The 112,616-nt window shown below is 40.2% G+C and overlaps 3 protein-coding genes across 3 annotated transcripts in view; 1 reads left to right on the top strand and 2 right to left on the bottom strand.

Moving 5' to 3' along the window:
* Positions 1–2,295: 2,295 nt before the first annotated feature.
* On the bottom strand, positions 2,296–17,253 carry LOC117373632 (uncharacterized). Its single transcript, XM_055223146.1, has 9 exons — positions 17,155–17,253; positions 13,423–13,447; positions 13,205–13,321; positions 11,683–11,795; positions 10,160–10,331; positions 9,033–9,062; positions 8,861–8,962; positions 5,616–5,887; positions 2,296–2,938 (listed from the first exon to the last, which is right to left on the bottom strand). The coding sequence occupies exons 1-9, from the start codon at positions 17,251–17,253 to the stop codon at positions 2,549–2,551; spliced, it is 1,320 nt and encodes a 439-aa protein (XP_055079121.1). The 3' UTR covers positions 2,296–2,548.
* On the top strand, positions 16,035–63,169 carry chdh (choline dehydrogenase). Its single transcript, XM_033969939.2, has 10 exons — positions 16,035–16,112; positions 33,871–34,235; positions 34,810–35,040; positions 41,459–41,625; positions 41,906–42,057; positions 43,656–43,785; positions 46,829–46,963; positions 52,930–53,072; positions 54,886–54,988; positions 60,571–63,169. The coding sequence occupies exons 2-10, from the start codon at positions 33,874–33,876 to the stop codon at positions 60,987–60,989; spliced, it is 1,842 nt and encodes a 613-aa protein (XP_033825830.1). The 5' UTR covers positions 16,035–16,112; positions 33,871–33,873; the 3' UTR covers positions 60,990–63,169.
* Positions 63,170–66,228: 3,059 nt separating this feature from the next.
* cacna1db (calcium channel, voltage-dependent, L type, alpha 1D subunit, b) overlaps positions 66,229–112,616 on the bottom strand; it is a 114,889-nt gene continuing 68,501 nt past the window's right edge. Inside the window, exons 19-51 of the mRNA XM_055223145.1 lie at positions 111,879–111,939; positions 110,569–110,695; positions 110,284–110,413; positions 107,521–107,580; positions 107,421–107,480; positions 105,799–105,905; positions 104,329–104,416; positions 104,125–104,232; positions 103,798–103,850; positions 103,431–103,577; positions 102,562–102,763; positions 100,727–100,885; positions 98,450–98,560; positions 96,386–96,463; positions 94,098–94,181; positions 92,179–92,220; positions 89,506–89,634; positions 87,654–87,719; positions 87,463–87,554; positions 86,299–86,458; positions 85,581–85,708; positions 85,342–85,438; positions 85,079–85,181; positions 84,060–84,161; positions 80,074–80,210; positions 77,956–78,063; positions 77,510–77,865; positions 75,938–76,072; positions 75,565–75,713; positions 73,823–73,935; positions 73,391–73,525; positions 69,502–69,717; positions 66,229–66,594 (exon numbers count right to left, since the gene is read on the bottom strand). Coding sequence (XP_055079120.1) covers positions 66,292–66,594; positions 69,502–69,717; positions 73,391–73,525; positions 73,823–73,935; positions 75,565–75,713; positions 75,938–76,072; positions 77,510–77,865; positions 77,956–78,063; positions 80,074–80,210; positions 84,060–84,161; positions 85,079–85,181; positions 85,342–85,438; positions 85,581–85,708; positions 86,299–86,458; positions 87,463–87,554; positions 87,654–87,719; positions 89,506–89,634; positions 92,179–92,220; positions 94,098–94,181; positions 96,386–96,463; positions 98,450–98,560; positions 100,727–100,885; positions 102,562–102,763; positions 103,431–103,577; positions 103,798–103,850; positions 104,125–104,232; positions 104,329–104,416; positions 105,799–105,905; positions 107,421–107,480; positions 107,521–107,580; positions 110,284–110,413; positions 110,569–110,695; positions 111,879–111,939 — 4,146 coding nt within the window. The 3' untranslated portion in view covers positions 66,229–66,291. The remainder of the gene's footprint in view (positions 66,595–69,501; positions 69,718–73,390; positions 73,526–73,822; positions 73,936–75,564; positions 75,714–75,937; positions 76,073–77,509; positions 77,866–77,955; positions 78,064–80,073; positions 80,211–84,059; positions 84,162–85,078; positions 85,182–85,341; positions 85,439–85,580; positions 85,709–86,298; positions 86,459–87,462; positions 87,555–87,653; positions 87,720–89,505; positions 89,635–92,178; positions 92,221–94,097; positions 94,182–96,385; positions 96,464–98,449; positions 98,561–100,726; positions 100,886–102,561; positions 102,764–103,430; positions 103,578–103,797; positions 103,851–104,124; positions 104,233–104,328; positions 104,417–105,798; positions 105,906–107,420; positions 107,481–107,520; positions 107,581–110,283; positions 110,414–110,568; positions 110,696–111,878; positions 111,940–112,616) is intronic.

The raw sequence follows: 112,616 nt of genomic DNA, 5'->3' as shown, positions 1-112,616 counted from the left end.
GAGCAAAAATAAAACCCAGTTTTAGCTAAGCTGCCTTAGGAGTAGCTATGCTGGGGGAAATATGTAACCTGTGCACTATCCTGTGTTTCCTCCTACTTCCCCTGTCATCAACATTCACTATTGAGTTCACCTGTTGCTATTCACATGTTGTTCCCTGTCTCAATCCACTCTGGGGAGTGTAAGTGTTTCAGATGCCTGTCTGCTGAGCTCTCTGTGATGACTGGACCCTAGATGTCCCTCCTGTGCCCTGAGACTGTTCCGTGGACCCAGATCCTCCCTTCCCTTACCTGTCTGGATGACCCAGTACCTGGCTGGATGACCCCTACCCTACTGTGGAAAAGCCTCCCTCTGTCCCTTTGTTGAGTGACTCTGTCCCTACAGTTTTGAACTCTCTCTATAAATAGATGCACATTAGTCCTGGACACATCTGCAGCTGTCCGTCCATGGGAGTGGATCTCTCCTTCACTGTGGTTCTCCTCGAGGTTTAGCTTTTTCCCACTTCTTTTTTTTTTCCTTGCAGAGAAGGAGGGTCTAAGGACAGGATGTTCTGGGACACTTCTCCATTTGCTTATTTTCTGATTAATTAGCTTGTCTGTTATTAACTAAGGTCTGTTTCATTATTGATTTTCAAACTTTCTGTTGTTTAAATCGATTCTTATGTTCAGCCCTAAGAGGCAACTGCCATTGTGATGTTGGGCTTTACAAAAACAAACTGAATTGAATGATGTAGGTTTGTGGGCTGAGCCTTGTACAGGACCATACTGCAAACTATACTGCTATAAGGATGGTTCAAATAGGTCAGTGGAAAACATTGCCAAATTACAGGAACATGCATTGATGACATCTAAAACCTCTTCACACATGTTTTTGATGAGGGAACAATGTCATAACATGGTAGAAAGCATATATATATATATATATATATATATATATATATATATATATATATATATATTGCATAATATGCCATCTTTTAGTTAATTGGAGACAATGATTTTTAAAAGCATGTTTATTGACAATAGCAACAAAAACAAATATATGTATGTATGTATCAAAACATGTAATAAGCTATAACAAAAGCAAACAACTTAAGGAGCCCACAGTGAAAATGCTGCCAAAATAATCCAAAAACATAATAGTGTAGAGTAGATATTGAATGTCAGATGAAAAAAGCAGAGAATACTGGAATAGTAGACCTATTGAGAAATGGCTTAGAAATTGCTTATAAGCTACATGTGCCTTATTTTACGCTTATATCGAAATGTGTATGTTTTACTACTGAGTAAAGTTGACATTATCCTGCTGTGTTTGTGAAACTATACAGTTAAGGTATACTTTATTAGTCTTTATAAGGAACTTTCCTTAGCATTTAATCCATCCTTCAATGCCACTGGGGCAGCCTGTTGGGAGCAGTGGGGAGTGGGGACCCATCCCCAGATTAAGCTATGCCTGGTCAAGACAAACTGTTATGACTTTCATGCATGTTTTGGTTTGACAGAGAAAATTGGAGGACCCATAGGAAATCCACCCAGACATGGGGAGAACAATGCTAATTAATAGTAATAATGCATTAATCTTATATAGTATAGCACTTTTACAGACATCCAAAGTTGCTTTACAATTTTGTGCATTATTCTCTCACTCGACACTCAGTGGTGGTAAGCTACTATTATAGCCACAGACTGACACAAGTAGGCTGTCTACTATGTACCATCATCCCCTCTGACCACCAGCACCACTCACTTACACACCGCATTCATACTAGGCAATGTGGGTGAAGTTTTTACCATTGCTGCCCCACTGTGGCACCTGGTATTCCCAGCAATCTTCCATCCAAGTATTGACCAGGCCAAGTCCTGCTTAGTGTCTGAGATTTGATAGATAAGGCTTTGACAAGGAGGTTTTTCCCCATAGAAACGCCCCATGCTACCCAGGAGTTGTAGGAGCCTACTCAAGATCTTTGGGCTGTGAGGTGAGAGTGCTAGCCACTCATCTACCCTTAAAGTGGTCAAACAAATATATTTTATATAATAGTTATGTTCATGTGACATCTCAACTTTCCAGAATCCCTATAGTTAAAATGTAAGCTGGACAGGTCAGAATTCTATGGTGAAATTTACTGTTTAACTGTCAGGCTGCAAATTTGTTGACCTAGTTTATGATTAATATCTCTGTAATTACTGGGTAAATCCACATGAAACAAAAACTGATACAAAGTTCAACATCTTCTGTCAGTATACATTAAAAAAAAATCAAATTATTTTTTTCACACTAGTTTCAGAAAGTGGTGCCATTATTCAACACAAAAGGTGTGAATGTTTTGAGTTGAAAGAACTTCAATCCCTAAGATTACAGATAATATGGTAAATTTGGGGAGCCAATCCCAAACAAGTAATGATAAGGTTTGACGTTTGTGCATCTTAAATGTTGATATTTCTTTCAAAAACAGAGAATTTCTGATAGTTATACAGGCCTCTGCCCTCCAGCTGAACACAATGAAATTGTAAAAATCATAATTTCATAATTTGCAGTCACAAAACCAATTGTGTTATGCAGCTTCCTGATCTTTAGCCCCACTCACTTGCTGTCCATTTAAAGCTTGCACCGCAGCACGTAGCTTCTCTGTGCTATCTCTGCTGTACAAGTTTCCAGACAAGAAGAGATTCGCTATCTTCATGCTGTCATCCTGTTTGTGCTTGTGAAGACATCGACACAGCTTGTTCAAATCTTTCATCAGACTAAATGTCTGACAGGCCCTAAGCTCCGAGGTTAGTGAAGCACTCTTTCCAAAGTGCACCACCCAGAACTTAGCCAGATCTGAGCTGTTCTTAGCCTGACCTGCCACCAGGTTTAGGACCAGGGGGTACAGGTCCTGAGCTGCTGCAGGGATGCTGGCTCCAGGGATGGGGAGAGGCTGGGGTGAGGGCAGGGAAGAAGGCTGGGAAGAAATAGACAATAGAATTATGTTCTCATATTATTTTTTTAAAGGAACTGTATGTGCTGTTAGTTTTACAAAAGGTACTACGATCACAACTGAACTTGAGTTGTCTTAAAGGCTAAGATAAGGATAAGATTTTGATTTAAAATTCCATGAACTGACCATGACCTAACTGTGTTCCCAGTTATGAAGTAAATATGTTCAAATCAAATGTAAATTTTATTGATAAGAATTTTAATCCTAATTTACTTGTGATTACAAAAACATTGGAGATGATAACCCATTTATTTACAGTGAGGCAAATAAGTATTTGAACACCCTGTGATTTTGCAAGTTCTCCCACTTAGAAATCATGGAGGGCTCTAAAATTTTCATCTTAGGTGCATATCCACTGTGAGAGACATAATCTAAAAAAAATTATGAAAAAAATTGTATGATTTTTTAAATAATGTATTTGTATGTTACTGCTGCAAATAAGTATTTGAACACCTGTCTATCAGCTACAATTCTGCCCCTCAAAGACCTGTTAGTCCCCCTTTAAAAAGTCCACCTCCACTCCACTTATTCTCCTAAATTAGAAGCTCCTGTTTGAGGTCGTTATCTGCATAAAGACACCTGTCCACCCCATACAATCAGTAAGACTCCAACTACTAACATGGACAAGACCAAAGAACTGTCAAAATGCACAAGAGACAAAATTGTAGACCTCCACAAGGCTGGAAAGGGCAAAGGGGCAATTGCCAAGCAGCTTGGTGAAAAAAGATCCACAGTAGGAGCAATTATTAGAAAATGGAAGAAGCTAAACATGACTATCAATCTCCCTCGGACTGGGGCTCCATGTGAGATCTCACCTCGTGGGGTCTCAATGATCCTAAGAAAGGAGAGGAATCAACCCAGAACTACACGGGAGGAGCTGGTCAATGAAAAGAGCTGGGACCACCGTTTCCAAGGTTACTGTTAGTAATACACTAAGACGTCATGGTTTTAAATCATGGCACAGAAGGTTCCCCTGATTAAACCAGCACATGTCCAGGCCCGTCTTCAGTTTGACCAATGACCATTTGGATGATCCAAAGGAGTCATGGGAGAAAGTCATGTGGTCAGATGAGACCAAAATAGAACTTTTTGGTCTTAATTCCACTCGCCGTGTTTGGAGGAAGAAGAATGATGAGTACCATCCAGAGAACACCATCCCTACTGTGAAGCATGGGGGTGGAAACATCATGCTTTGGGGGTGTTTTTCTGCACATGGGACAGGACGACTGCACTGTATTAACAAGAGGATGACCGGGAGTGGCTCCGTAAGAAGCATATCAAGGTTCTGGAGTGGCCTAGCCAGTCTCCAGACCTAAACCCAATAGAAAATCTTTGGAGGGAGCTCAAACTCCATGTTTCTCAGCGACAGCCCAGAAACCTGACTGATCTAGAGAAGATCTGTGTGGAGGAGTGGGCCAGAATCCTGCAGTGTGAGCAAACTGGAGAAAAACTACAGGAAATGTTTGACCTCTGTAATTGCAAACAAAGGCTACTGTACCAAATATAACATTGATTTTATCAGGTGTTCAAATACTTATTTGCAGCAGTAACATACAAATAAATTATTTTAAAAATCATACAATGTAATTTCCAGATTTTTTTAGATTATATCTCTCACAGTGGACATGCACCTAAGATGAAAATTTCAGACCCCTCCATGATTTCTAAGTGGGAGAATTTGCAAAATCACAGGATGTTCAAATACTTATTTGCCTCACTGTACATCATAATTTGTTTTGATTCAATGCTGAAATCCAGTTGGTTTGAACCTAAAAGGACTCTCTCTGATCTAAATTGTCACTGCTTAAACCCCAACACCTGCAGACAATCATTAATCACTGCTAGTGCAGTCTCTGCAGTTCAGTGAGTGAATTCTGGAGGTTGTGAGCTTTCGCATGAGGCATGACCCGTCTATATACTGAAAATGAGAAAAACTTTAAAAACAAGGGTTCATTGTCATGCAATATTTATCCAACCACTCCACTCTTTCTGCTTTCCCCTACCTCAGCTAACCACCATGACTCTGCATAAACCTTTTTCTAAATTCAGAAAAGGGCATGTGACTTCAATGGAAACACTGAGGTTATCCACAAAATATGCCCAAAACATGAACAATCTGATCTGCAAAAGTTACTCCTACATGAGTAATAGTATGTAATGATAAAATGTACCAGTAATGTATGTAATATAAAGGGGGAGAACGGGGCACAAGGTTGCGGGGAGAAGGTGTTTTACCATGGTCTATGGTGGTGTGTTTTGTGGTCAGCGAAAGCTATGCCAGTAAACGATTGTGAAAAACAGTATTTCTGGACTCCTTTATGAAAAATTGTCATGTGGGAGCATGCGGGACGTAGGCTTGTGGGTTAAGTCTTGTACAGGCTCGTACTGCTAATTATAAGGAGGGTTTGAATAGGTCCAGGAAGAGTTCACAAGATTGACATATTAAATCCCTTCAGTCATGTTTTTAATAATGGAATAAAATCATAACATGATATAATGTCATAAAGTCAATTTTGCATAATACCCCCTCTTTAAGACAGCAAAAATTAGGTACAATGCCTTTAAAGGCTCTATATAGCTTCCATATAGCACCTGCTTGTCTCCCCCCTCTCCTCGTTCCTGAGCCATTGTTGGGCCTCACCTGTGCAGCCACGATGAGCACCGTGCGGGCAGCCTGCACCTGCTCCAGAAGCCAGCGCATGGGCCCCAGCTTAGCCACGCTCCCCTGCTGCCACATGTCCACTGCCACGCTGCAGCCTCCATACTGCTGCAGGAACTCCACCAGAGCCCCTACGGCACACTGGAACTGCTCGCTCTTCGCCGGGTACACCACCAGCACAGGCACGCATGGACCATTTGCACCCGGACCCACCTTCTTATACCTGACGGCAAGGCGGGCAGCACACACTTTGTCTGAGGGAGACATAAAAATCTTCCATAGTACAGCATAAAACTTACAGTTGAAACCAGAAGTTTACATACAGTAAGATTACTATGTCTTTAAAGAATTTGGACGCTGAAGACATGAGCGAGGCGGTCTACAAACTTGGCTCAGCTACACTAGTTCTGCTAGGAGGAATGGGCCAAAATCCCTTCCAACTATCATGAGAAGTGTATATAAGGATATCCGAAATCTTTGATCCAAGTCATACAGTTTAAAGGCAATGGTACCAAATACTAATGAACTGTGTGAACTTCTGACTTTGAAGAAAGTCATGAAAAAAAACAAAAAACTTCTATCATTATCCTAATCGGTCCTAATTGCCTAGTTGATCTAAAACAGGAAAAGTTTAGTCTGATTTCATGTCAGAGAGTGAAAAAATGCATATGTCTTTTATATCTCCATAATAGATCTATCTCCATAGATTGCATGTTTTTCAAGGTATTAAATAAATACACTGTAAAAATAAGTATCTGCTAAAAAAAAATTACTTGATTTGAGTAGTTTTGATCTAGAATATTTGCCTAAATTTAGGACATTTTTCTAAAAGTAATTTTTTTAAATGTCTTGTCTATGGAGCTCAACAGCCCTGCCCACTTCGGTTCCGAAAGTCCATCCAGCCATTTTCTTCCCCTTATCCGGGGCCATGTCGCAGAGGCAGCTGTCTAAGCAGGGACTCCCAGACTTCCCTCACCCCACCTCAGCTGGCTCCTCTCAATGTGGAAGAGCAGTGACTCTACTCTGAGCTCCTCCTGTGTGACCAAGCTCCTCATCCTATCCCACTTATATTCAAGTCACTACCCAAAGCTCATGACCATAGGTTAGAGTAGGAATCAAGACTGACCTGTAAATCGAGAGCTTTGCCTTTCGACTCAGCTCCTGCTCTGGTCATACAGGGACCGGACAGTCCTTAACAAAGGGCCCCGGACCCCATACTCCCGAAGCTCTGCCAAAGGACACCATGAAGGACATGGTTAAATGCCTTCTTCAGATCCACGAAACACATGTGGATTGGTTGGGCAAACTCCTATGAACCCTCGAGCACCCAATGGAGTATAGAGTTGGTCCAGTGTTCCATGACCGGGACAAAAACAGCACTGCTCCTCCTGGATCCAAGGTTCGACTATTGGTTGGATTCTCCTCTCCAATACCTTGGAATAGACCTTACTGGGAAGGCTGAGGAGTGTGATTCCTCTGTAATTGGAACACACATTCTGCTCCCTCTTCTTAAACAGCAGACCACCCTGGTCTGCCAGTCCAGAGGTACTGTCCTGGACGGCCACGCGATGTTGCAGAGACATGTCAGCCAATACAGTCCCACAACATCCAGAGACTTGAGTTACTCGGAAGGATCTCATTTACCCCTGGAGCCTTACATGACGGTGGGGTTGAGGAGATCCTCAAAGTATTCCCTCCACTGTCCAACAACATCCCCAGTCGAGGTCAGCAGCTCTCCACCCATATTGTAAACAGTGTTAGTGAAGCACAGGGTCGGACGGTTTGCCTGAATCTCTTTGAGGCTGTCCGATAGTCCTCCTCCATGGCTGAACTCTTCTCAACTCCGAGTTTTTGCCACTGCAACAGCATGAGCCACGGCATGCTTGACCCACCGGTACTCGTCGGCTGCCTCAGGAGTCCCACAAGCCAACAAGACTCGATAGGACTCCTTCTTTAGCCTGACGGCATCCCTTACATCTGGTGTCCACCACCATGTTTGGGGGTTGTCGCCGCTACAAGCACCAAGCGTCGACAATAGAGGCAGAGAACATGGCCCATTCAGAATGCATGTCTCTCCAAGATCTGGAAGAAGCTCTCCCAGAGGTGTGAGTTGAAAACCCCCTGACAGACGTCCCCAACAGACCCTCACAGTACACTTGGGTCTGCCAGGTCTGTCAGGCCTCCTCCTCCACCAGGGAATCAAACTCACCACCAGGTGGTGACTTCACCTGAGTGTCCAAGACACGCGGCCAAAGGTCAGATGACACGACGACAAAGTCGATCATCGACCTCTGACCTTGGGTGTCCGAAATCAATTTTTCATTTGTTTTTCCAAAAACAAAAGATTCAAATCAAGAGTTCAAAGGCATTGTGCAGTCTAACTAGCTATCTGTTAACTAATACCAAAAACATGTCTGTTAAGTCCAAAAAGCACATTTAAAACACACACATTCTAGGAAATGCTCTAATAACTTTCTGTCACGATCCTGGTCTGTCTGTCATATTTTGTGTATTTTTTCCTGCTTGGTCACGTGTCTGAGTCTGGAGCTGGGGTGGAGAGCTGGGGTGGAGAGCTGGGCTCCTCCCGCGCACACCTGGGGCTAATCTCTAATCAGCCGCACCCGAGGGGAATAAGAGGAGCCAGGACCTGACACTCAGCGCCAGATGGTCCGCATACCTGAGTGATCCTGCTCCCTGGACCCGCTCTGCTCTCCTGCCCCGGACCCAGCTCAACTCTGCCGGCACTGTCCGCCCTGTCCCAGACTCCGCTTCACACGCCCTGCTCTTGGACCATGAGCCACGCCCTGTTCCCGACTCACCATTTGATCATCGTTCACGTGTTTTGCACCTTTGTAAATAAACACTGTAAACTTTCCCCCGAGTCCTGTATCTTTGTGCTCGGCACAAGGGGGGACCAAGCACTTTCAGAAATGGATGTTACATAAAATTAGGTTTTGTAGTCAATAATTATAACATCGCTAATTAACAACCACATTATTGATTTTAGTTATCATGTAGCTGGTTAGCTACATGATAACTACATGTCTCTTAATATTTGAATTTTTTTTTAAGTCTATGGGAAAAATGAATGGAAATTTTACTTCTAAAACTGGAGTGGATATCAAAGTAGCCACTATACAGACTATGGAGCTCCATAAAAAATCCAAATAAAAGGACAATAAACTTTAAAATGTGAATTCAAGTGAGTCACTTTTGTGAGTACTTACATATGACATATGCAAAGAGCAAGAGCATTACACAGACGATCAACCCTCCACAGATGACCAAACCTCCAACCGAAGAGGGCCCCCCTCTGTCAACAAATGGGACTGCAACATAAGACTGGACCATCAGTTGGGTTTCAAAACCTTCAGTATTATTGAATGAATGGTTGAATACCTGAAGTTGTAAGTGTAGACTGAACTTGATCTGTGCAACAATATCAAAACATTCAGTCATAAAAAGAGAATATATATATAATAATTAATAATATATATAATATAAAAGAGAATATATATATATATATATATATATATATATATATATATATATATATATATATATATATATATATATATATATATATATATATATATGTTTTAAATCTTTGAAAGAAATTTATGCTTCAGTGTGGGGACAAAAAAAAAAACATTTCAAAATTGAAAGGAGGGCATCCATATTTCATCTTGATTACAAAATGCTTTTCATAATCTCAATCTGCACTTTCAAATAAATATTGTCAATATTGTAACGACTATATCAAAAGTCTGAAAAAATTGCTTTTACCCATGTTATAATTGTTTTCCTTCTCATTTACCCTCTCACAGCTGTATTTGGAGTCATTCATGCATCCAATTTTATTTTCTTTACTAGCTATACACGTAGGATTTCGAAGCATTGCGTACTATTTTGCCACAAATAAAAAATCTGCTACTCGCTATCATGCGCAGCTATCCATAGGAGGTGCTAACAACGTGCCGTAAAGGGGCAAACAGGATTCGACTCTTCATACCTCATACCGCACTGCAATTTTCCAACCCAGAAGTGAGTGAACGTGCTTCTTTTATTATGTGGTTTTAGACCTTGGGCGTTCCTGGAGGTTATGTAGGTTTTGTACCACTAGAGGCACTTGGCTCAGTGTAACCTAGAGAACATAACCTATTTGAGGGATAAATTATTGTACATTTTGGCGGTTCCTGGACGTTATGGAAGGCTTGTAACATCAGGGACACTAGTCTCAGTCTAACCCTGAGAAAATAATTTATTTGTAGGATGGTTTATTGTAAATTTTTGGGGTTCTTGGAGGTTATGAAAAGCTTGTACCACTAGGCTCAGTCTAACCAAGAGAAGATGAATTATGGATGTGGGGTGGATTATGATGGAAGATGAATAAATTGATTATTTTTAGCTTTTAAGATTATATTGTGACCTGAATAACCACAATTATCGATTAACCAAATAAACTTCACATCTGTAGTTCTACGTTCACATCAGCAGGAATCTCTTGACTATATTAAGTAGCTTACTTGTTGGAGAAACAACCTCAGTCTCATCAGATATTCTTGGCGCAGACATAGTCCAATATTTGTATGGTGTGTGGGAAGGGTTGCTCTGGCGCGGGGGCAGAGGAATGTTGACGGCTACAACCAAGTAGCTATCAGCGTGGCCTGGATGTGGTATGGTGTGGTGGAACCAAATCTGAAAAGACAAAGCTTGATCACTCTATATTCAAAACTGTAGTCGTCCAAAGATCAATTAGTCGACTAAAAAGGGGGTGTGGCAAAACTATGAAAGTGGGAATAAACATCTAAACTCCATCCACAACCAAATTTCAAATAGAGCTATTAAATTGGGCAGTGCCTGTGGACTAAAGATGACAGTAAGAGTGGTGGGGTCTGGAGGTATAAGGAACAGTCAAATTGGTCTAACAGGAATCCACAGTTCAAACTCCGCCCCTCCTACAAACACCTGGCCGTAATCACCAACCACTGGAAATTGCAGTGTCCACCGAAGGCCATACAAACTTAGATGTACATGTTTTTGACCAGGAATTTCACCAAAAATGACTTGGAACAGTAGATAATGCTATACTAACACCATATATACAGTTTAGTAGTGGAAAAAAGGGGACTTAGTGTTTAGTTCCACTTCCATCTCTATAATCTGATCTGATCTGTCTCTGACCAAAACTGCACTCACAAGACTACAACTACAAGGAAGTTCATGCGGAAACAACTATTTATGCAAAAAAGTACTAGGTAACTGTGTATTTTTATATATAAAAATATGGATGTCCAATATAAATCCTTATCATCTAAATAAAGTAATTAGTTGACCAATGAATCAACTAAAGGACTAAAAACTATACCCCTATAGAGCTTATGCAGACGATATCACATTGTTTACAATGAGTGGCAACATTATTTGATTGGCAACATTATTTGAGTGACAACAAGTAATGACATTTTCTCCTGTAAGAGCTCAAAACACATCTAAAATGTGAAAGAGCTGCTACAGTTTAATAACAAATACAAAAGTGCACGACTTTGCTCAATATTTAGTTTGTATCTGACATCTAAAATAAGAAAATAAAGTAAATGGTAGTAGAAAACCAGTTAACAGTTAGCAAAACATCAAGCACTCTGCAGACTACGCTCACATTTATCACTGACACAGACTTAAATAACATGTTTCTGAGTGTGTGCGTATATTCATTGTTGTAAGGCCTGTTTAAGTGTCCTTTATCGTCCCTATATTGTTAGCTAACAAGCTACCTAAGCTCTGTAACAACAGAGAAACTCCCATCCATTTCCTTTTTGTCGTATAATGGTAAGTTGAGCTAAAAAAAAAAAAAAAAAAGAAGCTGCATGGGCAAAAATAAGGCCAAAAAAAAGCTAAGAATCATATTTTGCCTGTTAAGCAGTCCATAGTTCTGCCACTCAGTGTAACTCAGTCAGAATGTTGATGGGTATTTTCAAATAATATGATGCTAGGGCATAACCTCTATTAAAGACTATTATTATTATGTGGATATGGAGCCATGTTTTACCGGTGCCTTGTGGTTCTCTGGAATATGGATATCTTTCAAGGGTGGCACATATTCACATTTCATTGTTTTTGGTGATATGGTGATAACAGTGCCTTGAATGTATTTGAGAGTACCTGAAAGGAAACAGCGACAATATATTATAAAATATATTATAAAACACCTGCACCTTAATACTAAACCAGGTCTAAACTGGACTAGAACTGTTACTAGTGTTGTCACGATACTAGAATTTCAAACTCTATTTCGATATCACAAAGATAATAAAAAAAACCCTCTTTATTTAGGCAATAGATTGTGAATTCAAATCATTAAATCATAATGCTTTCTTTTCTATTCCCATGTGTCTTATATCTGTGTAATCCTCAGTGTCCAGTAGGTTCATAGTGGTCCATGGGTGTATACAGGTCTATGTGTCTTATACTTGTGAAAGATACAGCTAAGCGATTCAAAAAAGGTTCATTTCTGTCCTGTGAATGTGACTTATTAAGTATTGATGCTCAAATGAGTACCTAACTTCAACCTTTTGATACTTTTCACAACCTTAATTACTACACTATAATTATCATACAATTAATAATTATGAGAAAATAATTCATTCAAAAGTATATACACATAAGCAAAACAGTTTGCGCGTGATTTAATTTAGTCATGAGTGCAATATTTTAATTTGTCTGTGTATATAAACAATATATGAACAATGTTAAACAGAAAATGATTAAAAATACTATTTTTATACTGCACCTTTCAAATGGCTTTATAATAATAACAATCATAATAATCATAATAATATAAACTTTCATCTTTAGCCAGTTTGATTATTTTTTGTACTTATTTCTGCAAGATCTCTGTATGTATTTTTCACTGATAGCTCCAGTTAATACTAATGTTAATGTTTTTAGTAGGAGATGGTTGTAGGCATGTGAAGAAGCCCTATGTTCATCTCTCCTCATGTGCAGCCTCCTCTGTGTAAAGCCACAAGCTGCTTCTAATGTTCATTTTATACTTTGATATCAGACTTAGCTAACCAGATTGGACAGTCAATTGTTACTCATTTAAAGAGCAATGCTTATGAACAGTTCAGTGACACAAGGCTCCAAGTCAAAATCTGTCTGGAGTTAAACTCATTATGCAGTCTGATGTTAAAGAACCACTTGTGTTTAGAGCTGATGTGAGTGATAAGTGTTCTATCAGTGAGTGGGTAGATGGGTGGGTAGAACTTTACCTGTTTAATAAAACTGTTCCGGAACAGAAGAAGAAAACAGAGTAGGTGTTGGGGAAAGTTAGCAATGTAGTTAAAACCTACACTACATAACCTATATACCTATACCTATGACATTTATGACATTTTAAAGCAGAATTGCCATTTTAAATGCCAAAGTGCTGCTAAATATAATGCTGCTAACTATGTTTTAGGGAAATGAGTAGGCCTAACTATGTTTTAGGGAACTGTCATGTGCACTTTATATAAGATCTACTCTATCCAGCACTGTTTCAATGCCTACATGTTAAAGTTGTGTCTTACTGTCAATGGCAATGGCCCAGCTAACGTTAAACAAATAGTCTCCTTTGTTCACTGTCAATTTGGCCTTCAGGTCGGCCAGCAAAGACGGGACGAAGGTCGTATTCTCAATGAAATCACCTGAAACAAGAGGCTGCAGTCAGTGTGGGGGTGATTACATCTGTGTACAGTGGAATAACACTTAGTACTAAGGCTGCAAGAAAAAGCACCGGAAAACATACCATTAAAATCATCACAGTTCAGACGCTGAAAAACAGAATGAAGAATGAATTAAAAGAATGAATGAAAATATAATGCTTAACCCCTTACAATTCAAAGTCATTTTGGTGAATTCCCTTTGTTCCGACCTCTCCAAATTAAAATGATCACCATTATTGAACCCTCAGTAGTAAATACACAAGTTTGGGGTCTTTGCAAAGGTAACGCCCTATACTTTTACCCACAGGTGTCAGAATCACTGTAAATATGTCTGAGAAGCATTTATACACTTTGGAACACACAGCCAGAGATGTCTTGTACAAACATCCACATTACACAAAACAGTTGCAAAACAGTAGTCCATAAAATGCACACACATTAAGCACGGATTTCTAGAACCACTCGGCTTTGTTTACGCACTTGTCATGCTCCGTCTGTTTACGGAAAAGCATGGCATGCCATACATCATCCTGTTCCGCTGCTCATTGGCTGTAAGGAGAAAATGTCACTAAATGTGTGTAATGTAATTGGTTGATTCTACAAGGGGAAGAGTGGGGCGTAAACTTTCAGTCATCTGTAGCACTGATTCACTTTCTGGGGCTCCAGTAACCCACAACCCCCACCTTACTGACCAACATTGGTGTCAATCAGAAGCACACGTGTGTGTAGCATTGAGGAAGAAAGTTGGCACTGTCAGAAGTTTATTATGCCTGAAATCAACAAAAGAAATGCAAAAAAGTGACAGAGCAGATTTCATGTTTAGAATACTTTCCTGCAGCAGATTGGACATGGAGGTGGGCAAACTTTTTAACACACAGGCCGCCACAGTGGGTTCTAAAATTTGACAGAGGGGCGGGGCCAGGATATATATATATAGCTAATTTGAATGCCAGAAAAAAAATGTTGCTGAGTCTGTAAATTGGTTGCCGTTCCTGCACTGACTGCTTGCTCGTGTAGTTTTTCATGCTTCGTAGCAATATGATGGCTGGTATTGTTTCTTGGCATATTGGGCATACAGCCTTTGATCGGACTTCAGTGAAAAAATATTCTGGTTGAAGTAGCTGAAGTGCGTCACCTTTTGGGGAAACGTTGACATTAAAGAGGAAAGGTAAATCGAACACAATTGAACCTTACCTATTTTAACATATATCTATATAGCAAAGTTTAAATCTGTTGTTGTAGGAGTGAAGCTTGGATGTGCAGACAAATCTCTTCATTCCTATAACAAATTGTCCAGTTTACAGATTTAAACTTCGTAGTTTGCTATGGATCAGACCTGACCGACTGAGGGTTTACACAGACTATTTTAATATAATTTGGTCAAGTTCGGTGGGCTGGATTAATAAACTCAACCCCGGGCCATACTTTGCCCATGTCTGGCCTATACCCTCCTTTTTCCATCTTTCAATATAGGACTGAATGAAGATGAATCGCAACTGAATCAAAATCACAATTTGGACACAAAAATTGACACATTTAGTAAATCGCAAAGGCTGCAGTTTTTGAAGTACTGTAATTTCGTCCACAAACAACAAAATATCTTGTCTTATCCTGCTAACTGCTGGTAACCCCACAGTTTAGAGCTGTACAAATATGTTCTGAAATGTAATTCTTCTATTAGTAAATCAGTTTTTGTCAATTCTTAATGACACATTTCAATTGTGAACTTTGAACAGAATCCCATGATGATAAATTGCAAATCTAATTGCAGTCACACAAAAAAAAAAGTAAAAATCTATAAAGTTGGAGAATTGGAGAGTAATCAGAGGTGGGTAGTATGCATTTATTCAATTACGTTTACTTGAATAACTTTTTAAAGAAATTGTATTTATTGAAGTAACAGCTGGCTACTTATACTTGAGTAAAAGTTGTGGTTCCTTTATGTTAACAATAGAAAATGATTTGAACATGTGTGTTTCTTGCACCGTTCCTTTAGATATGATTTAGTATTTCTCATTTTTGAGTCTATCTTTAAAAAAAGAAAGAAAAGAAAGAAAAAAAAAAGATTTTGTGTATAATTTAATGTTTCGTCCTTTCAATTAAATTCACTTCAGATTATAGATCAGATGATACGTCCAGACAGTTACTCTTACTTGAGTGGTACTTTTCCCGAATAATTTTTTACTCATATTTGAGTAATTTCTTTGACCATTACTTTGTACTTCTACTTGAGTAATTATTTTTTCAGTAATGTTACTCTTTCTTGAGTAAACTTTTTGGGTACTCCACCACCTGTTCATGATAAAATGTATAAGACTGTGAAATAACAATTACAGGTATGTTGAAATGTATGATTAATTAATGAATTAAAAACAAATAAAACATAAAAATCACACTTACTACGTCTGTTACAGAGAATCCAAATCCAAGTGACACACAGAGCAAAATCACCAAAACACCACACATCGTCTCCATCTTATCTGCAAGGGCAAAAAAGGGAAAAATGTAACGATCCAGTGAGTTAGTCAAAACTCCACCGAGTGTCATCACACAAAGTACCGTCAAGTGTTCTCCTCAGCCCTGCCGTGTGGAGCAGCGCATCCTCCAGCGGCCCGGTAAAAAGCCCCTGGATCCGGTGTGCCCTCCCAAACTCCGCCCCGACGTCATGACGTACGGCTCCACGCTCACTCCGCCCCTCCTCCGCCCCTGCCCCGCCCCCGCGGGTTAGCTCGGGTCTCAAAACCAACAACTTCTGAGGCAGTTTGCAAGTACGGTACGTCTGCTCAAACCTTTTTTTATTGTAATGTTTAATCCAGATATAGTAGTAGTAATTTATCCGTAGCCCCTTCGCTGCAATAATCCCATTTGTCTGTAAACTTTGACAGTTTTTTGTACGGACATTTCACGCGTAAATAACGTTAGGTAACCGATTCATTACACTAGCCAAAAAACTACTGTTACTATCTGCAAAATCTTGCACAGTAACGGCACAAGGCCAGCCGTGTTAGCTTCAAGGTTTGCAGCTCATGAAACCCGTCACATACATTAGACTCTGCAGGTTTAGTGATTACTGTGACATTATCCTGTAGTATGAGGACTTGTAGTTTTTGCTTGCAGGTTTATAATTCCATTGTGCACGGTGAATAGCGGATTATTTTGTTTTAAAGATGGCGTTTGTAAGTGTTAAATCTGTGCTAAAGGTCGGGTAAGTTATCTGCTCTTTGGTTGGCTATTTGGCTGCTGACCAATTTAGTATTACTGCCCTATACTATCGCGTAGCAGCCTGCACCCTGTGCGTTTAGTCCAGAGCCCAGAACATGCACACAACTGCACACAACTACACACTACTGCACACAACTACACACAACTGCACACAACTGCACACAACTACACACTACTGCACACTACTGCACACAACTACACACAACTGCACACAACTACACACTACTGCACACAACTACACACAACTGCACACAACTACACACAACTACACACAACTGCACACAACTACACACAACTACACACTACTGCACACAACTACACACAACTACACACTACTGCACACAACTACACACAGGCCGCATAACACTGGGACTACACTTGGACTAAACCTGCACTGGACTAGAATTAAACCAGGACAAGTGTATGAATGCAAAATCAACATTTTGGTAAACTAGAACCAGAGCTGGGTATTATTCTGTTACACTATAGTTGTGTTTATGTTAGAAACTTTTAAAATAAATTGGACTTTTCACAGTACTTTTCTAGCAGCATACTTTTACTCCTACTTCAGTAATATTATCATTGAACAGTACCTGAGTAAAAGTTTTGGTGTAGGCTGCCTTGCTCGCTCCTGCCTTCTCAGGTTTTTCAATAGGGCTCAGGGCTTTGTGATGACCACTCCAAAGACCCATTTGTGCCTAAGCTTTGACTTCCTGGCTGATGTCTTGAGATGTTGCTTCAGTATTTCCACATAATGTTCTTTCCTCATGATGTCTGTTTTGTGAAGTTCACCAGTCCCTTCTACAGCAAAACAACCCACAACATGATGCCCACCCCTGTATTTCACAGCTGGGATGGTGTTCTCAGGTTTGCAGACTTCCCCCTTTTTTCTCCAAATGTAAAAATGCTCATTTTGGCCAAACAATTCAATTTTAGTTTCATCAGACCAAAGGACATGTCTCCAAAAATGAAGGTGTTTGTCCCTGTGTGCATTTGCAAACTGTAATTTGACTTTGTATGTTTCTTTTGGAGTAATGTCTTCTTCCTGCAGAGTGTCCTTTCAGTCCATGTCAGTACAGTCCTTGTTTCACTGTGGATAATGACACACTCTTCAGCAGCGTCTTCACAAGGTCTTTTGCCTCAGACCAAAGCACGTTCATCTCTGGGACACAGAACTCGTCTCCTTCCCGGGCAGTATTATAGCTGGATATTCCCATGGTCTTAATACTTGCGTATAATTGTTTGGACAGATGAATCTTGGCCATTTGGAAATTACATCTAAGGATCTACAATTCTCTTCCTGATGTCTTGGCTGATTTCTTTTGACTTTCTTTGAAGAAAGAGACCCACTGCCTCTACTGCATGGAATGTGGCAGAGGGTGCCCTGACGAGTGTGTGTTTACAGTTTTATAGTGTGTGTCAGCGTGTGTGAAGGAAGATCCTCTGGTCAGCAGAGCATTATCTTTGTGAACTTTCACACAATGGCACGGCCACAGGAAGTCACAGTCCTTTCCTTGATTCCGAGCAACTATGTTTTCTATTGTATTCTGTGTGTGTGCAACTTAATGGAATTCACTGGTATTAACTTTAGCATTAGTACAGTGAGATAAAAGTGTAATAATAAATGTGATACTCAGGGTCACGTGATACACGGGATCATGTAATCATTTCTTGGAATCGCGTGATAATTGATTGTGGGATAGTTTCTTTGGAGCATGGGATGGTTCCTCAGGAATCGCCTTATTTAAATCCTGTCCCAGAGCCCATTTGGGGCTCTACATAAATCATAACATAACATAATATAATATTGTTGGAAAATATCATTTTTTGAGTATTATATGTTATGAGGTCCGCACTGAAAATGAAATATAATTACATGGCTAATAATGTACACAAGTAAAGTACTGCTGCCAAAATTGCATCTGAGTAATAAAATAATTAAAAGTAGTAACAGTCCTTGAAAAATCTAGTATTTTTCATGCATACATTTACTACTTACTAGGCACTTTTAAACACAATTTTAGAAGCATTTGATTTGGCAATGACACTGACATGGATTGTGAAAATTGGGACTCCTAAGTAACGTCTATGATTTAAAATGTTACTAACTACAATTACATGGCTAGAATATACTGCATTATGTTATAGTTCAGGGGCGGCGAACAAGTTAGGTACAAAGAGCCAAAATTTTCAACCGTAAGAGTCAAAGAGCCACACGACACACTGACCTGCCAAGACAGACAGACAGACAGACAGACCCCCCCACACACACATACCATATTAACCATATTATTTCCCTTAAAACACTCCTCTCCTTACAAAACAACTGCAAGCATTGTACTTCTGTTCATTTCAAGATAAGTGTCCACCCTCAACACACACATCAAATGCAGCTTAGCCAGAGTTAACACAGCACCTACCCCAGAGGTCAGATACCCCCCCACATACACACACAGGCATCTCTTCCTCTCTCTTTCTCTCGCTCTGTCAAACACACACACATTTTCTCTTTATCTTCATCTCTGTCTCTCTCTGACACACACAACTACTGAACACACTTCAGACACACATGTAGGGCCTGTATAATGTAAACTGATGGAATATTTTTAAGTCTTTTTTATTATTCTAAGCTATTTATCTATTATTTTTGTTTTATTGCATGTTCCATTTTCCTTCTGTTCTTTAACTGTGCGGTGCAACACTGGAATTTCCCCACTGTGGGACTAATAAAGGCAGATCTGATCTTATCTTACCTGATCTTATTAAAATATTAACAGAAGCATAAATCAGGTGTTATTTCCAAACCACATCACAGATTTTCTTACCTTGTTGGTGATGGGATGATAATCTCAGTGGGATTTTTTATTATCTGGAGCCAAAGTTTCAATTACATCCACAAAACACTGTTTTAAAAACTCTCCTTCGTTGTACGTTTTTTTTGAGCACGGGCGATCTCCACGCCACTTTATAGGATGCAAGTGTCACAGTTTCTCCATGCTTGTTCAATTGCTGAAACATTTGAGACTGTCTTTTTACCTGCTTTTCCAGGTGCTCAGTTTGTGCTTGTAGTTCAGAACCTTTGGGGAATTCCTTGTCCATATGAGCCTGGAGAGGCTAAAATGACGCTGAAGATTTGAAGCCTTGACATGTGATATTGTAGTTTTGCAGATTAAACAGAGTGATGTGCCATTCCGTTCAATAAAAAAGTAAGCATCTTCCCATTCTTCCAGAAATGTCCCGTGTTCATCCTCATATTTTCGTTTAGTTTTGCATTTTGCCATTTTGACTCGAGGGTAACAGTCGCACGCGCATCAAATGTTTACTTATTTTCCCGCCATTAGACGTGACCCGCAGATGACCCGCGGTCACGTGTCAGACGCAGCGTAAAAAAAGCTGATAAATCAGTTTTTATATATTGTTTATTGTTTGTTTTAATAAGCCCTGGTGGATGTGGATGTGTTTTAAGAGAGAAAAAAATAAGTGAAACATGAAACGATGCAAAGAGCCGCAGTAAATAGAAAATATGATAAGAGGCAAAGAGCCGCATTCCTATTGGCAGAGAGCCGCATGCGGCTCGAGAGCCGCGTGTTCGCCACCCCTGTTATAGTTGAATGGATGCGACTAGCAAATTGCAAAGGCTTTCTTTGAACTTAATCCTATTATCAAAACAAAAACACATATTTAATCACAATTACAATGCTTTTCATAAGAATTGCAATTTAATATTGCAATCTGACAGTGCAGAGATGTGCTGTCACAGTAAAGCTAACAACAAGCTAATGTTCACTTCCTGATTATTAGACAATAAATGCAGACATATTTTGGCCTCAAGAGCTGCTTATACAATATACCTGTACTGGGGCAAGATGCATTTTGCTAAAATGGGAAAAATCGCATTACAGGACCTTTAAAATTGGGACTAAACTCAGACTAAACCCATAATTTAACCTGGACTAGACTGGGATTAAACCAGGAGTTTAACAGGACAAATAAGTACAAAGTTGAAGACGACCTAAGTTTGGTTTTAGTCTCTTATCTTTACCCGCCTTTGCATCTGTTTATCAGATACTAAATGATTACGCTTGTATCCATGGTAACGGGGTGCAGGATCTTATCGCGGGCAGAAACACACATCTGTCTCTCACTACTATAGAAATGAGATAAGTGTTTCTGCGAATGCTCTAGTTGCTGAGTTACCAGTAATTGCAAATGTGACTTTGGGAGAGACGGGCAATAAACTGGGGCAACAAAGTGAATCTAAGGTCATGTGTCCAGGTAGTAGCTCTATTATCTGAAATGAAGAGCCTGGCTAATGAATTAATAATGTTTTGACAAAGTTTATTAAAGGGACACTAACTTTTCTAGTGGGGGATCTGATACCCATTTTTTCCCAATGGAGATGTTATGACTTGTCCGGAATGTTACACAGTATGACATTAAAGTTATGTCTAGCATTTAAGTATTATATGAAGAAAGAAAAAAAAAACATGATCTGTGTGTCTTGGTCTAATGGTGTCACCTTCTTGTCTCCATGGAGATAGCTAAGTAATGCCGTGTTGTGTAACATTATAAACAATAACATCTGTGTGGACACAAGCAAGTGGCAGACTCTCTATCAGAAAAGTTACATAGTGCACTTTTAATGTTCCCAAATGGAGGACGCAGTTTGTCCACTCAGTTTGTCCACTCAGTTTGTCCACTCAGTTTGTCCACTCAGTTTGTCCAGTTTGTCCACTCAGTTTGTCCACTCAGTTTGTCCAGTTTGTCCACTCAGTTTGTCCACTCAGTTTGTCCAGTTTGTCCACTCAGTTTGTCCACTCAGTTTGTCATTCACATTTTAAAGTACTTTTGCTGCGCGCTGATACAAAGCTATGTGGCTGCAGCCTCCGTTTGGACCAATCCTGGTACACACTCTTTTTTAATGAACACTTTCATTAAGATACGAGACTTTACATACTCGTGGTGTGGGGAGAGTGCGTGTGCGTGCAGAAACAATGAGGCGGGTAGTGTTACTTATCTTCAATAGCTGGTTCTGAAAAACATGAGTTCAGATCTCCATATAATGTTTGGACTGTGCGTTTTTCAGGAGCCACTGTCCACACTGCAGTGTGATCAAATTATAAAGTAGAGATTCAAATATTGATCAAACAATAAAGAGTTAGGCTTTGTCCAAAATCTTATTCAAACAATATAGTAGACTAGTAGTGAATGGCTGTTGTATTTTCTTTATTTATAGTCCTGCTCTGATAAAACATACGTGGGACTGTTATAACGTTTTTAGTTTTTATTTACTGCAAAGTAAAAACAAACATTTGCATAATTGCATAGATTTTGTTCAGTTTTTCCCCAGACCCCCTTTTTGTCCCATACTCCAATATCAACTATAATTTAAGAACAGACACATTCTCAAATGGGTGTTTTTATAAAATTCACACTTTTCATGCCAAAAATCTTAAGTTGCAGCCATGGTAATACTGAAATGCATTGCTAAATGTGGATTCTTTATACTTTCCTCTTTTCACTCCATGACACATGGCGTGAAACAAACAGCGAAAAGAAAAACATCAAACAACAAAAAATAAAACTAAACTAAAATAAAATGAAAAGCTGGTAAGCTAATTATAAAATGCTAAAGCATAGACATCCATGAGTAAAGTAAGCACGTCATGTACAGATAAGCAGTTGTATTCTGGAGACATTGTAACTCTCACACCATAAACTACTCAGACATGACCGCAATACGCTAACACAAAAATTATAACTCAATCATTCATCAAAAAATTTAAGGATGCAGATCCAGGCAGTATGAGATTGAAAATTCACCCTTTTTTTTTCTTTTTTTTTTTACAGTACTGACATTCTCAAGCAGCGTTAGGCGTGTTCTATCAAAATGACGACTGGATTCGGTCAGTTCAAATCTCAAAAGTTGATTCCCCTGACAGTTACAATCTAATACAGCACCCGGGGCCAAATGATCGATCCCTCGTATGTGCAGCAGGCTCTGTCTGCCTTTCCCTCACCCCAAAGAATAAAAATGTAACATACAACATGAATATGCAAATATTATTTTGAGCAGGTTGACGCCTTGTTTCCTCCCTCCGGCCTCGTTCACCTCTCCGGGCTGCACCAGTCTGTTTTTCGGCCTTGAGTCTCATCTGACCGCCCCGTCCCTGTAAAGGAGCGTCTACACAACCCTAACAGTTTCCCATAATTCATATCACACAATGTTGCCTTTAAAGAGAGACTGTTATAATGAGTGAATAGTTTCAGTGTTAGAATATAGTGCTTGTTGGGCATACTTCAAAAGGATACAACTTTAATGAATAGTTTCAGTGTTATAGTATCAAACCAGTGCTCAAACTTTAGTATAAAAATAGTGCTTGTTAGACAACCTTCAAAAGGATGCAGCATTCAAAGAATAAAAATGGTGTTTACATGACAATATTCAAAGGATATATGAATTATTATGTTTCGATACGATATATGAATTATATAATGCATCTAAAAAGCTTTATTCAAACTAATGTGCGTTCAATATTTTGATATATGTATATGTGATGCAACTAAGAAGCTTTATTACTTAGCATAGCCTTCAGCAGTACTGCCCTTCTTTAACCTTCTGACTTAAATGGGAAAAGACATCTCATGGCTCTGCTGCCAGCAAGTCTGAACACACTTCATAGATCCACTGTCCAAGGCACCTTTATTGTATAGCACAGTTTGTACATAAAGTAATTCAAAATGCTTTACAGAATAAGAAACACATTAAAGCCGAAAGTGGCAATGATTGCACTCGCCCCCATGCGCATGCCCTTCCCATGAAATTGCCCATGTTAAGTGTTTAACCCTTTAACGTTCCGACGGCCCGTCCTCGGGTAAAGATCCGCGAGTAAAATTATGCGCGCATAATTGTGTAATTTAACGCACTGTTTAGCTGCAGTTTTGCATTTTAAGCATGACGAAACGGACAAAACAAAGGAAGTACGTGACCAAGGACACTGTGGATGTTTGTTCAAGTTAAACTAGAGGCATCTCGGTGGTTGGTTCGTGTAACCGAGTGAAGATCTCATGATGGACTCAGGAGCAGAGGACCTTATGATTTGATGGACTGGATGCTGTTCCTGATCGGTAAACGTGGTTTATTCTGCTATTGACTTAATTGTGGGTCAGATGTGTATCATGTGTAATCATTAGCATTAGCTAATGCCAATCTGCGCCCCCCGACCACCACCAATCATCACACACACACCACTTGGGCGAATTGTCTTGCCTAAGGACACAATGACAGAACTAAGGACACAATGACAGAACTAAGGACACAATGACAGATCTAAGGACACAATGACAGATCTAAGGACACAATGACAGAAGTTGGTCCGAGCGGGACTCGATCCTCCAACCTCTGTCACAGAATGACTGTCACACTGTCACATGTACAGTGTGTTTTTAGTTTCCAGTGTGTTTGTTCACATTTTGAAGTGTGTGTGTTTGTTCACTGTTTGCAGTGTGTGGTTTGTAAATATATATTTATTTTGACCCATACCACTTGTTTTGACTATATTTTATGTACAAATACACATTATACATTGTGTTTTGATATGTTATATAAATGTACAGTAATAGAGCAGCTGTGCAGACACAGATTCCTCTCAGTGTGTATTGGTCATTGATACTGTCACTAGTTTATTGTAAAAATCAAATGATCGTGTCATAAACTGAAAAAGAGTTAACGGACTGTCTCCAGACACAGTAGGACAATCTCACTCAGTCACAGCAAAAGCTTCACACAATGGATTATACTCATGATACAAGTCAGAGCTTTATCATAAAAATGTTAAGTGTGTTTTCAACATTGGAGTTTACAGTTGTCTTGGTTTGGTTGAAGTTCATGTTTTGCCATAGTTAAAATTAAATATTTATACTTCCAATAGCATTAACATACTACACAGGTCATGAGCAAGATTTGTCATTTTCATTGTAAAAGTGGCTAAAGCACTTAATTAAAAATCTTATAACAGAAATGTAAATGCTGTAATTTGATTATTTTAATAAACCATTTAATTTGGATGGATGCGATGCAGCATGACCACAGTGCGCACGTCTGATGTTGCTCACAGTGGTCCATGGGACGCTCAGGGAGTTTGTGTGTTTGCTCAGACTCGTGAAAAATTAGAGGGAACATTGCTCGTGACCACCTTTGAATCACGCCCACCCCTCAATTGTGACCTGTGTCAATTTTCTTTTTTTTTTTTTTTTTTTATTAAATTTTTCTAGACTTTTGTTTTAAACATAAACACCACAACACAACAACACTCAACAAAAAACAAAAGAAACAAAAAAACAAAAACAAAAAAGGGTGTACAGTTACAACCTCACATAATAATCGCATGATCAAATGAATTCTGGTCTTCTAGTCAGAATATAGGATTTCCATTTTTCCCATATCTTGTCAAATTTGTCCTTTTGCAGTCTGCTGTACAGTGTAATCCGTTCCATGACAAACATTGAGTAGACCAGGTTATGCCAATCGTCCAGGGTGGGGAGGTCCGCCTTCGCCCATTTTTTTGTTATTGATTTCCGTGCCGCCATGCTCAACATACCAAACAAACGTCTCATCTCATTGCTTGTGTCCACAGAATATAGGAGTCCAAACAATAATTCGTCCCAATTTAAAGGCTCTCGTAAATTAAATATTACTCTTAATTCTGAACGAATATTATTCCAAAAATTCTGTATCATTGGACAAGCCCAAAACAAATGATAATGATTTGCTCTCTGAACACCACAATTTCTCCAACAACCGGGTGAGCCCGAATAGTGTGAACTCTGTGCAGGTGTTATAAAATATCTGCTGAGGCACTTCCATCCAAAACATCTCCATGAATTTGAACTGGTGATCTTCCATTGGAAAGCATTATGTTTCACCCAGGTTTCATGTGACATAACCGTATTTGCTTCCGCTTCCCATTTTTGTTTAATATAGCTTGTGTTTGAAGTTTTAATGTCTTGAAAGTCCTTATATAGTTTAGAAATCAATTTGAAACCAGAATCATCCTGATATGTCTTAATAAAGATCCTCAATATAGGTATCTCAAAAACATTTTTATCCTTTGGAATGAAGCTTGTTATATAATGCCGAACTTGTAAAAATCTGAAGAAATCGTTATTATTCAACTGAAATTGTCTTTGAATTGATTGGAAGTCCCTCATGGTTTCCCCAGAAAAATATACACAGTATGATGTCAAGCCTCGCCCGATCCAACTTTTATACAACCCATCTAATGTGTTTGGTGTAAAATCAAGGTCATTTGAAGCCCACCTTAATATTTTGATCGATTCATGCAAGTTATATTTTTTAATAAAATTTAACCAAAGTTTCAGTGGTACATTGATCCACTGATTACCTCGTTGCATCTGTTTCTTAATAAGTCTTTTGTCTCCAAGTATGGCCTGAATTGGGCAATCATTAGACATTTTTATTTCTATTTCCTTCCACCTGGCTTCATAATCTGTATTACACCAACACAACAGGGTTCTCATTTGGGCTGATGTGTAATAGTCCTTCAGACAGGGTAAAGCAAGGCCCCCTTTCTCCTTAGCCAACTGTAGTGTCTTTAGTCTTTGTCTAGGCCTCCTCCCCTGCCAAATAAACCTGGAGATTAATTTATCCCACTTGTTGAATTGTTCATCACTAATTTGGATCGGAAGTGTTTGAAACAGATACAACATCCTAGGTAGAATGTTCATTTTGACAGTTTCAATTCGGGATTCAAAACTAAGTATTGGTATCATATCCCATCTTCTTATATCACTTTTAATTTTCTGGCATAAGGGCTTCAAATTCACGTCATACAATTTGGATAAATCCTTTGGGACATTCACTCCAAGATATTCTATATGTTCCAATTCCCAGTTTAACGGAATTTTAGAAGTTAGTGACTGAGTAGGTGTGTAATTGAAACTAAGTAACTGTGTTTTAGAAATATTCAATTTGTACCCCGATAATGAACTAAAAGTATCCAGGTAAGAGAGAAGACTTGGAAAGGATGAGTCTGGATTTGTCAAATATATCAGCACATCGTCTGCAAATAAAGAGATTTTGTGTTCTTGGCCAAACATCCCCACCCCGGTAATGTTATTATTCTGAGCTATACCCCGACTCAACGCCTCAATAAAAATGGCAAAGCACAACGGACTGCTTGGACATCCCTGTCTATTTCCCCTCTCTAGGTTAAAAGATTTGGAGAGGGCTCCATTTACTTTAATTCTCGCTTTTGGACATTTATATAACGCTTGGATCATCTTTATAAATGACTGATGGAATTCAAATTTTCCCAAAATTTTGTACAAAAATTCCCAATTAACCCGATCAAATGCCTTTTCGGCATCAAGACTTATAAGTAACATTTTTTCCTGAGTTTTAACTACCTGGTCTATAATGTGTAAAGTTCGGCGAATGTTATCTTGTGTCTGTCTCTTCTTAATAAAACCTGTCTGGTCCACACTAACAATTTGGGGTAAAATATTTTCTAGTCTCTTAGAAATAATATGTGTAAATATTTTATAGTCTTGATTAAGCACACTAATGGGGCGATAGCTTCCGCACTCAAGTTTATCCTTTCCCTCCTTTGCGATCAAAGAAATAGATGCCTCATTCCAGGATGGGGGCATTATGCCAAATTTCAGAACGTGATTAAATGAAGTTTTCATAATCGGGACCAGTAGGTCCTTCATCTCCTTATACCACTCAGCGGGAAAGCCGTCCGGTCCTGGAGCTTTATTAGTTTTACAATCAGAAATGGCTTTTTTTATTTCAAGTTCAGTAATTTCTGAGATTAAGTTTTTATTTTGTTCTTCGTTTACTTTTGGTAGTTTAATTGCATCCAAAAAAGCCATTATGAGACCACCATCCACCATCGGTTGAGTGTATAATTGTTTATAGAATATCAAGAATGCTTGTTGGATATCTTCCAATTTAGAGACTATAGTATCTGTTTGGGGATCTTTTATTTTATGAATTGTATTGTCCAATTGTTGTTTTTTTAATTTGAAAGCCAATAACTTTGCAGATTTTCCCCCCGATTCATAATATCGTTGTCTCATGAAAGTCATCTTTTTCCTTATTTCACTTGAAAGAATTTCATTAATTTCATTCTTTGTTTTATCTATTTCGATTTTCACGCTCGGATTTAAATTCGTTTTATGTGCATTTTCCAAAGCTTTTAATTGCGTTTGTAGAGTTGTTAAACGTTGATTTCTTTTCTTTTTTAAGTTTGAGCTGTATCCAATAATTTTCCCCCTTATGACCGCTTTCAATGCATCCCATACAATTGTAGGCATAACTTCCTCATTTCCATTTTCGGCCAAATAATTTTGGATGTCTTCTCTAACTTGTTCCCTCATTAAATGCAAAATACTTGTATTCAACCTCCAGGTTGTATCTCTTCTTCCCCCACTTAAGGTAATGTCCATATACACTGGAGTGTGATCTGATATATCCATAACGCCTATTTTACAATCAACCACTCTGTGCAAATCATTTTTAAATATAAGGAAATAATCCAGTCTAGAATACAAATTATGGGGGTGGGAGAAGAAGGTATAATCCCTCTGCGTTGGGTTAGATTCTCGCCAAACGTCCAGAAGTCCCAAGTCTTTCATTGTCAGTTTGAAACTTTTAGTTGTTTTGCTCTCTCCCTGTGTCTGAGGATTGGATGAGTCCAAGAAAGGGTTAAGTCGTATGTTCAAATCACCTCCCAAAATCAAAATGCCTTCTGTCTCTAAGCTAATTAGTTCAAAAATATGTTTATAAAACTTCCATTCAGATCCTGGGGGGGCATATACATTTATGGTCGTAATTAGAACCCCCTGTAAATAACCTTTAACCAGTACATACCTCCCCTCATTATCTCTTTTCTCTTGAATACACTCAAAGTTTAATTTATTAGAAATCAAGGTTACTACCCCTCTCTTTGAGCATTGGGAACATGAAGCTGAAAATTGTTTAAATTTCCATTTTTTAAGTTTTTCATGTTCTGATTTCGGTAAATGAGTTTCTTGAAGTAGGGCCAGCTCTATTCCCTCTTTTTTCAATTTAGTCATAATTTTACTCCTTTTAATTGGATTTCCCAAACCATTAACATTGTAGGTTGCTACTTTAATTATCCCAGTACTCTGCATAGATATTTCCCAAGTAAATTTCCTCCTGTAAATGAAACATGTACACCACTAATAACAGAACAAAACTAGTAACAAACATCAGAACAGATGTTGAAGAACAAAAACAGAACATACTGACTTCCAAACATAGAGCCACTTTGTTGGCCGTAGGGTAGGGAAGGACTACTCCGTCTTCTTGCGCAGGAGCGCCCTCTTCAGCCTGCAGGCTGTTACGTGAGTCCGTAGGGTCTTTTAACTTTGTGTGTGACCCGACTACAAAGATATTCTCATGCCCATATCATGGAATATATAAAACTAATGAAAAATTATCAGTGCAAGATCAAAACCTAGTTGCATAGCTGTGTGAAGCCTTATCTTACTTTGTCTGCAATTCCAACCAAATAACAACCTTAGGGCGTGTCATCCTGACGTCGAAATGCCTGGAGTTTTTCCTTGAATCCTGGCATCTGTGCTGCATGGCCTTTCTTTCCACTCTCCGTCTGCCACATTCGCTGCTTTATTTGCTCCAAAAGCGAAACGGGGGTTTTGACCACGTTAACCGTCATTCCTCTCTTCACCATGTCCTCCGTTGCCTCCTGAGCCGAGTTATATGTGACCGTTCCTCCGCTGTAGTGCACTCTCAGTTTAGCCGGGAAGGGCGTCTGGAATCGGATGTTATTTTCCCGGAGTGCCGCCTTTGCTGCTGTGTACTCTTTACGTTTACGTTGTACTTCTGGGGCATAGTCATTATCCAAATAGATCTTTTTACCTTGAAAATCAAACCCCCTTGCCCGCCACGCCCGCCGTAGAATATCCTCCTTCATCCGATAACTTGCGAACCTGACCACGAAGGACCGTGGCGCGGCTCCGGTGGGCGGCCTCGCTCCGAGTGCGCGATGCGCCCTCTCAATGCCGAGCGCAGCGGGTGAAGGCAGACCCAAGCCGTTTGCGAGTAAAGTCTCAACAAAGTTAATCACAGATGCTGCTCCGTCTTCAGCCCCTTCAATCACCCCGTATATTCTGATATTCTCACGCCTAGAACGCCCCTCTAAATCCAGTAGTTTAGCTTCAATTTGAGTTTGGAGTTTCGCTAGTTCGATTAGCATCTCCTCTGACGACTGGATGTGCGTCTCTGCAGCCACTATTCGTTCTTCTGCTTCATCCATCCTTTTGCCAATATCAATCATTTCTTCTCTCATTGCATCTAACTGCTTCTTGTTCTCCTTCCTAAAATCACGAAGCTCTTTCAAGATTAAGTCAACTTTGCCTTTATCGTCTCTGTCTTTGACTTTCGCTTCGTCGTCCTCCACGTTGCTATTGCTACTAGCTTGAGATAATGCCTCGTCCTCTTCCTCACCGCGTTCCGTCATTTGTGAAGTACTTTTCTTACTTTTTTTGGGCATTCTGTCTTATTTATTTTACCCACCGTTTGTTGATCGAAAAAACTTTTCAGTTTCGAGTTAGTCTTTGGGTATATCTATGGATTTGCAGTCGGGAGAGAATTCTCTATGCTGCCATCACTTCGCCCGTCAGACCGGAAGTCGACCTGTGTCAATTTTCAATCAGTTTGCACTTTGCACTTTTTGAGTTACAGTGCCATTCACTTGAATGGAATTTTTGATCCAATATGGCCGATTTCCTGTTCATCATAGGGCAGTGCTTCTATTCATTTTTAGGCTTGTCTCATGGAGCTCTGTCACTACTCCAAACATTGCAAGCCTATGCCTAAATTTGCCAATATGGGGTCCACTTCTAGGTGCCGCTATTAAGTAAACTTGTGAGTACCATATAAAATATTGTTATAAAAATTAAGTTTCCACTAAGCTAGTTCACGCTGCCAAATTTGGTGCGTCTCTGTTCATGTTTAGTGGGTCTTTCCCTCTCTATTGTGTGATTTGAGTCACAGTGCTATTCACGTTGAGTGAGCTTTGGGGGAGGTCAAAAACTGAAAAAAAGTTGAGCATGGGTCTAATTATGTTTTATGATGAGGGGCATATAAAAGAATTTTCAGCAAAATTTTGACCATTTCTGTCAAGTCATTTTTTTTCTCCTGAGTCTTGTTGGTGGCACTGTAGCACTAAGCATTAAGTGTGAATTATGAATTTTATTGGTGCCAGCCAGTATATAAGTGATGTGAATTTCAACCTGGTTGGACTAAGCCTGTAAGGTTTTTTAAAAGTTTTCTTTTTTTCTCAAGTCTGGCTGATAGGTTCACCTTTTAACCTAAGTTAAAGTTCAAAAGAGAAGAGAAGACAAGAGAGATTACTTTGTCTCAATATTGAGGAGAAAGGATGGGGAGGCAAAACCTTCAGTTACAACCTCCTTACCCCTTCTGAAGTCTCCACCGCCTTTCACCTCCTTTTATTAGAATTAGGAACCCTGGTTACAAATGCACTGCCCACTCTCAAGGGGAAGGGGGAATATATTTAGCGAGCAGTGCGTAAAACAAATTACGACATACAAATAAAAATACATTCTGTTCCTGCATTTCTCGAGGTTATTTCCTTTTGCATAAACACCCTCCCAGGATGTTTCAAGAAAAGGTTTTGCAAGTTCGCAGTGACCTCGACCTCTCCTGTGTGGTCCTGCAAACTTCACAAGACATTTTCTGCAAGACTCAAGAACAGACATTAGTGCAGATTACATAGTGAATATAATGAATATAATAAGAGTGAACATTACATTACCTTTAAGATGCACAGTGAGATTAATAAACATAACTTGAATATATATTTTGAATCCATCACTGGCCAACCATGAAAAATATCCTAGGTTGATAATAGCATTTTTTTTCTTCTCCTCATGTGTAGAATTTAATTCTCAAGTTGCATACAAATCAGATAATGTTGATGATTTATATAAAGTCTAGGGGGCACTATAATGTACTGGTCATATGATTTTTATCAAGCTACATTTAGGCCAGGATCCTACAATTGTTATTCAAATTTGAGTTATGTAGGCCAATGTCCATGGTCAAAATTCATTAAAGAAAGATGTCTGTGTAATCCCTCAGTCCAGGTCTGATCCTTAGTAAAAGCCAAAAGTCGCCGTTGCCAACTGTAAACAATAACTGTTTTCCAGTTTCAGTGTAGTTAGCTCCTCCCTTCAGACAGATTTAAGGCCGTGTCCAGCAGTAGTCTGACCAGAACTGAAGAAGCGGTTTGGATGAGCAGCAAACCTTTTTGTCCAGTTGACAGATAAATAAAGGTGTTTTTCATTGGCATGCTTTGCAAAAAACGTAAAGAGTGTCCCAGAAAAAAATGATAACATTTGTAAATCTATCTCTCTCCCTGTGGCATGTCAAATCTGAGCTTGTTTGGCTCAAAAAACAAGGGCTTGATTGACTTCATACAAAGGCAGTTAACTACGGCTGGAGCCTTGCCGTACCACGCTGGCCCCTTCTGGGACCCAGTAGTCACCAGGGTCCACTTCACCTCAAATGGGGTGGTACAGTTCACTTTAGACAGTGGAGACACTTGCAGCCCATTCCGATCTGCTCCAAAGCGAACCAGTGGAAAGGCTGTCGTCTCCTCTATTAATGGGAAATGCTTAATATGTCAATATTTTTGGAGATTATCCTGAAGCAGTTATTTATTTCATTGATTTAATTTAACCTTTATTTATCTAGATTAAACATTTGTAAACCAACTGCCATTTGCAAACACAGGCAGGAGCTATATAAAGGAAAAACTACAAAGATAAAAACATGGTGCAAGTACAAAGCACAAAAAGACAGTGGGGACAAGACAGCATGAAATGAGTTAACATTTAGCATTTTTGCTATGCAGCAGTAGTGGTATCGGTGCATCATTCAATCAATGCCATTCATTAGGTCATGGTTCATGATTATGACTGATTCAAAAACTTGTTAATAATAGTGTGATAAAGGGATGTCCAGCCCTACATTCACTGTTTTTTTTTTTGCTGTACTTGTCATGTTGATGTCTACTACTGTACTTTTTCAGACTTGTATATTGTATTTTAAACTGACTTTGAGTATCTTGTAGGGCTGTAGTCCTTTAATCGTTTCATCGATTAATAGGTCGATGGAGTGTTACATGACCAAAATTTGTATTATTTAATTATATTATATTAAAATTGTATTTTTATTAGGATTTTTTTAGCTGAAGACAATTTAATCTGTCTTTATATAAATACATGGTTTGCTAATAATAATAATAATAATACATTTTATTTATATAGCGCTTTTCAGGACACTCAAAGTCGCTTCACAGTGGATACAATAATAAAATATCACAAAAATTTACAACATAAAATCAAGCATTAAAAGCTATTTTGAACAGGTGAGTTTTGAGTTCTTTCTTGAAGGTGGGGAGGTCAGAGCAGTCACGGAGGGGTTTAGGTAGTGAGTTCAAGAGGGTGGGGGCAGCGATGGAGAAGGCTCTGTCCCCCCAGGTTCGGAGCTTGGTCCTACAGGGCAGGGACGGGAGGTTGGAGCTGGAGGAGCGGAGGGAGGGAGATGGAGTGTGGTGGTGGAGCAGGTCTGTGAGGAGGGGCCAGGTTGTGGAGAGCTTTGAATGTGATAAGAAGGATTTTGAAGTGGATGCGCTGAGGGACGGGGAGCCAGTGGAGCTTGTGGAGGACAGGAGTGATGTGTTCACGTGAGCGGGTGTGGGTGAGGAGCCGGGCAGTGGAGTTCTGAATGTTCTGTAGTCTGTTGAGGGATTTTGATGGTGTACCGTAGAGGATGCTATTGCAGTAGTTGATTCTGGATGTGATGAATGCGTGGATGAGAGTTTCAGCGGCACAGAAGGTGAGTGATGGGCGGAGACGGGCTATGTTTTTGAGGTGAAAGAATGCAGTCCGGGTTATGTGCTTAACGTGGGGTTCAAATGAAAGAGTGGGGTCGAGGAGCACACCGAGGTTACGGATGAGTGAGGATGGAGAGAGTGTGGTGTTGTCAAAGTGGAGGGTGAAGTGTTGTGAGGATTTGGCGATGTTGTGTGGACCGATGATGATGAAGTCAGTTTTGTCGCTGTTAAGTTTGAGGAAGTTGTGATTCATCCAGTGCTAATACTGTTTTGTGCATAAATAATTGTCTTGCAGTTTGGTTTTCCTTTTTAGTCCGACTAATCAATCAGCATGTATTATTATTATTGATTATTATTCATTTCCTATTGTTGTGACAGTGAATGAGGACACCCCCCTGCACCATGCTACTGTCTGTGGCCTCTATGGTTCACACTGGAGTGAGACTAGCCCCTCTCACACAGAGGACCCCTGCGCTCCGCTGCCTGTTCACTCCAGACCATGCCCTCAGCTCCGCCCACCACAGACAGTTCAGTGTCTCAGCCAACCAGACGCCCTCATATAGCTACGTGGTCGTGGGGGCAGGCTCCGCAGGCTGCGTTCTGGCCAATCGCCTCAGTGAAGACTCTCATGAATCCGTGCTGCTGCTGGAGGCGGGGCCTAAGGACCAACTCCTGGGCAGTGTGCGTCTGTCCTGGAAGATCCATATGCCTGCGGCGCTCACCTACAACCTCTGTAATGACAAGTAAGTGAGTCTATCCTCCCTTTGCTTTCCGTGTCACTCCCCCTTCAGAGGGCTATCACAATACAATCAGCATGCATCCTGCTAAAGAAACTACTACACATACCATCAAGTTTGTGAAGTTGTAGTGTAGTTTTGTATCATACTTTTGTATATATATATATATATATATATATATATATATATATATATATATATATATATATATATATATATATATATATATGGAGAATTGTGACGAAGACTTGTAAGCTGATCATTGGACAGAATCATACTGCTAACTGTGAGGAGGCTTCAAATAGGGCCCAGGAGAGATTACTAAAATACTCAAACGTATAGAGTTGACGTCTAAAACCTCTTCAGGCATATTTTTGGTGAGGGAACAACGTTATAAGACAGTAAAGCTCAGAAAAACGATTTTACTTAATACCCCCTCTTAAAATCATTCCTGTTCAATAAAGCCTACAAGGCCCAAAATATATATTTGGGAGCAGTAGCTTTAAGTGCCCATTGAGGAAAGAGTGCTTTAAAAATAAATGTGACCATTGTATTAACATGTTGGTTCTGTTTCATATAGGTATAATTGGTTCTACCACACTGAGCCCCAGACCCACATGGATAAGCGTGTGCTGTACTGGCCCCGGGGCAGGGTATGGGGGGGCTCCTCCTCTCTCAACGCCATGGTGTACATTAGGGGCCACGCTGAGGACTACAACCGCTGGGACAGTGAAGGAGCAGAGGGCTGGGGCTATGAACACTGTCTTCCATACTTCAAGAAGGCCCAGAGCCATGAACTGGGAGAAGACAGGTACACTGCTTTAGTCCTGTAGTTTTACTGTATATTAACGTATTTGTCATCATATCTCCAAACATTCAGTGTAATTATGACCCCTCCATGTGTTTTTATTTCACTGAAAAATGTTGAAAATCATGTGTCCTTACTCTGAGCTGGCTTTCATTTCCACAAACCTGACTCTTATCTGGCCTGTAGGAGGGGCTACTGTGGACATGTTGTGGCTATAATATTCCACAGTAAGATAAGGTTTTTTTTATCTCTCTGGAGAATGTTGCGAAATATGGTTTTAACTTTCTATTTCCATGGAATCATGCAGGTGATGTGCCACCTCGAGAAAGTTACAAAGTTGTTGCTTTTTTGTTTTCTGGCATGTTCAGTACTTCTGAAACCATCAATGGAGATGATTGGCAAAACACCACGCTGGATGGTCTGCTCTCTCGTTTCAATGACCAGAGCGCATCCTTGGGTTAATGAGAATACATTTGAGGTCAGGCGTGCATATGGATACACTGAGAGGAAATGAAAAAAGGTCGTAGTAAAAATAGATAGTTCTGTGGAATATCAGAGTAATTAAAACTGCCAAATGTAGTTTTATATTTAACCTGGTGTCAATGAACTGCTACACACCTCATATACTTTTTACTACTTTGAAGTCTCTTGTAAATCAATGTAATGCAAACCTCTTATCATTCTTTAGGGATAAAGTCTCTGCTCTTAGACTGCCGCTGCCCTCTGTTGTAGACCTTGTAGTTCCAACAGTCTGCAATTGATTCTTTGAGTGTTTTGAGCAAGTGTCTTTCTCAGACTTGAAAAAACAATGTTCAACAGCTAAAGCCTTCCTTCTGTATGTCCCGTTGAGTACTGTGTGCCCCAGGGTGCTACATTAGCGCGGTCGTTTTGCTCTGTGCATGCTTCCCCTGGGTGATGTTTTTGGAAAGAACAATGTGGCATTTCATTGCTTTGCTCAGACTTGGCTGCAAACAAACTTCCTGAACTTAAATCAAAATAAAACTGAGATTGTGGTGTTTGGCCCAACAAATCCACTGCTTGAGCATGATAGTGTGATCGGTCCTCTGTCCTCTTATTGTCGCTCTACAGTGAGGAATCTTGGGGTGATTGTGGACAAGCACATTAGCTCTGTCATAAAGTCCAGCTTCTTTCAGTTGAGGCTCCTTGCAAAAGTAAAGCCCTACCTTCCACCGGCAGATTTTGAAAAAGCAATCCATGCATTTGTAACGTTGCGTCTGGATTATTGTAATAGTTTGTACGTGGGGCTGGACCAGGCCTCCCTGCAGCACTGGCAAAATGTCCAGAACACTGCAACTGACAAAAAAGAGAGAGCACATTACATCTGTGCTGTGCAACCTGCACTGGCTCCCTATATCATATTGGGTCAAATTTAAAATGTTACTGATTGTCTTAAAATGTCTGCATTCTATGGATCCTCTATATTTGAGGGAACAGCTGGAGCCCTACATTTTACCCAGAGGTCAGCCTGGAGGTCAGCTGACTAGCTCCTGCTGACTGTGCCCAAAGCCAGGCTCAAAACAATCAATCAATCAATGTTTATTTATAGAGCACTTTACAACACTCAAGGTGACCAAAGTGCTTTCCAGTAAAATCAAATTAAAACAAGTTAAAATCATACTAAAACAGTAAAATAGGAGAATAAAATAGAATAAAGTACATTAATACAACAAAATATAAATAATGATAATGTGTCACAACATTACTAGGTGTTGAAGGCCAGTCTGAATAAATATGTTTTAAGCCTGGATTTAAAAAGACCAAAGTCAGTAATGGTGCGCACATCAGGAGGCAGTTTGTTCCAGAGTTTGGGCCACAGAGAAGATCACCCCAGTGTTTGGATTTAGTTTTTGGAACTTCCAAAAGGAGTTGATTCGATGACCTCAAGGCCCGGTTTGGATTTCAGACCACCAACAGTTCATCCAGGTAGGACGGGGCGAGGCCATTAAGAACTTTAAAAACAAAAGGTAAAATTTTAAAATCAACTCTAAAAGTAACAGGAAGCCAATGGAGTGAATAAAGGACTGGGCTGATGTGTTGGCGTCTGGATGTGTTGGTTAAAAATCGTGCTGCAGCATTTTGCACAAGTTGGAGGTGACCGACTGAGAGACACCAACATAAAGTGAGTTACAATAATCTATTCTAGAGCTGATAAAAGCATGAATCGTTTTCTCAAGGTCATTGCGGTTTAAAAATGGCTTAACTTTTGTTAAAAGACGTAGCTGAAAAAAGCTTGCTCTGACCACGCTGTCAATTTGTTTGTCAAATTTAAAAGTGTTGTCAAGGATGACCCCGAGATTTTTAACAGTTGGTCTGAGCCTTGAGGTCAGTGAGCCAAGATTTAAGGGGCAGAATTCTTAGTTTAAGTGCAGAAAATTTTGTCCTAACCACAGCTTGATATCTGCAATACAATTGAACAATGATACAAGCGCGTCATGTTTCCTTGACATTACAGGTAAATATATTTGAATATCATCTGCAGTGGAACACAAGGTTGTACTTGGCTATAATTGACCCCAGGGGCAGCATATAGAGTGAAAACAGGACAGGCCCAAGAATGGAACCCTGGGGTACTCCACAAAACAGAGAAGCAGTGGAGGATGATAGTTCACCTATCTGTACTGAGAAGGTCCTATTGGTCAGGTATGAGGTGAACCACTCAAGTGCTGCACCGCGAATGCCAACATGATGGTTTAGCCGGGACAGAAGGACCGAATGGTCCACTGTATCAAAAGCAGCTGTTAGATCTAGCAGCACTAATACAACAGGACATTTGGCATCAACAGAAAGGGCAATGTCATTGTGAACTTTCAGCAGTGCAGACTCCGTGCTGTGGCGTGACCTGAACCCGGACTGGAATTTCTCTAGAATAGAGTTTTCTTCTAAAAATGACTGCAATTGTATAACAACAATTTTTTCAAGAATTTTTGAAATAAAAGACAAGTTAGAAACAGGTCTAAAATTGGATAAAACTGAAGGATCCAAATTAGGTTTTTTAATAAGAGGCCTAACTATGGCATGTTTAAAAGCACTTGGGACACACCCTAAACTAAAACAGAAGTAGACAGAGCCATTTCTGTGGCAGTGCCCACACTATGGAACACCTCCCTCTGATGTCAGACCCTCTCAGTCTGTAGAGCAGTTTAAGACCAGACTAAAAACCCACCTCTTCTCCATGGCATTTGGTTCTAACTAGGCAGTACCTACCAGGCACCTATTTTGGTGTTTTATTGTTTTATTGCATATGTGTCATATTTTTATATACAGTGGATATGGAAAGTATTCAGACCACCTTACAATTTTCACTCTTTGTTATATTGCAACCATTTGCTAAAATCATTTAAGTTCATTTTTTTCCTCATTAATGTACACACAGCACCCCATATTGACAGAGAAACAAGAAACTGTTGAGATTTTTGCAGATTTATTAAAAAAAAACAACTGAAATATCACACGGCCATAAGTATTCAGACCCTTTGCTGTGACCCTCATGTATTTAACTCAGGTGCTGTCCATTTCTTCTGATCATCCTTGAGATGGTTCTACTTCTTCATTGGAGTCCAGCTGTGTTTGATTAAACTGACTGGACTTGATTAGGAAGGCCACACCCCTGTCTATATAAGACCTTACAGCTCACTGTGCAGGTCAGAGCAAATGAGAATCATGAGGTCAAAGGAACTGCCTGAAGAGCTCAGAGACAGAACTGTGGGAAGGCACAGATCTGGCCACGGTTATAAAACAATTTCTGTGCACTTAAGGTTCCTAAGAGCACAGTGGCCTCCATAATCCTTAAGTGGAAGACGTTTGAGACGACCAGAACCCTTTCTAGAGCTGGACATCCAGCCAAATTGTGCCATCGGGGAAAAGAGCCTTGGTGAGAGAGGTAAACCCAAAGTTCACTGTGGCTGAGCTCCAGAGATGCAGTTGGAAGATGGGAGAAAGCTCTAGAAAGTCAACCATCACTGCAGCCCTCCACCAGTGGGGTCTTTATGGCAGAGTGGCCTGACAGAAGACTCTCCTCAGGGCAAGACACATGAACACCCGCATGGAGTTTGCTAAAAAAAAAAAAAAAAACACCCAAAATGGTGAGCAATAAGATTCTCTGGTCTGATGAATGCAAGATAGAACATTTTTGCCTTAATTCTAAGCTGTAGTGTGGAGAACACCAGGCACTGCATGGTGGTGGCAGCATCAGGCTGTGGGGTGTTTTTCATTTGCAGGGAGAACACGACTGGCTGCAATTGAAGGAAAGATGAATGTGGTCAAGAACAGCGATTCCTGGATGAAAACCTGCTCAGGACCTCAGACGGGGCCGAAGGTTCAGGTCCAGACAATGACCCTAAGCACACAGCTAAAATAACGAAGGAGTGACTTCAGGACAACTCTGACTGTTCTTGAATGGCCCAGCCAGAGCCCTGACTTAAACCCAATTGAGCATATTTGGAGAGACCTGAAAACCTTCACCATCCAACCTCTGCAAGGAGGAATGGCAGAGGATCCCCAAATCCAGGTGTGAAAGACTTGTTTCATCTTTCCCAAAAATTGTTTCATCTTTCCCAAAAAGACTCATGGCTGTATTAGCTCAAAAGGTGCTTCTACTAAATACTGAGCAAAGAGTCTGAATACTTTGTGATACTTCAGTTTTTCTTTTTTAATAATTCTGAAGAAATTTCTAAAATTTTGTGTTTTCTGTGTGTGTATTAATGAGGAAAAAAAAGAACTTTAATGATTTTAGCAAATGGCTGCAATATAATAAAAGTGAAAAATGTAAGGGGGTCTGAATACTTTCCGTACCCACTGTATATCTGTTTTTGCTTTTTGTATAAATTGTATAGCACCATCATACCACAACAAACTAGCATATTAAACCAAAGAGACTTTAAGACTTCTGTGTGATTAATGCATTGCCCTATACTGTCCTAGGGAGTTGTTAGTGCTGATTACACACTTGTTTGGTTTGATACCGTTTTGGCTTGGTTACCTTCACCTCCAAACTGAGAATAAAATTTCCCTCCTTTTCTTTGCATTTTTGGACAGGCCATGCCTTATGTGAAAGCTTAGAACCTCCAGGTGCTGGGGTTTAGGTAGCGACAATTCAGATTACACCTTTTATATTATTTCAAAGTGTGGCACTCGTTCTGCTTTTTGATTAGATAATTGGCTTGAGAATTTTTAAAGTAGCCTATATTTGTAATTATACAACTGGTTTGTGGTACTTGCTTATGTATATTGTCAAACTGTTGTTCTCAATAAAAATCAATCATAAGAAAAAAGGATTAGTAATAGTATGATTTTAGAGCTACTCATAATGTCTCATACCTGTTCATACCTTTATGCACTGTTGTTTTGGATTAGATTAGTGATAATTTATAGTTTTTACTCTTCAAGCACATCTTTGGCATTGAAAACTTGAATTTCAGTATACACAATAGATCCTCTGTGTATGAATCATGCGTTACGCCCTGAGCGTAAATGTGGCAACATATTGGTCCTTTTTTGGAAAACTACCCATATGTAAATCACTGAGACACTGTTACTCTTGGGTCAGTGCCATAGGCTTAAAGCAGGGCTAGGCTTAATCTTTCAGTGATAAATTTGAAGCCCTTTGAGGATTGATCATTTTCACAAAGTTCATGTTGTGGAAATAAAGAAGAATCCCTACAAAATGCACTTTTTGTGAAAACTGTGGATGCCCTGTGAGCCAAACATTCTTGGGCTGGAGCTGAGTATCTGGTCATCACTGGTGTAGTTTTAGTATGAAACTTGTTTTACTGCTCTGTGTTATTCAGGCTTACTCATGGTGTCTCGGAATTACTATGACTTGAGACATGAGACATTTCACTGTAGTAATTATCACACATCACATCACCATGCCCTTTAGGCTCATTTCCCACACATTTTACCTTTTTTTCCAATAGGATGTTGTCATTATATAAAAATTGCTGACAGGGTTAATTCTTGATACTAATTTTGGTTCCACCAAAATTATTATCAATATCATTATGTGGCTTAGGAAGGGCCAACTTTTCCTGTTGATTAATTTTTCAGATTTATGCTGCATTTAATGTGCAGTGTGTGTATATATATACCCACAAATAATTGTGCTGGCTTTACTACTAATTTAATTTAGTTGTTTTGTTGGACTTAACGTTTTAATAAATGCTAGCATTAGCATTGAGTCTCAAAGATCTACCTATTTAAAAACGGTGTAGTTTTCTCTCATTTGTAAAGTGTTTAAATTTTATGGAGACTGATGAATGTGTAGAACACAGTTCAGAGTGCTACATTTAGCAATCTGGCATGAAGTTAATTGTCATTAGCTATTATTCCCAAATTGTTCATCACTACAATTAATAAGAATATGTTCTGGTGTATTGAAAATATTTGTGTGTTGTAATACTAGGTACCGCGGAGGCAGTGGCCCATTGAAAGTGTCCAGGGGTAAGACCCAGCACCCTCTGCATGTGGCCTTTATCAAGGCTGGACAGCAGGCAGGATACCCCTTCACCGACGACATGAACGGATACCAGCAGGAGGGCCTGGGCTGGATGGACATGACCGTCTACAAAGGTAGCACTAAATGTAAAAGAGTTAAAAGCACGAGCTGCAGTAGCAGAATGAAACATGTGAGTAGTTAGTTTGGATCTATATGAAGCCATAGAAGTTATTTATTCAACCTTCTACAGCTCAAATCTTATTATGTACTGAAAAATAACAAGTTCCCCAATAGCACAAAGAAAAAGTCATAAATATTGATCCCCAAAAATGATTGAAGGATGAGCCGATAAGTTACGTTTGTGACAGGCCTGCTCAATCATGACGTTTGATTATTCTGCCTGTGTTTTTGCAGGGAAGCGGTGGAGCACAGCCAGTGCATATCTCCGGCCGGTCCTGGGCCGTCCTAACTTGAAGGCAGAGGTGTGCTGTCTCACCACCAAGATCCTGTTTGATGGGAGGCGCGCCGTTGGAGTGGAGTATACCCAGAGAGGCCACAAGAAGAGGGTGAGATCTGAGGGGACATCATAAAGGTGCAGGTGACTTTACAAGAAAGCCAAATAACATGCCACTCTTTGAACTGAACTCTGCTTAAAGTGAAGTTAAATACCTAAACTCCCCCCACAGCCACTTTCCAAGTAGAGCTGTTAAACTGGGCAGAGTGATTCATGCATGTTTGAGTAATCTTTGTTCCTGTATTCAAGACGTATCTCTATGTATCCGACCCAAACTGCACTCACAAGATTACACCTATATGGAAACTCATGCAAAAACAACTATTTATGCAGTACTTGGAAACAGTAAACAACCAACAGTTTATATTTTTGTAAAAACTTCTGAATCTTAATTTTAGTCTGGCTTTTTTCATATGAATACCAAACATATCAAATCTTCAGCTAACTTGCTGTCTTTCTTTTGTTGTTCCATATAAATCCTTCTAAACTACATAAAATGATAAGTGGTCAACTGAAATTCCACTGACTGATTAATTATCTAAACGACTAAAGAGCCCTAGTCTTTGTGCTAGTCCAGACTTGCCTGGTACATCTCTACTAGTCCAGACATGGCTCCACATAATGGCTCTTCAAATTTAAAGGTTCTATATTACACAAAATTGATTCTTGTGAGCTATTTTTTGTTTCTTTCACACATGTTTGAATAATCCTTTCTTATTAGTCTCTCCACATCCGCAAAGCTGTCCCCAAGGCTGTCTGTGTTACTCTGTTTGAACTCTCACACCCTGTTGCGGGTGAACCATTATGTTACCTCATTGGTGAATGTTTATGACGAACATTTTTCGGGAAGGTGAAGGGTAAATATGTAAGAGTTTACTTCTAATCTATGTAAGCCAGTTAATAAAAAAAACATGAATCATACCCTGTCACCAAGGGGAAAGATTAATTCTCATTATAATTCACAAATTCATGAGAATCCATCTTGGCATGCTGCCACTTGTGTCATAGGGCCTGGGTGCTTTTTCACCATATTGAACCAATTACAGAGCAGCTAACACTGACTGGCGTACTCCATCTTATTTTGCCAGAAATACAGACTATTTTGTTTTTGAAAAATGTGAAGAGGGAGTAGGAAAGCTGTCTGTGCTTTTCTCCCTTCTGGATGTAACCATGGTTTAGCCACAGATCAACTCTAGGCAGAACATCATGCTGTGTTTGTAGTATTTTAATGTGTAGTATTTTATTGTGAATAGTGTAGTGAATATTAAAATTTTAAACTCTATTTCGACACTAAAGAATAGACTCGATACTCAATACCACTTTTGAAAGCATGGTTTCAACATCAAATGAACTTGCTTTTATATTACAATGTAATGCTTTATCTGTAATCGCACAGTCGTCCAGGTAGGTTCATAGTGGTCCATGGGCCTATACTAGTCTACATGGTCTTATACTTGTTCTGATACAGCTCAAGATCATTCAAAGGCTGTTGAGTAAAGGTTCATTTTTCTCCTGTGAATGTGACTTTTTTGTATTGGTACCTGCTCGAAGGAGTATCTTTCGATACTAGTTGAAGTGTCGATTAGTCTTTTTGATACTTTTGACATTGCTAATTGTGAGGATTATTCTTGTGCTTTGCTTGTTGTGCAGGTGTTTGCGGAGAAGGAGGTGATTCTGAGCGGAGGGGCCATAAACTCTCCCCAGCTACTGATGCTGTCTGGAGTGGGGAACGCAGACGACCTAGCCCAGCACGGCATCAGTGTCGTCCAACACTTACCTGGTACGTCTCTGTGCTAGTCCAGGGATGGCGTTACCTGCCACGTCTCTGTGTCTCTGTGCTAGTACAGGGATCTCTTACCTGTAGGGCTGTAGTTGACTAATTCTTGCCAATTGCCTGTAGTTGACTAATTCCTGCCAATCAATTAGTCAAAAAAGGAGGTGTGGAAAAGGCTCTTAAAACTACTGCGTATCCAGGTATCTGACCCAAACTGCAATCACAAGACTACACCTATATGGGAGCTCATGCAAAAACAAGTATTTATGCAGAAAAAGTACAAGGAAATAATGAACAATAAACAATTTCTATTATTTATCTTCAGTTATCTCACTAACTTGTCTTTTTTTGTTTTGTTTTCCAATATAAATCCTTCTAATCTATATAAAATGATAAGTCAACTAACACAAATTTTGGTCAACTAAAACTCCACTGATTAATCGACTAAATGACTAAAGAACTACAGTCCTACTACACTGCATTCCAAATTATTATGCAAATTATATTTTTCTCTGATTTTGCCAAATTGTCAATATAAATAACAGTCATCATAATTTTCAAGTCATCAACCTCATACAATGCAAATGTTACTGAACGAACCTCCCAATGATAACAGTATTTTATCAAAGAAAACTTAAAATGCACTGTTCCAAATTATTATGCACAACAGAGTTTCAAACCATGTTATTGCTGTAAAAAACTGAATATGGTCATTTGTTTTATTTTTCAATCAGGAGCATTAGCACATTACTGAAATCAAAAGCTATTTCAATCAAAACATCTGAACAGGTTACATTTGAAAATAGGACCCCTTATTTGACTGGAGCTTCACAATTCTTGCATCCATTGAACTTGTGAGTTTGTGGAGAGTTTCTGCTTGAGTTTCTTTGCAGGATGTCAGAATAGCCTTCCAGAGCTGCTGTTTGGATGTGAACTCCCTCCTTCCCTCATAGATCTTTGGCTTGAGGAGGCTCCAAAGGTTCTCTATAGGGTTGAGGTCAGGGGAGGATGGGCACCACACGATAAGTTTTTCTTCTTTTATGCCCATAGCAGTCAGTGATGCAGTGGTGGACTCCAGAGACACCAGCAGCTTCAAATACTTGTTTGCTGCTTTGTAATGGCATTTTACCAGCTGTTCTCTTAATCCGATGTATTTTTCTGGCAGAAACCTTCCTCATTGTGCCTTTATCTGCACGAATCCGTGCTCTGGATCAGTTACAAATCTCTTAAAAATACGATGATCACACTTAAATTTTCATGAAATAAGCTTTTCATACCTTCTCCAAGGTATTCAACTATTTCACGCTTTTTGGCACTAGAGAGATCCTTTTTCTTTCCCGTATTGCTTTAAAATGGTGGCCTGCTTAATAATGTGGAATGTCCTTCTTCAGTAGTTTTTCCTTAAATCGGACTTACCTGGCAAACTAATTGGCACAAGTGTCTGAGATTGATTTCACTGACCCAAAGAGCCCTGACACACAATACCATCTGTGAGTTTCACTGCAAATTATTATGATTAAACACAATTTGCGTAATAATTTGGAACGCGGTGTAGTCTTTGTGCGAGTCCAGAGATGACTCCACATAATGGCTCTTCAATTTTAAAGGTCCTATATTACACAAAATGAATTCTTTTCTGAGCTTTTAGCCATGTTATAATGCTACCTGGAGTTGTGTTTTGTTTCTTTCATACAGGTTTGAGTAATCCTTTCTGTCAGTGTGTTTACATCTCCTAAGCTCAAAATACTCTGTTTCACTTCATGATGTCATGTAGTGATAGTTTTGAAGTGAACAGCTATCTTAAAATTAGTTCAATAGAAATAAGTAATTCCAGAGATCATCCAAATGATTGTAGTAAAGGTGTATGGAGTTTAAAAACGCAGTGAAGCATTTCCTGTATTACCACATGACATCACAAGGTGGAACAGTGTTGTCCGTTTGAGAAAAGAACCCAGGCTAAATATGCAGTTTTTCAGTGTTAAACATGTATGAATGAAACAAAGCACATTTCCAGGTATGTTTTTGATGAGGACACAACATTATAACCTCTTGAGACCTGGTGTCCTCATCTGTGGGCGACACATTTTGGGTTGTTTAGGCCACAGTGCAAATTTTTAGAAGAACAGCAACAAGAACATGTTCAATTTTGAATATTTCTAAGAGTTTAGAATATTTATTATTATTTTTTATTTGTATTTATTTGTATTTTCTTTTTTAATTTAAGTTGTATTTTTATTTTATTTTATTTTTATTAATTATTATTATTATTATTTTTATGTATTTATTTATGTATGTATTTATTTATTTATTTATTTATTTATTTAAAGGCATATGTCTTCCTGCACCTCTCAGCAGCACAAATGAGACACATTGTTCCTAAAGGCACAATTGTTTCTCATTTTGTTTTTTACACAATAGTTTTTGCAAATAAAGTCCTGCAAGAGCTCGGGTCTCAGGAGGATAACATAGAGCAGAAAATAGCATAATATAGGCCTTTAAATGGAGAAAGAGATATCCAGCTTTATTTGATTATTAGCTGATAAATGATTTCAGCAAATACCAGTGCAGAGATTGGAGCTGGACAGACTTTATTTTGTTCTACAGACTGGCCGTGGGCACGATTTAAGGCTACTGGAAGTAGCTGAAATGTGTAAAGCATCACTCCAGTCTGTGTGTATTGCAATATATTCCTGGTCTAGATAGGGAGGAAAATGGGCATTTATGAAGTGTTATGAGCAAATTTGTACCGGTACTTCACACCTTCTTACAAACATTTTTGGCATTCACAAAATGTGTTCTTAACTGAAAATGTTATTGAAGTTCAGAGGCATTGTTTAGTAAATGCATATGAATTTTTATGTTTTATGTGTTCATATCTGGATATTGGTGAATTAGGCGCAACTGTCATTTAAGAGTAAATTTGGCTGCTTAAGAGTGTGTTGTGAATCTGGCATAGAGTTCTTCAGCATCTTCTTAAAGTGAAAATTACAAACATTTTCATGAATGAGGCCCAGTGTTTTCTGCATTTCCTGTGCTCTGTGTTGTCCAGGTGTGGGCAGTAACCTCCAGGACCACTTGGAGCTGTATGTGCAGCAGCAGTGCACCCAGCCTATCACCCTGTACAAGGCCCAGAAGCCCTTCCACATGGTCAAGATTGGACTGGAGTGGCTCACCATGTTCACAGGTAACATCCAGCAGCATCACATCCACATACACAGAGAACTCCAAGTGCACTAAACAACCAAATTCAAATTGTCTTTGCTCCAAAAACAAGTCAGACCACTCTTGTCTCCAGCAGATTGAACCAAACATTTAGGGGTATCTAGTAATTTAGCATAAGCATTAAAACTTTGCAGCTGTAATTGCTAATAAAATGACATGTAACCACACTTTTGGCAGAAATAGATAAGCACCACCTCATTTGATTGATCATTTGATTTTCAGACGGGTATGAACAAATTATTTGCTCTCCGCAGCACAAAATAATCATTGAAGTTCTGGCAGGTGTTACTTTAATTTGAACTAACATAAAGCAACATGAGAGCACATGATGAGTACACAACCAAGGCCAGTTACGTCGCCCGGACTGGCGTTACTGGGGCCCCGCCCTTGAGCCAGGCCTGTGGTGGGTCCTGCCAGCGAACACCTGGTCTGGTCTTTCCCCATGGGGCCCAGCCAGGCTCAACACAAAGGAGTGATGTGGGGCCGTCCTCCCATGGACTCACCACCTGCGGGAGGAGCTATAGAAGGCTGGGGCAAGGAGATCTAGGCGGCAGTCAAAGGCGGTAGCCTCGGCCACTGGATCTCCGGACATGGAGGCTCTGGGGACATGGAATGTCACCTCGCTGGGGGGAAGGAGCCTGAGCTTGTGCAGGAGGCTGAGCGTTACCGGCTAGATATAGTCAGCCTCACCTCCATGCACACCTTGGGCTCTGGAGCCCAACTCCTTGAGAGGGGCTGGACTCTCCATTTCTCTGGCATTGCCTGCGGGGAGAGGCTGTGAGCTTGTGTGGGCTTGCTCATTGCCCCACAGCTCAGCCGCCTCCTGTTGGGAGTTCACTCCGGTGAACGAGAGGGTCGTGTCCCTGCGCCTTCAGGTCAGGGACAGGCCTCTCACTGTTGTGGCGGCCTACGGGACAAACAGCAGTGCAGAGTACCCGGCCTTCTTAGATTCCCTGGGAGGGGTACTAGACAGTGCACCGACTGGGGACTCTGTTGTTCTCCTGGGGGACTTCAACGCCCATGTGGGTAACGACAGTGACACTTGGAGGGGCGTGATCGGGAAGAATGGCCTCCCTGACCTGAGCCCAAGTGGTGTTCTGTTATCGGACTTCGGACCACAGTTTGTCCATAATGTACTACATGTTCGAGCACAAGGGTGTCCATCAGTCGGAGGTCAATGATCAACTTTGTTGTCGTGTCATCTGACCTCCGGCCGCATGTCTTGGACATTGGGGTGAAGAGAGAGTATCCTGGGGGAATAGGACATACACACATGGACAAAAGTGTTGGTACCCGTTGGTTAATGAAAGAAAAACTCACAATGGTCACAGAAATAAGTCAGACATTGCTTTTCAACCATGCTTCAACAGAATTATTTATTAAAAAAATACATTAATGAAACAAACATGATGGTACCCTTAACTTAATATTTTGTTGCACAACTGTAACTCCTGTAACTGTCCATGAGACTTCTGCATCTCTCCGCAGGTATTTTGGCCCGCTCCTCATGAGCAAACTGCTCCAGTTGTCTCAGGTTTCATAGAGCTAATGTGTCTTGGCAAAAGGTTCAGTTTTTGTCTCATATGTCCATAGGACATTGTCCCAGAAGCTTTTGGCTTGTCAACATGTAGTTTGGCAAATTCCAATCTGACTTTTTTATGATTTGTTTTCCACTTTGGCTCAAACAACGACGGATGGTGCGAACTGACACTGATGTTCCTTGAGCTTGAAGTTCACCTTTAATCTCTTTTGTTTCCATTCATATTATCTGTCTCTTTGATTTGTCATCAATTTTCCTCCTGTGGCCACGTCCAGGGAGGTTGGCTACAGTCCCATGGATCTTAAATTTCTGAATAATATGTGCAACTGTAGTCACAGGAACATCAAGCTGCTTGAAGATGGCCTTATAGCCTTTACCTTTAACATGTTTGTCTACAATTTTCTTTCTAATCTCCTGAGACAACTCTTTCCTTTGCTTCCTCTGGTCCATGTTGAGTGTAGTACACACCATGTCACCAAACAGCACAGTGACGACCTGTAGCCCTATATATAGGCCCACTGACACACCTGGGATTAACATGTCCCTTTGGTCACATTATTTTCAGTCTTTTCTAGGGGTCAAGGAGTTTATTTTTTTAAATAATTCTGTTGAATCATGGTTGAAAAGCAATATCTGACTTTCACTGGTTAAATTTCATAGAATTTTTATTTATTATTACTTATGTTATTTCTGTGACCATTGTGAGTTTTTCTTTCATTAACCGAAGGGTACCAACAATTTTGTCCATGTGTGTACAGTCTGTAATGCCTGAGTGCCGTCAACGCAGTGGCTGTACATAAATAGGTAGAGGCTGTTTGAGGAATGGTATAAGAGTCGTGGACAAGATGCTGTGCACTGCTCAGTCTCTGCTATTTTGGAGTTTTACAGGAACTCTTGGACCGTGGTCTGTACATCGTCATTAAAGGTATACGTGGCAGCAATATCTTGCTGGCACAGTGGCGTGAATGGTTACACTGTGAGCAATGATAAGAACGTTTCCCTTTTTTTGAAAGGTGCCAGATGGCTTCACCTACCTACAGAGCCAGTGGCTCCATCATGAGATCTGTCGTTGGTTTTGAAGACTCTGTGGGCTCTTCCATTTGAGCCTATTGCCCAAGCAGACGTTAAGTGGCTATTGTTTAAGAGTCCTGCTGTAGATGGCATGCTGATGGTTTAGGTGTAACTCTTCAATTCCCAACCGCTCCAGTTGGGGAGGTTTGGGAAATCTACTACAGAACCTTTGTGCCCTGTCTGTGTTTTGTAGGCTTATGTACAGGTTACTGCAGGTGTGTGACAGTCTGAAAATCTCTGTGTGTTAGGCCGGCGGTCCACATAAGGGTTGGGTTCTCTCTATGCAGTGCCTATCTCTGTGGGTTGTAGAGACCATTAAACATGCCTTGCGGGACGGCCGATGCCTGAGGGTGTGAGATACCATTCAACTAGGGGCCTTTCTACCCCCTGGACTGCAATGCTTAGGGTTCCCCTAAATGTGATTTGTGCTGCGGCCTGTTGGACCTCACCCTCCACGTTTGCCAGATTCTACTGGGTGAATGTCGCGGTCTTGACGGAGTGTTACACCAGCATCATTCTTCGTCATGATGAGGGGGGTTTTGCTTAACGTGATCCATGGATTTCCCCGTGACCGTGCTTGAAAGAGAAGGCATGAAATAGAACAAAATTTCTATGTTGTATGAAACCCGCAAGACCGCCAGAGGTCTCTGTCTCTCGGAATTCTTGTGCCTTCACGAGAAGGTTAAGGGACTGTGCTTCCAGAATCACGTGGCTATATAGCCTCACGTGGGTCACCAGAAGATCATGTGTGAAATTGTTGTTATTAATTCTTGACCAGTGCATGTGCAAGAGTGATCATTCAGTGCTTGAAGCACCGCCTCTGGCGGTCATCCGGGATTCATAGAACCACAATTACATACGTAACTTTCGATTTGGATCCAGTTTATAGTACTCAGATTGTAAGTATAGAATTACATGTGCGTATGTCACATCTGCTTCCTATGACCAACCAGGTCAACCAAATTATAAACGTAATCAAAATGAACAGACTAGGAAAAACTGTTGTTTAGGATTGTCCTAAATATAATGAAAACCTTAACAATGTTTTAGTGAAATCTGTAGTCAAACCAGACTACTGTTCAATGAACTAAAATAAACTGTACAGTAGGGTTGCTAAAGAAATTCTTGGTCAACTAAAAACATCAACACAGAGCAATTAGTCGACTAAAAAGGGGGCGTGGCAATCATTTGTAAAACTTTTCAGCATCTATTATTCACTTCAATTCATTTTTGTAACGCCAAAACAACAGTTGTCTCAAAGGGCGTTCATGTTTTGGTTGATGGGGGAAACCAGAGTACCCGGAGGAAACCCATCCAGACACGAGGAGAAACATGAAAAACTCCACACAGAAAGGCCTGGGCGACCCGGGGATCAACCAAACCTGCCTACACACAAAAACAAACAGGAAAATCAAACAACAGGAAAACTCAGACAAAACAAGAAAAATCAGCCAGGCGAGGAGGAGGGAGGGGGCGGAGGAGAGGGTCCAGCTGTCATCGGGGCATCTCCCCCACAGGGGGAGTGGGACAGGGGACAACATGTGAATAGCATTGCTGATGAGAAAATAGGACAAAGCAGAGGATAGTGCTCAGGTTGCCATACTTCCCCCAGCTAGTTACTCCTACTGCAGCCTGTCTTATCCCGGGTTTGTCCCTAACTCCCTCACTATGTAACCTGGTCTATACCGAAGAGGAAGGTTTTAAGCCTGGTCTTAAATACAGAGACTGTGGGGGCCTGTTTAACATCAGCAGGGAGTTGATTCCATAGCACAGGAGCTTGGTAACTGAATGCTCTCCCTCCCACTGTACTTTTGGACACTCTAGGAACCACTAATAGTCCTGCATTCTGAGAGCGGAGTGCTCTGTTTGGCTGGTACGGGACAATAGCATCTTGCAGATAGGATGGGGCCATACCGTTTAGGGTTTTGTATGTCAGGAGGACGACTTTGAATTTGATTCTAAGCTCGACAGGAAGCCAGTGCAGATATTTTAGTACAGGACTGATGTGGTCTCTTCTTTTAGTTCCTGTTAGGACTCTGGCCGATGCATTTTGGACCAACTGGAGGCTCCTTATAGTACTTTATAGTACTTTATAGTACTTTATAGTACTTTATAGTACTTTATAGTACTTTATAGTACTTTATAGTACTTTTGGGGCAGGCGGCGAGCAGAGAATTACAGTAATCAAGTCTGGAAGTAACAAATGAATGGATGAGTTTTTCAGCATCGTTTTTAGGTAAAATATTTCTAATTTTAGTTATATTTCGCAGGTGAAAGTATGCGGTTTTACAAGCTAGGTTTATATGGGCTGTGAATGAGAGATTTTGATCAAATAGGACTCCAAGATTTTTTACAGTAGGGCTAGAAGCTATACTCACATTGTCGAGTGAGATTATCTGGTCCGACAGAGAATCTCTTTGACCTTTGGGACCAATGACCTCTGTTTTTTCAGGATATAAGAGCAGGTAATTCAAGGTCATCCAGGTTTTGATGTCCTTCACACAGGCACTGAGTTTATCTATTTGATCAGTCTGATTTGGTTTCATTGATAAGTACAGCTGAGTGTCATCAGCGTAGCAGTGAAAATTAATGCCATGTTTTCTGATAATGTTCCCCAATGGCAACATATACAGAGTAAATAGGATTGGACCAAGCACAGATCCTTGTGGAACACCACAGGCTACTTTAGAACAGGGAGAGGTGCTCTGGTTTATACTAACAAACTGGTACCTATCTGATAGATAGGATTTAAACCATTTGAGGGCGGTCCCTCTGATTCCAATGTCACATTCTAACCTCTGCAGTAGAATGTTGTGATCAATGGTGTCAAACGCTGCACTGAGGTCCAGTTATCTGGTCATGTATCTCAGTTGAACTGTAGTGAAAATATACAACTGCACAGGAGTTCATTCAAAAAGAGTACTTGGAAACGGTATTAAAAAAAAGGCAGATTAAACTCATGATTCACTCCTAGGTCCTAGGCTAGCTCACTCCATAGGTTTTCTTTTCTGCTGCTGTCCCATATAAATCCTTCTAATAAAATAATAAATACAATAAATCAAAAAAAGTCTAAAAACATGCTCAACAATACATTTGTATTACAATTTATCCTTTTTGCTTGTTTAACATTCACAATATCATATAAAAGTGATAAAATTAACTGTATTTAAAAAAAACTGTTTAAAGATTAAACAGAGGCACTACTTAAGATTTTTATGCCAACAGTTTGTAATGAATTAATGTTTTCAAATAAAGACCTGCCACCATAGTATCAGCAGAATGTATGGGAAACTCTGATCTCTGTGCTGTTTGTTCAGGGTATGGAGCCACAGCTCACCTGGAGAGTGGGGGCTTTATCCGCAGTCGCCCTGGGGTCACTCACCCGGACATCCAGTTCCACTTCCTGCCCTCTCAGGTCATTGACCATGGCCGAGTGGCCTCCAAGATCGAGGCCTACCAGGTGGGCAACTCATTTCATAGTCATTTTTCAACATCATTTAGTGTCAATACAGGAAATGCTCTGCTGTGTTTATAAGCTTCTTACCTTCATAAGAATAATTTGATTATTGCAGCCCTGGATTTACTTAACTTTAAAGTTATAGCTATTATTTTACTTCACTCCATGAAATATTAGAGCCTCTTTTTAAATGACAATTTAAACTGTACATAAAGTAAAAATATTCAAAAACAAAACCTTACCTTAACCTTAAGCAAAAACTTACCTTTATTCAGTGCAGGGTGTTTATCTCGCAAATGCCCTCGGAGCCTCTACTTTCTTCAGTAGGCTCTGTAGATTGGTGGCACTTGTTGGTCTTGTGTTTCAAAGCCATAATAATTCCACACAATAGACTTCACCTTCTTGAATGGAGGATGTAAATGTGTGCCATCATCCAGATGCAGAGCCACTGCCCACTAGCGATGATGAACACCACAACTAACATCTAAACAATGTACTGAAAATGGAAACATGAGGCAGTCTGGTGCCGTAACGGCGATTATAATTGTGTGCGATGATCACGATTATTTAAAAAATGCCACAAACGATTATTTGCGGATTTTTTTTATCATGATTAGCAATATTATCATATATAATCCCATTCCCAAATCATACAAGGTCTTATAACATATATTAAAAAAACAAACAAACAGAAGAACAAAACAAAAAACAATGCAACATCGAACCAGAGTGTGAAAGATCTTCTGTCAATTGGTCTCTCCCCAGGGCGCTCATATTATTCAACTTTGCACTTATACAAGGCAAAGAAAAGAAAGAAATTCAAGACTGCAAAGACATCTACAAACAGCCCTACACAAAGTCTCATCTATATTGTCTAATGTGTTGTAGACACCTTTTACAAATCTTACTATATTTGTCCACTTCCAGCCTAACAGATGCAGTCACTTTCTTCATATTACAGATAGCAGAAGGCACCAGATCAGATCTGTTTGCCATTTTCTGCTGATTGCATTTTTACTAGCCAATAGTATAATTCACATCATTTTATAAACTTCATTTCTTCTTAAATTGAATATTTCAATCTTTCCCAGATACAACATTTCAAAACTTAAGGGAATTTTAATATTCAATACTAATATGACATTTTTATGTCACTCCAATACTGGATTATTACTGTATTGGATTGACATTATTACTGGGGCAACCCCAAAAGATGTGGAATTAAGCTGCTTTATCGGCACCACAAGTCCCTCAACATTTGTGTCTACATACTTCCTCTGTGCCGGGGATAGGAAAAATCGTGGTGTCCACTTTTAGATCCTCTAATGCTGTGGACAGTTTTGGAATAACTTTACTACTTAACTCTGATTTAGAAGCATCTAGGACAATTTCCTGAATATTTGTCAAAATTCATGTCTTTGCCACAAAATCAGTGTCATATGCGATCCATCTCAAGAATCTGCACTGTTCTGTAAAATAATGCTTTTTGATGATCTTGAACCAAATTGATAAAGACACACACACAGCCAAGAGCTAACTGTTTGTTTCCAGTTTGTCTGTAATTGCACATCACACATTAAAGCTTGTATTGGTGGTATGTTTTTTCTTCAATGTCTTTCCATCTTAAAATGTACCCTGGATCACACAAACTCAACAAGACCTTCAACTGAGCAGCTTGATTATAGCTCTTTAGGCATGGCACCATTAGACCACCTTTCCTTTTTGCAGTTGTAAAGTTCTATATTTAATACACGGCCTCATACCTTGCCATATAGAGTACATAGGAAAAATAGTAACCTGTGTACTCCTGTTGCAGGTTCATGTGGGCCCCATGAGGAGCACCAGTGTGGGCTGGCTCAAACTGAAAAGCGCCAACCCTCTGGACCACCCCATCCTGCAGCCCAACTACCTCTCCACAGGTAACATATACAGTTGAAACCAGTTTACATACACAATATTAAAAAAAAATACTTTTTTAGACAATTTTCATGAGTTTCTTCAAAGTTTCATTTCATTATTATTTGGTATCATTACCTTTAAACTGTGTGACTTGGATCAAAGGTTTTGGATTTCCTTTCAAGAGCTTCTCACAATAGTTGGCAGGAATTTTGGCCCATTCTTCTGACAGAACTGGTGTAACTGAGCCAAGTTTGTAGGCCGTCTTGTTTGCACAGGCCTTTTTAGGTCTGCCCACAAATTTTCAATAGGATTAAGATCAGGGGTTTGTGGTGTCCATAAAAAAATGACTTTGTTATTCTTAAGCCACTTTCAAACCAGTCTGGCGTTATGCTTCAGGTCACTGTGTTTGGAAGACCCATTAGCGTTAACTTCCTGGCTGATGTCTTGAGATGTTGCTTCAGTATTTCCACATAATGTTCTTTCCTCATGATGTCATCTGTTTTGTGAAGTGCACCAGTTCCTCCTGCAGCAAAACAACCCACAACATGATGCCCACCCCTGTATTTCACAGTTGGGATGGTGTTCTCAGGTTTGCAAGTTTTCCCCTTTTTTCTCCAAACGTAAAAATGCTCATTCTGGCCAAACAATTCAATTTTAGTTTCATCAGACCAAAGGACATGTCTCCAAAAATAAGGTCTTTGTCCCCGTGTGCATTTGCAAACTGTAATTTGACTTTGCGTGTGTCTTTTGGAGTAATGTCTTCTTCCTGCAGAGTGTCCTTATAGCCCATGTACAGTCCTCGTTTCACTGTGGATAATGACACACTCTTACCAGCGTCTTCACAAGGTCTTTGGCTTTTGTTCTTGGGTTGATATTCACATTTCAGACCAAAGCACGTTCATCTCTGGGACACAGAGCCCGTCTCCTTCCTGAGTGGTCTGATGGCTGGACATTCCCATCCTCTGGCTGATTCCTTTTGACTTTGATATTACATAAAGAAGCAGTTATTAAACCAATCAGAAGCATCCAAAGACATGACATCATCATCTGTGTTTTCTAAAATTGTGTAAATGCTTATTAATCTTAAGTAACTGTATGTAAACTTCTGACTTTGAAGAAAGTAAGGAAAAATTGTCTAAAAAATCCTCCTCTCATTATTCATTATTTAGCAAATAGAAATAATTTTGGAAATCCTAATTGACTTAAAACAGGAAATGTTCAGTCTGATTTCATGTCAGAAAAAATCCTATGTGTCTTTCTATATAGTGTGTGTAAGCTTCTGGTTTCAACTGTCAAACCACTCATCCTGCTCTACCTCTCCACATGTAACGTACATAAGAAATATAATAATATTACCTCTCGCGTAACATAGAATGTTAAGTCCACACAGCTTTAGAGTTTCCAACAGCTCACTTGTAATTTATTTTGAATCATATATGATTCTATAATATCCAACAACTTAAAGCCAAATTATACAGCTATAAAAACACATTTATAGAACACAAGGAGTCGTGATGTGAGCTATAATTAATGTTAAAATGTTAACTATGTGAACTTGGACCCTCCATAGTGTTACATTGACTGCAAAGTGGTTGTTGTGTCTGCATCGTTTGTGCTTGTTTTGTGCACATAATGGCCCTGTTACAAGAACCAGGTTTAACCAGTGTGCTCTGAAGGAGAGCTCTGATTGGACAGTCACAGATGGACCAGGTGCCCTTAATAAGGCTTAACAAGTTTAATGATTTGACTTATATTCATTTATCTCTTTTTTTACTCAAATGACTTATAAGCCTGATCTTTCATCCTCTTCTGCACTCAAGTCCTTAGCTGCATTGATCATACTGAATTTAATCCATGTACACTTTTAAATGTTGATTTATGTAGGATACATTGAACAACTTAACTCATTTAACCCTTAACCACACAGGGCAAGGATTTATATTTTTTCAAACTTCTTTTTATTTGTTCAACCAGGATCTCACCTTATGATTCATCTTTTAAAATTTGTATTTTAAATATTTTTGCCCTTTAATTGACAATGTTTGGTCAGAGTTGCATAGTTTAAATATCACAAAAAGTGGATTGTTTTGAATCCAATTGATGCAACCTGGATTTTTTAAACTCTGGTTATTAAACTCTGCTGTATATGATTAAGCAGCAACAATTTTTTTGTGATCAAAGATCGATATACAGGTTACAATCCGATTACCTTTTTCCCCCTTTTTTTTCCCCACCCCGATGGGCATATAGACAAAAAAAACAACGATAAATTAGTTAATAAAATTAATAATAATAATAATAATAATAATAATAGTTACAAAATAAACATATAGACATAATACAATGTAATAATAATAATAATAATAATAATAATAATAATAATAATAATAATAATAATAATAATAATAATAATAATAATAATAATAAAGTAAAAAGTGAAATAATACAAATTAAAATAATCCCGTCCAGGTTTTGAGTACAGTAATAGCAAATTTCCTCCATCAAAAGACATCAGCAGAAATTGCATTATACATATTCATTATGTACTACATATGTAAAAAGGACCTGAGCGTACACAAATTGTGTATCTTTCATGAATATACAGTTTGACAGAAACATCCACATAGTGTAAAAAAAAGCAATACAAAACAAAAAATTCTGATTTTTTTTGGCTGGTAAGTCGGACCATCAAAAAATGTTTTTGGCTTTTGCTCCGTGCATTCGAGCAGCAGAAAACTCCAGCTGAATTATTTCAAGACATTGCACTGCACACAGTGAAATATGGTGAGGTGTGTCATATATTATAATAGGTGCAATTTCTTTAGACTGCCTCACTAGTTGCGCAATGGGTTCCAAAGATAGACAAAATAAAAGTGGGGATAGGGGGCAACCCTGGCGCGAAGAGCGAGACGCAGAAAACCTGGGTGAACACACATTACCCGTTAACTCATGTGCTGTAGGATTGGCGTAGATAGCTCTAATCATGCTAATAAAACCAGATGGAAAACCCATATGATGCAGCACATCCCACAGATAGCCCCATTCCAGCCGGTCAAACGCCTTCTCAGCATCCACTGACAGGACAACGTTTTGATTTGCAGATTGACAAGATGAATCTATGATATGGAGCAGGCGTCGGATGTTGTCAGAGGCTAGTCTAGATTTAATGAAGCCTGTTTGGTCGTAATGAACTAAATAGGTCACATGTTGTTCTAGTCAAGAGCTTTGAGCTCTGTGTTGAGAGGCTGAGTGGCCGGTAGGAGGAGCAGTCAGACGGTGGCTTGCCCAAAAGAGAAATAATCACCACATTGGCACTATCATTGAAATAGAATAATTAATCATGTCTAGAAGCAACTGGCCAAGCTGAGTCCAGAAGGAAACATACAGCTCTGGTGGCATTCCATCTATTCCCGGTGATTTACCTTTATTCATGGAATGAATGGCTTTGTTTAATTCCTCCATAGTCACAGGTGTTTCTAAAGCACTGGCAGATTCAGGTGGCAATTTAGGTAAATTAAGAGAGTTTAAGAAATCACTACATGCTTGTTTATTGTATGTTACTTCAGATGTATATAATTTAGTATAGAAATCTCCAAATGTGCTGTTAATTTTTCCAGGATCTGAGGTGATGGTGCTTCCACTGGTGGCTATGGCAGAAATATTTGCCAGTTGTTCATTATTATGAATTTTATAAGAAAAAGGCGGCTTGGTCTGGCACAGTTTAAAAATGTTTCTGCCGCACACGTTGTACCTGAAACTCAGCTTCCTGTCTTAATAATTCATTTAGTTGTTCAGATTTATCTTGCTGCTTTTTTAAGTTTCCAGGTGTCACTTTAGTAATCAAAAGATTAAAAGATTAGCAGCAATAATCATTTATTTTCACAGATTTTTGGCAGAGTCAAATAAACATGTGTGAGCTATGTAAAAATATGTGCCCATTGGAAAGAGATGTACGATTTAGAATGTCTTATTACTATAAGACATGTCTTATAGTATGTCTTAGAATGTCTTATTACTATAAGACATGTCTTATAGTATGTCTTAGCTTGTCTTATTACTATAAGACATGTCTTATAGTATGTCTTAGCTTGTCTTATTACTATAAGATATTCTCCTCTTTCTTTTCATTATTTGAACCCTTTGGCTTTAAATACATTTTCAGAGATACATTTTTGCTTTTTACATAATTTAAACATAAATTCAATGTCGAATCCAAATTCAAAAGTCAACTACACAAAAGTTTCAAAGTGAAGAAGTTTTGCTGCTCATCCAAGCCGCTTCTTCAGTTGTGGTCAGATTACTGCTGGACACGGCCTTATATGTCTGAAGGGAGGAGCTAACTAGACTCAAATTAACGCACATATTTGTTTACATTTTTGTTTAGTTTGTTTTCTCGGTCTATTGAATTACACTAAATGTGAACTGTGCCTGAGTTATATTTTGCATAAATGTTCAGGCCCCTAATGGGCGCTCTCACACCTATTAGCATACCGGCTAACACTATTGTTTTCCTTGAGGATGGAGTTATAGATAGGAGATAAATGATGTTTAAGCCCCCCATTCTTGGTCAAAGATGGACGGTCCTTCCTAACAAAAATTGCCTCTTTAACTACCCTCTCAAACCATTATATTAAACCTGGCTGATCCACAGTCACATGACTTCCTGTCCCTCCTCGGCTTTATAGTTCCCATATTGAATCCTCTTTTCTAAGAGCCATTGATAAAGTCTTGTGCCCTCTGCTAATGTCAAGGTGTATTATCTCTGAGTTTTCTAACTCTGCTCCAAACCTGTTTAGTGAAACACAAAACTCCGACTTGTCTTAGGGGAGATTAACCTTGACTTAACTCTTAAACCCAGAGTTAATTGAACTTCCATTGAGAAGCAGGGCCAATATCAATGTTTGTGCAGGCTCAGAGGTATTAATCACTGATAAATTTGGGGAATAAGTGATCAATGATCAATATCCCAAAAATCAGATGAATCAGTCAGATCCTTAAGGTTTAATTGGACACTTCAGCCAGGTTAAAAAAATTTGTTTCTCAAATTTAGGACTCAGTTTACAAAAAAAGATGCCCACCTACAAAAGGTTTTGCCCACAGCCTGCCTATATTTCAGGTAGAGCTCCTGTTAGTGTCATGTGGCTATCGCTGTGCTCATTCCTTTACTCATTCCTTTCATATATAGTGTATATACACTACCAGTCAAAAGTCTGGACACACCTTCTCATTCCACGCTTTTAAATTTATTTTTACTGCTTTCTACATTTTGGATACCAAAAACATAAAATATATGAAGCTAGATATATGGAATCATGTCGTACTTTGAGGATTTAAATATAAAAACTAAGATTTAGTAGAATTCCTTAACATTTTTTTCTTTGCTAAATAATTTCATATATCTTACTTCACATATTAGATGTCTTGCGTATGTATAGAAATTGTAGAAAGTAAAAAAAAAAACATTGAATGAGAGAGTATGTCCAAACTTTTACTGGTAGTGTACATTATTTAAAGTTATAAAACTATCAAGAGGCCACACTAAAGCCTCACATGTGACTGTCTGTCATTATAAACTCTAACATGTGTTTTTCCTGGTGTACAGACATAGACGTGTGGGAGTTCCGGGAGTCAGTCAAACTGTCCCGGGAAATCTTCGCTCAGAAAGCCTTTGACCCATTCAGAGGCCCTGAGGTGCAGCCGGGACCCACCGTCCAGTCAGATGCTGACATCGATGCCTTTGTGCGCCGCAAGGCCGACAGTGCGTACCACCCGTCCTGCACCTGTAAGATGGGTTCCCCCTCTGACCCCATGGCTGTGGTGGACCCGAACACCCGCGTCCTGGGACTGGACGGGCTCCGTGTGGTGGACGCCTCCATAATGCCCAGTATTGTGAGCGGGAACCTCAACGCTCCCACCATCATGATGGCCGAGAAGGCAGCCGACATCATCAGAGGGCGCCCCCCGCTGGTGGACTGCGGGGTGCCAGTGTACCAGCCACCAACACTCCAGACGCAGAGATAGAACACAACAACCTCAAATTAAACAAAAAAAAAAAGAGAATTATGTAAGCCAGTTCAGATGACTCGAATTCAGACCATTTATTTAAATTTAACTAGTTTGGGTTAGGCTGTTTTTGTTTAATTTCATTTTTTTTCAAGGTACATTTTTTTACAGATACTGCTGGGTTTCAGATGACATTCATTAGGCCAGTATTATTTAAAGGGCCGATATTACATTATTTTCTGATCTATGTTATAATGTTGTTTCCTCATCACACACAGACCTGGAGTTGTGTTTTGTTTCATTCTCACATGTTTAACACACAAACCTGCAGATTTAGGCTGAGTTCTTCTCTCAAACTGAAAACACTCTGTTCCATCTTCACTAGAATCATTTGGATAAATTCAGCCCTGAAATCGGCCATCTCTACTGAACAAAATTCAAACGTGTGAATGAAACGAAACACAACTCCAGGTCTGTTTTTGAGGAGCACACTACATTATAACATGATTTAAAGCTCAAAAGAATCCATTTTGGGTAATACAGGACTTAATGTAAGATTTTGAAACCAATCAGTCCAAAATATATTGAAATACACAAACCCAAACTATTCAAATGACATTTAATATTCTGAATTCTAGCCATTTCAATGTTTCTTCATATAAGAAATGATTCATCAACAGTGATTTATTTGCACAGCTATGAAAATCAACTAGAATGTGAACACTAGACTGAAAATCCTGATTGTGAAATTGTATCTAAAGCAGCTTTTACCAGCCTTTAATATATTTACAGCATGTTTGATCAAAGTGTGTTTTTTAGAGTTAAGTAGAGGTCGGAGGTGTGCCTTGACTGAAGCTTTGCAGAGATTGTACCTTGTGCCATAATGTATAATATTTCCCTTCTCATTCACCCTCAGAAGTATTTCAAGTGATTCATGCATGTTTGAGTAAGCTTTCTTCTCAAATGCTCAATCTTTATACTCAAATTGATTTTTTTACAGTATCAATACTTGCTCAAATGAGTATCTAGTTTCAGTATTCATTTTAGCATCGATTAGTGTCTGATTTTTGATAAACCAGATCATTTCAACAGGAATGATCTGATTTTTGAAATTTTATTGAAGGAATATACCACTGAATTTCATTTATTTGAGCCCTATTTTATGAAGCATGTTAGTTTTTGTCAGTTGTCTAATTTGTGCAAAAAAGACTGTAGTGTTTTAAACTTGATTTCAATACTAAGCAACAGACTTGATTTGAATTTGATACCAATAGACAATAGAAACAATAGAATCTGATTTTCAACATTAAATAATAGTACTTTCTTTGTGTCTTGTTCTGATACAGCTCCAGATCATTCTAAAATTATTCAGGAAAGGTTCATTTCTGTCCTATGAATGTGTTTTAGTATTGATATCTGCTGGAATGAGAGTCTAGTTTTGATACTACTTTTAATATCGATTAGCATCTGATTTTCGATACTTTCCTTAATTATATTTACATTTCCTTTATTTTAACTGTTTTATGAAGTAGTTTAGCTTTAATCAGTCGACTCATTTGTGCAATAATTAGAACGTTTTATTTGATGTTCATTATTTCAGATACAGAACACTACAGTTGATGTGAAATCTCAGGTTGCAATATGTTCTAATCATGTTTGTGAGTTATGAAGCTCTTAAATCTTATCAAATATTGTCTTAATTGTATTTTATTGGTGTGTTGTAAAATTTCAATATAACGCTTGACATCCAGTACAGTTTACAAAATATACAATGTGTGGTACTATATATGAGAACAATGCTCATGCTTTTATATCTAGTTTACTAGAATCGTCCAGGTGCCATAGTTACTCAAATGTCAGTAAAAGCGTGCAGTTTGGAACACACGTTGAAGGAAGAAATTTGATTATTTTTTGTGTGAAATTGCAGTTATTAAAAGTTTATATTGTGTATCTTCAGGAAATTAGTATTGAAAACTAAGTTTTTAATAACAGAATAAAATTTGATTGATCGACCAGTGTACGGAAAAAAAATTATATTTTTGAATGATAAAATCATGTAATTCATAATTATTTTTGCACAAGTGCTTTTAGTGTTTACATGAAGTTTATGAAGAATGTTATTTTTTATTTTGAATTAAGAAAATGTAAAAAAAACAAAACAAATCTAAGCACCTTTTGTTTGCTTTTGCTCAGTAACTCATTAACTAAAATGTACTGAGGGATTCTTACATAAAATGACACTTCTCTGTTCACAATTTGTACTAAATCTTTTACAAAATCTCAGAAACTATGTAAAAATAAAAATGTCAAACGCACATGTGTGACTTTTGTGTCATTTTTGGATATGAATACAAAAGTAGTGTGTTGATTAACAGCATATACATTATATATATACATTATATATATATATATATATATATATATATATATATATATATATATATATATATATATATATATATATATATATATATATATATATATATATATATATATATATATATATAACAATCTAATCACAGAATTTGTAAATATTCAGCGTTTATTGTGGAGAGGCAGCCAGTCACACAGAATCCCTGACACTTTTGAACATTTACAAAGGTTCCACACAATGACAAAACAATGCAAACCTTTCATTTAACATTATAATATTAGAATTCCTAAAATAGTAAAAATACATTGCATTCATTTCTACAGGTTTAAAATAGATCATAAAGTCTTCAGTAGTAATTTTGACTTCTATAACTACAATGGCAGTGGGATCAACGCTGTCAAAGCCCTTTCAGTTCAGGTCGCCCTGATTTAGATTTTAATATGAACACATTACATCAGATATTGGAAAATGTGTCTTCATGTGCATTTATCAAAGAAATCAGACTTTTACTGATGGTCAGAATAAAATCACGTCAACCCAGAATTGGAGGTCATTTTAGATGGAGGACAGTAGCCTGTAAAACTCTGTGGGAGATGACCTAAAACTAAAAATACACACACATAGAATGAACTTAATCATTTTATGATGCATAAATTATCCTTGATGCGTAAAGGTTTTTCGACTGACAATCGTGCATTGTAGTAGTTTTTGTTTATGTGGCCATAGGCCCAGTGATCACAGAGATATTGTTTTCCTGGGATCCAGAATGCACTTCTTCCATACTGTGGATTAGTGACAAACATGGTCCATCTGTATCAAATCAAATATGGGTGTTTATGAGGAAAAATTAAAGGAAAAAACTATCACGGGGGCTGGAAAACATGGCAATCTTTTGCTAAATCAATGAGTGAAGCACTGAACTGTTATTCTGAGGTGAGAGAAATGTCCTTTAGTTTGTTGTGTTTGTAAAGGTGACCAGTGAGATTCATTTCATATGTGTCGCTGAAAAAAACATTTGGTTAGACCCTAGTTCTACCATAGAATTGTGTGCTTAAATTTGTAAAATGACAATAAATATATATATGTTTTTGTTTTTTTTATCTCCATGCAGACAGGTCAGTTTTGGACCCGCTACCTAAAAATGTACATAGTGCCACTTCAGCATGGGCTCCAGATGGGCTTTAGATAATGACCCTGGTTGCATAAGGAATGTTTCCATGGTTTTAGGGCAGGTGGGATATGCTTGAGGACAGAGATATGTCTACGCCACGCCCACATTTAACCATAAAAACATAAACAAAATAACTGTATTTACAAAGACAGAGGCACGAGCAGCTTCACAACACCAATCGCTATGTGAAGGTGAAACACTGCAGAACATTGTCATCTGTGGTCACAGCAATTAAGCAATTCAAATCAAAACATTATATCTTTTGAAAAGTGGAGAGCTCGTTACCAGGTCCTCTCAAAATCTTTGAAATCAAGAAGGAATTGTTTGTCTGAAGCCCATGAATAGGACAATCAATGGACAAAAAATAGGGTCAAAATTATGACAGTCTATCAGAAATGTGCTAAAATGTCTTGGTTTAGTTAGCTGAGGTTGAAGTATCAAGAAAAAAGTGAATGGATTGTGAAAAGTTTGCACAAAAGTTGAGAAAAATCACTGTATAGCCTTAGTCTACCCTTGTTTGTAAGCACTGCACTGAAAGTTTCCATTCTTTTAATCACCTTTTAATATTTTTAGTATAGAAGAAACATGATTGTAGAAAATCCCCTCATCCTCTTCCCTTCTCTCACTTTGCCCCCTTACATGGCCCTAGCCTGGCCCCTCCTTTGGGTTGTACTTGGCGCATGAAGCTTAAATTACTGGTGGGGCTCTCCTTTTGCTGCATGAAGCAGGTCATAAATCCTTTTAATTTATTCATCCATTACTCAACCCCATCAATAAATGTTTATACTGAGCTTTGGTTGCTGCTTCATTATTTATTCATCATGTTGAAGTCATTACCTGGGATCAGTTATCATTAAAGAGAAGGTATTTTACTTCTATGGGGTATTAACTGCTAACACATTTAGATCATCACATTTTGAAAATGCTATGTTAAACAATACTTTACTTTTACTTATAAAAGTCTCTCCTTCACAGTGGCATCACTTTACAATCAGCATCCTGCGAATGAAACCAGGTTTGTAAAGCTGTCGTGTATTATTCTGTATCATGTTTTTGTAGATTTATGGACAGCTGTCGTGTGGGAGCCTGGGTGACATAGGCTGGTGGACTGAGCATTGCACAGAATCTTACAGCTAACCATAAGTAGGGCCCAGGTGAGATTGCTAAAATACTGGAACGTGCATGGATGTAAAATCTCTTCAGGCATGTTTTTGATGAGGGAATGTTATAATGTGGCAGAAAGCTCCAGAAAGTCAATTTTGCATCTACCTCTCTTTAAGGATATATGATTGCATATCTCAAAAACAATACAATATTATCTTTCTTTAAATCTCCCACCTCTAGTTTTGTACTTATTTTATCATTTGGTATCGAATACTCAAAGGGCATTTAACCTGTTATAGGAAGGGCATCTGGTTTAAAAGCAAAACATTGGGCATTTAACCTGTTATAGGGCATCAGGTTTAAAAAATAAAACACCTCCTTGACCCTGATTCTATGTTGTAGTGTTGTGCCTCTGGTCTTGTGAAGCTACTGTCTCCTCTGTGCTCTATTACTGTAACTTTAAAGGGAAACAGACTGCGTTTTACCCCATGGCCACACGGGGGCAGTGTTGTGGCTGGTTCTCTTCGATTTCCGTAAAAAGAACAAGGCACTTCGCTTCATTAATCGTCCAAAAGTTTTTAGCAGGAAGCAACAGTGTCATCCCACTTGTTTAAATAAATAAATAAATCCAAATTGAAAAAAACTAGAAAAGTCCTATTTTGGAGCCGCTGCTATAGCGACGTGATGCAGATCATCTCGTCCGTCAGGTCCTCCTCTGCGCGCGCGGTCACATAGGGCTCTTCGTCGCTGTAGTCGCGTATGCTGCGGTCCCGGCCCCCCGAGCCTCCCCCTGAGACACTGGAGCTCCCTGAGGCCCCCGTAGTCCCGTTTGCCATGGTGCCGTTGAGCAGGGCACTGGCGGCGCTCTCCATCTCATCTATGGTGAGCTCGCACACGTCAGCGATCTCCTGTTGGGCGGCTGACACGAAGTTGGGGTCCCGGGCATATATCCCCAAACCCTCGGAGATCAGCACCTGCACAGGACAAAACGGGACAAGACGGGACAAGACGGGACAAGACGGGACAAGACGGGACAAGACGGGACAAGACGGGACAAGACGGGACAACCAGGGGTTACATGATCATCTTTACTTTATGAAAATGAAAATGCATGACAGGTTAGACTAACTGCACTAAAACATGCTCATCTTAAACATTTTACTACAAATCTTGATTCCTTTTATCTAGATTTTAATTTTGGTGAAGTTTATAATTTGACTTTGGGCAGCAGATATTTTTCATTGATCTTTATTTATACACAGAGAGCCCATTGAGAGGACCAGACTCTCAAACTGCAGAGGTCCATTTAAAACATTAGGTGCAGGTGTAACTATAAATGTTTATCACATTATTAAAATGCAGTAGTGGCACCAATGTATCCAGTTTTGAATGTCCTTGAATTGCTTAGGGGCCTGAACGATTATGCAGAATATGAGTCAATATGAGTCAATAGTGAGTTCAGCAGACCTAGCTAACACACAGAAACTCCACCCACTGTGCACGTCCGTTTCATGCGACTGCCTCAGTATGCCCTTCTCTCTTCCTGATAGACACCCAGGCCACTATCTCTCCCCATCACAGTATTTCTATACTGTATAAGTTCAATAGGACCTGAATCATGGACGCTGATATTTGACCAAGCCAAGCTATAAATAATATAACTTAGGTCCAGTTGACTTGCCACTGCCCATGGTCGTGAGTCATTAAAGAGTCACTAAAGAAACAGGACGGTGTTTTTCACTGGCGTGCTATGGGCAAAATGTAAGGGGTATTGAAATAAACAGATTTTTCCTCTGAGTTTTCCTGTTTGTTTTTGTGTGTATATCTCGGTGGCTGAGTGGCTCATGTCTCACAGCAGAAGGTTTGGTTGATCCCCGGGTCGCCCAGGCCTTTCTGTGTGGAGTTTTTCATGTTTCTCCTCGTGTCTGGATGGGTTTCCTCCGGGTACTCTGGTTTCCCCCATCAACCAAAACATGAACGCCCTTCGAGACAACTGTTGTTGTGATTTTGGGCGTTACAAAAATAAAATGAATTGAATTTTTTTTTATTGCAATGCCTTTATATATGACATGCTGAATCTGAGCTCATTTGGACCAAAAATCTACATACACACAGATACAATTTATAAACTCACTGTCAAAATATGTCTGACTTCCTGTTGGTCATAAGGCAGTGCTTCTATCCATTTTTAATTTGTATTTACATTTTTGACTAAGCAGGTTCACTCTGCCAATGAGGGTGCGTTCGATCTTTTCCTCTGCTGGTTGATGACTCCTTCACTGGGGGAGGTGGTTGTGGTGCTGACACATTTCCCTTGAACAGATCCTCTCCTTTCCAAAATAGATCAAAGTTCTCAAACTTCTTAATGTAGTGCAGTCCTGTGATCGCACACAGGCCTGTCTGCCTGCACTCTTTTTACAACTGGGCAGCGATTAAAATTTTAATCGCAATTAATCGCATGCTTGAATTGCAATTAATCACACGTGTCAAAGAACAATATATGTTTTTTTTTTGGCTTTATTTGACTTTTGTAGTATTCACCCAATGTTGTGCTAGTTTGACTTGGCCGTTGAAAGAAACATAATATGAGGCTCAGTATTAGCCTATTTTATTATGCTTTCTAATGTCTACATTCTAATATAGGATTGGAATGTTACTTAATATTTTGAAGCTGAAACTATTGTTTCCTGTGGTCTGCTGCTCCTTTCAGTTCACTATGAGCCAGAACAGTTCAAACCAGCTCACAGTTTACTAAACATGTGGCATTTTAATATCTCCATAGTTTTCACAGTAAACATGACATGTGCAGTAAACTCTGAGCATTGCTGCTGATCATAGATCACTACATTGAATCATGTATTTAGCATCACTCTTGGTTTGCAGACTTTAGCGGGACATTTTTCCATGATCCCCGACTCTTTTAAAAATAGTTTAAAAACACAGATGGTGCTAGGGCTCATCTCTGTCGCGCTCTCTCTACAGCAGGGCCCTCTTCCTCATGTCCAGTGCACAGACACGATAGACCCGTCCCAGGACCTGTGTTTTTGTCCTGCTTTAACACATGACTAAGTAATTCATTGCAATTGATTATATTTGCATTAACGCGATAAAACGTGTTAACGTGCCCAGTCCTAATAATAATTATATTTGAAATTGTGCTACAAATCTTGCCTACTTTTTAGTTTCTAATTTTGGTAAAGTTTATAATTTTACTTCCTGGTTGGACACGAGCATCAGGTATGACATACATAACAATGACTCCATAACTGTTAGCTAGGAACCATAATGTTAACTAGGGCTAGACTAATAAAAATAAATGACAAAACCTTTGCTTTGTTAAATGAATGAAGGTTTAGTCTGTCAGAAATATGCCTTCTGCCTTGTTTGTAAATTGTCCCTCCATTTTGGATGGAGTGTTCTGTGTTCATCACAGAGGGATTCTGCTTTAGTGCTCTCATTACTCCTTCCTATGTTTTTGTACTTTTCTTCTCAACTTATTTTTCCACAAACTAGCACTTAACTGATGTAAAACTATGATAAATATTTACCACATGTACTGTCCTACATAACTAAGTCATAATTAGAAAAATATTAATATGGACTTTAAGTTACTATACACTTTATATAATAAAGGCAAAAATTAATATTAAGTTAATCACATTCTGTGGTATTGGTGTATTTTTTGTAGTAGTGGGGAATTTTTTCTTATTTTTTTGTCAAACAATCTACATCAATGACACTATTACTTGGGTGTTTAAAGAGCTTTTTCCTATGTATCTGAACAAAACTCAGTACAGATGTATTGTATAAGCATCTCTTGAACATATCTTGTTTCAAACCTATTTGTGTACATATTCACTCAAATGCTGTGAAATACTGACCGCCTCCACCAGGCTGTGCGCACTGCCCCTCTTGGACAGCATGTGTGTGTGGGTGTCGGGTGGCAGGTGGAGGTGGGGCGGGGGTAGACAGTGTCCTGAGGGGTAGGTCTGGTTCTGCTCTGGTCCTAGGGTCTGGCTCTGTCCTGCGGTGAACCAGGAGCTCCTCTTCACTGCTCCAGGAAGACTCCCCACACTGCCCGAGCTGCACCAGTCCACCTGCAGGGGGCAAAAACACCAGTCACACATTCAGTTAGCCTGTTACCTCATGCAATTAATAGAAAAAACTATTGTCACATTAATCATCACAATCACAATCACACTCTAGATCTCGTTCTAACCTATGGTATTGGTAACCTCAAAACCCTATACTCTCTGACCATTTCTTAATTACCTTGACAATGAGAATAATTTTAATCCAATTGTCACTGATCAATTGGTTGACAGAACAATGCTCACCTTAAAATCTGCTCTCCATGTTGTAGCTCCGCTAAAACAGAAAAGCATTAAACCAAGACCTCCGGCTCCATGGTACACGTTACAGCTCAGGACACTCAAACAACATGTAAGACGCACAGAGAAGCTTTGGCGCCGCTCGCGCTCTGAGCAGTCTCTGAAGGCATGGAAGCTCTGCCTGCTCACTTATAAGGCCACTCTGCGGAAAGCCCGAACTAGATACTATTCAAATCTAATAGAAGTAAACAAAAATAACCCCAGATTTCTGTTCAGCACTGTAGCCAGGCTGACAAACTCCCACACTGCTAATGAGTCTCTTATCCCCTCGAACATTAGTTGTGATGACTTTCTTCACTTCAATTCTTCATCCATAACATAATAAATATGTCATTAGAAAATGGCTACGTTCCTCAGTCCTTTAAGTATGCTGTGATTAAACCCCTTTTGAAAAAACCTAACCTAAATCCTGATGAACTAGTCAACTACAGACCTATCTCTAATCTTCCCTTCCTCTCAAAAATTCTAGAACAAGTGGTGGTGAAACAGCTCTGCCGCCACCTGCAGGACAATAATATATTTGAAAAATTTCAATCTGGATTCAGAGCTCACCACAGCACAGAGACTGCACTGCTTAAAGTAACAAATGATTTACTACTAGCTGCTGATAACGGGCTGGCTTCAGTCCTGGTCCTACTGGACCTCAGTGCAGCATTTGACACCATTGATCACAACATTCTACTGCAGAGGTTAGAATGTGACATTGGAATCAGAGGGACCGCCCTCAAATGGTTTAAATCCTATCTATCAGATAGGTACCAGTTTGTTAGTATAAACCAGAGCACCTCTCCCTGTTCTAAAGTAGCCTGTGGTGTTCCACAAGGATCTGTGCTTGGTCCAATCCTATTTACTCTGTATATGTTGCCATTGGGGAACATTATCAGAAAACATGGCATTAATTTTCACTGCTATGCTGATGACACTCAGCTGTACTTATCAATGAAACCAAATCAGACTGATCAAATAGATAAACTCAGTGCCTGTGTGAAGGACATCAAAACCTGGATGACCTTGAATTACCTGCTCTTAAATCCTGAAAAAACAGAGGTCATTGTCGTTGGTCCCAAAGGTCAAAGAGATTCTCTGTCAGACCAGATAATCTCACTCGACAATGTGAGTTTAGCTTCTAGCCCTACTGTAAAAAATCTTGGAGTCCTATTTGATCAAAATCTCTCATTCACAGCCCATATAAACCTAGCTTGTAAAACCGCATACTTTCACCTGCGAAATATAACTAAAATTAGAAATATTTTACCTAAACGATGCTGAAAAACTCATCCATGCATTTGTTACTTCCAGACTTGATTACTGTAATTCTCTGCTCGCTGCCTGCCCCAAAAGTACTATAAAGTACTATAAAGTACTATAAAGTACTATAAAGTACTATAAAGTACTATAAGGAGCCAGTTGGTCCAAAATGCAGCGGCCAGAGTCCTAACAGGAACTAAAAGAAGAGACCACATCAGTCCTGTACTAAAATATCTGCACTGGCTTCCTGTCGAGCTTAGAATCAAATTCAAAGTCGTCCTCCTGACATACAAAACCCTAAACGGTTTGGCCCCATCCTATCTGCAAGATGCTATTGTCCCGTACCACCCAAACAGAGCACTCCGCTCTCAGAATGCAGGACTATTAGTGGTTCCTAGAGTGTCCAAAAGTACAGTGGGAGGGAGAGCATTCAGTTACCAAGCTCCTGTGCTATGGAATCAACTCCCTGCTGATGTTAAACAGGCCCCCACAGTCTCTGTATTTAAGACCAGGCTTAAAACCTTCCTCTTCGGTATAGACCAGGTTACATAGTGAGGGAGTTAGGGACAAACCCGGGATAAGACAGGCTGCAGTAGGAGTAACTAGCTGGGGGAAGTATGGCAACCTGAGCACTATCCTCTGCTTTGTCCTATTTTCTCATCAGCAATGCTATTCACATGTTGTCCCCTGTCCCACTCCCCCTGTGGGGGAGATGCCCCGATGACAGCTGGACCCTCTCCTCCTCCCCCCTCCCTCCTCCTCGCCTGGCCGATTTTTCTTGTTTTGTCTGATTTTTCCTGTTGTTTTGTTTTTGTGTGTATATCACGGTGGCTGAGTGGCTCATGTCTCACAGCAGAAGGTTTGGTTCAATCCCTGGGTTGCCCAGGCCTTTCTGTGTGGAGTTTTTCATGTTTCTCCTCGTGTCTGGATGGGTTTCCTCCGGGTACTCCGGTTTCCCCCATCAACCAAAACATGAACGCCCTTCGAGACAACTGTTGTTGTGATTTTGGGCATTACAAAAATAAAATGAATTGAATTGAATCATAAATGAATACAAATTCTTAAACAGAAGTGCGGTGCTCAGGACCTGTGCTGATGGCTAAATGAGGATGTGGTTACATTCATAAAATCCATCAGTCCTTAAGTGGACGGCCGCTGATCACTCAGCAGCTAATGTTGAGTGAGGAGAGGAGGATGAGAAATATTAGTGTGGGACAAACTACTACATCTGTCAATCTTTCACCATAGCCCCCAATTTACACCAAAGCAGTAACAGTGTGTAAGTGCAGCATACAGGCAGGGTGCTCAGCGCACGCACACGAATCACTTTTTATTTTTACCAAGAGGACAATCTACACCAGCAATGTCATACATGTGTCAAGGGTAATTATGCTACACATCGTCCAAATTAGGTTGAAGCTCTAATTTTTAAGTGCCAAAGGCTTTCACAAGGGAAAGATAGAAAATAAGTTCTCTATAAACAGTACAGTCACATAAACACCATGTGTCACATCTAGGAACCCAGGGAAAAACTCATGATGGACTACAAAAAGTGTATATCCATTGGGGATAAATATAAAACACTTTACGTCAAACATTAAGTTTACGAGGACGACTCATGAAGGAAAAGGCAGATGGTGTCCAGACACAAACTTAGATGATAAGCAGCCTAATTAATGTGAGCACCGCAGCCACAGCTTATTATTGCTATGCAAAAGCTTTGTCCCTCTTGTAAAGTTGTTTTAAAATGTAATTAATCTGCCATCCTAACAATTGAATATGTAAGCAATATAAAACAGTTTGGTATTTAAACATGATCATATACAGATGCTAGTGGTGCAGGAGCAGCTCTGGTGCCATGTGATGCTGCAGCTCCAGGTATAAATTCTGGGTGAGAACCAGTTGCATGTGCAGGTGACTTAAATTATAGAAAGTTTGGCTTTTAAATAATTGATTTAGATGTCTGAAATAATATAATTTTTAACTAAAAAATTCAAAAGTTCAAATAAGAAAGTTTTATATCACGTTAAAACACTGACAAACCGTCGCACACTTTTAACATGACGGTTTGTTACCTCCATTTCAAAACTACAACACAGATTAGAGGTCAAAGTTCAAATTAGCTGCAAACCTGTATGAGCGGGGTGTAGCAGGGAGAGGGAGACCCCGGGGGAGATGCTGGAGGAGTTGCCCAGGAGCGGGGAGAGCGACTGGACCCAGAGAACCTCTGCAGTCTGCTGGCATCAAGACCAGCCACTGCCAGCACCTGGACGAGAGACAGGAGGGTCACTGAGAAGTATATGTGTAAGAGTATATGTATATGTATATGTATATATGAATGCGTATATATGTGTGTGTATGTGTGTGTAGTTAGTTACTTTATCGTCCCCGAGGGGAAATTTGTCTTCACAGTCAAATCACACAGAGAAAAACGCCATACATATATACAATGCCACACAAACACATCACATATAACGTGTATAGACTGTGCTGTCGCAGCAGAGCGTGCACCATCAGGTGTATGTATGTGTATGTATGTGTACGCACACATAAACACACTGACCTGCTGCTGCATCAGGTGCAGGGGCAGAGCGGTGATGGGCGGAGACGGAAGAGGGGCTTCCTCACTGCCCCATCCACGAAGACACTCGAAACTGAAGGTGGACTTGTGAGACACTGAGAGCGAAAACATCTTAATTATATTAAAATGTAAAATACTCAAGTGGTGTATTTGGTTTAGGGTTAATATCTTAACCCCCAAATTCACTTTCACTGTTACGTGGATGACACCCAGCTCTACATTTCCAGTAAACCCAACTCTACATTTCCACCCTCCTCCCTGACAAACTGCCTCACTGAAATACAAACCTGGTTCACCTCAAACTTCCTCAAACTTAACGGCAATAAAACAGAACTCCTACTCATCGGCACCAAATCCACCCTAAGCAAAATAAATCCTTTTTCCATATCCATTGATGGCTCCTCTATCTCCCCCTCCCCTCAGGTAAAGAGTCTGGGTGTCATCCTCGACAGCACACTTTCCTTCACCTCCCATATCAACAACATCACCCGGTCCGCCTATTTCCACATCAGAAACATCCACCGCCTCCGTCCCTCACTCACCCCACACACCACCGCCATCCTCAGCCTGGTCACTTCCCGTATTGACTATTGCAATTCTCTTCTGTTCGGACTCCCACAGAAATCACTCCATAAACTCCAACTGGTCCAAAACTCAGCTGCCCGCATCATCACACACACACCCTCCATCACCACATCACACCTGCACCAGCTCCACCGGCTCCATCACGCACCACATACACTACAAAATCATACTCCTCACATACAAAGCTCTCCACCACCTGGCCCCTCCATACCTGTCTGACCTCATTCACATCTCCACACCCGCCCGCTCCCTCCGCTCCTCCTCTTCTCTGCACCTCACTGTCCCTCCTGCCCGTCTTGTCACTATGGGGAGCAGAGCCTTCAGCTGCTCTGCTCCCCAGCTCTGGAACTCCCTCCCTCACGACCTCCGCAACACACACTCACTCCCACACTTCAAATCTAAACTCAAAACTCATGTGTTTAGAAAGGCCTTCTCACCCTGACCACTCTGACCATAACTGCACTGTCTTTTAATCTATATTTGCTTTAATCTATATTGGTTTTTAAATGTATTTTTAATAATTTTACATTGTTTCAATTTGTATTGTGTATGTATGTATGTACAGCGACCTTGAGAGCCTTGAAAGGCGCCTAACAAATAAAATGTATTATTATTATTATCTGTCTATCTGTAATTACTTCATCTAGTTAGCCTTGCCAACCAAATTCTCGTGATTTTTGTGAGTTCATAAACTCTAGAGAATCAGTCTTGAGCAGCTCCGGCTGAATCGTTTTGCATAGGTCCAGAACAAACTGACCAATCACAGGGCAGTACTGTGGTTCTATAGAACTCTAGAGCTACACATATCAGTCTGGAGAGCCAGGTCAGGACCTCGCCACATGGAAAAAGTTCAATGTATAAATCAACAAAAGTGAAATCATTTTTTAACAATAGCTTTAGAAAGTGGTGCCATTATTCAACCCCAAAGACATGATTATTGTCAGTTGAAAAGACTTCAAGCTACATGTAGAGCCAACATCAATCAAATAATGATAAAGTCAACATTTGTGGATCATACGTTTGGAGATTTCTTCCAAAAAAGAATCTCCTTTAGAGTTATACAGACCCCAGCCCCCATCTGAAATTATCACCTCATCAAATTCTAGTGAACACAACCTATAAGTACGAGTGAGGTGTACCCTGAGGGGAGGGCAGGAACCATTTTCTTGGTGATGGCTTATCCTCTTGGAAAATCAGCTCCTGGTCGTCGTCATAGAAACCATCAACCTGCTGGTCACCAAGGTAACCATCCAGGTCCCCCTCAGAGTCCAGAGGTGAGCTGGGTAATCTGAAAGAAGAGGTAAAGAGGCTGAGGAGGCTGGTGGCTCTGCAGCAGTGGTGAGACAAGGCAGAGGAGGGGTTTGGCATGTAGCTGGTGTTGGGAGCATTTATGCTTGTTTAAAACCAGTGCTTAAATATCTGGCTTAAATAGAATATTTTGTAAAGAAATAAAGTATTTTTTATAGCAGCAGTAATTGTATTTTCAGCCTTCCTGATGCTGAAGCTCTTTACCTCTCTCCTCTGGGGCTCTCCTCTTCGCTGTAGTCCTGAGACCCCCTGTCCTCCTGGTCCTCTGAGCCCAGCTCCGGGTCACTGTGAGCGGGTTCCTCTTTGTGGGTGCTGGGGTACATGGCTCCACACTCAGATCTGAACAAACACCCAGCAGGTACAATAAAAGATTTGACTTTTATGCACTACCAGTTCATCTATTTGGTGATGGTTGGACTTTTGATTCAGACTGAATGCTAGTGCAGAGGTTGGGCGTAGTCTTTTTTTGTGAAACAAACCTAAATGTAAAGTAGATGGTCCCATTTATAGAGTGTCTCACTGTTTAGGCACACAAAGTGACTTATACCACAGTAGCATTCACATTTCAGATGCACACGTTCACACAGCAGTGAACACAGACACAGGAAAAGGGTGACGTGTTTGGCTCAGCTACACACCCCACTTATCACCTCTGACTGCATCAGATCTACAGTAAATCCATTGAGTCATTCTCACTTCACGGTCAAATAGTTTGCACCTAATGAAAACACCAAAGTCAATTTCATGTTTCAATAGTGATAAATATAGTGTTTATTACTGTTCCTTGTCATTTTTTATCAATTTTAGTGCAAACCAAGTACATTTGCAGCTTTCTGGTGAAAAACACCAAAATGTACATGTGTGTGCACCAAACAGCAGGTGCACAACTGCGCTCTGCAATGGATGTCACATACAACACTCACATTTTAACACAATCCTACAATCCAAACAAAGCACAGTGTGTCATCTTACCAGCAAAACAGAAGAGCTGAAGAAAGGAGAAAAAGAAATAGCATGCAAAGATTCAACTTGTATCCACTCAAAAACACATCATGTCTCCAGTACGGGGCCTTTATAGTGTCACAAAGTATTGATGCGTGATAATAAATCTACCAAACTCCAAAGTCCTCTTCTGCTGGGCACAGTGAAAGCATAATTCCCAAATAAATGTGGAATATCCAGTGTGTAAAGTTTGCCATAATTCTCCTCTTAAGTTATAGAAACAAAAAGCATGTGCACCACAACACTGCCTTTGATATAAAGTGTGAATATGAGGAAAATAAAACTTAAACTTAAGTGCGTGTAAATCCACATGAGGATCAGCTGTGCAGCTCTGGTTCATTTGTTTGCACATTTGTTTTGAGCTAAAACTGAACCGACGCCTAGTACAAAGTACCTTTACTCACATTATTATTACAATGATATTTTTAACATATGAACTTAAGTCAAAATATATATGCCGGTATATATTTTTCTGGTCGTGACCACACACGGCGGTCTTGCTAGATCTCACCAACCACTAGAAATTGTAGAGGACCCTGAAGGCAGCACAAACTGTAAATGTTTTTGACCAGAAATTGGCAAATATACCTAGTTCGCTCAAAAGTTCCCAAAAAATGACTAGGAACAGTAGATAATGCCATTAAAACACCATATATACAATTTTTTTTTTACATTTGTTGCTTTGTGACCATCAAAAAGCTTTTTTAAACATTTTACTCCAAGACAAAGTTGTCCTGCTCCACCTGACGCCCAGCGTAAGTGATGTGTTTCTACCTAGTGGAGAGGGACTTCCAGGCCTGACAGTGCAGTCTGCTGTAGGGGGAGGAGCGCAGGTGCTTGGCTGAGGCAGGATGGTCCCTCAGGAGGAGCCTCTGCTGCCCCCTGCTGCTCAAGGACAGCACTGTGGGGGTGTTGGCGTTATTCAGGTTGGCGTTGGACGGGATGGGGGACTGCCTGGAGGAGTTGCAGTAGTGGTTGAGCAGAGGAGGGGAGGGGGAAGAGGGCTGCTCAGGGTGGGTGCGGTCTAGAGTGGAGGGCAATATCTGGAGGGGTCTCTGGGTCACTGTGGTGGGCTGGGTCTGGTCTGCCCCCACGTGGTTGACATGGTTCCCAAACAGGCCGCCGTTTCTCTGTCGAAACAGACCATGCATGAGTCTGCGATAAAGCCTGCTCTACTCTTCACCAATAATGTTAATAATGTAAATAATCCAAAAGCATACTCTGTAGATGTCCTCGTCCTCCTCGTCCACTAGTCCCTCCTCCTGCAGGTCACATGATATGGCCCTGCGGATCTCAGGACCGATGTCGTGAAGAGTACGTAGACCAGCCTGGAGAAAACATTCTTAGCATTTTATGTGAATGAGCAACACAAAATGGCACACAAGTGTGAAGTGGAAGGAAATATTTTACAAGATTTCCAATTTTTTGGAAATGCAGTGTGCAAAAGTATTCAGCCCCTTTTTCTTGAATGCAACCTGTTGCTTTTAGAAGTTGCCTGATGATTTTTGACAGATTGAATGTTGACCTAATGACTAAAAAGAGTCCACCTGTGTGTAATCTTGTCTCAGTATAAATGCAGCTGTGCTGTGAAGGACACACAAGTTTGTTAAGAGAGTGTTGGGGAGCAAACCACAAAATGAAGTCAAAGGAGCACATCAAACAGGTCAGAGAAAAAGTTGTGGTGAAGTTTAAACCGGGGCTTGGATCTAAAAAGATTTCCCAAGTGTTGATCATCTCAAGGAGCACTGTTCAATCCATCATCTGGAAACGGAAAGAGTATGACACAACTGCAAACCTCCCCAGACATGGCCGTCCACCAAAACTTATAGAACGAACAAGAAGAAGAGCAGCACTCATCAGAGATGCAGCCAGGAGGCCCATGGAGACTCTGGAAGAGCTGCAGAGATCCACAGCTCAGCTGGGGAATCTGTTCACAGGACAAATATTAGTCGTGCACTACACAAATCTGGTCTTTATGGAAGAGTGGTAAGAAGAAATCCATTGTTGAAAACCTTAAGAAGTCTCGTTTACAGTTCACTAGAAGTCATTTAAAGGACACAGCAAACATGTGGCAGAAGATGCCACATGCTGTGCTGATGCTGTCCCCACAGTCAAACACGGTGATGGCAGCATGATGCTGTGGAGGTGCTTTTCTTCAGCTGGAACAGAGAAGCTGGTCACAGTTGATGTGAAGATGGATGGAGATAAATACAGGCCAATCTTGGAAGAAAACCTGTTGGAGTCTGCAAAAGACTTGAGACTGGGGTGGAGGTTCACCTTCCAGCAGGACAACGATCCTAAACATAAAGCCAAAGTGACAATGGAATGTTTTAAAGTAAAACATATTCATGTGTTAGAATGTCCCAGTCAAAGTCTGGACCTAAATCCATTTGAGAATCTGTGGCACGATCTGAAAACTGCAGTTCACAAACGATTCATCAAATCTGACTGAGCTTGAACTGTTTTGCCAGAAAGAATGGGCAAAAATTTCAGTCTGTAGGTGGTGGAGACATACCCCAAAAGACTTGCAGCTGTAACTGCAGCAAAAGGCGATTCCACAAAGTGTTGACTGGGGCTGCACTTTACAGTTTTGTTTTTATCTGAAAATTATGTATAATTTTATTTCTACTTCACTCTTATGTATCACTTTGTTTTACTACATAAAAAGCAAATAAAAAAATATTGAAATTTGTGGTTGTGACAAAATTTGAAAAAGTTCCAGGGGGATGAATACTTTTGCAAGCCACTGTATGTATGTGTGTGTGTGTGTGTGTGTGTGTGGGTATATATATATATATATATATGTTGTGACATATATATATGTATATATATATATATATGTTGTGACATATATATATGTATATATATATATATATGTTGTGACATATATATATGTATATATATATATATATGTTGTGACATATATATATATGTATATGCATATGTATGTGACAATGTTTTAGATATGGGGTTTGTTCTAAAGAACACATACCATGCATTCCTGTGGCTTTAATTCCCTTTTAAATGTGTTTTGGTCAACTTAGTATTTCACACTTAACTTAAAATTTAAAATAATACCTTCATAATGGGAATTAACATTTAGGTATGTTTTTGATGACGGACGGCACTATAGCAAGGTTAAAAGGTCAAAAAAGTAAATTTTGCATAACTCCTCATAATTTTGCAAAATTCCTCTTTTTCAGCCACAGAACTCCCCCATAGCTGAAAAACTGCTTGTATAATGTGGACCACCAGAAGGAGTGATTTCATGAAAAGATGTTTCATCTTTGGATGACTCATTTTGTACATTGATCTAGTTGTGTCTGGAGGTATGGTACCTGCAGAGCCATGGTGGTGTTGATCCGGTCCCAGGAGCGCCGTCCCACCAGCCCTTGCTCCTTGCGCCTCTTGAACTTTCTGAAGTAGTCCTGTATCAGGAAGGTGGCATAGAACTTCCCCACTGTCACCTCGTCATCTGAGACACACACACCCGGCTCTCCAGTCAGGGCCCAGTATGTGGCCCCGAAAACACAACTAGTCTACACACAACTCTACTACACATGACCAGGGCATCCAGCTAACTACGACAGGAACTACAAATGATCACAGCATTAAACTAACTAGCTGAAGGACTACAAATGACAAGAGCATCAAGGTAACTAACAGAGGAACTACACACGAGCAGAGCAGCTAATGCAAGCTTTAGCATAAGGACTACAAATGACCAGAGCAACAAGCTAACACAGGCTTTAGCACAAGGACTACAAATGACCAGAGCAACAAGCTAACACAGGCTTTAGCACAAGGACTACAAATGACCAGAGCAACAAGCTAACACAGGCTTTAGCACAAGGACTACAAATGACCAGAGCAACAAGCTAACACAGGCTTTAGCACAAGGACTACAAATGACCAGAGCAACAAGCTAACACAGGCTTTAGCACAAGGACTACAAATGACCAGAGCAACAAGCTAACACAGGCTTTAGCACAAGGACTACAAATGACCAGAGCAACAAGCTAACACAGGCTTTAGCACAAGGACTACAAATGACCAGAGCAACAAGCTAACACAGGCTTTAGTACAAGGACTACAAATGACCAGAGCAACAAGCTAACACAGGCTTTAGCACAAGGACTACAAATGACCAGAGCAACAAGCTAACACAGGCTTTAGCACAAGGACTACAAATGACCAGAGCAACAAGCTAACACAGGCTTTAGCACAAGGACTACAAATGACCAGAGCAACAAGCTAACACAGGCTTTAGTACAAGGACTACAAATGACCAGAGCAACAAGCTAACACAGGCTTTAGCACAAGGACTACAAATGACCAGAGCAACAAGCTAACACAGGCTTTAGCACAAGGACTACAAATGACCAGAGCAACAAGCTAACACAGGCTTTAGCACAAGGACTACAAATGACCAGAGCAACAAGCTAACACAGGCTTTAGCACAAGGACTACAAATGACCAGAGCAACAAGCTAACACAGGCTTTAGCACAAGGACTACAAATGACCAGAGCACCAAGCTAACACAGGCTTTAGCACAAGGACTACAAATGACCATAGCTCCAAGCTAACACAGGCTCTAGAGGACTACAAATGACCAGGGCAACGAGCTAATATAGTGAAGTGAAAAAAGTGGAAATAAAAACTTCTGAAGCATGTCTTTTTGTCTATCATTGTATACATGCTGTATACAATGATAGACTTTTGATTTAGAATTATTTAAAAGTCATTTCACACTTTTACACAAAACTAAATAAATAATAAACGCATCATGTACAACACTTTTTTTTCATAGATTTACAGATGAGTTGGTTTCCTCCCTCGTCTGGCGAGAGAATGAGTGTGGATGTAAAAGTCTGTCAAAGCAAGCTAATGATAGACCTATCAGAGAAGACAGTATCCGGTTCTGCAGCTTTGGGCCTTATCTCTCTTAGATGGTGTGGTGTCATTTCCCATGTGAAAAGAGAGTCACACTTATTCACACAGAAAGCAGATAAAGCACATGAAGCATTTAATGGTAAACCTAGGCAACTGACCAAAACAACAAACACTAGAGAAGACTGGAGAAGCTCAAACACATGCATAAGCAGCAGAGCTGAGTGGTGTTGGTCCACTGTCTCCACACTAAACGAGCCATGCAGAGGAGTGTGTGTGCTCTCAGACACACCAAACTCAGAGGGGAATTGGAGTAAGGCTCATGTGTGCAGGAAATGTGGCTTTTTCTAATCATGTAGTTACACTTAGTTTTCAGTTTTGAGCACTATAGACTAGTCTTGATAACACTTCAAGTGTAAATGTCTACATGTGGAGTAAGAATTTTCGTTATATTTCAAAATTTACTTAATTTTAACAATAACTTAAATTAAGTCAATTACATCTGAACCCATTGTGGGTCAGGCTGGGGTCAAATGGCTGAGGACTCGCTTCTACCTGTTACTTTGTAATATCTTTATTACCTCTATTCAAACCCATCTCCAGTCTGCTGCTCGCACTCAGGCGGCTGCAACATAGAGTTTGCTGTGTATTAAATAAATTATGTATTAAGTTTATGACAATGTAATATATTATTGGAATGGAAACCAATACTACATTCTACTTATTAGAAGAAAACAACTTCAGTGTTGATATTTAAACTTAAATTTAGCTTAAATATTATGATTTTAAAAGCCACTTTTGCGACACACTTGTGACAGCTCTAACTGAAGGGCTCTGTTCAAAAAAGAAATATTCTTTTATTGTTAAATTTTGCAATGTATCAAATTAACTATATATTATATAATATGAAATTAAAACAGATTTGATTTTAAAAATTATCATTCAAATATTAATTTAAAATGTTATCAAAGATAAGATAAGTTACTTATTCTGGTAGTTGTACCAATTTACTGCCAAAATATTACAAAACTATTTTGCACACTTTTTCAGGATGAGTTTGAGTCGACATTACAAAGTTCTATGTCAATATAGTGTTGGATTTAGATATGGAGCAGGAGAATTACTGAAACTAATCTGTAGATTTTGGCGTTGTTGGACTGTTACAGCAGACTGTCACTTATGTAAATCAGGTACAACATTTGCGGATTTTGGTGTGGGATATTTCTTACAGTGTAACAGACTGATTTCTGTATTTCATTTCTGGAGAGAGCCTTGGTTGTTTGTATTACTAGTGCAGGTGCCAGTAGTTCATGCCACCAGCTAAAACAGGACTGCTCCAAAGAGCTTAGGGGGAGCTACAGAGAAGAGGACTGACAGGGGCTACTGAAGCTGGAGCTGCAGAAGAAGAGAAGCTCGGCATAGAAACAGAAACATAGTTAGCGACAAAGCTAACAGCAACATTACACACAGTACACGCATGGAGACATGCAGAGACAGAGGCTGCAGCACAGAGGCACAGGGGCATGGACACACTGGTCTAACACACTCATGCACCACACTGGGACTAATAATCAAGACTATGGATATGACAAATGTATATTATAGAGTTAAACTGTGGTTTTATAACAAATATCTTAATAAGGAAAGAGTGTTTTAGATAAATTAATTGCTAAGCAAAATATAAATAAGAAATTCTGTGCCCTGTGTAACTTATTTTTTTCTTTATCTGAATATCACTGATAAAAAAGAAGATAATATTTATTTCAATTTTAATTGCTATTTAAATTGCCCAAGATATGAAATAAACAATAAACATATTGGTTTTACTGAAAAACTATCCTGGTGATTAATGTACAGTTTATTTATTTCAATTTAGCAAAATCTTATGTTTGATTTTATGTTTTGGTCCAATCAGAAAGGCAAAGCATGTTTTTCACCAATGGAATGAATGTTGCATATAGTACCTTTAAAGAAGACATATTGTGCTTGTGTCTGCTATATAGTTATAATCTATGACACCCGTGGATCATGTTACAATTTGGACATTTTAAAACTGTGGTGCCTGAGCTGATGTCGCCATAAACTTCATCACAACAAAGAGCCATGCAGTCAGTCGGCACCTCCGATGGAGCGATGGAGCGAGTAGTGAGAAACAGATTTTTAAAATCCTGCTTATATCACCAATTAAGAAAATAAAAGTACAAAGTAAGTAGAGAGGTGGGCGTATACCGGTGAAAATGGGGGTAGATCGGAGCAATGACATCTTAAATACAGGAGTATTAAGATTACTTATGCATGCATTAAAATCTTAGAAAAGTAGACTGGGCACAATGTGTCTCGTTTAATATCAAAAACACTGGATTTGTAATACCGTTTGAGTTTTTGTGCTAAACTAAGCTATACTCTAGACCTGTTGTGCTGTGTTGTACAAACCGCCTGCAGGGGGCACCACTTGGTCCAGGAGCTTCATGCTAGTCCTCTTCCAGATCTTCTTGATGACGGCCCTCAGCTCTTCGTTGGCCTCGTCCAGGTTTCCTTCGGTCACATAATCACACATAATCGCAAACTGCAGCTCGGGGGTGGGTAGAGTAGCCATGAATTGTACTCAAGAGTAATGTTATTTCAGAATAATATTTCTCAAGTAGAAGTACAAATCTATGGTCCAAGAAATTATTCAAGTAAGAGTATACAAACTATATGAGGAAACTACTGCTCAAGTAAGACAAAACTTTAAAGTGGAACTAAACATTAAATCACCTTTTTACTACTAAACTGTGTATATGGTGATTTAATAGCATTGTGTACACTTCCTAGTCCTTTTTTTTAAAAAGAAATTTTCATGCATCTAGGTAAATTTGCAGCTTTGTGATCAAAAACAGTCAAGAACTGAGTGTGTCCTGCCTCCACTGCAGTTTCAAGTACTACATGACACCACACAGGACTGGGCTGATTATAGCCAGGTGTTTGTTATCAGAAACACCTGGCTGTAATCAGGCCAGTCCTGGTTGAATCAGGGGCAGAGTTTGAAAACATGGATACCTGTTAGACCAATTACACTGTTCCTTATACTCCCATACCCCTTGACTCTCTTCTTTAGTCATCCAGGTGCAGCTCTATTTGAAATGTGGGGAGGTATTTAGTCCCACGTTATATAATGCACAAAATCTGGTCTTTTCAAAGGATAAATAACAAAAAAATAGAAAATCAAATCTGAAAGAGCGATGCAAGAATCACAAATGTTTAAATCATTTTATATTGTCACTGTAAAGCTTTTGTCACTTGTAGACTTACTCAGTGGAAGAGTGTCCAAAACCTCTCTATTCAAGTAAGTACTGTTCCACTATACAATATATCACTCAAGTAGGAGTATGAGGTCCCAAGAAGTACAGTTTTACAAAATGACTCAAGCACATGTAACTGAGTACTGCCCCCTGTGCATATGAGCTTCTCACCTTCAGTCTTGATCTTGAGAGCCGTGCGCACCAGAGCGAACAGCGTGGCATTAAACATAACTGTGCCGTCGCTGTTCAGGGGCATGTTCATGGCAACCAGCCGCTGTAATGCAACACACAAGAGGAGTTCACAAGCATGTAAAGTAAACCTCATTGGTGCTCTAAACCAATTATAACAGGATTTTAAAAACTGTATGTTAACCCAGGACTGTAGAACGCTGCTCTAATTAAAGCTAGGATATGTCACATTTATTTTCACTGACCTTACAGGCCACGCGGTGAGGACAGAGCTTCCCAAAGCCCAGAGGAGGCTGGATCCTACGCAGCAACGTCACCACATCCAGGTGTTTGATGCGACCCCTCAACACACACAGAATTACATGATGCAACTCAAAAAATCTGATATCCTGTCTGTTTTGTAGTGATGGTGACAAGGTAAAACCTCACCAAAATATGCCAAATAAAAGAATACTTGTGTACCAGGATACAATGCAGTACTCACTTGGCCTCGGGATCGTACTCTGACCAGATCCTCTTGAACTCATCCAGGTGGTGCGGCCCAAGAATGGACCAATCACGTGTCAAATAGTCGAAGTTGTCCATTATGACAGCCACAAACAAGTTGATGATCTAAAAACATATTGACCTATTGTTATACAGAACATAAAACATATGTATTTTAACAATAGTATTGGATATGCACTGTATCAGTTTGAGGATAGCAATGCAAGGTTAGGTCAATAAATTAATGCATTAATAATAATAAATAATATTAATTAATACAACTATTTACTTGTTGAACATTTTACAATGCAGTTCAGAGGGATTTGTTGAGTGAGAAATATGCCAGTTATAGAGAGCAATTTGAGGAAAATAAATAGTGGCACATTTTGCCATATGGCCCAGCCAGAATGTTTCTTGTTTTCATTTCTAAGCTATTGCATCCAAATCATTTCCTGTGTGGATCAATAAAGCATTTGTAAGTTAAATGCAGTTCTCAAAAATGTCCCTCATATCCTGTAGCTTTACTCGTGCTTCTCGTACAGACAGAGCAGACATGTCTCTGTACAATGGGGTTAAAGAATGACAGTTCAGATCAGTTATGTGAAGATTAATGGTTGATATGGTTTGGGCACACCAGAAAAGCACAGAGCCATTTCCCTCATATCCTACAGCCCTCCTCCTGCTTCTCATACACACAGAGCAGAGGTGTGAAGTACCAGAAAAGCACAGAGCATGTAGAAGCTGATGAAGTAGATGATGGCGAAGCCGCTGCCACATGTGCGCTCCTCTCCAGGGTTATAGTCCGACTCCACATCGCAGAGCTTACCAGGCAGACAGGCCAGCATGATCTCCTGCCACGCCTCCCCGGTCGCACACCTACAACAGCAATGGTACAGCGCTCACCCACAAACCAGAAGCTGAGTGATTCAATCCCAGCTCCAACTAGTGCATAACTGTGGTTCCTATAGCCTCGTTTCCATTGGCACAGTTTGTAGAGGATCGGTCCGGCCGCAACAGACTCGGAGGATACTAGCTCCACAGTGTGAATCCCAGATTGCTTTAGCTAAGGCATGGTTAAAATAAACAAATGAGATGAATGGACAAAAGAGAAAGCAGACTCAGGTGAAAACAAGGTGACAAAAAGCAGATATAAACAAAAAGTAATCTTTTCTCACCAAACGCCAACTTGATCCTGTGATAAAGCACCGTATTTCCAGTGATGGCAACTTATATGTTGAGATGACATGTTAGTAAAACAAAGCTAGCATGTTCATAACACCGGATTCCTGTTTATCGATGCACGGCACTTGCTTAAAGATAGCAAAAATCTGACATTTCTAGAGCAGTAAATGCATCTAACATAAGCCAAATCCAATGCATTATGTAAAGAAAGGTTAAAACATGGCAAAAAGGTGCGGACCACTGAAATAAATACAGAAAAAGCTGACAATAAACCAGAAGTAGTTTATGTTAGGTTTAGCCATGTCTCAGCGCCACAAACTTGGAATTACTAAACATCTTTATGTGAACCACTGAAATCAACCATATAAGTATAATCCAGATACAATTTAGAAAACAGGAGCATGTTTTGAACAAGTGAACCGTGCCAATGCAAAAGAGGCGTATGTTCTATCTGAGTGTACTGTGTTGGAGGCAGCCAGGTTTTTGTCTATTTGCTCCAGGGCGACTATGGCTACAGAAGTACAGTAACTTCAGCATCACTGAGTACTGAGATGTAAAGCAACTCTGATTGTCTAGAAAAGCAGTTAATGCTGCATTATTTGGGGTACCAGACTATTTCTTGTACATTTTGTGTTTTTGTCCATAGAAATCAGAGGGAACAATACTTTAACATGGTTAAAAGCTCAAAAAAGTCCCACCTGAAGAGCATGAGGACGGCCTGTGGGAACGTCTGGAAGTTGTTGTTGCGGTTGATCTGTGTCCCGTCCACCATGGCGATTTTCCCAAACACCTGGACATGCACACACACACACACACACACACACACACAGATCTCAGTACAAACATGACAAACACAACAGGATCATGTTCACACTGTGTGCTTGTGTACCTGCATCCCAATGACTGCGTAGATGAAGAACAGCATGGCAATGAGGAGAGCCACGTAGGGCAGAGCCTGAGGGAAAACAGATCACTCTATTATTCAAAGTACATCCTATTATTTACTACTGATGTGTAAATACCTATAAGTCACATGCAGCGACCTGTGTGTCATATGATTGGTTCATTACTGATAGTCAATAGAATGTAGGCATAGCCACGGGAAGGTCATTTTGGATGGGGATGCAGAGCTTTATTTTTCAAAGAATGCAGATTTTGCATGTGTTATGAGCCTGCCTATTTAACATTTCAGCCTCTGTCATCTACGCAAAAATAAAATCTAGTTTGGCCCGTGTGCGTGCTCAGTCTCACTTTACCACACACATCACATGAGCATGCACCAGAATTAGATAAACAATGATACTGCCCTCTACACGCCCTCTACAAGGAGCCACGTTGTTTCTTCCTCTTCATCTAGTCTGGGGTTGTCCTTTTCTCTGTTCTTTTGCCAAAAGTCCTCCACAAAATAAGAGCGATACACTGCTGTCACTGTGTCAGCGCTCAATGCTCACAGGTTAGTGCGCCCCATATGAGCGGAGTGCGCCCCATACGAGCAGAGTGCGCCCCATACGAGCGGAGTGCGCCCCATACGAGCGGAGTGCGCCCCATACGAGCGGAGTGCGCCCCATACGAGCGGAGTGCGCCCCATACGAGCGGAGTGCGCCCCATACGAGCGGAGTGCGCCCCATACGAGCGGAGTGCGCCCCATACGAGCGGAGTGCGCCCCATACGAGCGGAGTGCGCCCCATACGAGCGGAGTGCGCCCCATACGAGCGGAGTGCGCCGCAGATGAGCGCGCGGGCCATCGCATTCAGGTTTAGTTTACCAACAATTTAACATTCACGCAAACAGTATATTGCAGAAACGATTCAAAAAAGTAAAAATATACATGTATTTAAATACAAAATGTGAACTTTTAGAATGAGTTTATTTTGATCTAGGAATAGATCTAGTTTTGCTCAGGGCAGATCCAACAACCAATGAGCCTTCTTGCAGCTCCCTTGCTATTGCACCCCCAGCAGCCCTAATTCCCACAGTTATGAATGTAGATTATGAAATTGAATCGGGTGAGTGCAATAGTCTTAATCCACAAATGTTGTTTTTTGGCACAAATCACTCTAAATACAATTTCAAGAATGTAAATGAGAAGGGAATCAACTATGACATGGTTAAAAGCTCTAAAAGTAGATTTTGCAGAATAGATCCACTTTTAAGTAACCAAAACAAGCACTGCTCATATTATGGTCAGATTTATAACAGTATGAAGTACAGTGTTTTTTCTTACTGAATAAATGAACAGCAAGGTGTCTGCCGCAAATGATTGACACACAAGTGCTGGAACACTGCGCCCCCTGGTGGATGAGGAGCTTTACACAGTTAAATAACATTCAGTGCCATAGGATCAGGTGTGTCTATTGTTGTTGTGATACAAAAATGACTTAGATTTCACTACTAAGGAATAGACTCAATTTTCAACACCAGTTTCAATATTATGAAGATAATAAAAACAAGACAATCATTCCTTAAACAGGAATTGGGGCCTGAGACATAATCTGTTATATGTATGTAATCCCTCAGTGTCCAGTAGGTTCATAGTGGTCCATGGGTGTGTACTAGTCTATGTGTCTTATACTTGTGAAAGACACAGCTCAAGATCATTGTAGATATTCAGGAAAGGTGCATTTCTGTCCTGTGAATGTGACTTTTAAATTGCTGATACCTGCTCAAATGAGTCTAGTTTCGATACCAGTTTTAGTATAGATTAGTGTCTGATAACTTCGTCCTGCATGTTAGTGCTGTACCTGAAAGGACTTGATAAAGGTCCAGAGAAGAGTCCGGATACCTTCCCCTCGGCTCAGCAGTTTGACCAACCTCATGACCCTGAACAGCCGGAAGAAGGTGATGGAGATGCGCGCGCTGTCCTCTGTGTTCTGTGGCAACCAAATACACAATTAAAAACAACGCAATCAATAAATCTTACTGTACCACCAATTCAACCAGGACAGACTCTAACAGACAGGGATAGAAGAGGAGGAGAGGCTGAGTAGGGTGGTATTTTTGCTGCTGTGGTGGAGATGGGGTGAGGAGAGATTTTTATAGTATTTATATGATTTTTGAGAGGCTGAAAAAACAGAAAAGGTGGGTAGTACTACATTTACCTAAGCAAGTTTTCAGAGTACTTTTCTAACAGCGTACATTTACTCCAACTTCACAAATATCTTTATTGAAGTAACAGTACTCTTTGAAGTTTTGAATCCTCTTCCCACTGCGAGTAAATCTACAGGTGAACATGAACATTTGTGTTTCTTGCAGCGTTCTTTCACATATGATTTAGTTTGTCTAATTTTTGTGTCTATTACTTTGAAAATACATGATGTCGTGCATTATTTAGTGTTTTGTCCTTGAAGTTACATTAACTTCAAATAATAAATCAGATGTTATGTCCGGACAATTACTCTTAAATGTTTTTTTACCCATACAAGTAATTTCTTGAACCACCACTTTGTACTTTTTGAACTATTTTGAAGTAATGTTACACTTGCTTGAGTAAAGGTTTTAGCTACTCAACCCACCTCTGGCTAACAGTGAGAGGAAGTAGAACTATGAAGGAAATGCAGTCTTCCTGGTTGAATTCAGACATATTCAGTTAAATGAGGCATCTCAAATGTGGCATTCAAAGAGCATGCAGAACAATGAGTTTGAAAACAGAGAAAAAAAAGATCATTTATGGCTGACAGTAAAAGTGCAAACCTACAAAAAAAACACAACAAAAAACAAAGAATGATCTAACAAGACAGTGTTACTTTCTCAATGCAAACACTTAACAGTCTAAACTTTAAAGAGAACTGTGGATGAGTTTTAGAAATCAGAGGGAGCCAGTTTTACAAAGCGTTCACATTACGCTGCTGAGGTGTATGGCTGTAGTGTACATGTGTGATATTGTGTGTGTGGCTCAGAGAGTGGACAGTGAAAGTTTGTATTGTTGACTACATTAATAGCATTGTGTATTGTGTCATTTATTTCTGTAAATCAGATAATAATATTTAGGTATAATCTGGTGCTTTTATGAGATTAATGTCTCTGTACATTGTCCCTTCAAATAAAGACTAAACTAAACTCAAACGAAACTAAACATTAGGTTTGTCAAAAGCACCAACACCCAGATTTGAACTAATACTAAAACTAATACTGAAACTAGACACTTTGAACCACATCAATACTGAAAAAAAATAATAAACAGGACCAAATCTGGAGTGTTTTTTTAATGGTCGTGATTTGTATCAGACAAAGACCATAGGGTAATATTAATGGAGTACTTTGTATCTTTTCTGGTTGAGGGATCAAAACCGTTTATCTCTATCTCTGTGGTATCAAAATCATGTTTAACAATTTTAGTATCACGACACTAGTTCCTGTACATTAGACCAAATACTGACAAATAGTTTGAGATGTTTTTTCAGTGACATTAAAGGCGACACTAAAATGGATTACTCATGACTCAAAACATGATGAAAGAAATACTATTCTAGGTATGTTTTTGATACAGACTCAAAAAGTAAGATTTTTCTTCAGTTTATAGCATAATTTACAACATTGTTTTGGTGCAAACGGAGCTGGAGGAGAGAGTAGGGTCATTTCTCATCATTTCAAACAGATATAATCTTTTTGGAGATATCTTGTTTCATCAAAAAAGTGCACACAACAAGAAGGTCAGAACGTTCTCACAGTTTAAAAAAAAAACATTCCGGTCAGAGAGAGACATTTTAGGTTTAAACAAACTTGATTTCAGTAATGAAACTGGCAACCCAAACTAGACAGTCAGATGATACTTTAACCACAAAGTGTCCTGTTTTGCAAGAGTGGTTTAGGTTTTGTTCACAAAGTTCTACAAACATTGTGAACTGTTTAGCAAAGAGAAGTTTCAGAAAACACGCAAAACCAATAAAAAAATAAGTAAATAAAGTAATAAGTAACAATAAAGCAGACCGTGTCATGCACTGTTGGTTGTTGCAGCTGTTTGTTGTTAAGATCTCAGGTAACTATTTCATTACTCAAAAGTACATCATGCTTGATGATGAATTGAACTGTGATATAGTGGTTCAGTGCTTTTCTGTTAAATGTGCTATGATCAATTACATTTAGTGACACTTACAGAAGCACTGCTATGATCAAACTGGCCCCGGACTGACAACAAAATATGCAAAATATTCATACTATTTTCAACAACATGTACAAATCAAACCAACACATTTATTTTGAAACCCTGATGCCATGCCATGCACTGGACCCACCCAAACCCCACCCACAGCAGACTCACACCCCACCCACATGTGAACAGAGACATGGTGACCCAGAGACGTCACACTGCATAACAAACAGCATCCATGTTTTTATGAGACACGCCCCGATGGCACAATGATTGAATGAAATGGGGATGTGGGAGGGGCTTATGCAGAGAGGGAGGGGCATCTTACCCCCGGCTCCACTATCACCTTGACCACCGGGAGCGCTGTCGACTTGAAATCAAAAGTTAATCTGAAGTTAAACTAGCAGAACTGTGTCCACTGTAAATAGGATAAGTACATGAGTTGGAATGACTTTTACAGATATTATATGAAATTCTCGTATTCATAGGTCTCAGGTTCTTGTTTAAAGCCGCCATTTAGAATTTTTTGTTTTGAATTGTTAGTTGCTATGGAAACAGCAAAATTTTCCATCTGATTGTACCATTATAATGAAACCCATGAATAGAGCTAAATTATTAGAGTTGTTTCAATGAATCTGGTTTCTATTACGCAAAAATAAACAAGAAATATTTGACTCCATTTTGCTTTAAAATAAATAATAAATAAAATTATTTATATATATATATATATATATATATATATATATATATATATATATATATATATATATATATATATATATAAAAAAAAAAAACCAAAAGCACTTTGAAAAACGGGATGCACCGATACGATGGCAGATATTGGCACTGAAAATTTTGATGGATCAAATCCAGGCTTCAGTTGATATCACATTTTGGTCTACAGATTGGTGTAATTAAATGATTTACTGCCGTCCCAAAGCATCTCGTAATATTAAACTTATATTTTTACAAAGCTGTTATGTAATTACTTTGAATGATAAAAACAGCTACAACAGTACACATTTTTGACCATATGCTGTTTGTGTTTGAAGGAAATAAATGATATTTTCAGTCTTTGCCTTAGTATCTGTTGATAGTGGGCAGTGGCATCACTATCAGCATCAGAACGGAAAAGGCTGGATAGAAATGCACAAAAATAAAAATGTATAATTAAAATGTAAGTCATTTTAACTCATGTATTTTTAATAAAGTAAATGAAGCATCTCACACTCAAAATAACCAATATGTTCATACTGGAAAAAAATATCTTACCAAAAATGCCAAAATACACAAAAAACACTTGTAATATGTGCATATGAAGTGTTTATGGACACATGTATTTAAAGGATGTCCTGGTATTTAGAAAAACACATCCAGTATATCACATATAGAGATAGACACAGGCATCACGGTGCATTCAAAACATGTGCTAAAGGTCGTATGTTCTGCTAAACTGACTTTTAGAACTTAAAACCATACTGTTTCCATATGTAAATATGTAGTCCCACCTTGTGATGTCATTAGCTGGTAATCCAGAAGTGCTGTGTTTTTAAAGTCCATATACTTTCACCAGACTCATCACTCGTACACAGTTTTTTAATTAATCGCTATTTAAAACTAAATATCGTCAGAGTTCATCTTCCAAAGTTTGCTCTTTAAACTTTAACAGTCACATCAAATCAATAACATTTGCAGGTTTTTACCATCTAAGAAAAAATGGCAAAAAAATCGAAGGTCTAAACCAGACTTGGAGAGACTTATCCATGTGTTTGTACTTCACACATGTGTCCTGTGGCTCAGGTCTGTGGCTCCTGTGGCTCAGAGAATAAACTTTAAAGCAGCTCTGCTTGTGAACAAGTGTCTCCATGGACCAGCACCAAAGAACATCTCCCACATGAGCCACAAGAACCATCTCACATGAGGAGGACTACAGGGACAGGCCTCCTGCTGGTCCCAGAGTCAGGACTAAACATGGAGAATCAGTTTTATGCAGCTAAAACCTGGAACAGTCTTCCTGAAGATGTGAGACAGGCCTCTACTCTGACAATGTTTAAATCCAGGCTCAAAACAGTTCTGTTTAGCAGTGCATGTGACATACATGTTGAAATACTGAAACATTTAGGTGTATGGACTTTAAAAACATGGTGGAGCACTTGAGTTGACCTCGTGTGTGATTTTTGAATGCAGTCTAAAGCCCGTGGTACACAGACACAAGCGTGTAGCGTGTGCAGTGCGTGTGCTACTTACATTGATCTCAGTGATGGCAATGTCAACCACGCTACCCACAACAATCAACGCGTCAAACGTGTTCCATGCATCAGCAAAATAGTTCTGAAGCAACAGACACATCCAGAAGCACAGAGAGAGAGAAGAGGAGAGAGGAGGAGGGAGGAGGAGGAGAGAGGAGGAGAGAGGAGGAGGGAGGAGGAGGAGAGGAGGAGGGAGGAGGAGGAGGGAGGAGGAGGAGACAGGAGGAGAGAGGAGGAGGAGAGAGAGGGAGAGGAGGAGGAGGGAGGAGGAGGAGACAGGAGGAGAGAGGAGGAGGAGAGAGAGGGAGAAGAGGAGGAGAGAGGAGGAGGAGAGAGAGAGGAGGGAGAGGAGGAGAGAGGAGGAGGAGAGAGAGAGGGAGGGGGAGAGAAGGAGGAGAGAGGATGAGAGAGGAGAGAGAGAGAAGAGGAGGAGAGAGGAGGGGGAGGAGAGAGGGAGGGGGAGTGGAGGGGAGAGGAGAGAGAGAGAAGAGGAGGACAGAGGAGGAGGAGAGAGAGGGAGAAGAGGAGGAGAGAGGATGAGAGAGGAGAGAGAGAGAAGAGGAGGAGAGAGGAGGGGGAGGAGAGAGGGAGGGGGAGTGGAGGGGAGAGGAGAGAGAGAGAAGAGGAGGACAGAGGAGGAGGAGAGAGAGGGAGAAGAGGAGGAGAGAGGATGAGAGAGGAGAGAGAGAGAAGAGGAGGAGAGAGGAGGGGGAGGAGAGAGGGAGGGGGAGTGGAGGGGAGAGGAGAGAGAGAGAAGAGGAGGACAGAGGAGGAGGAGAGAGAGGGAGAAGAGGAGGAGAGAGAGAGGGAGAAGAGGAGGAGAGAGAGAGGAGGGAGAGGAGGAGAGAGGAGGAGGAGAGAGAGAGGGAGGGGGAGAGAAGGAGGAGAGAGGAGGAGGAGAGAGAGAGGGAGGGGGAGAGGAGGAGAGGGGTGGAGAGAGGAGGAGGAGAGAGAGAGGGAGGGGGAGAGCAGGAGGAGAGAGGGAGGGGGAGAGAAGGAGGAGAGAGGAGGAGGAGAGAGAGAGGGAGGGGGAGAGCAGGAGGAGAGAGGGAGGGGGAGAGAAGGAGGAGAGAGGAGGAGGAGAGAGAGAGGGAGGGGGAAAGGAAGAGAGAGGAGGAGGAGAGAGAGGGGGAGGGGGAGAGAAGGAGGAGAGAGGAGGAGGAGAGAGAGAGGGAGGGGGAGAGGAGGAGAGGGGTGGAGAGAGGAGGAGGAGAGAGAGAGGGAGGGGGAGAGCAGGAGGAGAGAGGAGGAGGAGAGAGAGAGGGAGGGGGAGAGGAGGAGAGGGGTGGAGAGAGGAGGAGGAGAGAGAGAGGGAGGGGGAGAGCAGGAGGAGAGAGGGGGGAAAGAAATGTAAAAACAGATACAAAGGGAGAGGGGAAAAGAGGGAGAGAGAGGAGCGAGAAGATGAGATGGGGACAGGGAGACAGAGAATAAGAGAGGAGGGAGAAGAGAAAGATGGAGTAAAAGAAAGAGGGAAGGATGAAGTGAGAGAGAGACGGGGACAGAAAACAAGAAAGGGAAAGGAACAGAAGAGAGAGTGAAGAAGAGGGAGGGACAAAGCAAGAATGGGGGACAGAGAGAGAGAGAGAGAGAGAGAGAGAGAGCAAGTTATCACTACCGAAAGCACATGAACAACAATCAAGGCTCAGCTCAATGTATTTTTATACTTGTAATAAACAGTGGAAGAAGTCAACACAGTCTGGTACATGAACTAGCACTAGCATGTATGCTAGGCTAACACTATCTCATTACACTGCACTGATGTTGGACTGATTGCACAAAATTCATATTGATTTGAATAAGTGTACATTGGAAGATGTACTGTGCAACATTTCTGGTCAGTGGACATGTTGTTGTTTTGTCTGAAATGTTCCACAGCATGGTATTAATCTTATCTATATTGGACTTAAAGCACAGCTTTTCTTTGAAAAACAGGCATCTTGTCTCTCCACAGATCTGACCTGCAACTTGGTCTGACAACGTCACCTGCTTATCATCATGGAAATAAATATGTTAGATGCCACACTGTGGGACATTCCAGGCAGAGAAATTACATCTCCATGGAGACAATCAGAAAAACAGAAAAGTTACATATGGCATCTTTAAATAAATATTAATAATAAAAAACAAAAATAGCATGTAGATACTGAGTTAACTTTCTCCACTGTCACATTTATAGAGACATATCTCATAGAAGCAAGAAACAGAAATGAGGACAGAGGAGCGATTAGGCGTGTGCAGAGGAAAGACACAGCAAAGGTTACAGGTCGGAGGTCGTGGGTGTACCTGGCTGAGGATGATGTCTACCACACTGCCAATCACCACCAGGGCATCAAACACGTTCCAGGCGTCGCCCACATAGCCCTGGTTCAGCATCATGCGCACGAACACGAGGGGAGGAGGTCAGAAGGGCAGCGGGGGTCAAGGGGTCACATGGGAATGGAGGGCACAGGAGGGCATAGGTCAAGATGGCTTTCAGGGCTGGGATAAAAGCACAAACTACAGTGTTTGATACTGAACTCAGGATTCAGAGCTTGGCATCAATGAAGAGAACATGATTTGAATTATCTGGGTTTTTACAAAACTCTGTTAAAACTAGTATTTCCACCTCAAATAATAGTGATATACTATAAAGGTACACTGCGTAACTTTTCTGGTGGCAGGTTATGTATGGCAACAAATGTAGTATAACTTTTTGATCAAACTTTTTTTCCTTTAGGGGTATTTTCTTTGCTCAAAGATACAAGAAATATGCACTGTGTATTTACTGTGAGTGGAATCACCTTTTCACAGTGACTTTGAAGCTGCACGTGTCAGGCCACCCGAAAGAAACTGGAGCACCTGCACCCTCTGCACCTGCAGCCTCTGCACCTGCAGCCTCTGCACCTGCAGCCTCTGCACCTGCACCCTCTGCACCCTCTGCATCTGCACCCTCTGCACCCTCTGCATCTGCACCCTCTGCACCCTCTGCACCCTCTGCACCTGCACCCTCTGCACCCTCTGCATCTGCACCCTCTGCACCCTCTGCACCTGCACCCTCTGCACCCTCTGCACCTGCACCCTCTGCACCCTCTGCACCCTCTGCACCTGCACCCTCTGCACCCTCTGCACCTGCACCCTCTGCACCCTCTGCACCTGCACCCTCTGCACCCTCTGCACCTGCACCCTCTGCACCTGCACCCTCTGCACCTGCAGCCTCTGCACCTGCACCCTCTGCACCCTCTGCACCTGCACCCTCTGCACCCTCTGCACCTGCACCCTCTGCACCCTCTGCACCCTCTGCACCTGCACCCTCTGCACCCTCTGCACCTGCACCCTCTGCACCTGCACCCTCTGCACCTGCACCCTCTGCACCCTCTGCACCTGCACCCTCTGCACCCTCTGCACCTGCACCCTCTGCACCTGCACCCTCTGCACCTGCACCCTCTGCACCCTCTGCACCTGCACCCTCTGCACCCTCTGCACCCTCTGCACCTGCACCCTCTGCACCTGCACCCTCTGCACCTGCACCCTCTGCACCCTCTGCACCTGCACCCTCTGCACCTGCACCCTCTGCACCTGCACCCTCTGCACCCTCTGCACCTGCACCCTCTGCACCTGCACCCTCTGCACCTGCACCCTCTGCACCCTCTGCACCTGCACCCTCTGCAGCTGCAGCCTCTGCAGCCTCTGCACCCTCTGCACCTGCACCCTCTGCAGCTGCAGCCTCTGCACCCTCTGCACCCTCTGCACCTGCAGCTTCTGCACCCTCTGCACCTGCAGCTTCTGCACCCTCTGCACCTGCACCCTCTGCACCTGCACCCTCTGCACCTGCACTCTCTGCACCTGCAGCCTCTGCACCTGTATCCTTTGCAGAGCTGCACCGCGTGCAGTCTGAGTCCAGGGATAGCCTGATGGTGTTACCTACTTGTCTCCACGGAGATGAATAAATGTAATGTTATATTGTTGAACATTTTTGGAAAAGTAATCTCATCTTCAGAGACTAGTACTCACTCTCCTCCAGAAAAAGTTACGCAGTTCACTTTTAACTGGAACAATCAGTGAATGGTAAAAAATAAATAAATAAAATAAAAGGACCTTACTAGCCGCAAGCCACATGGGTGTTTGTTTAATGCCAAGCCCTGATCTGAAGGGGTCATAGACAGGAGGTTACTGAAAACTTGTAAATGTCTGATGCTTTGCTTCAACAGTGTCTGTTCACATAATATTACATCACTTTAACACAACCCTAGTTGTATGTTCAGAAATCAAATTGTATATCTGTGTGAATCGTGTGTGAGGGCAGAGCTTAGCGTCTGTTTAACAGAAAATGCTGTTGCTCTGACGTAGCTGATGAGGAAGCAGCCATACCCTGGGCTTGAAGGCCACCAGCTTGAGGACCATCTCAACAGTGAAAACCCCAGTGAAGACCATGTTGAGGATGTCCATGGCGTAGTTAAACAGGTGAGACTGGCCGTGGTGCTAAAGGAGAGTCAGGACACAAATTCAGTCTTCACTCCTGGTTTAGTCCTGATGTAGACCTGCTTTAGTCCTGGTTTAGACCTAACTAGGTTTGTTCTCATTTACAGTGGGGCAAAGAAGTATTTAGTCAGCCACCAATTATGCAAGTTCTCCCACTTAAAAAGATGAGAGAGGCCTGTTTCACTTCAACTATGAGAGACATAATGTGGGGGAAAGAATCCAGGAAATCACATTGCAGGATTTTTAATGAATTCCTAAAATTCCTCAGTAAAATAAGTATTTGGTCACCTACAAACAAGCAAGATTTCTGGCTCTCACAGACCTGTAACTTCTTCTTTAAGAGGCTCCTCTGTCCTCCACTCGTTACCTGTATTAATGGCACCTGTTTGAACTCATTATCAGTATAAAAGACACCTGTCCACAACCTCAAACAGTCAGACTCCAAACTCCACTATGGCCAGGACCAAAGAGCTGTCAAAGGACACCACAAACAAAACTGTAGACCTGTACCAGACTGGGCAGACTGAATGTGCAATAGGTGCAGCTTAGTGTGAAGAAATCAACTGTGGAAGCAATTATTAGAAAATGGAAGACATAAAAGACCACTGATAATCTCCCTCGATCTGGGGCTCCACGCAAGATCTCACCCCGTGAGGTCAAAATGACCACAAGAACGGTGAGCAAAAATCCCAGAAGCACATGGGTGAATGACCTGCAGAGAGCTGGGACCAAAGTAACAAAGGCTACCATTAGTAACACACTACGCCACCTGGGACTCAGATCCTGCAGTGCCAGACGTGTCCCCTGCTTAAGACGGGACATGTCCAGGCCCGTCTGAAGTTTGGTAGAAGCATTTGGATGATCCAGAAGAGGATTGGGAGAATGTCATATGGTCAGATGAAACCAAAGTAGAACTTTTAGGTAAAAACTCAACTTGTCATGTTTGGAGGAGAAAGAATGTTGAGTGGCATCCAAAGAACACCAGACCTACTGTGAAGCATGAGGGTGGAAACATCATGCTTTGGGGCTGTTTTTCTACAAAAGGACAAGGACGACTTATTCTTGTAAAAGAAAGAATGAATGGGGCCATGTATCGTGACATTTTGAGAGAAAACCTCCTTCCATCAGCGAGGGCATTGAAGATGAAACGTGGCTGGGTCTTTCAGCATGACAATGATCCCAAACACACCGCCCGGGCAATGAAGGAGTGACTTCATAATAAGCCTTTCAAGGTCCTGGAGTGGCCTTGCCAGTCTCTAGATCTCAACCACATAGAAAATCTTTGGAGGGAGTTGAAAGTCCATGTTGCCCAAAACATCACTGCTCTAGAGGAGATCTGCAGGAGGAATGGGTCAAACTACCAGCAACAGTGTGTGAAAACCTTGTGGAGAAAACAACCTCTGTCATTGCCAACAAAGGGTATATAACAAAGTATTGAGATGAACTTTTGTTTTTGACCAAATACTTATTTTTCACCATAATTTGCAAATAAATTCTTTACAAATCCTACAATGTGATTTCCTGGATTCTTTCCCTCCATTCTGTGTCTCACAGTTGAAGTGAACCTATGATGAAAATTATAGGCCTCTCTCATCTTTTTAAGTGGGAGAACTTGCACAATTGGGGGCTGACTAAATACTTTTTTGTCTCACTGCACTCCTGCCTGCTTTACTCTTGGTTTAGAACTGGGTTCATCCAGGTTTAGCCCTGGTCTAATCCTTAATCCTGCTTTAGACCTGCTTTGGTCCTGCTTTGGTCCTGCTTTGGTCCTGCTTTAGTCCCATGGTACGTATCTGTATGAGTTAGTACAGTATATATGGTCTAGTTCTTTAGTACATATCTGTACGGTGTCGTATGTATAGTTTAGTCCTATAGTACATATCTGTATAGTTTAGTCCTATAGTATACATCTATATAGTTAACTCCTATAGTACATACCTATATGGTGTAGTATGTATAGTTTAGTCCTATACTACGCACCTTTATGTTGTAGTATGAATGGTTTATTCCTATCCTACATACCTGTATAGTTAAGTATGTATGGGGTGTATAGTATATATAATCTAGTTCTATAGTACATACCTGTATGGTTTAGCATGTTCGGTTTATTCCTATAATATTTATCTGTATGATTTATTTTATATGGTTTAGCCCTATAGAACTCACCTGTATGGCGAGACAGAGCGTGTTGAGGATGATGAGTACAAACATGACATACTCGAAGCCGGTGGAGTTGACCACATACCAGAACTTGTACTGGTATGGGTTTTTAGGGATGTACCTTCGCACAGGTCGGGCCTTCAGAGCGTACTCCACACACTGACGCTGGGTTGGAAAGAGCAAAACAGATAATGAGAACAGGAAGTGCAACTAAAGGTGGAAGATACATAGTTTCTGATAAAAAAATAAAGAAAAAGACTGGTAACACTTTATTAAAGCTAACCAAGGTGCAGTTATTATGAAGTATGAAGAAATTGTTTATTAAGAATGAATCAGGCTCGGTAACTACTTTAGTATTTGTACTATTTGTACTATTTTAGTATTTGTTCATTATAAATTAATCTTTGTTCATACTGTATTCAAGGAACATTTTATAACTTTCTGAAGCTGAAATGTCACCTAGCAAAGCATGTTTATTTATATAGCACAACCTGTACACAAAGTAATTCAAAGTGCTTTACAGTATAAGAAAGAAATTAAAATCACAATACAAACAAATCAAAACACAGGTCATCATTATAAAATTAACATTAAAGGAGAAAAGTGCAGAAAGAACCTTTCAGTCGTATGCACAGCTGAACAGAACAGTTTTGAGCCTGGATTTAAACATTGTCAAAGTAGAGACCTGTCTCACATCTTCAGGAAAACTCTTCCAGGTTTTAGCTGCATAAAACTGAAAGGCTGATTCCCCATGTTTAGTCCTGACTCTGGGCACCAGCAGGAGGTTGGTCCAAGATGGTTCATGTGGCTCTAACATGTGGGAGATGTACTTTGGTGCTAGGCCATGGAGAGACTTGTACACAAGCAGAGCTGCTTTAAAGTCTATTCTCTGAGCCATAGGAGCCAGTGTAGAGACCTGAGCAGAGGACGCCTGAGTGAAGTACTTCCTAGTTCTACTCAAGACCCAAGTAGCAGCGCTCTGGATGTACTGCTATTTTAACACTCGTTTGGAGAGGCCAGTGAGCAGGATGGATAAGTCACTCCAAGTCTGGTTTTGACAGTATACCTTGATTTTTGCAATGTATTTTAGATGGTAAAAAGCTGCAGATGTTATTGATTTGATGTGGCTGTTAAAGTTCAAGTCTGAGTCCATTATTACCCTTAGATTTCTAGCCTGATTTGAAGGTTTTAGAGAGAAAGACTGGAGATGACTGCTGACACTTTATCTGTTTCTGTGGGCCAAAGACCAAGACTTCAGTCTTGTCTACATGATTCCATGTAAATAGTAAGTTATTAAATCCTTCTCCATGGACATAGACACTTTTTAATGCCATAATGTCGAATATTATAGCCAAACAAACAACATTTCCATGGAAACAAGCAGGAGGGGGCCCTTCTCCAGGTCAAATAAGAGTATGGTTTGTGGAGATTTTCTTTCCTGTTCTTCAGTCTGATAAACACAACCAAAATGAACAAAAAAACAAACAAACACAAAAACAACAACAAAGCTAAAAGGCTATTAAATGTGTAGTTATTATAAAGTGGCCTACTGCCAGAGGTGGATAAAGTAGCTAAAAATGTACTTCAAAATAATATTACTCAAGTAGAAGTACAATGTATTAGTCCAAGAAATTATTCAGCTAAAAGTAAAAAAGTATTTGGGAAATTACGACACCAGTAAGAGTGGACGTAATATCTGATTAATAAAACAAAATCTGGTATTTTCAAAAGATAGACACAAAAATGAGATCTAAAAATGAAAACTAAATTACTCTAAGTCATACTACAGAAAACACCATGTCTGTAAGATTGTCTAGTGCCGTCCTGTAGTGGCTGAGTACCTGGTTTTTGTCCAGCTCACAGTTCTTGTACTCCTTCTCGCCCTGCTCCTGGAACGTGACAATGACAAAGCCCACAAAGATGTTCATCATGAAGAAGGCGATGATGATGATGTAGATGATGAAGAAGATGGAGATCTCCACTCTGTAGTTGTAGATAGGTCCCATGTTCTCCCTGTTAGAGTCTATGGCCTTGTACAGGAGGCTGCAGAGAGACATGGAGGAATTCATTTCTACAGACAAAGAAACAAGTAGTCCTGAAAGATTGGTTTAAAAGACTGGTCACTCCTGCATTTTTAGTAATAATCCTTTCATTTATATTTACACAGTACACTCTACACTCGGTGGTGGTAAACGTCTACTGTAGCCACCTCTTCCCTGGGGTAGACTGATAGAAGCAATGCTGCCAATCTGCACCATCAGCCCCTCCGACCAGCACCAACACTCACACACCACATTCATACTAGGCAAGGTGGATGAAATGTCTTACCTAAGGACACAATGACCGGATGCACTAAACTAGATCCACTGCCGCTCCTCTTTGGTGCCTGGTATTCATTTACTTTTTACATTTTTGATAGCCCCTTGAGATGCATTATCCTGGGATCCTGGGATTCCCAGTGATCTCCAATCCCATTACTCACCAGGTCCAACCATGCTTAGCTTTCAAGATCAGACAAGATCGTCATTGAAAAGGAGGTATGATGGTTGGGTTTGCTACAGTCTATTGGAGTTTTGGTCTAATCTGCAAAGCCTTGTTTAGTTTATTGTAGCTCCTTGTTAAATGTTTTTGCATTCCTAGTTTGCATTTTCCCACTGACAGCAACAATAAAGCAGATTCTGATTCTGAAAGCCAGTGTGTGTAGACTCACGTGGGCCAGCCCTCGAAAGTGGACACAGTGAACAGAGCCATCATGGCCATCAGCACGTTGTCAAAGTTAAAGTCACTGTTGTACCAGAGACGCTCTCGAACCACAGGTAGGGCTGTGTCCCCTGTGGTGTACAGGATATATGTGCCTCTGGAATACAAGAAGTACAGCATAGACAAGTGGACAGGATATACACTATCAGTCAAAAGTTTGGACATACCAGCTCTGAAAAAAAAGACAACAATGAGCAGCAAAAAGGACAAAACAATGCAGGCAAAGAATGATTCCCTGAACATCCAGTGATCATTCAGTGCTTTCAGCACCGCCCTCTGGTTACATTCATAACTTTCAATATTTTGATATAACATACTTGCATTCGTCTGGACTGGACTTGGCCTCATCTGTGCAGCGGTAAAACTTGCCCTGAGGAAACAAAGAACAATGTTATCAAAGGGCCACTTACTACAACATGTGTGCACAGTACATACTTTTTCTTGACCAGCCCCACCCGCCTCAAGTCAAAATCCATTAATTTATATGTTATAGTTAAGTGTTGTTTTTTTTTTAACTAAAGTTTACTTTAAGTTAAATATGTTTAGTTTGGGTGAGCATCTTTATCCTGTAATTACAGATGTTCATTAATATGCACAGTCCCTTTCAGATAACTAAATATGTACATATGAAAAGGAGGTGTTACCTTGAAGAGCTGCACCCCGATACAGGCGAACATGAACTGCAGCAGAGTGGTGACGATCATGATGTTCCCAATGGTGCGAATGGCCACAAACACACACTGCACCACATGCTTTAGATACATACAGACAGAATAAGATCAGGACAGGGGACATCACTCAGAGAAGAGCACAAGACCTTTGAACTCTGACCCTGGACATGCTCTGACCTTGAGTCCTTTGGCTCGGTTGATGGCTCTGAGAGGACGGAGCACTCGTAACACACGCAGGATCTTCACCACAGAGATGGCAGACGACCTGAACAAAAACTAAATATGACTTATGACTAAGGGTGATAGCATTACAATCAATAGTTCTAGTAGTTGTGGTAGGAGTAGTAGCCAGTAAATGCAAAATGAGGCCAGGGGCACTCCAACAACTAGCAGGTCCAGTAGTAGTAGTAGTAGTAGTAGTAGTAGTAGTAGTACTAATAGCAATTGACACTTTCATCGTTTGATGTTCTAACTTATTGCATCATGTGCTGGTCACATGCAGCAGCATGTAGAATTAAGCCACTGAGAATGATTTACATTAGGGCCATCCAAATATTAGACAAAAAACTTGTTAGAATACACCATTGCCAGATATTGCAGAGATTACACTTAGCTTTAAAAATGTTATTAGATTTTGTAAGTTAAAATTGATGTATACATTTCTGCACAGTAGAGCTCCAGGTGTCCTCAGTAAACTCATAGTCCAACTCAGAACAGTGAGCTCCATCACACAAGGAGCCTCTAAGCTCAGGGTCCTTCCCCCCCAGTGAGGTGACAGCTCCATGTCCCCAGAGCCAGTTTCCAGGTCTGGAGATCTGGTTGTTGTGGCCCCTGCCTTCAACTGCTGGCCCCTTATGGATCCTCCTGGAGGTGGTGAGTCCACAGGAGGTCAGCTCCTTCAGGCTGTGCATGGCCAGGCTGGTAACACTGATCCAGGCGACATCATTGGCCTTGTTGTCAAACTTGTCATAAAGAACTTCTGAACCGCCCGAGGCTGACCCATCCCCCAGGATGTGTTTGCCATGGGTGACCCTACAAGGGGCATGAAGCTCCCGACAACATAGCTCCCAGGATCATTCAGGACAATCAAACCCCTCGTTCACATTAAGGTGGTGGTTCAAGAAGGGTCTTTTTCTTAGTTAAATCAACAATTTTGTGAAGCCCTGTGAGGCAACTGTTATTGTGATTTTGGGCTATATAAAAATACATTGAACAGTAGTAGCAGTAGTACTAGTAGTAGCAGCAGTAGAAGTAGTTGTAGTAATAGCAAGAGCGGCTGTAGTAGTGGTAGAACTAGTAGCAGTGGCACCTCTACTAGTGGTAATAAAAATACACACAAAATGCCAAAGGAGACCAGGGACACGCTGTCCACCAGCAAATCCAGTAGTAGTAGACATAGCAGTAGTTGTTGTAGTAATATTAGCTGAATGCCAAAAGAGACCAGGGACACTCTGACCACCGGAAGGTTAAGTAGTAGTAGTAATAGTAGTAGTAGTAGAAGCAGTAGGTGTAGTAGTAGTAGTAGTAGTAGCAGTAGTAGTAGTAGTAGTAGTTGTAGTACTCACTGAATGCTGACCAGGAACACTCCGACCAGTAGTAGAAGGAGTACTCCTTAGTAGACATAGGAGTAGTAGTAATAGTACTCACTGAATGCCGAAGGAGACCAGGGACACTCCGACCACCAGCAGGTCCAGGAGGTTGAAGTAGTTTCTGCAGAAAGCTCCTTTATGAAGAAAGGCTCCAAACGCTGTCATCTGAAAATCAGAAGTCACTTTAGTTCACTGCATTGGCCAGTTTAGGCTTATGTATGATAAGAATACATAAAACCTTAACAGGTATAATATCACACATTAAGTTACTGTAGCTATAATACACAGGACTCATAAGTCGGACAGCAGTGATCAGTATTTGCCCATGTAAATATCCGTACTTTATTGTATAATTTAAATAATGTAAACTGTAATATTCTGAACGTCTGTTTGGTAGCTCTCAGTAAAGTGACAAACAATTGGCTATAGGCCTCTCCATAAAAAGAATGAGGCTAATTCTTGCTCAAATAAAATGTGATTAATTGCACAGCCCTACCGTCAGACAGTAGAGTTTGAATCCTGCATATTATACTTTTAAAATAAGACTGATAACTCCACTTAAAAATATTCTACAGTTGTTAGAGATGTGCATGCTGTTTGTACAGAGGGTATGCAGCAGGTTCTGTTTTTGACAAAGGAGTGCTATGGTTAATTTGAAGACAAGGATAACTGTTGGGATAATATCTGGCAATGTAACAACACACATTTCAGGCACATGTTACAAAGGAAAGACAACACTCAGTTAAAGGGGACTTATTACGCTCTGTTCTGGATTAAATATAACCTTTAACACCCCACGTCAGTATAAAGATAGTAGAATGTTTCATTTGCCTGGCAAATCACTACCTCCTACTTTCTGTTCTAAAGCAGAAGGATCTGGAACTGGACAAACATCTATCCTAACTTGGGATGTGCCGATCGCAGCTGCTAATTTGTAGCACATGTTTAAAACAAGGAAGCCATCTCTTGAATGAATGGTTCATGTGTTTCTCTGATTAGTTAATTTGCTCAATTGAAATTGAGGAGACAAGATAGGGTTCCAGATCATACTTTTTGTAGTATTGTAAAAAAAAAAAAAAAAAAAAAAAAAAAAAAAAGTTAAAAAGTTAAGTATGGTAAATGAGTGTGACATTGGCTGGCCAAATTAGCAGCATGGCTATTATTAACATGTCCAAACAGATGGATGCTCCTGAGTAGTGACATTTGTGCACCAAAATTATAATGACTGGAGGTGCATAGACTTTAAAAACTTGGAAGAACTTTTTCTGATTTTAACTGCTTACGTGCAACCAGTCTAAGATGACAACTGTAAATTAAACAAAGAGTACTCCACGTATACAATGATTACCAACTAAACTATATGATTTAGCATAACATGTCCCTTTTAAAATAAGAGGAAAAAAACATACTACTTCTACAAAAATATAATCATACCATAGCTACACAAATACTACTAGTTCAGAGAGGTGTGGACAAGCAGACTAGATCTTCATTTGAATTGAAAACATACAACATGTGACTATGGAAAATGACAAACAACATCTTGACGTGTAATTTTTGACTGCCATAACAGGACACACAGGCGGCCATTTTGGCGTCTCAGACAAACATTGGAAAGACATGTGCAGCAAGCTTGATAGTGCTCTTATAGTGGTGCAGTCTTTAGACGTATGATTTTACCTTGATTAGGATCTCAAAAGTAAACATACTAGTGAAGACATAGTCTGCATAGCCTATGATCTGAGGAGGAATCAGAAGACAGCGCACACAGTTACTTTACCTTCAACACGATCTCTACTGTAAAGATAGCCGTGAAGGCATAGTCAAAATAACCAAGTATCTGCAAGAGGCAAGTCAGCACGTTATTCTACAAACAAAATAATCAAATACACATATCTGAGATTGTAGGACAGTAAGGTAAACCCTAAATACCCAATACACTAAACCATGACCCATACTACTACTTAGTCATACAAATTGTTCAAGTACAACCTCAATTCCAATGAAGTTGGGACACTGTGTTAAACTTGAAAAAAAAACAAAAACAGAATACAATAATTTACAAATCCTTTCCAACCTTTATTGAACTGAATAAACTATAAAGACATGATATTTAATGTTCAAACTGATAAACGTTATTGGTTTTATGCAAATATTCACTAATTTTCTGCAACATATTCCAATAAAGCTGGGACAGGGGCATGTTTACCACTGTGTTACATCACGTTTCTTTTTAACAACAATCAATAAGCGTTTGAGAACTGAGGACACTAATTGTTGAAGCTTTGCAGGAGGAATCCTTTCCCATTCTTGCTGAATGTACAACTTCAGTTTCTCAGCAGTCTGGGGTCTGTGTCGTATTTTGTGCTTCATAATGTGCCACACATTTTCAATGGGAGACAGGTCTGGACTGAACCCCCAGACCATCACAGAGACACTAACACCCCCCCAGACCATCACAGAGGCACTAACACACCCCCAGACCATCACAGAGACACTAACACACCCCCAGACCATCACAGAGACACTAACACACCCCCAGACCATCACAGAGACACTAACACACCCCCAGACCATCACTGAGGCACTAACACACCCCCAGACCATCACAGAGGCACTAACACACCCCCAGACCATCACAGAGACACTAACACACCCCCAGACCATCACAGAGACACTAACACACCCCCAGACCATCACAGAGACACTAACACACCCCCAGACCATCACAGAGACACTAACACACCCCCCAGACCATCACAGAGACACTAACACACCCCCAGACCATCACTGAGGCACTAACACACCCCCAGACCATCACAGAGACACTAACACACCCCCAGACCATCACTGAGGCACTAACACACCCCCATACCATCACTGAGGCACTAACACACCCCCAGACCATCACAGAGACACTAACACACCCCCAGACCATCACAGAGACACTAACACACCCCCAGACCATCACTGAGGCACTAACACCCCCCCCCAGACCATCACAGAGACACTAACACACCCCAGACCATCACAGAGACACTAACACCCCCCCAGACCATCACAGAGACACTAACACACCCCCAGACCATCACAGAGACACTAACACACCCCCAGACCATCACAGAGACACTAACACACCCCCAGACCATCACAGAGACACTAACACCCCCCCAGACCATCACTGAGGCACTAACACACCCCCAGACCATCACAGAGACACTAACACACCCCCAGACCATCACAGAGACACTAACACACCCCCAGACCATCACAGAGACACTAACACACCCCCAGACCATCACAGAGACACTAACACACCCCCAGACCATCACAGATGCTTTTGAACTTTGCACTGATAATAATCCAGATGGTTCTTTTCCTCTCTGGTCCGTAGGACACGACTTCCATGAGTTCCAAAAACAATTTGAAATGTGGACTCGTCAGATCACAGCACATTTTTCCACTTTGCATCAGTCCATCTCAGGTGAGCTCGGGCCCAGAAAAGCCGGTGGCGTTTCAGAAAAGCCGGTGGCGTTTCAGAAAAGCCGGTGGCGTTTCTGGGTGTTGTTGATATTTATTTTGCTTTCACTTTGCATGGTACAGTTTTAACTTGCACTTGGAGATGTAGCAACAAACTTTGTTAACTGACAATGGTTTCCTGAAGTGTTCCTGAGCTCATGTGGTAATACACATTCATGTCTGTTTTTAATACAGTACCGCCTGAGGGATCAAAGGTCACGGGCATTCAGTGCTGGTTTTCGGCCTTGCTGCTTACGTGCAGAGATTTCTCCAGATTCATCATTGTATTCTGTACTTTTTTAAGTAATACACAGCATTCCAACTTCATTGGAATTGGGGTTGTAGTGAAGTGGTAACTCAGAATATTCTAGGCTTTTTTTTTTTTGCATAGTAAAATAAAAATACACTTGTGTGTAATCTTAATTAAATCTAAAATCTTAAAAGACATGTATCTGTTTTTAATAATTAGCAACATGGTTCTGTAGCCTCATTCTCCCGTTTAGTCCTCCAGACCCTGCTCCTCCTCCCTCTCATTCTCACCTTAAATCTTCCAGACCCCATCCCCTTTTCCTCCTTCACTCTCTTCTTTAGTCTTCCAGACTCCGTGTCTCCTCACTCTCCCTTTAAAGGTGCATATATGTTCTATGTTCTACACAGATATGGATACACTTCTGTTTGTCCTCTGTATTGTGTGTTTTGGTCCATCTCATCAGAACATATGGAATCTTAACAACAGATCTGTATATGAGCTCGCCTCCTCCCCCTCACTCTTTGCTTTAGTCATCCAGATATATATATTCTTATGCAATTTATCTCCTCTACTTGAGGAACAGCTGTGTGTCTTTTTAGTCCCTGTAAGTCTGATTGGGGAATACTGAGCTACGTCATAAAAACTGTAAACATCATAAGTAAGCAAAAAGAGTAAAGAAAGGAACCGCAGTTAGTTTTCCAATACATTATATGTTTTTACCCCACTGTTTCATACGTGATCTTCTCCATAAACCGTTGTTGTAGTATTACGTACTATATTGCGTGCTGAGAAGTTCCGGATGGGGTCCTCTGCAGCCAAAGATACTGAGCTAAGCATGATGAAGACCAGGATGAGGTTGGTGAAGATTTGGTGGTTTATCAGTTTGTGGCAAAACACTCGAAACCTGTAACAAAAATGTAGAGGAGAGGATCAGAGGGAGCAGAGAAGACAGTCAGACAGAGCAGAGGAGAAGGTGAGATGGAGCAGAGGATGGAGAGGAGAGGGTCAGATGGTACAGAAGATGCAGAATGTCAGATGGAGATTGGTAGATGGTCTTACGGGTTGGTACTGCTGAAGATGAAGAAGGCGCTCCCCTCAGGTATGGCAGGGGTCTTTTCTTTCAGGTTGAGCTCAGACAGTCTCAGGGGCCTGGGACCAGCCGGGACCTCAGGCAGCTCCTCTTCATCTGTCAATGGAACAATATACCACATGTTTTTAAAGGGGACAAACTATGGTTATTGTGATACTTTTTACAATCATTTTAGCATGAAAGAGCCTGTACCAGATTTTATGTCTTTCTCCAGTGCAGATTTATTGTATATGCAGCTCTTGTGGTTCAAATATTCTCTGTGCACTGTTTGCATTCTTACTATGAAACGTTTTATCAGATAATCAGGAAGTGCGTGTTAACAAGCTAGATGTTCTTAGCATTACTGTGAAAACTCCGCTCTGGTCTCTGAAAGTTGTGAAAAGCGCTTCTAAACTCGTGGTGAATAATTAGAGGTAAGTACTAAATGAGGAATAACTTAGGATGACTACACACTGTTTAAAATGAAATAGTTCTGAACTAGTTCTGTTTTTCATGTTTTTAAGATGGTAAGAATCACGTATCATATTTAAAGTGTTTCTTTCAAAATTCAGGTTTAATTTTCTCCAAGAACATTTAGATTAAGTGTCTGACGCCCTCCTATGTCAACAGTGAGAAATGAAGCAATATGAAAGGATGCACTTTTGGTTTCAGCTGTTTATGAAGTTTCAAACAAGGTGAAACAAGACTCTCTCCCCAACAGTTCAACTAGTGTGGATTAAACCATTTCATGTGTGTTTAAGCCAGATTTAGCTATTCCTGTGATAATACAAAGATTTACAGGTAAAGAAGACATATTGTCCTTGTATGTTGCATATAGTTATAATCTATGACACTCATGGATTATTATGTTGTAATGTGAATATTTTAAATTGCAGTATTGATCTAAAATAACTTAATAAAAGAAACAAGCCTGCTGACTTCCGTGTTAGAAAACTGTGGCGCCCAATGGGAGCTGACGTCACCATGAACATCATCATAACAAAGAGCCATGTAGTTGTCGCCCCCTCCTAAGAAATTAAAATTGGAGGTTGAAGTGATTACAGAGCAGTAGGAGTATACTGGTGGTAGCGAAAACGAAGTAGATCAGAGCATTGCTGTCTTGAATACAGGAGAATAAAAATTACTTACAACATGCGTGAATTAGTCTAAATACAACTTGTTGTTGTTGTATTTTAAGCTCTAAAAAGTAAATTTTGCAGAACAGGTCTGCTTTAAAAATCATCTACACTCACAATAATAACTGTAAAAGCAGACTTGTGCATGAAAATGAAGCTTGTACCTGGAGTGTTGAGAGCTGCAAAAGGGTCTTTCTCATCCTCCAGCAAGTGCTCCTCTGGTGTCTGCAGAATGCAAAAGAATTTGTACACACAATAAAAAAGTTTTTATAATTTCTATTAATGTAAACAGTCTTATAAATATTATTATTAAGCTCCTCCACCCCACTGACACCACAACAGCAAAACCACCAGGCCCCCATTTCCACATATTTATTGTGATTATTAAAGAGGACATACAAAAATAACTGTAGGATAATCGTACAAATTGTAGACATAAAAATATCTGCTTTAGATGTATGAAAAAAACATTCATCTTGCCTTCAGTTAGATAAATATATAGAAATTGAGAAATATCTTTATAAACTTGACATTTTTATTCTCAATAGTTATAACACTAAAACTCTACTTCTAACTATAAACGTAGAAAGTATATATAAATGGTATAATTCGTAAATTAAGATATGAACATTAATAACAGATCAATCAGGTCCTTCTTTCCCCGAGGTCGTTCCCACTAGCGTTAGCGACAGGTTTGATTGACAGTGTTGCTAAGCGCCTGCCTTAGCAACGCGGCCCAAGACTAACAATCTGAGTTGGGTGCACCCAAGATTTTCATTTGGGTGCACTAGAACATGACTGCATTAACATCCAACGCTTATTCAAGTAACAACAAATAAATAACTTGGTTAGTTACTTTTACCCAGATATACAATTCATACTATATTTGTTTTATTTAAGTG

Source organism: Periophthalmus magnuspinnatus, chromosome 7 (assembly GCF_009829125.3).
Source record: "Periophthalmus magnuspinnatus isolate fPerMag1 chromosome 7, fPerMag1.2.pri, whole genome shotgun sequence".
Classification (NCBI taxonomy): domain Eukaryota; kingdom Metazoa; phylum Chordata; class Actinopteri; order Gobiiformes; family Gobiidae; genus Periophthalmus; species Periophthalmus magnuspinnatus.
This window is presented reverse-complemented; position numbering and strand designations above follow the sequence as displayed.

Coding starts and splice junctions, on each gene's coding strand:
- LOC117373632 (XM_055223146.1), bottom strand. CDS start 17,253: ATGGGTCTTTGGAGTGGTCATCACAAAGCCCTGAGCCCTATTGAAAAA. Junction 13,322..13,422: donor GAACTGTGATGATTTTAATG/GTATGTTTTCCG, acceptor CTCTTGTTTCAG/GTGATTTCATTGAGAATACG. Junction 10,332..11,682: donor CAGAGAACCACAAGGCACCG/GTAAAACATGGC, acceptor TTGTCTTTTCAG/ATTTGGTTCCACCACACCAT.
- chdh (XM_033969939.2), top strand. CDS start 33,874: ATGAGGACACCCCCCTGCACCATGCTACTGTCTGTGGCCTCTATGGTT. Junction 35,041..41,458: donor CATGAACTGGGAGAAGACAG/GTACACTGCTTT, acceptor TTGTAATACTAG/GTACCGCGGAGGCAGTGGCC. Junction 53,073..54,885: donor CCAAGATCGAGGCCTACCAG/GTGGGCAACTCA, acceptor CTCCTGTTGCAG/GTTCATGTGGGCCCCATGAG.